The sequence below is a fragment of the Talpa europaea genome, assembly GCF_964194135.1.
Source record: "Talpa europaea genome assembly, chromosome: 1".
NCBI classification, from domain to species: Eukaryota; Metazoa; Chordata; class Mammalia; order Eulipotyphla; family Talpidae; genus Talpa; species Talpa europaea.
The window spans coordinates 120,637,223-120,767,941 of record NC_140073.1 but is presented as its reverse complement, the minus strand read 5'-3'; the positions used below and the strand labels follow the sequence as shown (position 1 = coordinate 120,767,941).

The window sequence follows — 130,719 nt, the reverse complement described above, 5'->3', positions numbered from 1 at the left end:
TCCGAGGATGAGAGAGAAAAGAGAGCCTCTGGGACTCTTCGGCCCCTACCGAGGTCCTGGGAGTTGGCTGAAAGTGGAACGGAATTCCCCCCACCTGACTCCAGTGTGAAAGCGTAGGTGGTCCATGAATTGCTCAGTAAGGTTCAATTTGACACCAACGGGTCAAATGCCAAATCACTCAAACCATGTATGCAGACCTTGCTGTCTTACAGCCATGACTGGTTAGCTAGAAATTAAAGAGCAGCTTTCCAGTTTTTACTAAAATTTCTTCTGCTCAAGTGGCTATATGCACACTTATGTGTGTGAATTATTAATCACATTTTGTCTAATTGCAGCATACACTTTTCATTTGTTCAAAAATAGTTTGAGTTTATACCAGATGCTAACTGCTGCCAGTATTTAGTCAGGTGCTTGAAATAAGACACAACCCCTGCATTCAAGGAGCTGCTACCTGTTAGAGCAGAGGAATATAAATTAAAATCCGGTGTGGTGATTGCAACTGAAGGAACACCACAATGTGAAAGGTTGCATTGAATGGGAGAAAATTGACTGTGATATACAAAAGGGGGTGAAAGAAAAATGAGTTCCACACAGACAGCAACCAGATCATGATGTAGAAAGTGGGTGTGTGTGTGTGTGGGGGGGGGGTGTATGTAAAAGCCAGCGGTGTTTGGTAGCACAGAGTGCTCAGAAAACTGCAATGAATAAGACAGCGAGTTTTAGATTGAAAGGAAAGTGGAGATCAGGTCTTTTTTTTAAAAATTAGCAAACACTTCCGTAGTACTGACTGTATGCCAGGTACTGTTCAGGCACTTTATATATGATATCCTGTTAATAATCTCAGATGCTATATAAGGAAGTTGAAATATATACTGCAAGTGATTATGAAGCAATGACTTGCTACCAGACTGCATTTTAAGAGGATCACTTTTCTATTATGGAAGATGGATTTTCAGGATAGATTGAATAACACGCCAATTTAGAGGTGTTTGCAAAAGCCCACGAGGAGATAAATGCCCAAAGCTTACACACTTGTAAAGGAGAGGAAAATAAGTGGGATAGTTAGTATTTAGGGATAGAATCAACAGAGATGGTTGGTTGATTGGGTGGGGAGCAGAGAGAACTATGGGCATATTTAGTATGACACTCAAATTGTCAGACTGAGATCTTGGGCAACTGCCTATAATGTTGTAGGGGCAGGAATGACCACTGAGCAGGTTTTCTAGGATCTAGCAAACCAGGTAAAGGAGGAGTCAGAGTCCTCAGTGGTTTTTCAGGTTTTTATTGGGATTACCAGGTATACAGCAGGCAGAGATGCTGGGGGGGCCAGGAAGTTGACAGGCCTCCCAGTCCCCCGCAGCTCTTCACTCTGGGCTCTGCGGCCCTCTCTCGGCTTCTGCTCAGCTTCTGCTGCTGATGCTGGCGTCCCCGTGACGCCGCCCTTAAAAGCCCAGTCTTAGCCCAGGTGAATCCCATCTACCTATGCCCACACCCTATTCCAGGTGTCCGCCATCAGGCATGCATTCAGGACCACAAGGATCCATCATCTGTCCTGATGGCAGGAGGGCAGAAAAGCCTGACATTTTTCCTTACCCAACAAATGTCATGAAGATTAAAGGGTGGTTTGCAACTATCTCAGGCAAGGGAAGGTCACCGTCAGTTCTAACAGTTGAAAAGGGAACTGTGGAGCCCTTGGCACCATCTTCACAGGTTTTAATAGTAAGCAAGGGAAACAGGCCAGCAGGAAGACAGCACCTTGAGCCGCCCTCTTGCTGCCTTTTTATTCCCTTCCTCCTAGGCACAGGTGTGCACACCTGCACATGTACACGCACCCATTTTCCAGGTGTCCACAACCAGGCACTCGTGCCCCACTCCCATGAGGCTTCTGCGTTAACATGATTAAGGCCACAGGTGAGTCACAGAGGCCAGTGGCATAAAAAGCCTGATTAACTCATGTACCCTACAAAGGATAACACAGATTGCAGAGAAGGTGAACTGCGAGGTATTTAGTTGTATTCTCTTGGCATAGAAGTGACTTCTCAAAGTACTGTGCAAATGGGCCCTGACTGTGCTATCACGTCTGGTACCTTCATAGTTGATCAATGAGTTGACCAATTGGCTGTTCCCATTCCTCCCTCAACATTATGTGCCTTCCTCCCAATGTTTCCAACTTGCCAGAAAACAACAAACTTCTCAGTAGCGCAAAATTATTCTTTGGTCAGGGGAATGAAAGTAGTGTCTACCTTAACGGAATGACTTGTAAAACAGATGCTGACATGAGGACCCTCTGTCTGGACGCCATGGTTCACCATGCTTTGCCTCTCCTGTATAAGCAGAAGCAAGCAGGGAAGAGCGAACGCAGAAAGTCTTCATCAGCATCATCAAGCTGTTTTGTTACATTTTCTTCCAGCTTAACCTCTGCTCCTGGAAATGGAAAATGGAAATAGCTCCAAGAACCTGACTGGCAGATCAAGAAGAAAGGAACACTGCCAGGATTTCTGTCATCCTGCCTATGGTGGCCAAGTCATCTTAAATATATTAAAGCTGACCTCCTGGAGGCAAGCCACTGACTTCACGGCCCCCAGAGGAGGGTGGATGTCAAGTCCTTCAATACCATAGACTGTTTAAAGATGTAAAAGTTGTCATTCAAGATCATTTTTAAATTCCCTATTACTCATAAACATGTTTAATTTCTGTGCAGTATACAAGAGCTATGTTATCTGATGCAATCAAAGCTAGAAGCTGGTGAACAGAAAAAGTTGGTCAAGATAAAAATCAATATATCCTAAATATATTTTAACTGCTTATTTTAGCTTCAAATAAGTAAGATTTATTTTTATTTATTTATGCATTCAAAGAACTGGGGTATAGGCCAGAGGTAGGGGTGGTGAGAGGATTCACCAGAGACAGAGTGGGGAGCAGAACATGTGGATATACTGAAATACACTGCTGAGGGAAGCAGTGGGCAAGACAGATGTCTGCTGTGTCATATGGGTTAGCTTCCTGGTCAGAGTAGAACTTATGCCACACTGGCTGGTGGTAGCTTAATAGTACTAAGACTTTAACCCCTGCCACACCAGGGAAGTCTCTCAATGGCCAATATTTTGATGTAGGGCCCATATTTTTTAAATTTCAGTATCTACTTCCTAGATATGGCATCATAAGCCACAATTACAAAGCACCCCTATGATTTGCAGTTTTAGTTTAAACAGTTCTAAAGACTCTGGATAAGCATTTTGAGTGCACTATCCTTCTATTTCTATTTTCCCCATGTTTTTCCATTTTTATTACCCTCTTAATATTGACTTAAGTTTTCATAGATCTATACACTTCATTCAAAGTTATATTTCATCCAGGGCCTCCCCTGGTGGCGCAGTGGTTGAGTGCTGGCCTGCGAAGCTGCCCACAGCCTTAGCAGCACAGGTTCGGAGGGTCCCACATGGCGCAACAGACCTCTCCTGCCCAGCGGGCTGCTCCCCTTAGCAGTGTGCTTCGGTCCTTCTGCCTGCTCTGCTCCCCACTCTGGCTCTGGTGAATCCTCTCACCTTCCTGCACTTCTGACTGTACCCAGTGCTTGCATAACTAAATAAATAAATAAATCTTTAAAAAACAAAAAAAGAAATCAAAGTTATATTTCATCCATTCCTTATAACACATAGAATTTTCAAAAACAAACTTGTGACTATAGAGGGAGAAATAATAGAAACTAAAGGAGGTAACAAAGAGAAATTACATGCACAATGCTTAGTTTATTGCCATAGGAACTGTTCAGTAAACATCAGCTATTAGTCCTTTGGCAAACATAAGGTTGCTGTTATTTATTTATTATACTAGTATATTTTATAATATTTATAAAATTTCATGTTATATAAGTCAATTCCCATTTTTCTTGGTGCTTATGTTCTATAAAGGCACTTAAACATGAAATTAGCAAATACCAAACCATTGCTCCATGAAGAAAAACAGTAAGTTCTTCAGAGCCTCAGGTCAAAACATTTTCATCAACTGATAGTGCATAGCCTTAATTTGTGTGTGCTTTTGTTTAAAAACACCTTATTTATTATACACTCTTGGTTCATAAACATTGAGCTCATAGCTCATAACATTACACCTCCTGCCCAAACAAAACTTATCTAACACATGCATTTTCTCTATAAGGCACATCCCAGCATTCTTGTTTTTAGGAACACTATATAGCACCTTGGCACTATAATTGGGGGATATTTTAAGCAAGAAAATTACCAACAAGAAGTGCAAAGCTACAAGAAACCTAGCACTAAATAGGTCACATTAAAAAAAGAAAAAAAAACAAAAAACAAAACACCTTTACCAGTATGACAAGTAGAAAAAGAAGAAAGAGCATTATCTTGTTGGTGATGTCCATGATGGGCAACAAGTGTTTCACTGCTCTGCACATTACCATGAATAACTATGAAAGTACTGATTTGTGGGTTACAAATACATCTTAGCAAATAGGTAAATTCAAAAGTAATAATAATGAGAATTGCATGTGTATATGTATCTGACTATATATACATATATGACAGTTTCATACATATGGAATTATTTTGGTAGAAGAAAAAAGATTGGGTAAAAGAAATTACAGGGAAGTCAAATAATTCTGGAAAAAATATGTTGGTTCCAAAAGTTAAGAAATGATGCTAATCTGTAATCATGAGCTCTAGGTCTACCTCAGTGCCAGGCTAGCCCCCTCCATGGCCCCAAACCAAACTTTAGACCCACCTCAGTCTCAAACCAGTCCTATACCACCAGGCTCTAAGCTCATCTCGGTGTCAGGCCAATATCTATACACCCAGGTTCCAGGGGACACAAGGTTCAAGACTGCCTTTGGACCCGAGCTCCCCTCTATTATCCACAAATCAATGTGATACCATACTAACAACATGAAGGGAAAAACGCATATGATCAGAAAAAGCATTTAACAAAAGTCGATACTTTCATGACCTAAAAAAAAAAAAAAACTCAACTAATTTGGTATTGAAGGAATGTACCTCAACATAATAAAGGCCAAAAGCTAACATTATATTTCAACTTGAAAGCCAGAGTTTTTCATCTAAGATCAGAAAGTAAAGATGCCCTTTCTTAGTTCTATTAAATATAGTACTGTAAGTCCTACTCAGGCAATAAAAAGCAATGCATCCAAATCATAGAAGAAGAACTATAATTGTTTCTGTAGATGGCATTACCTTATATATATAGAAAATTCTGAAGACTCCCCCAAGGTGGTTAGAATAACAAATTCAGTAAAGTTGCAGGATACAAAATCAGTATACAAAAAGCCATTACATTTCTTTATACTAATAATGAACTATCTGAACAAGAAATGAAGAAAACATTCCCATTTACAATAGCTTTTTAAAAAGTAGGGGGCAGAGGAAGGGAAAGTGACAGGGTTGTGGCACTGGAGCTTTGGTGAAGTGTGGGTGAGGCACAGTGACAAATGGAGATGTGAAAATGTACTCCCCAAATTATAGTTATATAAAGTAATGGCAAATAAATAAAACAAAAAAATACATTTTAAAAAAATAGTATAAGTTGTTACTAACCCCCCCCCCATCCCGACACACACACACACTGCTTCAGGAAATGGGACTGACCCAGGAAAATGAACCAGAGTGTAAAAGCCTCTAGCCCTATAACTCTAGGCAACTCAGAACAATTCAGAAAGTAAACAAAAACATTCCCTGGGAAAATATTGGTGTTGTACCAATTGATACTCAGACATCCCAGTCCGTTCGGTTCACTAAATAACAGCAAATCCATTTTATAAAATGTGGTTAGTATCTATCTGGGAAGTGTTGCACAGAAGAAAGCACACTGGACTAGGATTTGCATACGTAAACTTCTGTCTTGATTCTGCCAATAACTGCTATGGACAAGTAACCTCCCTGGGCATCATTAACAGTGTGAAAGGGATGACGCTAAGCCCTTCTAATTTGTGGTTATCAGCAACTTTGACATAAAAAGCATTTATTATGTACATACATGGTGTTCTTTGTGACTGTCCTTTTTGAAGTTCATTGAGGTTTCAGAATTGGAGGTTATTATTGTTGTTCAGATTTGGGGATTTTCTGGTTCCAGAAACTTTGTCCAATTTTTTAAGAAGACCTTTTTGGATGTAGATTGTTCCACAGGTGATTTTTGCCATCTGCTTCAGTTTGAACTCCACTGATCTCTAAATTTATTTCCTTTATTTACTCTACTTTTAATTCTCCTCCGATGAATTTTATTTCAGCTGTACTTTTAAGTCCTTAGATTTCCACTTGAGTTTTTACCAGTCTCCAAAAATGCCTATTCCTTTACCCATAATGTTCCTGTTTTCCTAGATTCTTTAACATATTTAACATAGTCAAAGTGGTATCTGCTAAAATGTTTGTAGGACTGTTATGCTAATTTTTCTCAAAACCAGAGGTCATTTTCCCTTCCCATTTTCATTTCCACACTAGACACTGTGGGTGAGGCACTGCAGTCCTCAGGCGTAGTCACCTTCCTCTGAGAGAGTAAATGCCTTTATGACCAGTTAATTTACAGGAGGATAAGTTGAAACCTGTGGAAGCTTGGTTTTATGCCTCCTTAGGCTAGACCACTTTGACTTGCCATTCTTTGGATGGAGTATTTATCCCTGAGGTATAGATCCTCCAGGGGTTCAATGGAAAGACATGGGTTTCCAAAGCTCTGTCAGTGGGTAAAACTCAATCTCTTTCTCCTGCAGTGGACAGTAGCTGGTCTGCTCAGGTCTTTGGGCATCTCGTTTTTGTTGAGGGGCTCTTTGAAGTGTCATAGAGAAGTATCAGCCAAAGATTTGAGGGGAGAATTTTTCCCACTTCACATGCTGTGGGTCCTTCCTCTCTCTCCAGCTCTCAGGCATTGATGGCAGCCCCATCATCCCAGGAAATTGAGAGGCCAAGTATCTTCCATTCTATCCACACAACAGAGACCTCCAGTTTCTAACTACTTTTGGTAACTTCAGTATCTTCAAAAAGTTCTTTTGAAAGTCCCCTTCTATTTTGCTCATCATTTATCACTGTTATGTGACACAAGGTTTGCTGTCATTGTAGGAATTAGAACCCCCTTTTAAAATTTAAATATCCATGATTGTTATGATCTGTAATTATTGTATTTTAATGTGAGGGCCCTTTGGCTCTTTTTGTGTTACCTTTTTACAAATAACTAAAACTCAAGAATTGAGACTTTTAGGTATGTCTCCTCTTTGAGGTAATGTTTTCGGTGACTTGTTGCTGGCTCATGTGGTTAAGAAATGAAGCCTCCCTGGTGGCGCAGGAGTTAAAGACAGGGCTATTAAGCTATCTCCAGCCACTGCAGCACAAGTTTGATCCCCAGCCAAGCAGGGAGCAACCCACATGGTGCAGGAGACCTCTTCTGCCTCGCCCGCTGCTCCCCTCAGCAGTGTATTTCAGTCAGTCTGCCTGTTCTGTTCCCCACTCTGGTGAATACTCTCATCCCCCACAGCTCTGGCCTGTACCCCAGTTCTTGTATGCATAAATAAATAAATCTTTTTAAAAAAAGGAAATGAAACACATCTTAGAAGGAAATATAAAGTCCATACACAAAAGTGGCAACATATGCTCAAGTTTATTGTACAATCACAAGTTACACACTGGAAACTAAGTAGAACACTGTACCAGTTTTCACTAACTCAAATCAAGTTTTTAGAACACACTCATTTTATGCCTCACCCAATGTGGGTGATCACAAGAGAAGCAGAACAAAAAAAATTACTTTCTATGTTATGTAAGTAGGTAGCAAATTAATTTTATATACACAACTTCCAAATTACTTTAAGATAATTCAAAGTGTTTTAAAACTAGCAGGAAATAGTTTATGTCCAGTCTGAAATAAAACATAGAATGAACCGCTTAGGAGTAAATGTCCATAGCAGAACCACTCCTTCCTGCTAACAAAATACCAATAATATCTTCATTCAGATTAGGCTTACTAAATTAAGAATGACTAGGTTTGGTTACATTGTTATATTGCACTTGAGAACAATGACAATAAAAATCAGAAATTACGTACCTCTCCCAAGAAGTTCATATTGTATTGGAAATTACAATGAATACAAGCATAGATGCATGCTACAGGTCCATAGGTTCATCCTTCAGACTAGCCTACCAACAAGTGAAAAGAGGTAACTCTCCAAAACAGAGTAGTAAGTCATTTCAGTCAATATTTTTGATCCTATATTCAATATTCAAATTTTATCTATTTTTCTTATTACCAAACTACCACACATACAATCTATCCAAGAGTACAAATAAGGTGACACTGTGATAGCCAATGGTCATACACAGGTATTACAATAACAATTTATTTCTCCAGACTTGGGTGCTACATTCTCCATCATAGGAATGTCTATCAAGTTACAAGTTGTCTGCTTTATAAAAATCAGATGATCTATTACATACAATACTTTTGCCTCATGAAGCTCTCTCTTAGGGTCATGGTTTACTATCAAAAAAGCTTTCATAGCTCTCTTAAGCCAGTATAATCTCTTTTACTAATATTTATGTGTTTTCTTTATATAAATATAAACAATGAGAATTTTCCACAAGTAGTTTCAAAAGACAGAAGAATTGTGGCACTAATATTTTGAGTAATTGTTTTACAGCTCAGAATTAAGAACTTAATCAGCATGAATCATGAAAAAAGTAAAAGCAAGCAAAGAATGTCCCTCAAATGTTTCTCCAAACATCAATTCTGAAATAAATGCATATATAAGAATTCAACAGTACCAACATTCCTTACCAATATCAACTGCTTTCAACTATTCTCTGCCTCAGTGATAACTGTTTTTTTAACTTAATCAGATTATAGAAATTTTATGTATTTAAAATGAATTTTAATTTTCAGTAAGTAAAAATAGTATTATTTAAAATGTGTGAAAATTAAAATAGATTTCATAGGGTTATTTTTCACATTTGAACCAAGTACATTCAAATGCTATTTTAGGGTGAAAATAATCCCGATATTTTCCCCAAGGGGCAGACTTTTAAATTACATTTCTTCCTTATTTTTATAGAGATATAATATTTCATTTTTTAAAAGAATATACTACTTCATTTCACAAAGGCTATTTAAAATGCATGGTAATTTTCAGTGACAAAGTCCTTGAATCTCCTCTATAAAAATATACCTTAAGATAGAAGTCATAAGGAGAATGGACTATGCAGAAGCAAATATTAACATTTTTTTCAAAGAGTAGATTTCTACCCAACATATTTTCAGGAATGACTGCTACTGGGGGAAAAACAGGTAATGTAGAAGTTGTTACAAACCAACTTTAAGTAGTTTATAACAGATCATCAGATAAAATTTTTTTTTTCTTAAAAAATTTAAAATATCGGTAATAAAAATACCTAATGCTTATGACTAGGATCTTTTAAACTATTAAAAAAATCTATACTAAAAAATCTATAAATTTTGAAATTTACTCAAGTTTAATATAGGATCTTGTCAATGTTCTATTGTAACTTACCTACATGTGCGTCCAATTTATAAATAGATGCTAAGCCAATTATGCAGGGATTTAGAACACCAGACATGGCAAGATAAATTTGTTATTTTTAAAACACAGAAAAATATTGTTATTTATGGAAAATATTTATCATTGCCTAATGAGAACAGTTAAAAACCTATTAAGCTCTCAATTTCTAATATACAATATGTTACTGCATAAAAATAGCTGTAATTAATAGTCATCCCCAGGCCATGGGAAACTGAATAAATCATATATTCTCCTAGAAGTTTCACTGCTTTATAGGCATATAAAACTACAACTTGCCACCTGGTCAGCTTTTGTTTAAAAAATCTTAGAAAACTAATTTATGTTGCTATACCTAAAAAAGTTTAAAAAGGCTTCCATTTACTTGAATTGCTTATAAAAAGTATCTTTCAAATTCATTTTGATAGCTGAGACTGTTTTTTTCACATTACCTTGTGTAAGGTGAGGTAATATGCCTGTAAGTCGCATATGTTATTGCCAAAATAAACTGGTGACTTACTTTAAGATTTTTAATTTCCAAGCATTTTTCACGGGAGTTGGAGTGGGTATAGATTCCTATAAGTTGCAAAGATTCCTCATTGATCTTGACAGTTTTGGAGTATAAGGAAAAATACATACATAGGTGGAAAATAAATTAATTCCAACTAGAAACATTGCTCTAATCTGAGAATATACCATTAATAAACAAGAACTACAAATACAGTCTTTTAAGTAAAATGCCTTTTTTGTATTGTAAATAGTCAAGACTAATACAATAGAGTGAGTGTACTTTGGAAGTGATTTCCAATTCCATTTGGTTTTAAGCATTATGATGTTAAGCTAAAATTAAACTATTACACAAAAAGGCATTTCTGATTATAGAACTAATTTTTAGTGTAGGTTGGCTTAAAGAATTTGAAATTGAACTTAATTACACAAATTAAAATGTAATAAAATGACTGTGGGTTAAATATAAATAGAAATTTAATAGCATGTATCTAATTTTCATATTAAAACATATTACTGTAACTTTGCTATTAGAGGAAAAAATTTTGATGGTATCAGGTTTTTGTTTTTGCGTTTTAGTTCTACCATATAGAACCATTAAAATCCAGTTTCTGCAGTTTTAAAGTCTAGTAGCTTGAAAATTCAACTGTAGTGTAATATGTATTAACATTAAGTATCTGTACAAAAGATGTGCATAGGACACAAAGGTTCAAATGAGATTGCTTTAAAAAAACAAAAATAATAGAAATGACAACAAAATCTAACATAATCAAAATTAAGAAATGTAAGAGGTACTATTTTATATATAAAGTAGTAACTCAAGCACTACCTGCCTTATGTACATTGAAAAACTATCACTTGAATTTTTTTTTAAATACCTAAAAACACAAGTCAGTAGATGTGCATTAAATGTATATCTGAACATATTTATAATGAAAAGGTTGACAAATATTGCTCTCATGTTGTGGTTAATACCAGTGGGTACCATCAGCAGTACAGTCTTGGAATTTTATTCCTCATGAAGGAAATCAAAATCTACAATGAAGTTGGTAATTCTAATGGGTCAGGATGTAGCATAAGTTAAGAATCCCAGTTAAGTTTCTGAGTTTCCTTCACCATTTTCATGAGGCTGAAGCTGTTCCCTTTCCTGTTCTTCCTGAGGTGGCCGAACACGTTTAAAAAAGCCCATCTGTCAGTCAAATGAAAATCACCATTACTGCCACATCAGTGAAAAATACTAAAACTTTTCTGACTACAATATTATTAACAAAATAGGTACAATTTTTTTCCTTCAAATAATATGTAATACTCAGCATGCATCATTATTAAGGTCCCTTTCACTTCCATTAGTCCTTTTCTCCTCCCTCCCTAAGTCCACTACTTACCCGGTACATTACAAATACCAAAACAGCCAGCAACAGCAATCCTGCTAGAACCGCTAAAATGATCACCCACACAGGCACAGGCATGGGTGCTGGCTGAATGCCCCAGGTGACATTAGTGGTAACCTGTGGGAAGGGAAGGTTTTTGAGTTTTAAAAATAACTCACTGAGAACAAAATGTAGTATATACAGATGCTGATTTATAATATCATGGACCTAAAACCTATATAATGGTATAAATGAATGGCACTTCAATAAAAAAACTTGCAAAAGTACAAATGTTATAAGTTTACCCAAATAATTACTCAAAAGTTTAATTATGAGTCTATTTTTCACTTATTTAATTTTGTGAAGTTTTCATGTGTGCATGTGTTTTTGTGTGGTGGTTTCTGGGTAACTTTGTCAGATTGAGGATCAGGAGCAGTGCACCACCTCCTTGGCCTCCAGGCTCCCCATTTCTATCTCTAGTGAATGTGGTGTTCATTCTCAGTCCATTCATTTGGATTACTTGACCACTTTCTCCTTACATGCACCTTCTTACATTAAACCCTGACCTGCCTACTTCAAAAAAGTAAAACAAAACAAAACAAAAATATTCATTCAACAAATATTTGAATGCCTATTTATATTTTACTTTAGTGGTCTTCACATTGTTTTCTTCTTGTGTATGAAATTTATGATTATAACTTTGATATTGACAGCATGTACACATACACATATACACACAAATTCCCAACATTGGGCTAACTTCTGATTGCTTCTGAAATGATTTTTAAATAATCTAATCCAATTCAGGACTCTGTAGTCCCATTTAATCCTCAAATTAAAGATCTTTAAAATACCTTCACTTGTTACATTTAATTTTCAACTATATAACTTTGTGGGGAGAAACTTCCCTCTATGGGGACCTCCCTGCTGGCCTAAGGGTTAAGTCTCAGTGCTATCACCTCCACAACCTGAATTCCCAGGCAACTAACCCACATGGCGCAGCAGACCTCTCTGGTCTCTTCCCCTGCTCCCCTCAGCAGTGTATTTAAATAGATCTGCCAGTTCTGTTCCCCACTCTGTCTGGTGAGTCCTCTCACCACCCCCCTCCACCCCTGGACTGCACCCCAGTTTTTTCACACAAAAATAAATAAAAATCTTTAAGAAAAAAAAAAAGAAATTTCCCTCTATGAAATTTAGTAATATGCTAAGAATTTCTTAGACAGGACAAGATGCTAAAGGAAAAGGTCTACCTTTGATAATTCAGGGAAGGAGGGTAAAACAATATTAAAGTAGGTTATAAGTCTATCAAATAACTTAATTACTTTAAGTTGTCAAAATATTTAAACGGCCATCATTTAAATAAAATAAAAATACTCACGGCATTGAACTAAGTGCTTTTTTTAGAGGTTTTTTTTTTAAAGGCTTATTTATTTATACAAGAACTGGGGTACAGGCCAGATGTGCGGGAGGGTGAGAGGATTCACCAGAGACAGGCTGGGGAACAGAACAGGCAGACTGATGAAATATACTGCTGAGGGGAGGAGCGGGCGAGACAGGAGAGGTCTGCTTCACCATGTGGGTTGCTACCTGGCCAGCCAGGATCGAACCCGTGCTGCAGAGGCTGCGGACAGCCTCACAGTGCTGCGCTCAACCACCTGCGCCACCAAGGAGGCCCTGAGCTGAGTGCTTTTATTCAATTTCCCCAAATCAGTATCTTACCAATGTGGAGTTGAAGATATCCTCAATTGGAAGGTTCTTATAAGGAAATTCTATGACATTAAATGAAGCAGATGACTTCAGAGAATATGAATGATTCTGGTTTTCCTTCTATATGGAAATAATAATGAAGTTACTTCCTAGATATTAGGCAATTTCTTATATCTTTGAAAAACTGAGTAAGTTTGCTTCTGTCCACTTACATTCATAAAGGTCTCAGTCCACAGTAGAGACTTTACATACAGGATTGCACTCTTTCCTCTGTCTAATCGCCCAACCTGGCAGGCAATCTTCAAACACTCAGCAATTCCACAACCCTGCCAACAAATTAATTACATACAAGGAAATGTTATTCTACTCTCTCTCTTAAACATTTGAAAATTAGACATTTTGGTCATTTCATCTGAAAGTCAAAGATTTGACCCAGGTTCTTCTGACTTACAAGAATATGTTTGACATGAACAGGCTAGTAGTTGAGTCTGTTATGAAGGAGTTGGTTTTAACATGATGCTATAGAAGGATCTATAATTATAAGATATATAATATCAGAAGATTTGTCTTTATAGCTAAAATTTGGCATTCTTTAGGCAAATGCAGGGTGTAGTGATTTTAGTCAGATATGAAAACCAGATCACAAGATCCCTGTGGGGAAAAAAAGTAACAAGTAAATCCGTAATAGTGCTTCCATGTCAGACTTGTAAATGTCAAATGGTAAGCTGATGGTCTCTCCACAGTCAGAGATTTTTTTATCAATAACTTGAAGGTAGGTAGCCTGAAGGTAGGACAAATATTCACCACCTTCTATGTGTTGGTTAAACTGCATTAGATATGTCACCTTCATACAACTCATCATAATTCTAGCCTTTAAGTGCTAGAAATATGCTTGGGGCTGTCTGTTTGATGAAAAGTAAGATGTGCAAAATTGGAAGAGCAGAGTAAGGAGAGGAGATGAAACTAGTCAGAAAGGTAGAAGGGCCTAGACTGCGTTGGGCTTAAAACTATGCAGGCTTGGCTTTCTCTCTGAGTTAAATATGAAAGCACTGAAGTGACATGACCTTATCTTTATTTAAAAGGAAAACAGTGATTCCTGTGTAGCAAACAAACAAAAAAATTTTGGGCAAAAGGGCAGAAGTATGAAATTCAACTAGAGGTTTGGCAATTGTCTGAAAGACAGGAAGGTTCCTGGGTTAGGTCTGGCAATGGTAGAGCCACTGAGAAGGGGCCAGATTCTAGGTATTTTGACAGTACATATTGCTAGAGTTTGCTGATAAAATAGAATGAGAGGCTTAAAAGGAAAAGAGAAGTCAAGCACATGTCCAGGTTTTAGACATAATGGAGTTTATATTTGCTAAAATGTAGCACATAATAGAAAGATAAGACTTGGGAAAACTGAAGGGTGTGTTGTTAAAACTAAGTTTAAGATTCCTATTAAGTAATTAAGAGGGATTCTAGTAAGTAACTGGAGTCTGGAGTTAATAAAGAGGATCAGGTAGGAAATAAACCAAAGTCATTCATATAGAGGTGAGATTTATAGCCATGAAAGTGATAAGATTATCTAGTGTAGCACTGTCCCACAGAACTCTCTATGATCATGGAAATCATCAGTATGGAGATAACTGCACTTCTGGTACAGTAATCATTAGCCACGAGTGGCTACTAACCAGTGAAATGTGGCTGGTGCCTACAGGATTGGACAGCACAGATCTAATGGAGGAATATAGGTAGAAGAGATAAGAAATCAGATTATCTTAGTCCTGGAATACTCTATAGAGTTTAAAGGTCTGGAAATGGAGATTAAAAGTTGCCATAGTTGTGATGGGTAGAGAACCAAAGGAAAGTGGTGTCTGGAATGAGAATTTTCACAAAGAAGGAAATGATTAACTGCCAAAATGCCAAGTGAGCAGTTTAATTGGATGAGAATTAAGAAGGACCATGGGATTTGGTGATCTAAAGTAACTGGTGATCACTAATGAATATAAAAATTATACCAAGTTTGGGGGGGCGGAGCAACATGGCGGCGAGGAGAAGCTGCCAGTAAGATCTCCCATTAAAAAAAGTTAATAGGGAGGAAAAGCGGCAGGTCCCAGTGAGAACTGGGACACGGAAGATAAACGGGTGACTCCAGCAAACTGCCCGAAGAAGAAAGTGGCCATAAAAGAGGACTAGAAGGGAGGGAAGCGCAGAACCCTGCTCCCCTCCCCCGCCCACAGAGGCGGCACTCTCCGACCGGCAGAGAGGAGGGAAACGACAAACCAAAACGGCCAACACGAACAAAGGACGCAGCAAGCGGGACTGTGAGTGGAAAGGAACTATTGCAGCCACCACACCCCGTGAACGGGAGCTGAGGCGAACCCTGCAGGATTCGCCACGGCGGGGAGCAAACGGCTCCAGGCGCCATTAGAGAAGAACAAAGACCCCGGGAGACACGCACACAGCCCTGGCTGCCGGTAAGCTTGCGCGGAAAAGGGCGCGCTCGGCGCACTTGAAAAGCAAGTGCAGACTGGGATAGCAGCTGCCCAGGTCCCCGCGCCTGCGACCTAGGCTTGGGAGACGACCTAGGCTTGCGGGGAGACACGCGGAGGTCCTCACTGAGGTGAAGGTCCCTCCCTGAGTAAGCAGGAACCAGGCGCCCAGGCACGGGAGCAGTGCAAAAGGCGCCATTCCCGCGCCACTGAACTGGGCTACAGCCCGCGTCCTGGAACTGAGGGCTTTGGAACTGAGACCCGGGGCACGAAATTAGGGGCGTGGGTTCCCCACGACGGTGGGGCACAAGGCAGACACAGCACCCCAAAGCCGTTGAGGTGTACCATACCATCCCCGCTCTGCTCCCTGTCCCACGGGGTGGAAAATCAGCTCCCCAAGGGTTCTAGGAGAGATCTCTGGCGCCACCTAGCGACTTGAAGCCAGCACAGGCTCCTGAAGGAGCTAGTGGCCAGCTGGGGAGTTAGCCCACACCCAGCCCCTTCCGAACAAGTAGTCTGAGCCCACAGGGAGAGCGAGCACCCACAGCCAGGGCAGACCAGGCACGTAGAAGAGTGTGCCTGACACTGGACGCGCAGGGAGTGTGTCCCACATCACCATTTTAGAACAGGGACATTTCTTCAGTAAAGACTACCTGCAGAAGGCTTCCTCAGGAGCCAGAGGTGAGCGGGGGTAAGTTCACCCACGACAGACCCCCTCTGGCCTGCAGTCCAAGCCCAGAAGGGGAGCAGGAACCTACCGCTGGGGCAGACCAGGCGCACAGGGGAGTGTGTCCCCACATCGACATTTTAGGACAGGGACCTTTCTCCAATAAAGACTGCTTGAAACTGACAGATGACTCCTGGAGGAACCAGAGGGGAGCAGAGAAGCTCACCCAAGATGCCGGCCAGTCCCAACAACACAGTGTCCCAACGCATACGGCAACTTAGAAAACAGACAGTAGGGAGGAGAAGAACCACACGCAACCTAGCAACTCTCCAGAGAAAAAGCACACCACAAAAAGAAAACCAGCCCCCAGATTGCAACGACAGTAACTTGGAAGAACTTCTGAGCCTTCCAGAAAGAGAATTTAAAATTGCCGTGATTAAAAAACTGACAGAAGTCATAAAGGAAAACAATGATAAGGGAAAAATAATCAACGATCAGAAGAACGAAATTGAGTCCCTAAAGAGGGAAGTAAAAGAAATGCAGGAGATCAAAGAATTAGTGGAAGAACTAAAGAATTCTGGGAAAAGCAATGAAAGCAGAATTGATGAAATGGAAGAACGATTAAGTGCTCTTGAAGACACAGAAATAAAAAGAACCAAAACAGAAAAGGAAAGAGAAGTACGAAGGAAAAAGAATGAAGAAAGACTTCGGGAACTATCTGACTCCATGAGGAAAGGAAATATAAGAGTTATAGGAATACCAGAAGGAGAGGAGAGAGAAGTAGGAACAGAGAAAATATTCAAAGAGATAATTGAAGAGAACTTCCCAAATGTGAAGAAGGAGCTGAAAATTGATATACAAGAAGCAAGAAGAACACCAAACTTCCACGACGAAAGAAAAAATACAGCAAGACACATAATAGTAAAGCTCCCTAGAATCCAGGACAAGGAAAAAATAATGAAGCTGGCAAGAGGGAAGAAACAGATAACATTCAAAGGAAAGCCAATCAGGCTGACATCAGACTTCTCCGAAGAAACACTACGGGCAAGGAGAGAGTGGAGGGACATAGTCAACAGACTCCAAGAAAACAGATGCCAACCAAGAATACTCTATCCCGCAAAGCTCTCCTTCCTCTTTGAAGAAAGAATATGGACCTTCCCAGACAAACAGAAACTCCGGAATTTCATTGCAACTAAACCCCCACTCCAAAAAATACTACAAGGAGTCCTAAAGCCAGAACCTCAGAGGGACGAATAACAATGAAAGAAGGCCAAAAAAAAAAAGTTATTAAAAGAATAAATAAATAAAATCAAAGGAAAGACAAACACAATGGCAAATACAGATGTTAACATATCAGTATTAACTCTAAATGTCAATGGACTAAACTCTTCAATAAAAAGACACAGAGTTGCATCCTGGATTAAGAAACAAAACCCAACCTTTTGCTGTCTCCAGGAAACACATTTAGCTACAAAAGATAAAAATAGGCTCAAAGTTAAAGGATGGAAAACAATCCTACAAGCAAATGGACCAAAAAAGAAAGCAGGAACAGCTATACTTATATCAGATAAAACAGATTTCAAACTCAAAAAGATAAAAAGAGACCCCAATGGTCACTACATTATGATCAAGGGGACAATACTTCAAGAAGAAATAACACTCATTAACATATACGCACCAAACGAAGGAGCACCAAAATATATCAGACAACTGTTGTCCTCTCTGAAAACAGACATCAGAGAAAACACATACATAGTGGGAGACTTCAACACACCACTATCAACAATGGATAGATCAACAAGACAAAAAATAAGTAAAGAAACCAAAGCTCTAAATAAGGACCTAGAGCAATTGGGCTTAACAGACATCTATAGAACACTAAACCCCAAAAAAATGGAGTACACATTTTTCTCAAACGCACACGGATCATTCTCCAGGATCGATCACATACTGGGGCACAAGACAAACATCAACAGATACACCAAGATTGAAATCATATCAACCATCTTTTCTGACCATGAAGGCATCAAACTAGAAATAAACCATAAAAAGAAGGCAAGGAACTTTCCTACCTCATGGAGATTAAAAACCACACTACTGGAAGACCACTGGACTAAGGAGGAGATCAAAGAAGAAATTAAAAAAATTTTTGAATTGAACGACAAGGAAGACACCAATATCCTAAATGTATGGGATGCAGCAAAAGCAGTAATAAGAGGAAAATATATAGCAATAGAAGCTCACATCAAGAAACAAGAAAGAACTCAAAAAAACAACCTAATCTCGAAGCTCAAAGATCTAGAAAAAGAACAACAAAAAAACCCTAAAACCAGTAGAAGAAAAGAAATAATAAAAACCAAAGCAGAAATAAATGAAATTGAAACTAAAAAAACAATCCAAAAGATCAATGAAACCAAGAGCTGTTTCTTTGAAAAAATCAATAAAATAGACAAACCCCTAGCCAGGCTCACAAAGGAAAAAAGGGAGAAAGCACAAATAAACAGGATCATCAATGAAAGAGGAGAAATCACAACGGACACAGCAGAAATCAAAAGAATAATCAGTAACTACTATGAACAGTTATATGGAAACAAGTTTAACAATCTAGAGGAGATGGACAAATTCCTACAACTCTACAATCACCCAAAGCTAGATAAAGAAGAAATAGAACACCTAAACAGACCAATTACAATTAGCGAAATTGAAATGGTAATCAAAAACCTCCCCAAAAACAAAAGCCCAGGACCTGATGGATTTACAAATGAATTCTACCAAACATTCAGAGACGAATTAGTGCCTATCCTTCACAAACTCTTCCAAAAAATTGAGAAGGAAGGGACAATACCAAACACGTTCTATGAAGCCAACATTACACTAATACCAAAACCAAACAAGGACAACACAAAAAAGGAAAACTATAGGCCAATCTCCCTAATGAACACTGATGCAAAAACCCTCAATAAAATTTTAGCTATCAGAATCCAACAATGTATCCATAAGATAATTCACCACGACCAAGTTGGATTCATTCCAGGGGCACAAGGATGGTTTAACATCCGAAAATCAATCAACGTTATCCAACACATCAACAAAAAGAAATATAAAAACCATATGATAATATCAATAGATGCTGAGAAAGCTTTCAACAAAGTGCAACACCCATTCATGATAAAAGCCCTTGAAATTCTTGGGATACAAGGAACATACCTCAACATCATAAAGGCCATCTATGACAAGCCAACAGCCAGTATCATTCTCAATGTGAAAAGCTGAAAGCAATTCCATTAAGATCTGGAACAAGACAAGGATGTCCACTCTCACCACTGCTTTTCAATATAATATTGGAAGTCCTAGCCAGAGCAATAAGACAAGAGAAAGACATCCAAGGAATCCAAATAGGAAAAGAAGAAGTCAAACTATCACTATTTGCAGATGATATGATAATATACATAGAGAACCCCAAAATCTCCACAGAAAAACTAATTCAACTCATTGATCAATTCAGTAAAGTGGCAGGATACAAAATCAACACGCAAAAGTCAGTAGCCTTCCTATACACAAACAATAAATCTGAAGAAGAAGAAATCAAAAAAACCATCCCTTTTGTTATTGAAACAAAAAAAATCAAATATTTGGGAATAAATCTAACAAAAGAGGTAAAGGACCTATACAAAGAAAACTATAAAACACTGTTAAAAGAAATAGAAGAAGACACAAAGAAATGGAAAGACATCCCCTGCTCATGGATTGGAAGAATAAACATTATTAAAATGGCCATCCTACCAAAAGCAATATACAGATTCAATGCTATTCCAATCAAAATCTCAATGGCATTCTTCAAAGAAATAGAACAATTATTGATGAAATTCATATGGAATCACCAAAAACCCCGAATAGCCAAAGCTCTACTGAAAAAAAAAGAAGGAAATGGAGGCATCACACTCCCAGACTTCAAACTATACTACAAAGCCATAATCATCAAAACTGCATGGTATTGGAACAAGAACAGACATACAGACCAATGGAATCGAATAGAAAATCCAGAAATAAACCCACAGATTTATGGTCAACTAATCTTTGACAAAGGAGCAAAGACTATGCAATGGAGCAAAGAAAGTTTGTTCAATAAATGGTGCTGGGAAAACTGGGTCGCTACATGCAAAAGAATGAAGCTTGACCACTACCTCACACCATACACAAAAATCAACTCAAAATGGATTAAAGAACTAGACATAAGACCTGAAACCATAAAATACATAGAAGGAAATATAGGCGAAACACTACAGGATTTGCACATCAAAGACATCTTTACAGACACATCACCCAAAGCAGTGATAGTGAAGACAAAGATAAACAGCTGGGACTACATCAAATTAAAGAGCTTCTGCACAGCAAAAGAGACAATAACAAAAACAAAGAGAAACCCCACCAACTGGGAGAACATTTTTGCACCCAACACTAATGATAAAGGACTGATCACAAAAATCTGCAAAGAGCTGATGAGACTCAGCAACAACAAAGAAAATAATCCAGTCACAAAATGGGCAGAAGAGCTAAAAAGAAACTTCTCTGAAGAGGAAATGCAAATGGCCAACAGACATATGAAAAAATGTTCAACATCACTTGTAATCAGGGAAATGCAAATCAAAACTACCATGAGATACAATCTCACACCAGTGAGAATGGCACATATTAAAAAAACTAGCAACAACAAATGTTGGTGAGGGTGTGGAGAAAAAGGAACTCTTCTGCACTGTTGGTGGGAGTGCAAACTGGTCCAACCACTATGGAGAGCTGTGTGGAGATTTCTGGACCTACTAAACATAGAGCTTCCATATGATCCAGCAATTCCACTCCTAGGTATTTACCCAAAGGACACAGAAACATCAATTCCAAAGAGCACCTGCACCCCTATGTTTATAGCAGCACTGTTTACAATAGCTAAGCTTTGGAAACAACCCAAATGCCCAAAAATAGATGACTGGATCAAGAAGATGTGGTACATATATACCATGGAATATTACTCAGCATTCAAAAAAGATAAACACATGCAATTTGCAGCAACATGGATGGCGCTGGAAGGGATCATGCTCAGCGAAATAAGCCAAAAAGAAAAAGAAAAATACCGGATGGTCTCACTCCTAGCAGGAATCTAGAAAACTTAAATAAGGGACCAGGAAAATGAATATAAGAAAGTGAAAATCAAAATCAACAAAAAACTATGAACCAGAGACACTTTTTGGGGGGTGGGGGGCGGGAGGGGAAGGATTGGGGTCAGAATGGGGCGTTTGCAATTGTATGGGGGAATATAAAAATAAAATTTATTATTTAAAAAAAAAATTATACCATGTTTTCTGCTAGGTGAGGTGATTGTTACAGAACTGCTGAATTTCAAAAACTCAAGAGATAAGTCCCTTTATAATGTTAGTCATTACACAGGATGACTCAACCAAAGTTAATCATCATGCTAATTATTCTTTTAATAAATTTTCATTGAAGACTTCTGGACTTTTCTTGCAATATTACATTATAGCCTCAAAGACTAGAGTGTGGACAAGGAGTCAGTTAAAGGAGTGCTATCAGAAAAATAAGATGGCTCATAAAATATTTTCATTAGCAATCTACAAAGACAGATCATTTGAAGAAAATGTGGTGATAATTTGACAAGGAACAAGGAAAGAAAGAGGCCTGAATGATATAAAAATATATGTTGTTCTTTTAAGCACAGCTGTTGTTATTTTTGAAATGTTCTTTGGCATCAGTTCTATAATCACATATTTTTAAATGTTCAAAGTGCTTATTGAAATGGCACTTACCAAAGTGTGAATATCTCCTTCACTTACGGTGAGATCTCGCTTGGTGATGAGATGGTTTCGGTCACCTTGTCCAGCAACTGTGTCATTCTTTTCATTTGTTTGCATATTTGAGATCTAGAATTACATTAATAAACTGATAGTAAGTAATAATCAAAATGCTTTACACTGATGTTTGGCATAAACTTTCATATGTGATTAAAACATGGTGACTAAAAATTTGGTATGACAGTAAATTCACCACTTGATACATACGGCAAAAAGTAAACAGAGAAAATAAAGATCAGTGTAGTGTCCTTAATATCTAGAAAAAAGGGGAGAGGGATCAGAGAGAGGGAGGGAGGAGCACAGGGGACTGAGATGATGGTGCACTGGTGAAGGAAACTCTATGGGGACTATATCTGAGGGGGAGGAGGGAAGCAAATATTATTAAAAATGAATAATGATGTAAAAAATTTAAAAAAATAAAAAAATTTAAAAAATATATATATAGAGAAAAAGGTACTTCTGCCTAGCTGTGATTGTCTTCTGTTGAATAGTTTGAGAGGAAGCTGATAATATACACAGAGTCTGAAATTTTATAGTGTAAATCTTTGATATTTGTCAATCATGAGCACAGATTTTTTTTGTTTGTTTTATTTTCTTAGATTTCCTTAATCCAAGCTGCAATAGTTCTCTATCCAAATAGAGGTGGCAAGGATGGAGATGACTACATCTAAAAGTATACAGAATTCCATAAAATGGCATTTACCAAGGTTATGGAAGTTAAGAAAGCCAGCAATAAAATGCTGTATCTTGTCCCAAAGACAAAAATTTCAACAACAAAACGCCCTTGACACAATATGACAAGTGGGTGAACCACGGTGCTATGGAACCAAAATCAGATTGGGTCATTTTAAGAACATCACCTAAGGTGTGTGTGATATGGTGACGTACACTTTAAGGGTGTTATCCCAAACCTGTGAATCATACACAGTGTTGTAAATCAAGTTTACCTCCATTAAAAGAAATATATATTAAAAAAAGAACATCTCCAAAGGCTCCCAACATAAGACACAAATACCACAAATACAGGTTCCTTAGAACTTCATCAGGTTAGTCCCTGTTCATTACACTAATAAACAACTTAGTTGGTTATGAACTAAAGTATTTTTTTCAGATTGGGTTTTTGTATAAAATAGTTTCATTTTATGAATTTCTCTAATAGGTTTTGGGGAAAAAAGCAATAAAACATTGTCATAATGAAGAACTGTTGTTTAGCACATTACCTTAATTCTCAAAGGATTGATCTCCATATCTGAAGTGCAGTTCATTGGTCCATCAATATCATATTGAAGGATGTACAACAAAGTGTTATTGTTATATTTGTAAGGCCACTGAAGATTTAGCATCGCCTTGCTGAATGAACTTGGACCATTGTTTCTCAGCTAATGAAGAAAAGAAGACGTAAATACTTTAGGAAAAATCTATTTTATAATTCTTTCCCTACATAAGCTTTAGTAATCATTAGCAATAGGATTTGAGGAACAGCAGAGTTACCATAGTTACTCTAATATCATAATATGAATATCATCATGCAAAAAAGATCAAACTCAGTATCTGCCTCTAGTAGAGGGCAGGATATGTCAGGATGAAAATATAAACAAAAGAGGAAAATATAAAAAATTATTGATGAAAGATAACATGGAAAATTTTCTTCCGAAGGAAATAAAATTTTGATGATTTGCTATAGAATTTTCAATTTTTAGTTAAAACTACAAAATGTCCATGTGAAAATATTAATGACCTACTGCTGTCAGTCAAGTAGAAGCAACTAGTTTTAAGCAACAATTTGTCTAAACTGCCTTCTTTAACCACTTGAAACTACTTGTCTAATAAAAATGATCTTATGAGTCAGGAAAAAAATTGCAAGAAATCTCTGGTACAAACTTAAACTGCAGAATTTACATGAAAATTAAATAGGCTTGTCCTTGAAAAGAGCCTATCTGATCTTCCCATTGTTGGCTCTCCACTAGGTATCAGTTACACCCAACAACTGCAAACCTCATAGATGTGCTGAACAACTGGCCCAACGTCTTCCTCAGTCTCAGGGTTCTCCTTGTGCTCCCAATTTGGAATCGGAAGAAAGATATGATCGGGACTTGAGACCCTAAACGATAAGCAAAGAAAACTACCATGAATATCAACAGGATATGGTCAGTTTCAAAAGTACCCAATATCCAAATGAAGAAAATGAGAACTGATTAAAAAAAAAAAAACACACATTTTAAAAGAGAAAGAATGATGCATGTATGCGTGCCTGCACATATACATAAACTATTCTTCATTGATGTGATATAACAGGTAAATTGACAAGTCAGCTTGCATAAAAGTTCCAAAAACTTATTTTGTGACTGCTGTTGCTATCTCTGGTTCATGCCCAGAGTATACTAAAATATTTGTGACTTTGGAACATAGCTAGGACCTTCTTTCTGGAGAAGCTATAGCTTTGTTATAAGCAGTATGAAATACGGAGTGCTACAATCTGGAAGAAACTAGAGGGTCCAGTATAGCAGACTTTGAATCGTATTATTTTGCTTAACATCATTTCCTGGCAACATTGATGAGAAAAAAAGAATTACAGTTGACATTAACAAAAAATTGTTTGAGAACGTGCTTTCCTTATATGTTGCTTTGTTTTTAAGTCAGTTTCCAAGAACCTATGGACAACATTGAGAATTTACTGTAGTTACTTTTAAAAGTAACTACTTTTTAAGTAGAGACAATCCCTTATTTACAATGGTTCAATACAGGGTTTTTCAACTTTACAATATGCATTCAGTAGAACAATCACTACGATTCTTGCTCACGATGCTGTGAAATGGCAGTGAGCAGCAGCTCTCAGACGGCATTTTCAATTTATGACATTTTCAAATCACATTGGTTTATATGGCTGTAACACAACCCTAAGTTAAGGAAGATCTATAGTTTAAATCATGAGAATGAGATACTCAACTTGGTAATCATACTGACCCTCTTATCTCAACAGCAGCTAAGACAGCAAGGTCAACTCTGTAAGATACAACTGGGCTTACTTTGTCAAAAAGATTCGAGCTAAAAAAAAGAAAAAAAATATGTATTATTGAACATAATCATCATTAAAACAATACAGAAGCTAATGCAATGAAACTAAAAATGAATAAATTAACAGCCACAAATAAATGACTTACAAATAAAAAAAAATATTTAGCATTTAATTCCAATGACTGTTTCATTTCTTAACTAAGTTTATTTTAAACCCTCAAAAGTGACAATGAAACTATTCTTATGATATAAATACTGATTTAAAAAACATTATAATTAAGTCCTGAAATTTCAGTCTATTCTAGTACCTTAATACTTAAAGTATATTGAATGATTAATTTATTATTAATATTTCCTCAATAGTTAAGGATTAAAGTTGTTTTTATACCTTTGGATTTGTAAATCAAATTTCACAGTAGTATCCATCTCTGATTGCTGGTGCACACTAAAGCGAAGACCAGCTAGGAGCTACAGGGAAGGAAAAGAAGGTTATGTTGGTTTCAACAATGTCTCAAATCTAATATCCAGATAAAAAAGGTTCCAAAAGTTTTTCCAAGGTTACAATATGAACGAAAGTACTCTAACAAAGGTAATCAAATTTGATCTTCTTCTTTTTTTTTTTTTTAAGATTTATTTATTTATTTATTTGTACAAGCACTGGGTACAGTCAGAAGTGCGGGAGGGTGAGAGAATTCGCCAGAGCGGGGAACAGAACAGGCAGACTTGACAAAATACACTGCTGAAGGGAGCAGCGGGCACGGCAGGTCTGTCGCACCATGTGGGACCCTCGCCGGGGGCCAGGGAATCTCTTTTATTTATGAAACTTGAGTCAATTCACATTGGAATATTATATTTCCTTATAACATCAATTATTCTACAACATATCTCCTCATAATATTAATAGTATAACTTGCTGAAAATGTAAAAGCAAATGTTGATCCAATGAAAATACAGCAATTATGTAAAAAGATTTGGTGACATGATTCTAACAACTGAGATTGTGTACCTCTCATATATCCTAGATCCCACAGGTAGAAAACTGTTGTTATAAAGAAAACAATTGAGCAACATTATGATTTGTCTTGATGCAGCGGATGGCAGATCTATTTAGAGTGGGCAGGTCTGGGGGTCCTGGGGTGCCCCTCACCCCACTCTGTAACAATTTCTCCTAATAATGATAATTTTGATACTTGTCAGACTTGTTTTTAAGGATTCACTAAATTATTATTTTAAAATATCGAAGTTACAATTTCAGTTCTTAGTTTAAACCATATTCTCATCCTCTTACCAAACTGAAGGCAGTATAAAGAGCAGCTTATTGAATACAGTGTAACAGCATAAGCCATTATTCTAGCATCTTTGTCAAAAGTTAAGAAAATTTTGCTAATCTTTATGTGGTGTTTACTAAAAAAAACCAAATTATGAACACATAAAAATATGCTATGCTCTTAAAAAGAATATTCATTTAATTAAAATATCTTACCTGAGTACCAGCCTTCATTGGGTTTCCAAGATCACATACCACCTGGCGGGTTTGGTTTTCTGTTTTAAATGCACAGGAAAGTCTCGCTAAGGCCTTTAGTAGACAAAGAAAGAGGATTGAAAGGAAAATAATGACCAAATAACAGCAGAAGCCATAAAATGATAAATTTTCTAGATAATATATGCAGTTGAATATCTGTTCCTTGCTTTACAAAGTAAATACATTTATTTGAGTAAAAAGGGGGTAAGAGAGAGGCTAGGATTGTGTATAACTGCCAAATGTAAATGTAAGTGTTTCTAATAAGTCCCGAGAGAACTTAAATACATAACTATAAACCCTCTCACAAAATATTTGATGGACAGGCTTTATTTATCTGACCTTGTTTTCAGGCACTTAGCTAGCAATTCTAGAAGTATCCTATCAGTGTATTATGCAAAGTATCAGGCTTGAAAGGTTATGTAAGAAAGGCATTCTATTGTCTAGCAATTTAGCCTTAGGTAGAGTGGCTACACTGGTACAGCACTAAACTGGAAGTAGCTCATCAATGTTAATGAGACCTAAGAGTGCATTTCAATTTTTAAAGAGACAGCATACTTACTTCACTGTTGCGGACCACCCCGATGAAATCAGCCTGTGGTGGGATGGAAACAATGAGCTCAGCTTCATAGGCACCTTCTCCTTGATTTTGAGCCTTAACAATCAATGTCAAAGGGTTGTCATCCCCAACATAGATCTTCTTTTGATCACTGCAAGTTAATATAAATCCAGACAGTGAAAAAAAGACTACATGCCAAGAGCATGAAGTTCAAAGAACCAAGAGATAAATACACAGACAGCGCCAACATGTATACAAGAGTAGCTCAAGATACTTTAAACTACTCTGCTCTACAGAAGACAGGAAATAGCACACTGCATGCAAATCCAATACTTGTCTCAGTGAAAAAAAACACTGATGTCACTAAATATATCACTAATTGTTCATATTTGATGTGATAGGATTTTATATCTTTTTATACATGTGTATTAATTTCCCTGATTTTTTCCTAAAAGCTGGATTAATCATCTGTCTTGCCTCTAAACAATATTCTTTATCATCTAAATGTGAGACTTAGCCACTATTCCTCCATCTTGTGTATAACCGCCATCTTGGTATTTCAAGTTTTGCTTACTCAAGACTAATTAGCCTGCATTCCAAAGAGGGTTTATGACCCCCACCCCACTCTGGTCTTATCTCTGATGGCCAGCCACAGTGGAGCCCAGTAATGGGTCTAATTGGCCATAAAATAGAACTGAGCAATGCAGGCCACTGATGGGGTCAAACTAGCCATAAAATAACTGTGTACCCACCATTATTAAGAAATACACCTGTGTAATCAATGAATGATACACCTATGTAACTAATGAATGACTGCCAACATGATTTAATTTTTAGAAGTCTACTTGTATCCCTATATAAAATCCCTGTCTCCTTTGTTCAGGGCTCCCGACCTCCACCGTTACATCGGTGCGTGTCGAGGGCCCGGTCTTGAGCCCGTAATAAACTCCTTTGTGCTCTTACAGCGGTTGTCTGTGTGTCCTTGGGGGCTGCACTGGTCGACGCTGGGCACAACACTATATATCATAGAAAATGGTTCACTTTGTGACATTACTCAATGTTGAATGGAAACAGATTTACCAACTTAGGCAAATAGTGAAAACACAGTGCATACTTTTTTAAAGCTCAGTATTGGTAATTTTACTAATATAGAAAACTATGCATTATCTTCAGTGTAAAGAATTCTTATTAAAATGTCATTACAATACAAAAATGCATTCTCTATTTAAATTTCTTATTATACTGTTAATTTTTGGAGTAAAACTTACCTATCTACAGAAACTTCCAATTTGGGCTTACAGACATTGTCTTCACCACAGTCAAGTAGAATATGAGCCTAAAAAGAAAATATTTTATTTTTTTCTACATCAATAAATACCAAGAGTCACATATGCAGCATACATTAATCATACAGATGTATATGAATAAACTTGTATGCATATACATTTATTTGTATATGCTCATCAACTTGTTTGCATATCTTAATGCACAAGGATCAAGGCTGCTTATTTTAAAACAGGTCAGTACAGCAAGTCAAATATGAAAAGGAAAAAAAAAAGATTCATATGATAAAGTAGAATTACTTGGAAGCTTTTTGTGTTATCTCAAATTGAGCTGTTAGAATTCTGGAATGAAGCGTCATGTAAGAGAAACAGTCAAGAAACGAGAGTTCCACTGGATCTACTGTGGCTAGCTAGCTCCGTTGTCTGATCTTGGGCAAAATAAAATCCTTTCTAGACTTTCTCATCACAGAGAGTGCCTTGGCCAACATCATGGAAATATGGCTGTAGTGTGGAAAAACTAAGGAGCTGTGGAAATATGGCAGCAATTCCAACAGGCAGGTAAAAGGGAACAGAATCTGGACAAAAGGAGCACAGAGTAAGCACTGCCACTGGAAAGTGATGAAAGAAAATGAACTAGAAGCATCAAAATGAGCTGATCCAGGATAGGTGAGATAAACAAAAACCTGAACTTTCTCCTAGATCTGGCCATAAGTGTGTGCAGCTATAGTACTGAAACATGCTACCAGGGGAAAACTAGTTTCAGAAATAGAAAAGCACACTGTAATGTTCTTCGTGATCACAGAACCAAGTATCTATAGTTATATATCTAACATCTTACACACAGTAAGAATTAATACATATTTGAATAAATAAATGGCGGTCAGGGAGGGAAAAAAACCTCTTCCTGCAAAAAGTACTAAACTTGGGGCCTCCCTGGTGGTTCAAAGGGTTAAATCTCAGCACTAAGAAGCTATTCACTGCAGCAGGAGTTCAATCCCTGGCCAGGGAGCTGACCCACATGGCTCAGCAGACCTCTCCTGTCTTGCCCCTACTCCCCTCAGCAGTGTATTTCAGTAAATCCACTTGTTCTGTTCCCCACTCTGTCGCTGGTGAATCCTCTCACCCTCTGCAACCTCTGGCCCACACTACAGTTCTTGTATGCATAAATAAATGAATCTTTAAAAAAAAGCAATGTCATTGCTAAAACAAATGTGGCCACAAAGGAAACAAAAGATTCAAATAATTTTAATGAGAGCAGAGGAAGGAAAAAAGGAAGACAAATATTACTAAAATTATTACTTTCCTCAAAGGGTTTCAAAGTTAGCCTACTTGATTAGCTAACTTTAAAACCGTGTTGATATTAAAGATTGGTGATTGCAGTAAGTAAATCAAAAGTAATCCTAATGTTAATATGATTTTCAAGAAATTCTAAAACTATAAAGAGAAAATAATTATAATTCCTATATGCAAGGGGACAAGTAACAATTAAATAATTTTTTAAACTACTTTAAAAAAAGGAATAAAATTGAGTAATAGACCCTAAGAGGCTCACATGTTCATTACTAACTTATTAATCACATAATATTGTATAACCACAATAAATAAAAAATAATACATGGGTTATTCATAAATTTTCTAAAATACTATAATACAATCTTTGTGATTTTTATTTTATTTTATGAAAAGAATTATTTATGTACTATATATGTACATTTATGATACATAAACTATTATTTAATGAAAGTAACAGAGATATAAAACTTGTTCAACAAAATACAAAAATACAATATAAATAAATGGACACAGTTGTATTCTGTGAATTATTTTACTGTTATATGTCTATATAAAATGGTACCCTATCTTCCTCTGCATACTATTAAGTTCTAAGTGGATTTAATTATCTCTGACCCAAAAATTCAGATTTCTTTCTCGCTGGCATATTTGACTAAGTAGCTGTTCCTTATGATATTTAAAAATGTGGAATTGTAAGACCTCAAAAAAGGGCTAACGTATAAAATTAGCAATAAAGTGAGATAGTACAGTACCTGTCGACTAATGTTGGCAGGAGTGAACTGATTAAGAATGGGTTGCAACCCCGTTGGATCGGCTGCTGTTCTATAATCTAGTCGATACTCCATAAAAATAGTAATTGGAGTGAGTTTGTCTCTGAATTCAGATTCATCCTAGAAATGGAAAAGCTTTGAATTAATAATGACATCAACCTATAACAGAAAACCATTTAGAGAAATCCATAAGGGCACAACACAATGCTGGATGTATTCATTCCCTGATTTGATTTTATCAAAACTCTCTGAAAAAGCACATTTACATTAAGATAGTGAAAGAGTGTTATTCAATGAGAACACTTAATCAGTTTTATTTTATATCTGATTCACATAAAAATATGAGGCATGTCAACAAACACGCAAAATGCATACCCAATGCAGTAACTAGAACGGGCCTGATTAAGTTATCCATGTACTCCTTTCTCTTTTCCTCCCTGTGTTCCTTCTCAGAGGTAACGCTATCCTGAATTTTAACTTCACCATTTCCTGGCTTGCTTTCAGTAGTTTTATTATAGTGTATATGTCCCTAAGTAATATGTTTTTCAGCTTGCTTTTCCTTTTTCATTTATTTAAAAATGAGGTCACATGTATTCTTCTGTAATTTGCTTCCTGCTCCTGCTCGATGTTCTTAAGATTCATCCATACTGTTGCATGTAGGGGAGGGTAATTTTTATTGTTGACTGATATTTCATCATATGATGAATACAGATCTTTTTATCTATTCTTCTGTCAGTTTTTTTTTTTTTGATTGTTTGGATTTTTTTTGTTGTTTATTTTTACTATTACAAGAAAAATGTTGTAATGATTATTCTTCTACGTAGTGGCAAACAGAACTGTCAGCTCTATAGTACCATATTATTTTCCAGTATTCATAAAAATTTGGGCCTCTCTGGTGGTGCAGCAGCTATCAAACTATCCCCAGCCACTGCAGCATGAGTTCAATCCCTGGCCAGCGAGCTAACCCACATGGCACAGCAGACCTCTCCTCTCTTGCCAGCTGCTCCCTTCAGCAGTGTATTTTAGTAGATCTGCCTGTTCTGCTCCCCACTCTGTCTCTGATAAATCCTCTCACCCCCATACCTCTGGCCTACACCCCAGTTCTCATATGCATAAATAAATGAAAATTTTTAAAAATAAAAATTTATACCACCATCAACAATGTTTAAGAGTTCTCATCAATTGATAAATAGGTATTGGCAAGCAAGATGGTATTTCTTCATAGTTATAATTTGAAATATTAGTCTTGTTTAAACCAGAAATTCAATCAAATGTTTTTTGTTGCCTTTAATTAAGATAGTCATTACTGTTTTTTTTCTCTTTGTCGTCATATGTTAAGTTGCACTTTTATTTTTTTAATGTTAACTCACGTAGGATAATTCCAAGTTGGTCTATTTATCTTTTTTATGAACTCCTGGGTTGACTTTGCTTATATTTGGTTGAATAATTTTATATCTATGTCTTTGTGTAAGACTGGCAAGAACTTCCCTCTGGTGAACTATCCTTGATAGGCCACACTATCAACTACACTAACATCAGCGTTAACAACATGAGCTGGAAGTATTTTGCTTTTCTATTCTTCCAAAGAGTTTAATATTAGAATGTCTTGTTCTTGACAGCTGTGTGGACAGTGCCTATAAAATCATTTTACCGCCCTATTTACTTTTTGAATGGCTATAGGATTGTTCAGGTTTTACATCATATTTTTCTAAGAATTTCTCTGTTATGACTAAGTTTTCCTATTTCTTGGCTGAAGGTTATTCATAATATTCTGTTATTTTAAACCCTCCTTTGACTGTAATTAACTTTCAATTCCAAATTTTGTGGATAATTTTTATTCTTTCCTTCAGTTTTTCTTAATCTTTCATTTAAATAACATTTAAAGCTATATATTCATCTATATATTTTGCTTCTGTGACATCTCACACATTTTAATATACAGTATTTTCATTATGATTTATTCTAAGTAAATTTGTACTATAATTTCTTTTTTGATCCGTAAGTTATTTAAACTCACAATTCGTAATTCCCAATTTGTTTATTACTGATTTCTAAAAATAATACCTTGACCAAAGATCATATTTTCTGTAACTCCACTTTTTAAAATTTTGTTTAGACACACACAGTTTTTATTTTTTACTAATTGATGGTAATAAATTCTATATAGGTTTGCTAAATCAAACTTGTTGATTATGTTATATATTCTAAGTCTCTAGTAAGGTTCTTTGTATTTGTTAAAAATTACATTTTATTTCTTCAATAAATTTTATTTTTTCAATAAAATATTTATACAAATTTATATTCCATAGGTGATAATTTCAACATATGAAGCCTCTGCAGGTCTAAATTCTGTGCTATTTCTTAAATGTTAGTACTTTTTAAAATGAATTCATACTTCATTGAATTTAATCTGTGGAAATTGTGGGGCCCATTGTAGACTGTTCTAGAGAGATTTTGTATTTGCTCTTGCTGGAGTTAGGGTGCAGTTTTGTCCTGGGAACACTTTAGCTTCATGGAAAGGTCTGAATCTCAAGCAGAGGCTCAGGCCACTCCCATGGCTTGCAGGAGACCCCAGGCAATTCTGAATGCTGAGCTGGTATCTGCAATCACTGCTGACTCTCTTCCCAGGCTCCACAGCTCCCTTGCAATCCTGGCTCACATATTTGCCTACTACTTACAAGTCAGATTTAGTCAATAGAATTTTTTAATTGATTGCTTATATTTTGGACTCTGGAGATTTGTCTACTGTTTTGACAGTCCAGCAATATTTAAGAAATGTTTCTCATAATTTATTCAGTAGCACTGTTGTGGAAAGGCCATTTGGAATATCTACTCTGCCAGGAAGAAGAGTCTACTTCTAAGGTTTGACAGTACAAAGTCAGATTTCCTCCATTGTATCTTTCTCTTTTTTTCCTTTTGAAAATATTCATATAAAAATCATTCAGATGGTGCTCGCTGAGGCAGCACATATACCAAAAATCACTTAGATGAAAATGAGTAAAAAGAAAACGTAATGGAGCAAAAAAGTATGTCTTACCCGCAGATACGTTATCAATTCCTCACATTGCATCTGTCCCCCCTTTGAAATGGTCATGTTCTTGGAGTGACCTGGGGACCTGTTATGGAGAAACAGTGCTCGTCGAATTGCTCCCTTTTGTTTGAGCTTATCCAAGAGAAGCTCCACCTGGAAGTCTGTACAAATCAAAAAATTTATAATCTTTACAGACACCTAGGTACCCTAGATATCAAGAGTTCCCACATAAACCGAGATATTTATTCCTTAAAAAGTAATTAATTCATTAACTAATTCATTAACAATGTCTATATATTATAGTGAAATAACAACATATTCTGAATAAAGGCTTAATAATTAAATAATTAACCCAACTATCCTCAATGCAAAATCATATATTAATTCCAGAAAACAGACAATACTGGCAGTGAAACAAGTATCAGATAGAGGAGAAGCTTTTTCTTTTAAGCTCAGAGGAGAAAGTTCAGGGAGTATAATACATATCAATTAAGCCTTCCACCATTAATGCCAGTAGCAGGACTCTGGATGATTGGAATGAAAAAATATTTATTGACATGCACCCAGACCATTATATTAAATATTATGATGATTGAACAGTTTGCATCACTTACAGCACCTACTTCCAATGAAGCTACTATATCAAATTATCAGATAAATAGGTCACTCTTGAAGTAAATGACCAAATACAGATGATTCAATAAAGAATCATCCTAAAATCAAAGTACAGCAGATAGTCTAAAGCAGGGTTGCTAGCTAGCATCACTGCCTTCTAAGACTCAGTTCTTCTTGAAGTACTTTCCCCGGTGGTGCAGTGGGTTGATCACAGCGCTGTGAAGCTGTTCGCAGCCTCTGCAGCGTGGGCCAGGGAGCAACAACCCACATGGCAAGGCAGACCTCTCCTGTCTCGCCCGCTGCTCCCCTCAGCAGTGTATTTCAGTCTATCTGTCTGTTCCATTCCCTGCTCTGTCTCTGGTGAATCCTCTCACCCTTCTGCGCCTCTGGCCTGTACCCCAGCTATTGTATGAATAAAATAAATCTTTCAAAAAAAGAAAAAGTACTTTCTTCAAAAGAAATGAGTACAGATCTTTAACATCACAAACCTCTTTCCAAGTTTTTCTAACTGCTGAAATTTATGTCAAATTCAGGTAAAAATTCAGGGTTATTTTTTGCTTCCAGTTCTTTGTTCCACTCACAGTACCCTCCTTGCTGTTTTGCAAATACAATGATCATGTTCTTGCCTCAGGACCCTTGAAAAGTGCCATTTTCTCTGGGCAAAATACAACTCTGGATATGCCAAGCTCCTTCATTTCCTTCAGGTATTCCAGTTAGACCTTGTTTTGCACTCTATGTGGACTTTCAAGCACAAACCCAGCAGATTCAGCCCTCTTCCTCTGCTCTATCATTACTCTCAATACTCTTGACTAACTTACTGACAACACTTGGCAACAATTACTTAACTCTCCTACCTGGCTCTCAGGACCACATAAATCATGTTTTTGGAAAGGAAGAGTCAAGACAGAATTTGCTATTTGGGTTAAATTTAGTGCCAAACTTTTTCTTCTTTCCTAAATTCCTTCTGTTCCTAAAATCATGGCAGGAGGCATAGGAGAGGTGGGGGAGGGGATTTCTCCAAGATTTTTAGCAGATCATCTACTTACAAACACTGACACCCATTTTCCCTGGAGTTCATTTATCACACACTGGCAACCACCTAATTTTCTGAAGACCATCTTTAGCATCCCGTGGGCTTCTTTGTTTACAATATCAATAAATAAAAGTATTATTTCAGAATTTACTTAAAAGTTGCCACACAAACTAATGATGTTGCAATTTTAAATGTCTTTGAGCAAAAACATTCAAATAAAAAAAAACAATAACAACTACTTGAGTAACTATTCAAATATCTTAAAACATTTTTTAAGAGCTGTTTATGCAGCATCATTAAAATAATAGTTTTTCAAACTTAGTAGAACACTTACTAAGTTTCCCGGGAAGCGCTCCTTTGCCATCTGCCTTTAAGCAGAACCTGACATTAAAACTGTAGGAAAATAAAATATATATACAAATCTGATAATCCAGTGCAGACATATTTTTGAATATTACCCAAATCTCACACATTTCAAATATACAGTTACATTGTGATGACTTATATCTTTATGCCTTAATATTATTCTTAAAACATAAAATTACATAGAATAATCTAACTCTGTGAGGATTTAACATATTTCCTGTCAATGTACCTTTATGAGAAAAGGACAAAAAAGAATTTCCAAGCCACTTCTCAAGTTTATAGAACTTTTTGATAAATAGAAATGAGGGAAGTGACAGTCCAGATATAAAATAATAATTTGTTTAATAAAAGGCCCCACAAAATCTTCCTTTAATTAGCAAGCTCCTCTAAAACAATGCTTCTCAAAATTTATTAATAGGTTATTAGTGACCAGAATCCCAAAAAATTAAATAACTTAAGTATTAATTAAATGACTTTAGTATTAGGTGTAAAATTTTGTGAAACTTTTAATTACATACATGTGTTTACTGGATTTTGATAAAAATATACTTTGTATTATATGCTATAATAAAAAATGTGAAAATTACTGTTCTAATGAGTATATGAGAAGTCTCTGAATTATTAGCACATTTATGAGCATATTATTAGCAACTTCACAGGGACATGAAGTGTGAGTGAAGACAAGTAAGGCAGTAAAACCAAAAGTCGAAATTTTGAAAACAACTTCACTTGCAATCAGTAAAAACAAGAGCAAATATTATTAAATTTTTAGCACAATTCAATGATAGAAATAAAATTTTGAGGAATGATTTCTAATAACTATAATAATAATAGTAGAAAAACAAAATGAGGGAAAACATCTTTTCATTAGCTAGCTCTTCTGAAGTAAAATTTTCCCAATTTCAATTATTCTAATCTTCTTTCATAAATTCTCCCTGAGTTTTCTATGTGAGCAAGAAACATGAGCAGTGCTTCCCAAAGTGGGGTACTCAGGGTAATTTTAACAGCATAGGGGGACAATATTTTTTTAATTTCAGATCTAGTTTTACAAATATGAGAAAAATATTGGTTTCTCCAATTTTTAAAAAGTGTTTTAAAATATCAATTTAAAGAAAAAACTTTTAAGATGATCATAAATATAGGCAAAATGAAAATAAGCAAAAATCATACAATATAGCAAAAAGTAGCATACAAATAACGGAGATTTGAGAAACATTCGAGAAAAAAATTCAGACATTAAATTTACAAAATACTGTATTTCTCTTTAGAAACTAGTAAAGAAACAAGTGAACAATATATTGTAGCAAAATAATATTTTTCATATAGCTATTCATAGACATTAAATCTGAAAATGATATTTTAAAAATTAAAATGTTCATAGGCCTTTCTAAAATTAAATGAGGTCTCAGATCTTACAAGCTTTTCCTGTTCTTTTTTGAACATATTCATTCTGCATGCATCATTAAAAAAAATTTATATGAGTTTATAGCATATTTCCATAAGTCTTCTACTTATCATCTTTAGGACAGTATTTCTATAATCTAATCTGTGACATGAAAATATAGTATATCCATAGAAAACACTTCAGTCCCTACCTTCATTTGCATTTGTTTCTATAACAATGAACGAATAATCACAACAATAATAACTATCTTACCATGAAACTTTGATATCTGTCCCAGGAAGTGGGCAGGTTTTATTGTCTTGATTTAAAATGCTAGGGTATACTTCAAGGACAGCATTTACGGTGATAACTGGTCTGGCCCTGATTAAAAAACATTTAAAAAAAAGACTGATCTCAGCATTTTAGTTTCACATTCACTGTATATACAGAGCAATATTTACTAAAGCATTGTTTATAATAGCAAAAAGAGCAGAAACAATCTCAACAAAGAATGACCAGCATTTCTAGTTTGCCAGAGGACTGTTCTGATTTTAATGCTAAAAGTCCCACATTCCTGGGAAATCCCTGCGTCCAGGCAAAGCAGGACAGTACCAGCCATTTGAATCCAGTCTATTATAGATGAATAGTTAAACAAGGTGTAGGATATCTACCTAATGGAATGACCTCTTTACATCCAAGATATAATTGTGGTATGAGAAAAAAAACACAATTTACAAAGGATGGGCACACACACATTGACACACACAACACACAGGCATGATTTTTTAATGTGTAGAACATTTCTGGTACAATATACTAATGAAATAGAAATTGGTGTAAGGGGAGGTATTTGTTTTTATTATATATCCTTTTTGTATTGTTTGAATTTTTACTACATGCATGTAATAGTTCCTTGACAGCAATTTTAAAAACTGAAACACTGAAAAACTGAAAAACACTTTAAAAACACTTTAAAAACTGAAAAACTGAAACACACAAGCAATATAGATACTTATGCCTGTGGACTTTATGTTTTATTTTCATCATAAAAATGTATTTCTTAAATTTAATTATGTAGCCAATACAACACAGTTCTCCAAAATTCAGATAAGGGGCCTCCCTGGTGGCACAAGGGGTTAAGTCTCAGCACTAAGAAGCTATAGGCAGCCACCGCAGCAGAAGCTCAGTTCCTAGACACATGGCACAGCAGACCTCTCCTGTCTCACCCTCTCAGCCCCTCAGCAGTGTATTTCAGTCAATCTGCCTGTTGTGCTCCCCACTCTGTCTCTGGTGAATCCGTTCATCCTTCCACACACACATCCCAGCTATTGAATGCATAAATAAATAAATCTTTAAAAAAATTCAGTTATGTAGGTTTAAATTCTGAACAAAAACATAGTAGGCCACGTGAGCATGATGTCTCAATTATGATAAATCCTGGTATGTAAGCACATGCTGCCCAAGAGCTACAATCAGCTTGGCCCACCACAAACCCCACTATCCAGCACTATTTTTCCTGCTATGTGTAAACAGAGCCCATAGAAGTGTAAACATCTTAATCTCCTGGGAGTGCCAGATGATTCCAAGGCATGAGGAATAGAAGGAAACCAAAAACATATAATAACAGAGAATCACTGGGAACATGCATGAAGCCAGGAAACATAGGTGGATTATATATATATATATTGCTTGAATTAAAACATTCATTTTGAAGTTGTTCCACAGTGTCCTTGTGAACACAGAATGTTGTGACACACACCAAGTTCATTTCTTGCCCCTTAGAGGAAAATGTAAAGTCAAATAATTTTTAAAGAGAGATTTAAAACACAGAGATGAATAACTCTGAATATAATTTAAAGAACAAAGTTCTTTATGCTTTTCTGAATGCTTTTCTAAATAAAAGATCCATAGCCTTCTTTACTTTAGATCTCCTTATGTAAATACTATTTGCCTATAGCAAATTTTGAATTAAAAAAACAAATATTAGCACTATTTCAAGAACATTAAACTGGAAATCAAACACTAGTCCTTAACTATAAAGCTTTCAAATAATTCAGAATGAATCCCATGTTACAAGATACAGAAACAAGCTTACCTGTACAAGATGGCTCTATCTACACCAAAAGCTCCCACAATTAAGTCTTAAACAGAATAGAAAAGGCATGTTAATAGTAGTGGTTTTCAAAATTTATATACCAATCTATAAAACATTCAATTCAGATTTAGACATAGTCTCAAAACCATTCTTCAATAAGTTCTAAATAAGCTACCACCAATGGCAAATGTTCATCATAAAACTAGTATTTCATTTCCACTGCCAAGATCTTTTTAACAGATACTCAGGAAAAAAAAAAAAAAAAAAAAAACAGAAACAAGAAGGAAGAGTATACACACACACACACAGCCCCAAGGAAAAAGCAATATAGATACTTATGCCTGTGGACTTTATGTTTTATTTTCATCATAAAAATGTATTTCTTAAATTTAATTATGTAGCCAATACAATACCAAACCAGAAAGGTACATTACATATATTGAGAATGATAGCAAATAACATTCAAATCAGCAGAAACATAATGCATGATTAGTCTTTTAAAGTAGCTGGTACAATTAGTTCACCATTAGGAAAAAAAATGGAATCAGAGCTCTATCTCACAGGACACCAGGCCAAATTTGAGGAGGACGTTTCTAGGCAGAACAGAACATGAGAAACCATAACACAGGACGACTCTATTATATAAAAATTAAGAACTTCTTGGTGGGGAAAGGAGAGGTTGGGGTCAAAATAAGAGGGTTGCAATTGCGTGGGGAATATAAAAATAAAATTAAAAAAAAAAAAAAGAACTTCTTGACTCCCCTAAAGCAAATATGACAGGAATTAAGGAGATGTTATCATCAATACTTAAGGTATTCATACAGTTTTTCAGGGAAAAAATGAGGAAAAATAATAACAACAGAAAAGGAAAAAAGACATAAAAAGGAAATTCACAAAAGTAAATACAAATGCAAACAAAAATACTTGCTCTCACTAATAATAAAAAAATAAAATTTTTAAGATATCATTTCCACATATTATGGTAAAACTTATTTTAAAAGAAGAAAAGGCAACACTCAGTATAGGCAGATGTGGGAAAATGATCATTCACTTACTGCTAATGAGTGCTTAAAAAGGTTGGAAAACTTTAATTTGGAGGGAATATCAAGTGTCTTAAAGAAAAAAAAGTGCATATCTTTGACACAGCAATTTTATATTTTTGTCCTAGGAAGTAATCAGAGGTATGTACCAGAACTATATATCAGACTATGATGTCTGCAAGTAAGGTCAAATAAGACATGATAGTTATTTCACAGAAAGACAAACATCAAATCTGTGCTTAGAAAGAATAATTAATAATATAGAGAAACATTTCTGATATTTGAAGATATAGACAGTGCATGAAGCATGTTGTTTTACTCGATAAGCATTAAAAATAGATTGGAAGATATGATTTGATATATTCTGTATTCTATAATAAATATATTGCATTATAAAATCTTTCAAAACAATAATAATCTCTTGAAATAACACATAGATTAGAATCAACTTCATGTGCTATTTCTAAAAGCACTTCAATGTACTTGGATATATTGTTCATGGTAACTGTTTCAACAAAAAGACAATCTAAATTTTCTGCATTTCCTCTCATTTAAAGAATAGATTCATCATGATCCTAGAACCAGTCTAATACTCCAAAGTATTAAGAACAAGAAAAAGGCCTCACTTACTATACTAGCTCAAACCAGTAAGCAACTTTGGGTAAATTACCTTTCTCAATCTGTTTTCTCATCCAGGAAAATGACATAGCAATGAGCTGAGCTAGCTTATACACCTCACAGTCTTTAATGGAAGAATTAAATGAAATATTTTTTAAAAATCACAATGATTAGTCAAGTCCATAAAAATTCTAGAATAAAAAAATTGACCACTGACATTTAAAAACTCAGAATGAGCATTTAGCTCTTCACATTTCATTGTTTTTCTCTCACATTTCAATACAGACTTCAAGACAATAAAAGATATTCAGAGTGCTTTATATTGGAAGTTCCCAAGAAGTAAAGCAGGCTTTGCTCCCTAAGCCCTTCAATAATGAGAAGAGTACCTTGAAAATCAACAGCAGGGATTTAATATACTTGAAAACAATGCCTGAAATAGTGGATTGAAATGATTTATAACAAATTAATAGAGCAATAATGTACTCTTTGCTATTAGTATAGAAAAATCATAGAGCTCCATGTATTCTAGAAAATCACCTGGATATCCATTTTTGTCTATATCCGTGGCTCCTTTCATCGAATAACCAAAGCTTGGTGGCATGCTCCGAGCAGCCCACTTCCCTTCAAGGATTTGAGATGGTACTGCATTCAAGCCTGTCGATCTTCCATTGAAAATATAAACAATTCCTTTTTTATCTTCACCCCCATATGGAGCAGCAATTGCAATATCTGTGGGGAAAAGTAAAGGGAGAAGAGAAGGAAAAAGAGGAGGTAGAAGAGAGGCGAAGGAGGGCAAGGGTGAAGAGAAGTTTTAGTACTTATTATTTATATGGAGAGATCTTAGTATTTATAGACTCATTCATCACGGTAAATACTGATTCAAAGTTCAGTAGCATAGTCTTCATTAAGAAGCAATGATCAAATTCAAGGATATTCAAGCAACTGGCTAGAGATGATATTAATATGGAGTCAGATATTCTGAATCTGACCTTAGACAAGTCACTTGACTTTTCTGAACCTCAAATGCCTCAACTTTGAAACAGGTAAAAGGGGACACATTAAAAATAATCATTTGAGGCTTCATTCTAGCTCTCAAAATTCTAAGTTAATTTATCTGTACATGGTTTCTATTTTTTTTCAGAGCTAAAGCCAATCTGGTTCAGAAATTGAACCTTCTGATTTCATCCTCGATCTTGATCAACTTATTTTAAAATAATATCAGTGTGAAATTCTTAAAAATAAAAATAACACCAAACTATATCTCTAAATCATTTACAGTGCCATAAACTGTTACCTCAATAAAAAGTAACATTAGATAAAAATAATGTAGTCTCATGTTTGAATATTATTTTGAAATAAGACTGAAACAATAAATCAAAAAAAGAAAAATGAAAGGTGAAAATGCCATAATGTCATTTTAGAAAGAATAATAACATGGGGAAACATTTCTGATATTTGAAGCTATAAACAGTGCATAAAGCATGTTATTTTAATTAATAAGTATTAAAAAAGAGACTGGAAGATATGATTTGGTATATTCTGTAATTGGGTATATTCTATATATTTTGGTATATTCTGTACATTAATTTTCATTTCTTTGATTATTAATAGTATCAGACATTTTAAAATATGCACACCATGTATGTGAAAGTGTATACATGCATGTGTGTGTCTTTTTAAAAGACATCATCCTTATCATCCTTCACCTGTTCCTTCAACTAACTGTAATAGTTCTTCACATAGGAAAAAAAAAAAAAAACTTGAGTTCTTCCTCCCACTCATAATAACGTGAAATTCTTCAAAAAAAAAAAAAAAAAACAAGCACCAAATGATCATTATGAACTTTTCAAGCCCTAAAATAAATTACAAATAGGTCCATTTATTTCCATCTCTGTTGCTATCACCCTAGACAAGTCACTCTCATCCTTTGCTTGAACCCCTAAAGCAGCCTAAAAGGTCTCCCAATTCTCTAAAAAGGATTTTAATGGTATTCTTTTGGTAATTTGTAATCTATATTTCATTCTCTACTAAAAAACCCTTTTTGAAAAAGGTATCTAAAGCAATTAATTAAATTATTAAATGGGGCTATTATAAAATGATGGGCTTTGACCTTTTATTTGCAAGTAAAACCTCTGAGCTATGCATTGGAGTCAGCACTGCCTTGACAAATGTTCCGGAGAGCATTTTTTCACATGTATCCAAATGAACAGCAGAGGGCGCTGCCACTAAACAGACAGAAACAAAATCAGCAGGCTGGCTCCAGGTCCCTGGGAGTGCAGGTTCCTGTCAGAAATAACCACTGTCTTGTGCTTTGAGGTTGCACGCATAATAATAACAGTAATAATAATATTGCTCTTATTTTTTAAGGAAAAAGAGCAACCTGTCATTAAACCTATTAAGTCACTCACTTTCACTCAATTCTTTCTAGGAAGGAGGCATACCCATGTGAACTTCTACAGACAAGGGAACAGGACTATCCCTCAGTGGACACAAAAAAATCAGACTGACACTTGCTTAGCTTTTTGATCTTACCATTGAAGCCGTCCTGGTCCAGATCTCCCAAAGGTGCTATGGCACTGCCGAACCTTGCAAAAACTTCAAAACCATTCAGCTTGGTCGTCTGGAAGTCTCCTGACGGTCTTTGAAGAGACACTGAGACCTGCCCCACCTCTTGGAGTTTGCCATCAGAACCTCGATCCATGAAAAGAGGTGCTCCAATAAACACATCTGCATAACTAACAATAGAATCATTTTTACCAAACCAATATCAAATTCCACCTGAAAATAGTTATTCTGTTTCTTATTAAAACTTATTTTAATAAAACTTAGTTTCACTCTTTATATATCTCTCATAGTCACATTGAAGCATAAAACTATCATTTCAAAATCAAACTGCTTCAATTCTTTTAAGAAAAACTACAAGTAAATTTTAACAGTACTTTATTCCTTCATATTTTAAAAGCTACTAAAAGAAATTATGACAATATAGAGGTTTTCTAGTATTTGTGATAGACTACTTCAAATTGTTCCTTAAATAGATAGTTTGCAGGAAGAGGACATAGAAACAGAAGAAAAAAATGTTTAGATTTTTATAAAGTGTTCATAAACACAAGAGGAAAACTGTCTCCAGAAATATTTTTTTAAACTTACTCATCCCCATTAATGTCAGTGGCAGCAACAGAAAATCCGAAATATGCAGCCATCTGGATAATAAGATGAAAACAAAATGCTTACATTTGATCCAATTAGTTTAGATAATTAATATTTGTAGTATATGTAATAGATATAAATGGTTATTTTTGTCCTCTGCATATGGTATTTTAATCTAGATTTCTTTTACTGTACCAACACAATGACAATTAGGTAATGAGGTATAGTTTCAAAGATTTATGGGCAAAAATATATTCTATGTATGTCATTTCAATGTCTTCAACACATGCCATATAAGTACAGTCAATATTCCTTCCAGGCCTCACCTATTATCTTTCTGCTCCACAACCCAAAACAAACCAGCCACAGACATCCTAAAAGGACATGTCACAGACAGACATTTTAATTAACCCTAAGAACTTATAACTGGGTAATTATACAGTAAAGATAATAGATAATAATTATTAGTAGGTCATAATTGGCTCTCCATTTGTGAAACTACAATTACTCTAAAGAAATTACTGTTTGGTAATCAAAACTCTTCCAAAAAACAAAAGCCCAGAACCAGATGGTTTCACAAGCAAGTTCTAACAAAATTTGAATGATGAACTAATACCTATCCTGCTTAAATTCCTTCAGAAAACTGAGAGAGAAGGACTATTTCCAAAAACATTCTATGAGGCCAACACCACACTAATATCAGAATCAAACAAAGACAACACAAGAAAAGAAACTACAGGCCAATCTCCCTAAATGAACACGGATGTTAAAATCCTCAATAAAATCTTAGCAAATCAAACCCAACAAAGGATTATACACCATGACCAAGTGGGATTTATTCCAGGGACACAGGATGATTCAACATTTGAAAATTAATCAACATAATTCAAAACATCAACAAGAAGACAGCTAAAAACCATATGATCATATCAATAAATGCTTAGAGAGCATTTCAACATTCACTTATGATGAAATCTCTAAAAACTTACAATAATAGGAACACATTTTAAAATAATAAAAGCTATTTATTACAAACCCATAGCTAGCATCATTCTTTTTTTTTTTTTTAAGATTTATTTATTTATTCATACAAGCACTGGATACAGTCAGAAGCGTGGGAGGGTGAGAGAAATCACCAGAGCCAGAGAAGGGAACAGAACAGGCAGAGTGACGAAATACACTGCTGAGGGGAGCAGTGGGTGTGGCAGGAGAGGTCTGTCGCACCATGTGGGACCCTCGCCGGTGGCCGGGGATCGAACCGGTGCTGCAGAGGCTGCGGGCAGCTTCACAGTCCAGCGCTCAACCGCTGTGCCACCAAGGGAAGCCCGCTAGCATCATTCTTAATGGTGAAAAACTGAAAGCCTTTCTGCTAAGATTCTGTACAAGACAAGGATGATCACTCTCACCACTACTACTCAACACAGCATTGGAAGTCCTAGCTAGAGCAATTGGGCAAGACAAAGATATAAAAAGGAATCCAAATTGGGAAAGAAGAAGTTATCATTATTTACAGATGACATAATATATATGGATGCCTAAAAAATTTATGGAAAAACTAATCAAAACAATAAACCAGTTCAGTAAAGTGGCCAGTAACAAAATCAGTGCACAAAAATCAGTAGCTTTCCTATATGAAAATAATCAACCTAAAGAGGATGAAATTAAGAAAACCATCCCATTTAAAATCATACCCCCCAAAATAATTAAATACCTAGGAATAAACCTAACCCATAAAATGCTGTTAAAAGAAATAGAAGATGACACAAAGAAATGGAAAATATGCCCTACTCATAGATTGGAAGAATGAACATTATCAAAATAGCCATCTGACCCAAAGCAATTTACAAATTCCATGCAATCCCAATACAAATCTCAATGGCCTTCTTCAAAGAAATGGAACAAATATTGCTGAAATTCATATTGAACCACAAAAGTCCCTGAAAAGCCAAAGCTTTCCTGACAAAAAATAGGGGTATTATACTTCCAGATTTCAAATATACAGGAAAAAAACCAGAAATACAGACCAATGGAATAGAATTCAGAGCCCTGAAATAAAGCCACACATATATGGATAACTAACCTATGACAAAGGAGCAAATAATATACAATGGCACAAGGAAAGTGTCTTCAATAAATGGTGCTGGGAAAATTAGACTGCCATATGCAAAAGAAAGAAACCAGACCACTACCTCACACCATACATGACAATTAACTTGAAGTGGATAAAAGAATTGGATGTAAGACTTGAAACCATGAAATACATGGAAATGTAGGCAAAACACTCCATGACATAACCCAGAAACATCATTAAAGATGCATCTCTAGCAGGAAGGAAAACAATGGAGAATATAAACAACTAGGACTGTATCAAACTAAAAAGCTTCTGTATGGTCAAAGAGAAAGTAACCAAAATAAAGAGACACCCTACTGATGGGAGAAAATATTTGCACACTAAACATATGATAAGAGGCTGATAAGGATGATCTACAAAGAGCTCATACAATTCAACAAAAACAAATGACAGAAAGGAAAAATGGGATAGGTACTTTTCCAAAGAAGATATACAAATGGTCAACAGGCATATGGAAAGATATTCATCATCACTTATCACAGAGATGCAAATCAAAGCCACAATGAAATGCCACCTCACACCTGTGAGAACAGCCCATATCAAAAAAAAAAAAAAAAATCAAACAACAACAACAAAAAAAAAACCAGACAACAGTGTGGAGAAAAAGGAACCCTCTTACACTGTTAGTGGGAATGTAGACTGGCCCATCTCCCATGGAAAGCTGTGTGGAAGTTCCTCAAAACACTAAAAATGGATGTGCCATATGACCCTACAATTCCACTGCTAGGTATCCACCCAAAGAATACAAAAACATTAATTCAAAAGGAAATTTGCAGTCCTATAATTTATTTCAGCACTATTTACAATAGCTAAGATATAGTAACAACCTAAATGCCCCAAAACAGATGAATAGACCAAGAATGTGTGGTATATACACAATGGAATACTACTCAAGGATCAAAGAAGATAAACCCATGTCATCTGTGGCAACATGGATGGAGCTGGAAGGGATAATGCTAAGTGAAATAAGTCAGAAGAAAGATAAATACTGGATAGCTTCACTTATATGTGGAAGAAAGAGAAACCAAACAAAAGGTCAGACAAAGACAAACTTTGAAAGCTAATCATAGATCTGAGATATCCAGGAAGGGAAGGGGAGAGGGAGGCAGAGTGGGTGGGGTGAAAATGCGAGAGGGCATAGAAAAGTGTTTTAAAAATTATTCCTTAGAAAGACATGGAACAAACTTCATTTTTGTCTTCTATCTCAAGTACTTGCTAGAGATTTTGGTTTGGCAACACACACAGTGCAAATGTATTTGGGTTTATTACATCCTTAATATGTGAGTGGAGATGGAAAAGCCTCTCTCCTATCACAGGAGACTACTGGTCAACACAGACTGGAAATAAAATGTGAAAAAAGGAAAGTTGTAAACAGAACCCAACATTCAAAACAAAATTAGGAGAGATGACAGATTAAAAGTAAACCAAAGCAAAGAATGAGTCAACAAATTAAGTAAAGGAAAGTTAGCAAAGCTTCTATAATTTCATTAGCTAAGTTATCAGGAGGGAATGACAAGGGAAATTCCTACATCATCTTCTTGGGGGTTGATACAGTAGAACAGAGGAAATGAAAGGCACACTCTATATTCAATAATGAGGTCAGAGAGCATATAATAAAATGTATTGTGTCTGGGGTACCATGTTGATATACTGACTGGAATTTAACAGTATACTATTCTTGGCATTAGTCTCTCCAAGTGTTTGACCTGAAAATGTAAAGAGAGGATGACATTTACTGAGATAATTTTGTCCTGGTCATTGTTTGAAAGGACACTGTCCTTTCAAAGGACACAAGGACACTGTCAGTATCCCTGTATTAATAAAAGAGCAACCAATCTAATAAGGGTAAATATCCTGTCTAAATACGATGGCGAATGGAGAGCCCCAGTCTGTCCAAATCCAAAGCCCATGTTCCCGCTGTCCCCTACCCCAACCCAAAAGCTGAGCAACAACAAGGAATTCATCGTGGACAGCAGAGAACATGACTGAGAGACATGCACAGGCATCTGCCAGGAGAAGCTGCTTGGGGTGAAGTCATCACAACAGCAAAATAGGATAACCACACCAACCTACACCCTAATCGCCTGTCAACTGCTGGTCATTCCACACTGTGCACTAACTCTGACTCCTTCATAAATGGAAAAGAATTCCTGGACCTTGAGTCTACTTCCTCAAGCTATCATCATCTCACAAAGCCTGGAAATCACCAAACAAAAAGTGCTTTAAACCCAGATCTGCAAACTAAGACTTTTTTCTTTAGCTACTGACTGGATTTTCCTTTATCATTACTAATGATATCATCCAGTTCTGAGACACACAATACAGAATATTTCAAAATGCCCATACTTGCCTTGTAGAGAAAATCTAATACCTAAAAATACTACTTTTTCCCTTAAAGAATGTTTTATTTCATGTGCTACAAATAGTTTACTTGTAATATCTATGACACACACACACACACACCTGTGCCATGCTATTTTGCATCTAATAAAATGAAAATATCAACAGCAAAGAAAAAGGAAGTTGTGGTTTTGTGGAGGTGACATGTATATGCGTAAGTTGATTGTACATTTCCCCAAAAAAAGGCATAACATGAAATTACAAAATACTTTGCTAAAACAAATTACTTTGGTTAAAAAAAAGGTAAAGTATGTAAAGTCTAAGTTATATATATGTAGTACTAAATATAAAACTAAAATTCATAATAACACTCATTATATATTGAATATTAAACCATTAAGATATAGTCAAAGTTTTAAAACATTAGGAAATGCTGATATGAAAATGCAAGTAGAAAAAAATTTTAAAAGCATACCTGCTCACCAGTAAAATTATGCAAAGAGGACATATTTTTTCCATCATAAATATAAACCTGTGAAGGAAAAACAAAAGTAGATAAAATACATGATATAAAAGAACCCAGAGATTTTTAAAAACACCTTTTAACTTTCTTACCATTCCCAAAGTTCTTGCTGCTCTTGGGACTCCTGAAACAAAGTCTGAAAAGAAAAAAACATAATTACTCATTTTTAAGACAAATAATGGAAACCATAAGAAGAAGTGGCTATATCAACAAACTGTTTTATTCTCTCAGTAGGAAATACTGGTACCTCATAATAAATAACTCCACCATTTCTAGCCACAAAATTAAATCTTTGCAAAATGTGGCAAGACTCTTGAGGACCCTGACATAAAGGCAAGCATGTCATCCTCAAGGCTTTTGTAATCTTGTTAAAAAGACAACAGATATGATAAAGTGATCCAAGAATGAAGAAAAGTAGTATTTATAGTAATGAAAAAAATGCTCAGCAAACTGAAATAGGGTGGGGGTGGTGGTGGCACAGACATTGATCAAAAACTAGTCAACTCTGTGAGTCTCAGATTGAATTGGGAAGGAAGACAGCTGGATAGAGAGAGGATGAGCTAACCACATGAGAGCCCAGAAGATTACAGACTACGCCTAAAGAAAGAAGACACCAAGACTTTCAAAAAGGACTGAATCTGCTGAAAATAAGGAAGGAGTTAAAGAAATAACTGAAAGCACTGGGGGCTGGAAAGAGGCAGGAAGGAAAGAGAAAGGTCCCGAGTTAGCAGCTGCTGGAGGAGGCTGAACAGAGACGTAGTTGTCATCAACACATTGATTGACATCTCCCTCATTTCTCCTGGTATAGTCCAAAACTCACGCATTCCTGAAATTTCTCAGTGCCATTTCTTTCAAATGCTTAGCCTAAATTTTCTTTAAAGGATGAAATATGGTTCACATGCATCATACCATCTATGCCGTCACCATTGAAATCTCCAACAGCCACGGAGTAACCTACACAGGGAAGCAAAGGTGTAGTCAGGCCAGCCTGTCATTCAGAATACTTCCTGACCAAGGGTTCTTGGAAAATATTTTCAAGTAACTCCTTTAATTATGTAATTTTATGTATGTCCTTTACAAGTGCGAGAGTCGTGTGTATATGACAAATGCATCTTAAAGAAAATAATTGAGTTACTTAACTCAAAAAGTACATCTCGATTAGAAAAATAAGACTGTTTTGTTAACTTTGCAAAGGTGTCAGCTAAAAACAGGATACATTTGCAAAAGGAGAATATAGCAGATTTTCTCAAATAGCAAAATGATGCTTCTGTCATGCATATTTGGTTTAATGAATAAAAAAAATTCAAAGAGAGAACAAGTTCACACATTCTAGACCAAAACTGTATTTTAACACAGTCAGGAGTCAGACTACTTGGGTCCGACTCTCAGAAGAGCAAGGGATAAGTGAGTGGCTATAGGAGAATTATTTTGTCTCTCTGTATTTCAGTTTTTGTTTTGTTTTAATGTATACAGTGGGATTGATAACTGTGTACTTCCACAGACTTATTGTGAGATTAAATAAGGAAACACCGTATTAGAGCACTTAGAACAATGTCTAGAACATAGTAAGCATATCTTAGAGGTTATCTATTATTACCCTTGTTTAAATAATAACTCTTGCTAAATTCATTATTGAAATAAACATAACCTAAGTAGTCAATAACAATTTTCAATTGAATGTCCCTTATATTTCAAAGTAATCTGAATCTATTTCACATAAGAAATTCCTACTTAAAAGACAAATAAGGACAAATACTCTATAACTCCATAAAATGAATTGATATTTTGCTTTTACCTACCCAAGTAACTGTCATCAAAAATGGCTTGTGCAGTACGAGTTGCTAACTGATTATTATACTTGATGCTATAAACTTTGGGGTCATATTTAGAAACAATTTCTGCCACTTGATCCGAAATGAGTTGACCTGAAATATAAATATAAAATAAATAAACTTCTAATGAAAACTTTATTATACTGACAATGAATGGCCTTTGCATGAAAGAAACTAGCAAATATCAGATTTCACACTATTTTTTAATTATGTCTATTAAAAGTAGTACTGAAAATTATTCTCTTGTAATAACAAAGATTACAGACTTTATTTACTAAAATAACTAAATGGAATAAAAATCAAGGATTATTAACAACCAAATCCATTAAAACTTAAAAAATCTACTGAAATAACTATGTTTACCTTTATAGTAAAAATAACTGATTCAACTGATTTTTTAAATGAATTATTTGTACACCTTTATGAAGCAGCCATGTAGGTGAGTTCATTTTTCTGTACACCCACGTCAGGGAGATAAGAAATCAAGATGGCTACACAAATGTGAGACTGCTAACTGTCCCAAGACAGGTTGACTGATCTGCCAAATGCCATCTCCACAACATGGGGAAAATAATCTCTCTATTCTGCTGTTTTTAGAAAGAAATTCATAGTGTTCATTACTATTCCAATTTGTCCAAATTGGGTCTAAAGGCGAAGCACTTCTGAGTCACAACTCAATCTCTGAGTCTAAATAGTAACTAACATATAGGAAAAAAATAATAAATAGTTCTTGAATCAAAAAATACAGAATAATTTATCATTTCTTCAAAATAAAACATTATCATAATTTTCTCTATTCTTACATAGACTAACATATATGGAAAAATGTATTCTTACTTATCCAGGGGGAAACCTACTCAGTTCAGTCTTATTAAAAGAAAATACTCTCTGGTTCTCCCCGGTGGCGCAGCGGTTGAGCGCTGGGTTGCGAAGCTGCCCGCAGCCTCTGCAGCGCCGGTTCGATCCCCGGTGGCCGGGGATCAAACCGTCGAACCGGTGCTGCAGAGGTTGCGGGCAGCTTCACAGCCCAGCGCTCAACCGCTAGGCCACCAGGGGAGGCCCATCAGTTTATTTTCTACTAGGAATATATGTAACAAATTATACTCCGTACATAGGTAATAAGCTAGGTAAGTCTGAGGCACAGTCATTATTGGGGAATTTAAAAAGGTAGCAACTTACCTTGCCAATAAAAACTACCAGGACCACCAAGGAGTACTCGGTCAGCCTAGATGCAAAGAACAAAAAGATATATAAATTTAAAAACAAGTAGCTTTAAAAACTGAAAGCAATGCAGTCCACACAAAAGGTACATATAGGTATGTAATTACATTATATATATATTATAAAGCAAACAAGTACATCTAAAGTTCCCTTAACTCAGTTTCAATGATTTTAATTACACCACTCAAAAATGGCAATACAATAAAATTTTAAAGTTGTACTGCATTCACTTATTATATTAAAATATAAAAGCATATTTATTTATTTCCCCTCCCCACTTCCACTGTGGCTCTCAGTTGTTTTATATACTTGATACAAAATACTATTGCAAAGTATTATGGGTTACAATAATGGATAAAAGATCACTTCTTAATTTTGTGTATAAGGTTTGGAACAACATGAGACAAATTTTCTTTCTAATAATCACTAAAGAACTTTCTGCAAAAGGAAAACTACTTGTAGTATCTTGCAGAACTAAACATGAATGAAGTTAGCAGGTGAATTTTTCAGGATATATTTTATATTTATCACACTTGTGTAGCATTTCTTATATTTGTGACATATTATAAATGAATAATTTAAGTTACTCAGTTTCATGGACAATATTTTGAAAACATCTTCTTGTTGGGGGAAAGAAAGAGAAAAATGTACATAGATCTTTAGACAATCTCCTGCACTGGTTATGTAATAGGTACTTCTAAGTTGTCTTCTTTAAAATGTTATATTCTTTTCAGAAATGAGCTTAAGAACATGAACAGTTAATATAGAAATGACTTTTGGGTATGAGATTATTTCTGGAGTTATAGTTGTATACAGGTATAAAGAAAACACTTTTTTTAAAAGAACACTTTTTAAAAAATAATTTAATACCTCCTTTAACACATTTGCAAGTTTAAACCCAATAACTACTATAATTTATCTCTCCTTGTTCTGCCTCCTTAAATTTTGAATTATGAGTAATGTAATATCAAATTAAGTAAAATAAAATCAACTACTTTAGCAAGAAAAGTTAACTAATTGTAAGTCTAGAAACGTTTAATAAAGACAAAATACAAATTTTAACAAATTAAAAATACTTTATTAGATTTGTGTATCACATGATTGTAGTTTCTGCTATTTTCATACATTTAATGCACTCTTCTTGCTTCCACTCTCTAAGAAAGCCATGTTAAGCTTTCCAAGTTCTACTTGCAATCAAGCAATAATATATTTTTTAGATTTCTTTAGGAAGAATATGCTCAAATTGACATTCAAAATGTTCATACTCTACCAAAAATCATACACACACAATAAAAAATTATACAAACAAAATTACTTAAGAAATTTTACCCTTAAATTATAAATGAAATTCTTATTTTAGAAAGCTAGTAAAAACTGTCACCTCTAAAGAGCACATTAGTTTAGTTAAAAATATGAAGAGCCCTGCATATGAGATTTCTCTTTTTTTTTTTAAAGATTTATTTATTTATACAAGCACTGGGTACAGTCAGAAGTGCAGGAGGGTGAGAGAATTCACCAGAGCCAGAGCGGGGAACAGAACAGATAGACCAACGAAATACACTGCTGAGGGGAGCAGAGGGCATGGCAAGAGAGGTCTGTTGCGCCATGTGGCACCCTCGCCAGTGTCAGGGGATCAAACTGGCGCTGCAGAGGCTGAGGGCAGCTTTTCAGCCCAGCGCTCAACTGCTGCACCACCAGGGGAGGCCCATATGAGATTTCTTATAATGATTAAATTGCTTTATCATCAGCTTGATGCATACAGGCACAAAACAGATGGCAAATAGCACATGTCTCAGCTTTTATTGTAAACTAAATTCTGATATTTCAATAAAGCTTTCATTGATAGCTTTTGTGAAAATTCAATTTCAGTTGAATGCAGGGAACTTTAATAGTCTATAGATTTATCTAACTGGAAATTTTAATATTAAGTCATAATAGTTACCTATCATTTACTGAGAAGATTCTCTATTGTCCTCTATCCCCATTTTGATGTCTACTTCAAATAAGCAAAGTCTACTAGGGAGGGAAGAACATGAGGCAAAGAATGTCAAATTGCAAGGGTCACTTTAATGAGCTGCTTTCATAAAACAGGTAATAGTTATAGAGAAGCTAAAGTATTACCAATTTATTTTTAACCAAGATTTGGACAATAAGGTAGATTTGAATCTCTTTCAGTCTTAAAAGAGAACTTACTTTAGTAAAATCAATGCTGAATCCTCCTTGACAAAATCCCTGTCCATCAGCATCAATATTTTCTAAAATAAAAAGATTGGAAATATATACAAGCCCCAAAACAAACAAATAACAGATAATAAAACATGAGAAAAATCTGGTATCACTGTTATCATACAACAACAAACTAGTTTCTGGCAGTGCTCACTCACTCAGACACTAAATTAGTTATCACATTCTAAAAAAGTTATTAATATGGATTTATCTATATCATTTTCTCAATTATGAAAACAGAGAGCTTAAAGAACCTGGGCCAGTTACCAAGGAAACAGATAGATCATCTATGATGGTGGATTTCAAATTTATTATTTTTACCCACAACTCACAGCAAGATCATACATTATGTCAAAGTCCACAAAGCCTAACAGATACACATTGTGTGTGTATCATAGATACAGAAATAATATAGAATTTCATTGTGTACAACATACTCTGATATTTTCTATTCTATTCATTCCATTGAGGACAAATTACCAGTTAAGACAAAAACACACATGCGTGCGCGCACGCACGCACACACACACACACACACAAGGAAGGCACTAAACATAAAAAATACAGCCATTTTGATTTCCTAAGATACTGATAAGTAGTGATATGTGAATTAAAACCTCCCATCTGGGATAGTAATTTCTTAGCATTATTACTCCAGTTTGCTAAGCTATTATGACTGCTAGTAAAAAGATACATACATTCTTAGTACATACATTTTTCTGTACATATTTTATACATGTATAAAACCCACATTTTATCTATAAAATACATGTGTAAAAACAACAAACTACAAGGAAGGAAGTTCTAGAAATACAGAAAACAGATACCCTAATTCAATGTTCTGTGAAGAGCAACTGATGCTCTTTGGGTACTGGGGTCTAATGAGACTGAACCTCTTTAAACATGACGCCTACATACAGTTTCTCCATAACCAACGCAATAGCTTTACTACTTTGTAGCTACCCCTTTTTTCGTAGTTCTCACAAAATGAGACACTTCCGGACAATTAGCCAATTAAACTCAATTCACTTCGATCATGAGTAATAGTGTACCTGGAATAGAGTTAAGAATGAACCTGAAGTCTCTCCCTTATTTCATTTTGAGGATAATAAGGAACTGTGAAGAATGCTACTCTTGTTATCAAGAAGTTCTTATGGCAATGTCACAACATGTAAGTAATTATGCTATACCACTGCTGTATTTGCCACTCAAATACAGAAACCAAAAATAATGATTTTCAGTCATGAGAGTAACTTACAAGAATTTTTGTCAAATACTCCCATCAAAAATTTTGAATCCACTTAAAAAAACCTGGGAACTGCCCCAAGATTACACATTAAATATTTAAATTTAGAATTTTTTTTTAGAGTAGCCTCAAGAATATAATGCTACTTCAATGTAAATTTTTCTGACCAAAAAGGAATGGGAAAATGTGGGGCTGGGGTTTCCAGTGTCTAGTGAATCATACTAAGGAATTCTGCTCTGACCTCAAATCAGCCATTTATTTCCTTTGTTCAAATTGCATCTGGGGATTATTTCAGGCTGTTTATAAAAACATCCTTTTTTATTATTATTATCATACTGTTCATATATGTGTTTTATTTGGTTTTCCTGGAAATTCAACTAGAAAATACGTTTACCTTTTTTTTAAAAAGGCACATATTAAAAAGGAAGGTTATGTCAAGCTAAAGAATCTTATGCTAACTATAACTTATTTCAGTGAAGGCTTTTGTTTATGTTTCTATGGACAATTAATATTTCTCTGAATTGTCTAGTCTGACATTATAAATAGTATGATTGATTATGATGGTATGAACAAGGTATGTAAGCCCTACTGGGAGCAGGTACTTTACTAAAGTATTTTTTATGGCATTATATTTTCACACCTTTACAGCAATCCTATGAGATACTATTATCATTCACAATTTACAGATAAGAAAACTAAGATTAAGGAAATTAAATAACTTGATAATAACCAATCAGTTAGCAAATAAGAGTCTGGATTTGAACCCAGGCATGACTACTTTAGACTTCACTATCTCAAATTAGCAATATATTTATAATTCCCTACATAATTACCATAAAGGATAGTCAACTAGAAATTATAACTGAGAAAAATCTCAAATAATGTCAGAAGAAAAAAATCTGCAAATAATATCAGAAAGTAGACAGAAGAAAGAAAAGACTCTAGCCAAGCATGGATTTGAAAGAGTATTTAAGTCATATGATTTGTGGCTCACACTTTTAGACAGAAGGATACAGTGGCCTATTGTGTAATGCCAAGAATGGTCATGGGATACAATTATGAAAAACCATAAGCAAACATAATCAGCAATAAGAAAAGATTTTTACAGACAGTAAAGTTCTTTGTCCAGGGTATCCATATAGGTCATAAAAAGCAAATGAGCAAACAATTAAAAAAACAACACAATCTATTGCCACTAAACAAAGTTATGAAGAAGTTAACACTGTGGCCCTACAAAAGTGGCATCCCCATGTAAAATCAATCATTGCGCTGCAAAAAGTAGTGAAGTATGAAGGAGATACAAAATACTGAAATTGTACCATTGAAGTCTTAACATCAATCCAAATCATGGCTCAAATCAATGTTTTTTTTGTTTGTTTGGGTTTTTTTTTTAAAGATTTTATTGATTGATTGATTGATTGATACAAGTACTGGGTACAGTCAGAAGCGTGGGAGGGTGACAGAATTCACCAGAGCCAGAGCGGGAACAGAATAGGCAGACTGATGAAATACACTGTTGAGGGGAGCCGCAGGCGGCAGGAGAGGTCTGCACGCCATGTGGGACCCTCGCCAGCGGCCGGGGATCTAACCGGCGCTGCAGAGGCTGTGGGCAGCCTCACAGCCAAGGGCTCAACTGCTGTGCCACCAGGGGAGGCCCTCAAATCAATGGTTTTTAAGATGAAAAACAGGCAGAAAATGGTTAAGTGAATCACCCTCAGCTAAAGTCCGGTAATAGGCTGAATGAAAGAATATAAGCCAGGCTCTCATACTCACATTCATTTTTTCACCTGCACATATATAGCCCTTTTTTGTAAGTTGGGCCTGTAGGTTGCTAAATATTTCTTTTTTTTTTTTTTTTTTAGAGGCATGTTTATTTATTATTATATTTGTTTGTTTGTTTTGTTTATACATGCACTGGGTACAGTCAGAAGCGCGGGAGGGTGAGAGAATTCACCAGAGCCAGAACGGGGAGCAGAGCAGGCAGAAGGACCGAAGTACACTGCTGAGGGGAGCAGCGGGCGGCAGGAGAGGTCTGCGCACCATGTGGGACCCTCCTCCGGTGGCCGGGGAGCAGCCGGTGATCGAACCGGCGCAGCAGAGGCTGCGGGCAGCTTCGCAACCCAGCGCTCAACCGCTGCGCCACCGGGGAGGCCCTAGGTTGCTAAATATTTCAAAGGTTGAACTAGAAAAGCATGTAAAAACAATCAAGGGATACTGAACACCATGTCTATTAGGGAAAAAAAAACATTTACTTTGATTTTTTTTAAGGTTGTTCTTTGTTCTTCTTTAAATATTTGAGGTTTTATTATTTAGATCAGGGCTCAGCAAACTTTTTCTGGGAAGGGTCAGACAATAAATATTTCAGATTTAGGGGCTATATGGTCTCCATGGCAACTCCTCAACTCTCCCTTTATAGAAAACATGTAAACAAACGGGTGTGACTATGTTCCAATAAAACTTAATTTACAGGGCCTCCCTGGTGGTGCAAGGGGTTAAGCACCGCACTATGAAGCAATCCCCAGCTTCTGAAGCACAAGTTCGATGCCAGGCTGGCCAAGGAGCAACCCACATGGCACAGCAGACCTCTCCTGATTCGCCCACTGCTTCCCTCAGCAGTGTATTTCAGTCAGTCTGCCTGTTCTGTTCCCCACTCTGTCTCTGGTGAATCCTCTCACTGCCCCCGCCCCCTGCCGATCTCTGGCCTGTACCCCAGCTCTTGTATGCAAAAATAAAATAAATCTAAAAAAAACAAAAACAAAATTAACTTACAATAAAAGGCTCACAAGCCATAATTTGCTAAGCTAATTTGGATAGTAAATACTTCAGAAAATAAAGATTTTTATATCATTTTATAATTCCTGTGCCTAAACCAAGTAAGTGAAAGCATTATGTAATAGGTACATCATGCAAACATCACCATAGTCCTTTACATACATGTCGAGAAAAGAACTGGTCATTACTAAAGACACAAAACAGCAAGAACAATTAGTCTAATACAGCAATATATCTACAAGGGATCATAATTAGAATACTTTTTTCAGAGGGATTCTGTGCACTCTTACACATAAAGAAATATCCAAATCCACACTCATGAAAGTGAATGTATTCTTCGTAGAAAAGCTGTGCTTAAAAAAAAAGAAAAAGAAAAAAAAGCTGTGCTGAAGACAGAAGCAAATGAAATAAAAAACATTTACTATTGTTAGTAATATGGGAGAAAGGTTCCTTTGGATTGAGACAAACCTGCTTCAAACCAAATCCTAATTAGGTGGCTTGTTACCTTAAAATACAGGGAAAAATTACCTTCTCTGTTTGAATCTTAGTTTCTACTTTTTTTTAATTTTTTTAAATATATTTATTACATCATCCTTCATTTTTCTACAATGCATGATTGTAGGGGCAGGAACGGCCACCGGGCAGGTTTTCTGATCCAACAGACCAGGTAAAGGAGGAGTCCTGGAGCCCTCAGTGGCTTTTGCAGGCTTTTTATTTAAATTTACCAGGCACACGGCAGGCAGGGGTGCTGGGGGCCGGGAGGCTGGCAGGCTTCCCAGCCCCCAGCAAGTCTTCACTCTATCTGGGCTCTCCGGCGTTTTCTCATGGCCTTGCTTCTCTGCTCTCTCATGGTTCTCTCTCTTGGCTTCTGCTGGCGTCCCTGCTGCCCCTAAAAGCCCAGTCTCAGCCCAGATGAATCCCATCTACATATGCCCACACCCTACTCCAGGTGCCCACCATCAGGCATGCATTCAGGACCACAGGGTTCCATCATCTATACTAATGGTGGGAGGGCAGAAAAGCCTGATACTTTTTACCCTACCCTACAATGATTTCCCTGTGAAATTCCCACCACCAATCCATCCGTGCACCATCACCATAATTGGAATGAGACAAACCATAGTCCCTTGTGTTCGTCCCATCCCTGTCCTGATCCCTCTCCCTCTTCTTCCCCTACAGAATGTCTCTGGTCTATGGTTGCCTGTTGGTTTTGATTTTCACTTTATTATAGTTACTTTTTTCCCTGATCCCTTCTTTGGTTCATCTACATTCCTCCTATCAGAGAAACCATCCGATATTTTTCTTTTTCTTTTTGGCTTATTTCGCTGGGCATAATCCCATCATGGAATATTACTCAGCAATAAAAAGGATAGACTCTTAGTTTCCACTTTTATCAAATGAAAATGGGGGTGATTTTATATGCTTGTATGTTTGAAAATTCAAATGTAGCCTGCACATGTTCCATCTACCACCAAAGATGGCAGCTCTGGGGACCAAAACACCAACACAAAGGTGATGATACAGACGCCATCAAGCCCGGAGTGTGTGACGCTGTGGCATCCACCATCCTGTGCAGGTTGTGCTTTCTCACACAGCCTAAAAGATAGCACAATTCTGGACAGATATTCCCTTGATGTTTGCTTCTTATGACAAGTAAGATTTACTAAGAAATACATGTTCAGTGAAATCATTTCCTATTTCTTAGTGGTTCAACTACTTAGAATTTTGAGATCTGAGTACTTCCTCTGACCTGGTGTCACAAGTTGCTTAACATGGGGGGAGAAAGAATCTAGGGTAAGAGTCTTGCATGGTGTAGTTCTGTTACTAATTCTCTCCACTAATTTACCATGGGATACAAAAAGTACTGGCCTACAAAGTGTTCCACTCCACATTGCGGTAAGTTGTATCTATGCATTTGGAATAAAGAGACTCTGAGCTGGTGGCCAGTTCAGCAAAGGTGGGGAGGCAGAGGGAACAGAATTTCCAAGGGGAAAAGGATGTGCAGAGTTTGGAGAAACATAATCAAAATGGCAAGTGTTCAAAATCATCTTTAGTCACTGTATTAATTTCATTTGAAATTTCACATAACACCAGAGAACAGTGTGAGAACTTTAGATCTTCAGAAAAACAATAACCTCAGTAATCACATAAATAAAGTCTGGTTAAAGGCAGGGAACATTCAAATTCAGGTTCTTAAGCTTGATGCTTCAACTTCATATACAAAGTCTGCATCTTCAAAACATAATTTTTTGCTTTTAACATCATTTTAATATAAAACTGGTTTTCAAACATCAGTAACCACCAGAATTACCTTGCAGACCTTTTGAAAACGTAGGTTCCCAAGCCCCACCTATACCTAATGAATCAGAATCTTTAGTTATGGGGACTCCATACCTCTGTTAGAGCAGCTCTCGGAAGCATTTTAAGGCTAATGAAAGATACAAGTTTCCATTATCCCTTATTAATTACTACTAACCAAAGAAGACAAAAATTAGGTCTTTGGAAGAAAAGACAAACATATTGACTACACATTCATAATTTCTGAATATTAATAGAAATGTTTTCAGTTTGCTGTCATCACATATCGCATTATCTACAAATTTTATCACATACACACATACCACACATGCACACACATGTACATGTACACTTAAACTAAGCTTTCCACCCCTCTTCTGAAAAGCTGGTACAAATTCCCATACATACTCGATCTGCATGGAGCATACTCAACAGTCTTTGTCCCATCTTGAAGAAAGCATGTTCCAACTGGTTCTCTCTCCTGTTTCATTTCAGTCCTCCAGTGGTAAAGTGGGGCACAGGCCTAAAACCAAAGAGGGTATAGTTCATTGCATAAAAATTATCTGAAAACATAGTGCTTCAGGCAATCCATACTACCTCAGAATATAACATCACTTTTTTATTTAAAGATTTATTTATTTATGTATACAAGAACTGGGGTATAGGCCAGAGGTGCGAGGGCAATGAGAGGATTCACCAGAGACAGAATGGGGAGCAGAACAGGCAGATCTACTGAAACATACTGCTGAGGGGAGCAGCAGGTGAGACAAGAGAGGTCTGCTGCACTGTGTGAGTTATCTCCTTGCCCAAGGATCCAACTCATGTTGCAGTGGCTGGCAATAGCTTGGTAGTACTGTGTCTTTTTCAGCACTAATAAAAATTATCCAAATCAGGGTGCCTCACTGGTAGTGCAGAGGTTAAAGAGACAGTGCTTTCAAGCTGTCACCAGCCACTGCAGCACAAATTCAATCCTCAGCCAGGGAGTTAATCCACATGGTACATCAGACCTCTCCTGTCTTGCCTGCTCCTCCCCTCCGCAGTGTATTTCAGTGGATCTGCCTGTTCTGTTCCTCGCTCTGTCTCTGATGAATCCTCTCACCCCCCCCATACCTCTGGCCTGTACCCCGGTTCTTGTATAAATAAATAAATAAATCTTATTTTGTTTACTTTCCAAATAAGTTACGACCTTTTTGTTTTCAGTTATACATTTCAATACCATGTATAATCAGTATATAATGCAAGTTTTAATAGCATAGAAATCTACCAAAAGTGTAACAATAATCTGCTGAAAATGTTCAATAAATACTAGATAATATTTTTTTTTTAAATAGAGGCATGTTTTATTTATTTATTTATTTGTTTGTTTGTTTTTGTTTATACATGCACTGGGTATAGTCAGAAGCGCGGGAGGGTGAGAGAATTCACCAGAGCCAGAGCGAGGAGCAGAGCAGGCAGAAGGAGCGAACTGCTGAGGGGAGCAGTGGGCGGCAGGAGAGGTCTGCGCGCCATGTGGGACCCTCCTCCGGTGGCCGGGGAGCAGCCGGGGATTGAACCAGTGCCGCAGAGGCCGTGGGCAGCTTTGCAACCCAGCGCTCAACCGCTGCGCCACTGGGGAAGCCCTAGATAATATTTTTTGAAGCAAAAACACTAACACTCCTGATATCAAGATTGGGTTATTTTATAATCACCCTGAAAAACTACAAGTAGGTAATCGTTACTTCTCTATGTGTAGTCCATCTTCCCCAGTAGATGGTTTGCTTCCTCTGCTTATTCTGTTTCTTTTAACCAATTTCTGGCTATAATGACCCCACTCTCAACCCTATTCTTCAACTCCAACTGCTAAAATTTGACACAAATTTTAAAACTCTTATGAAATTCTACCTCCCACACAAATTCTTCCCTAGTGTTACACAATTAGATGAAAAAAGAGAAAGAAGTGCTTTGCCAATAATTAGAATAGGGAAGGGTCCTCCGAGGAAATAAATTTAAAGCTGAAACCAGAATGATGAAGAACAAGCCAAGTGAAAAACAAGATGACCATTACAAGCTGTGAGAACACAAACATTAAGTTAAGTTGAGATAATCTGGCATGTGGAAGGAATAAGACTATTGTAGCTAGAGCATGCATGGTGTATAATACCAGAGATAGCAGCCGGCAACCTGATTATGGAGATGCTTATATGCATGAACATATATTATTGTTCTGAGAGAGATAGAAAGCTGCTTGACTGTCTTCAAATCAAGAAGGTGAAATGCCTAGTTCACTCTCATCCTTTTATGGAAAATATAGTTACTGAAGCAAGAGGGAAAACAGAGATATGAGAAAGGCTACCACATTGGCCCTGATTAGAAATAGAGGAAATGATGATTTCTGGATGGCTGTGAGATATATGTACAGGCAGAAATGACAGGGTTTGTCAGTGGATGGGGCAGAGTCATTCCTCTAAGATGGGGAAGTTTTCTGTGGAGTCATTTCGGTGTTTTCTCCTTTTTGACAAAGGGTAACAAGACTTCTATAGAGCCATCTTCATTTTGAGCAATATATGAGACATCCATATGGAAATGCCAAATAGTTTGGAAATATAACTTTAAAGATTCAATGAGAAATACGAGTTAAAGATACAGGTTTGGGGATGAAGACAAAGACTGTATTTATAGTTCAGGGATGAGCTAGGAACAGCTAAGGAAAAGGTATAGTTAGAGAAGACAGGGCTTCAGATTAGAGTTGAGGCAGACCCCAAGATTTAGAAATTGAGCAGAAGAGGGACCACTAGAGGAGAGTCTTGCAAAGGAGAAGCCAGAAAGATGGAAAACCAGGAAAGCAAAGTATCCCAGAAGACAAGAGAAAGATTTCAAAAGAATGCATCAGCTGTGCCTACCCGGTGGCGCAGCGCTCTGAAGCTGTCCACAACCTCTGAAGCTGCAGAGCGGGTTCGATCCCGGCCAGCCAAGGAGCTACCCACATTGCGTGGCAGACCTCTCCTGTCTTGCCTGCTGCTCCCCTCAGCAGTGTTTTCAGTTCGTCTGCCTGTTTTGCTCCCCGCTCTGTCTCTGGTGAATCCTCTCACCCTCCCGCACCTCTGGCCTGTCCCCCAGCTCTTGTATAAATAAAAATAAATCTTAAAAAAAAAAAAAAGAATGCATCAGCTGACCACGTCAAACGGTCCTGAGAGGAACAAGGAAGATTAAAAACAAGCATCAGGAGATTTCAGGAACCTGAGAGCTAAGGGTGACGTTACCCATACCCAGCAAGCTGCCTAGAGAAGCTGGAAGAGAATGTGAGGTAAGGAAGTAAATGTTTACTTGAGAAAGCACTTTCAAAGGAAAGGAAGGGATGAGCTGGAGGATGATAAATAAAGAGAAGGTTGGACTTTTAAAGAGAGGAGGTACTAGAGCTTTTGATTAATCAAAGGCACAGTGTCCCTCAAACTGTCTGGATAGAAACAAACTGATAGGAACAACCAAGTGGGTGGGAGAAATGGATAATGTAGGAATGAAGGTGGCAGAAGCCAAGTCTGTGAAACAAGAGCAATGGTGTCCTTTGATGAGGAAGCTTCTGATCGGAGTTATCTTATCTCATTATAACTGAGCCCTTAAGCACACTGCATTTGATTATCAGCTTTCAAATATAAAGCTCTGTGCTTCCATATAAATTGACTAAACTCACCCATGAAGAAATATCTAAAACACTTACCAATATTTTATCCTGCTTTGATCGTACAGATGCTCCAAACCACTGGTGGGACTTAAACTCCAATGGGTCATCTTTGGTAAAATCTCTATTGCCTGAAAAAAAATATTGTGAGGATAAGAAGAAAAATATATTTTCTTAGTATAATAGTTTATTTCAATCAGTCAGATTTAAGAGTCATGTGCCTTTGATGAATCAACCACTACCTTTGTCTTTTATCTTATACTTTGTACATTAGGGATTTTCGACTAATCAAGAAAATAAACAATATGACTTAGAAGTGTATCAGGGTGTTACTAATCAATTACCATAATGTAGGTGTGAAAAAGCAACAGTAAATGAAGCTTTTCAGTTGTTAAATTGTGAGATAACTATTCAACAAATACTTACAAATACCTAGTTTAGTCCCTGAAATTCTGCAGCATAAAGATATTTCTAAAAACAAAAGGTTACGTATTGAAACAAAAAAAATCAAATACTTGGGAATAAACCTAACAAAAGAAGAAAAGGACCTATACAAAGAAAACTATAAAACATTGTTAAAAGAAATAGAAGTAGACACAAAGAAATGGAAAGACATTCCCTGCTCATGGATCGGAAGAATTAACATTATCAAAATGGCCATCCTACCAAAAGCAATCTACAGATTCAATGCTATTCCAATTAAAATTTCAATGTCATTCTTCAAAGAAATAGAAAAAATATTGATGAAATTCATATGGAGCCACCAAAAACCCTGAATAGCCAAAACCCTCCTGAAAAAAAGAAGGGAATGGAGGCATCACTCTCCCAGATTTCAAACTATACTAGAAAGCCATAATAATCAAAAGTGCATGGTATCGGAACAAGAACAGACACATGGACCAATGGAACTGAATAGAAAACCCAGAAATAAACGCACAGATTTATGGTCAACTAATCTTTGACAAAGGAGCAAAGAATATGCACTGGAGCAAAGAAAGTTTGTTGAATAAACGGTGCTGGGAAAACTGGGTCGCTACATGCAAAAGAATGAAACTTGACTACTACCTCACACCATGCACAAAACCAACTCAAAATGGATTAAAGAACTAGACATAAGACCTGAAACCATAAAATACATAGAAGGAAATATAGGCGAAACACTACATGACATGCACCTCAAAGACATCTTTACAGATACATCACCCAAAGCAGTGATAGTGAAGGCAAAGATAGACAGCTGGGACTACATCAAATTAAAGAGCTTCTGCACAGCAAAAGAGACAATAACCAAAACAAAGAGAAACCCCACCGACTGGGAGAAAATTTTTGTATACAACACTAATGATGAAGGACTGACCACAAAAATCTACAAAAAGCTGAAGAGACTCAACAAAAACAAAGAAAATAATCCAGTCAAAAAATGGGCAGAAGAGCTAAAAAGAAACTTCTCCAAAGAGGAAATGCAAATGGCCAACAGACATATGAAAAAATGTTCAACATCACTTGTAATCGGGGAAATGCAAATCAAAACTACCATGAGATACCATCTTACACCAGTGAGAATGGCACATATTAAAAAAACTAGCAACAACAAATGTTGGCGAGGATGTGGAGAAAAAGGAGCTTTCTTGCACTGCTGGTGGGAGTGCAAACTGGTCCAACCACTATGGAGAGCTGTGTGGAGCGTTCTTGACCTACTGAACATAGAGCTTCCATACGATCCAGCAATTCCACTCCTAGGTATTACCCAAAGGACACAGAAACATCAATTCCAAAGGGCACCTGCACACCTACGTTTACAGCAGCACTGTTTACAGTAGCTAAGCTTTGGAAACAACTCAAATATCCAAAAATAGATGACTAGATCAAGAAGATGTGGTACATATACACAAGGGAATATTACTCAGCAATCAAAAAAGATAAACTCATGCAATTTGCAGCAACATGGATAGAGCTGGAAGGGATCATGCTCAGCAAAATAAGCCAGAAATAAAAAGAAAAATACCAGATGGTCTCACTCATAGCAGGAATCTAGAAAATCTAAATAAGGGACCAGGAAAAAGAATAACTATAAGAAAGAAAAAATCGCAATCAACAAACAACTATAAACTAGAGACACACTATGGTCATGTGGGGAAAGTAGGGATTGGGGTCAAAATAAGGGGGGTGCAATTGTATGGGGAATATAAAATAAAAAAAAATTTAAAAATTTAAAAAAGCCTACGAAGTGCTCTTGTAGAACACCAATAGTAAAAGATAAAGTAGAAAACTAAGACATGTTACTGACAGTATAACAAGAGTTAGAATCAAGGAGACATGATTTGGCTGGTGGGAATATGAATTAGACTTGGTATACAACATGCTAACATTTACTTTTAGCCTACATTATTGTGAAAATTACCAGGCACACATGTAAAAAGCACTGTAGATTAAAATAATATAAATAAGATAATAAAATCTAATTTTAAGGTATATTTTGTTCCTCTTAAATTATAACCATCATTCTTTATAAAAAGATATGTCAATAATTATTTGGATAAGTACCCCAGCCATAACAATTTTAAGAATTCCATCCAACATGTAAATATTATCAAAAGATTTGGTTAAACCTGCTCCTTAAGCTTTATCCATCTAAGGTATTGCTAATGATTACTCAATTCTATTCTGAAGACTTAAAACCAACTGAAGAGTTAACAGTTAATGAGAACCTTAATAATGTCAGGAGCCTTATAGATAAGATGAAAGGTGTGGCACTGTATACTGTACTAATTTTTTAAATTTTATTTTATATATTTTTACATCATTTTTCATTTTTGCACAATGTATGCATTTTCATCTTGGTTATAGTCCCCATACAATTCCCACCCCCCTTATTTTGACCCTAATTCCTCCTCCCCTTCCCCCCATAGTGTATCTCTGGTTTATAGTTGCTTGTTGATTTTGACTTTTACTTTATTATAATTAGTCTTATTTTTTTAACTTTTTTCATCATTCTGAAGCAAAAAAAAAATTTTGTGTGTGTGTGGATGGTAGATATTTATTTATTTATTATTTTATTTTTTTTTATTTAAATATTTTATTTTATATAATTCTTACATCTTTTTTCGTCTTTGCACAATGTATGCATTTTCATTTTGGTTATATTCCCCATACAATTGCACCCCCCCTTATTTTGACACTAGTCCTTCCTTTCCCAGCTACTCCTTCCCCACCCCCTGTAGTGTGTCTTTGGTTTACAGTTGCTTGTTGATTTTGATTTTTGCTTTGTACTGATTAGTCTTTTTCCTGGTCTCTTATTTAGGTTTTCCAAATTCCTGCTATGAGTGAGACCATCCGGTATTTTTCTTTTTCTTTCTGACTCATTTCGCTGAGCATGATCCCTTCTAGCTCCATCCATGTTGCTGCAAACTGCATGTGTTTATCTTTTTTGATTGCTAGCAATATTCCATTGTGTATATGTACCACAAATTTTTGATGTATTAAATCTCTGAAGGGCTCTCTTTATCTGTTCTTTGTCAGTGGTCACAAAGGCAACTTTTTATAAGTAGGGGAAGAAGAAAGGAGAAAAGGAATTAGGTAGTATATGTCCTTCACTATGAACATGAAGCCTTCCTAACAATGGTATGCTGGTCTCTAAAGTCTATGTCAACATGCTATCCTGAGCTGAAACAATACATATGAGTGACCTTCAGATCCCCAAATGGCTCTGAGACTCCCTTACATTACCCGTCCTCCCATAGGTAGATGAATGTGCCATGTAACTAGTTCTTGCCAACAAAAGCAGAAGTGGCATGTGTTGCTACTGAGTTCAACTCAGTTATGCATGGGTATGAGCTCACTAATCATAGGAAATGCAAAAAAAAAAAAAAAAAAACCTACAATAAGATATCACCTCACACAAGTTAGGAAAGTCATTATCAAAAAAAAATAAAAGATAGCAAGTGTCAGTGAGGCTATGGAGAACAGGAAACCCCTGTACACTGTTGGTGGGAATGTAATCAACACAGCCATTGGGGAAAACAGGAGGAAGGTTATTCAAAAGTTCCGAGCTACAATCCCACTTCTGATACATATCTGAAGGGAATTAAATTATTACTTTCTGCACTTCCATGTTCTGCACTTCCATGTTCATTGCAGCATTATCCACAGCAGCCAAGATGTGAAAACAATCTAAGTATCTACGTAGGACAAATGAACAACAGAAATACAGTATATACAGTAAATCCTCACTTAGGGTCAGCAATACATTCTTGCAAACTGAGACTTTAAGTGATTTTAAAGTCCTTGAATGAGGTTGTTTCAGGTAAGTGATATAAGCAGAGACATAATGACAAAAACTTCATTTTATATAAAACAGTTAACTCATTTTAAAAAAGGGAGGGGGGCAGGTATTAGCTGTTTGTTTCCCTCTCCCATTGTAGAGGATGGAAGAATGGATGGTGGAATCACTTGATGGAAGCAGCCTCAGTCCAAGTTTCTAAGCCGCCAAAACAGTCAAATGACCCACACCAGATGATGACAAGCAAAAAATAATCTTAAGTGAGTGAGCCTTGGTTATTTGTTTTTAAATAAACAAATGTAGTTACTGTGGTTACTAAAATATGGATTCTAACATAGCTTGAGTTATACTATAAAAATATATTTCCAAAAGGGTCTGAGCATACGGAAGAAGTTTAACCTCTGGAAGAACTGGCTTTAATTGATAATTTTTAAAGAATTTTAACCACAAAATTTATGGTTACAAGTTATTTAATAGTTATTTTTTAATCCCACAGCAGCTAACAGGGTTCTCTTGCTGTGTTGCTGGCTTTCCATTCTATTCCTTTCTACAAAGGAAATGAAGGCATTTCTTCCCCTTACATCAATGAAGCAGAGGAAGTAAAGTAGGATTGTGAAAGAAATAGCTGGGGATTAGAAATACTCATTTCCTCTCACTGTACTTTAAGTTCACAAGTATTATGCCAAACACACGTAATCACAGTCTGAGAGATTATAGTTTATGAACAATTGTATTTGAGCAAAAAGTGCAACATTCTCATGACTGCTACCACCTGCTTCTGCTTTCAATTTAAACACAGTCCTCTTAGAAAGACCCTAAAGATGTCCAAGCAGAAAAAAACTTTCCTATAGTAGGGAAAACCTTAGTTTGAAGAGAAGTGTCATATCAAATAAAGGCTCCAATATTTTTCTTGTAATCTAAAAGATCCCACTTCAAAAACAAAATGATAGAGGAGCAATACCACTATATTCTTGCAAATACAAGCATTCCTGCCTACAAGACACCCGATAGTAGATTCCTAAACAATGTTGTGAAAGATAAAAAATAAGTAGCAACTGTTCAAGATTAAAAAAGAACAATGAGATGTTAGTATTGTGGTTATGAAAGAGAAGGTCCCAGTTCTTAAGAGATGTATGTTTAGGTACAAGGGGGGTGAAGTGCCAATATCTACAACAATGGATGAACCTAGATGAAGGGTATATTATTGTTCATTACATAACAGTTTCAAATTTTCTCTAAGTTTGAAAATTAAAAAAAAAAAGTACAGCAATCAACTAGCACACATTGTATATATTATAAGGCCGGCAACAGGTATCTTTTACTTCTTTTCATTTGAATTCTTTACTGTATTTACTGATTTTAAAATATTACAAAATGAATTAAAACATAAACTATAAAATAAAGCCATATGTAAAGACATATCTATTTTTTATAGGTTTTTTTTTTATATAGAGGCATGTTTTATTTATTTATTTGTTTGTTTGTTTGTTTGGTTTATGCATGCACTGGGTACAGTCAGAAGCGCGGGAGGGTGAGAGAATTCATCAGAGCTGGAGCGGGGAGCAGAGCAGGCAGAAGGACTGAAGTACTGCTGAGGGGAGCAGCGGGCGGCAGGAGAGGTCTGCGCGCCATGTGGGACCCTCCTTCGGTGGCCGGGGAGCAGCCAGGGATCGAACCGGCACCGCAGAGGCCGCGGGCAGCTTCGAAACCCAGCGCTCAACCGCTGCGCCACCGGGGAGGCCTGTAAAGACATATCTAAATGCCACAAGCCCCCTATGAACAAATAACCACTACTAACAATTTGGTGTCTATCCCAAAGATTTGTTTCATGAATATGTTTATCCTTTTACATGTAAAAGACATTTTAAGTGAACAGTTTTAAATTGTTGAAATTATTGTTATATATATATATATATATATAGCTATTATACACATTATGTCTTTTCTCCCCTTAATATATCAATAAAGGTAGATCTATAGCTTTGTTGTGTGACTTATCATCATATAGTCACACAGCATTTACTGAACCAATCCCATTTATCTCTTTCAGTCGAAGTTTTGGAATATTTCTATTTTGATTTAAGAAATATCTAGCAATTGATCGATCAATAGATAAGATAGATAGATGCCCTCAAATCATTATCTATCTCCTCTTCCAATGTACCAAAAAAATCTTAGTATCAGGTTATTGTTAGGGAGTGAGGCAAGGACTCATGGTCAAATTAAGATGACAAGTCCTCTAGAAAATGGTAAAGACAAAATATTATTCTAATGGGTAAATTTTTATCAAGGTTCCAAGATGTACTCATTTTACATGTATCAGTTCCTTTATCCTCAATCTCTATCCTTTAAACAAATCATGCTCCTTCGCACATGCAAGACTTCGTCGCCATGGCACTCTAACTCATAAAAAGTTCTTCCTCCTAGTCTTGATTCAAACTACTTGAAAACTCAGTGGTTCTCCATTCATGACTCTTAACACATTTCCTGAAGGAAATCTCTGTCTAACACTAGAGACAATCATGGGAACAAGTACTTATGGTGGAGCAATTGGTATAGGAATGAATAGAGTTATGGGGATAAGGTGGCAGAGTCCACAGGAGGTAATACTTTATGGTCAAGAGACTATCTAGTGCAAATAAATGAATGAATGAATATTCTTGGATTCTTTAGAAAACTATGAGCTGTTCACTCTGACTAGAGCAATCAACTAGCACACTGTATGTCAGGAGGGGGGCTGTTAGCAAGAGCTTTTATGCTGTGCCAAGAATGTTCTGTACGGGGTTTTTGAATAACCTTCCATATTGAGCAATTTTTCTTTAACTGTATTCCTAGAAGTTGACGATAAGTTTCCTCATCATAAAACATTATCCAGTTCTCTTTCTACCACTTTGAAAAGTGGCAGATAGGAATAATTTTATAGGTCACCATAAATTTTATTTTTTGAATAAATATACTTTTCTCTTTTTTTACAGTGACACAAGACACTGCTATTCAATGTCAAGTAACATGCATTTCTCATTATTAGCTATCATGTTCCATTTTCTATTTTTTTAAAGTATTCAATTTTTAAAAAAGGCATTATCCCCTGCTGTAATGATTATGGATATCTTCCTTCATGGACATGAAATCACACTTAAGCTAGAAAATGTCATGGTATACAAGTACAAATCTTACATATATTTTTGCTGTTATTTTTATCATTAAGCATTGTGGAGCACAAAAATCCATATTTCTTTCCATATGGCAAACAATTTACCCATAGTATTTAATTTGAATGAAAGAGCACCGAAGGTTAAAAAAAATCAGTCAACGTGACTCTTGATCAAAAAAAAAATTTGAAAAACCTGGAACTTCACTAAAACAGTCATGTCCCAAAACAACAGCCATCTCTTAAAGCATCATGTGATTAAATATATTTCAATTACATTTCAGAAATCAAATATATGCAGCTATAATGCATTGGCATACAATGGTGTGCAAAACTTAGTCAATACTCATCAAGAAAATATATATCATTCCTTGCCTTCAGATTCGGCACAATCATCACCTCATAGTGATTTTTTCAATAGGAAGTTTGCTCAACAGGAAGTTCTTTACCAATCAGAACTCCTTTTTTTTCCCAGAGACCAAATCTTAAAATACTTGATTCGACAACAGCAGAGGTTTCACTCTGAGGAAGTGTGAATAGAGGGTGGGTGGGGAATAAGAAAAGGGAAGCCTGCGCTCCAAGCAAAGTGACAAGCAGTTCATTCATGACCTGGCTTGAAACTGGCAGCTGTTCCGGGTAGGGAATGAAGTAAATATTTTGAGTCACAGTCCTGAAGTCACCATTTTGAGCGATGCTGGAACTCCACAGGCTGCTTAGACCATGCTGCCAACCTTGAAAAGGAAATCTCACACAGACAACTGCAGAAATTCCAGGGCTGGAGGAAATGCTTCCTCAGGCAACCGTCAAGACAAAGAACTAAGATTTCTGCCCACAATTCTGTAAACCACCTTGGAAAATAAGCTCTGCTCTCCCAAATTATGAATAAAAGGGCATCTCACACAATGTTAAAGAAGAGAAGAAATTGTGCCCTATTATACAAATTAACATTAGATTCTATACTGTAACTTTCAAAAGATGAAAATGCTATTAGAGAAACTGAAGGTAATTAGCAAATCAATCACTAGAGATTTAAACATGTAATGTCTACTTTTCTAGGCTTTTAATTCTATCAGCTGCAGTTTATTGAACTCCCATGATTGTGAACTTCAGGACAGAAGGATCTTAAGCAGAGCAGCCTGTCACAGCTTTAGATTCTGACCCCTGATTAGTAACCAATTCTCATTTCCTCAGTGTTTCAAGAGACACTGTGAAACACTCAACTCGCCAGATAATTACAGGAACGTTTAAAGACAAATAACCTTATTACCCTAAAGTTAAAATTTTTGTTACCTCTCAAGTCCAAGAATATATTTTGGGGAAAAAAAGATTCTATCACCTTTTTGACAAGGTCAAATTCAGATGTACTAAAGCATTAGAAAAGCAAAACAAGGAATTTCTACTTGGAAGTTATCGTGCTTTTGGTTATTTAGTCTCATTCATTACCATACAACTCTTTAAATGAAATGCTATAAGCCACCAGAGGACTTATTTTTTGTTTAAAAAAAGTGGCTATAAATAAAAAAAATTTTTAAAAAAGTGACGATGGGCTATAAAGATATAAAGCTATCCCCAGCTACTGCAGCCTGAGTTTGATCCCTGGCCAGGGAGCTAACCTATATATGGCCATGAGACCTCTCCTGTCTTGCCACTGCTCCCCTCAGCAGTGTATTTCAGTTAATCCACCTGTTCTCTCCACCGGTCTCTGATGAATCCTCTTACCGCTACCTGCACCACCCCACCCCCACTCATCCAGACCTCTGGCCTACATGCAAGTTCTTGTATACATAAATAATAAATCTTAACAAAAAAAATTAAATTCAAAAGTGGCTATTATAACACTGCTACCCCTCATTCACCCTTTAATAAAATAAACAAATTCTAGGCTTGCTTAAGCAGCTTTTTGTCTCAACATCACTTCTGCTCTGTCATATTTCCTATAAAGCATTTGCTTGAAAGCAAAATTTCCCAATACTTATTTATTTGAAAATTAACAGGTAAGAGGATGAAATTTCTTTGATCACTCATTTAAATAAGTCACGCATACCTCCTATTTACTGCTAAATATAAAGAATATAGCAGCAAAAGAAACAAAATCCTTGTTTTCAAGGCAGAAAAATAACAATCAATTATATTCTATGAAATGCTATGAAAGGTATTTGAAAGAAAATGATGAAAGGAGACCACTGCTAGAATCAGGTATTTGTAACCAAATGCTATTGTGAAATCATGTCTTTCATTGTTTTGGGACTGTAAGTATTTAGACATTAGCATTTCTGAAATCTGGATTTATATTATAATAAACAATGACTTAAAATTAGCAGCATTTTTTAGTAGAATATGCATAATAGATTTTAACGTCAATAGCACTCTCACATTTACAGTCAACTGATTTTTGATAAAGGTGACAAGATAATTCAGAGGGAAAAAAACAGTCCTCAACAAATGATGCTGTAACAATTAGATGTCCATAACCAAAAGTTTAATTTGGAACTCGACCTCAAGCCATAAAAAAATAAAACAAACAAACAAAAAAACCCCCACAAAATAGGTATAGGTCTCAGGCTTAAATAAAAAGCTGAAACTGTAAAACTTAAGCAAAGGGATAAACCTTCATGATTGTAGGTTAAACAATGATACAGGAAACCACAACTGTATTGACTTAAAATGACATAAGACAAAAGTCCTCACAAAAGATTTAGGAATTACGAATGAATGAAAAACTATCTGTGAATATAAAAATAAGTTCTGAAATTATAATAGATGATCATGAGAAAGTATGAGAAATTTGCATAGAACTGTACCAAAACATCTTTAACATAAAATAAGATATAACTGTTATCTGAAAGCAAACAAGAAGCGTCAGAAACGTAGAGCCAGAAGAAAACAGGGTAAGGCTTGTTTCACTGGAACTGGTATTTATTTATTTATTGAGTTATTACTACAACAGGAAACAGAGAATCAAAATCTCCCTCTCTTTCCATGAGCAATTCTGATGATCTTGCTGGAGGCAACACAACATACAGGCTCTTTGAAAATACCCACTGCTTTATCAATGCTGGTTTGTTTCCTCCTAGTGATGAGAAGGAAATGATCCTGAAAGCATTTAACATTTTAAAACAAAAACTCTTTGCTGAAGATTAAAAAAGGAAAGAAAGAAAGAAAAAAAAAAAACCAAGTCAATGTTAAATCTTAAAATGGGTATGAGTTAGGTCAAAGCATGCAGGGAAGGGAATGGACTTGAACTTTAGAGAATCATATGGATATAGTTGGTTTCAGTAAAACATTTAAAGTATTAAAATACTAACTAACTGCAAGAGTGTTAGTCAGTAATAAAGAAAATGGACTAATTGATTCCTAGGTGGTCTACAGTTGTCTGATTGTATAATTCTGTGCCAGAGGTAGACAGATTATATCAAGTAAAACATCTTCATTTAAAAAATATTTCTTTAAAATAAATTTATTTTGTATTCCAAGGGAAAGGAAATTATTTTTTCTTAGTTTTCGACTTTCTAGTTTGCAAAACTATTGCAACTATAGAGGTAGCTGAACACACTCTGAGCCAGAAAATTCACCCAGAGGCTAAAGTCAAACCTGGGCTGTTTTAGAGTCTGCATGTTTTAATTGTAATGAGTTGGAAACTGTATGGCACAGAGGCCAGAGAGCAGCTAAAAGTCTTATATATTCTATTAAATACAAAAGCTTTGTAGTATCCAGAAAATATTTCACAGCATTTTTCTTGACTAGACAACTGGCATGGCCAGGGTTTGCTCACAGCTTTTATATGAGAATATGGTTGCATGTTCCAGCAAACCATTTTGGGTGGGAGAGTGAGTAATCTCACTCCTGACCTTCTCTAGTACAGATAATGTTGGCCAGAGCTGACATTCATTCACTGAATTTGGAATATAAACATAGGAAAATCTTTTTTTTTTTTTTTTGAAGGGATATATTTAACAAACATGCAGGCAACCCATATTTCTAAACAAAGGCTTTGATAGGGCCAGATGATACTTGTTCTTCTCCCTCAGTGCTGATCAGGCTTTGTTTTGGAAAAGATTTATTGTTGAGAAAATGAGGTGACAGTCTGTTAGTAACATCTACTTCCCTAGAAAAAGAAAGCACGTTCTAGGAAGATTTCCCAAATACTAAGCAAGATAAAAATCCATTTAACAATAGACACAATTATCTTTCTCTCCTTTTCCATAATTATTCCCTTCCCCACACTTTGTAGTATGGGCAAGATATAAACAATTCTTCCTTCATTCCATTGTTTACAAAATACCTTCACAGACATTCTCTCATTTGACCTACATTTCAACCCTGAGGGTTAAGTATTATTCTTATTTGACAAAATGGAAAAACTGATGTTGGCAAGCTTAAGTAAATTGTCCAGGGTCACATTCTGTGACCACATCAAGTGAGTATCTCAGCCTGAATCAGAGCCTACATCTTCTAAGTCTACCAAAGCAAAAAGACAAAAGAAGGGGCAATGCTTACTTATATATACATGGCTCTTGCCCTAAATTAGTTTGCCATATCATAAATATCAAACAACAAAATACACAAAAGGGCACTTTATTAACACTACTCTGTTTTTTCTAAGGAGAAACACCCAAGATGAATAAGCCTAGAATATCTCATATGGTTAAAGACTTCAAATGTTGGTACAACAATCATCAGGGAGCCTTCTCAAGACTCAAACTTTCAAACTCACAAAACTACCACTGGCTACACCCTGCACCAGTTTATTTAGAGATTACAGGCCGGAAGCAGACTATCTCCATGATAGGAGTCCTGACATGAACTCTCCTGTGCAACAGTACACACAGCTGTCCAGAGCTCTCCCTTCTGCCCCACACATGGCAGAACCAAAATGAAGAAACAAGATCTGCTGAGTGTGGGAGCCACCCTGGCTTCAAAGCCTCATGCCCTGAAGGAATGGTATCTCTTGTAATGACCCCATAGTCACAGCTTTCAAAGATTCCACAATGGACATTCCAGCTAGAAGAATCACTATACCCAGGGAATCCCAGCCACAGCATCCCCATCAGATACTTATAGTCTATTCATAGCTTCTCACAATCCACATGCAATTTACCAATCAGGGGCAACTTTTAGCATAAGCAATGACAATCAGTCACTTAGCCACTCAGAGATGTTTGTGTTTGGTAGAGGATAGAGTGAGAGTTGCTCCACAGAGGAAAGTAAGAAATGTTTAAGGGGAGGCCTCCTTGGTGGCACAAGGGGTTAATAAGCACAGCACTGTGAAGCTGTCTGCAGCTTCTGTGGCACGAGTTCAATCCCCAGTAAAATAAAACAAGAAATTTAATAGAAGATCAAATTGGCATGAAGAATAGGAAAGGGTTTTATTTATTTATTTATTTTTAAAGATTTATGTATTTATTTATACAAGAACCAGGGTACAGGCCAGATGCGTGGGAGGATGAGAGGATTCACCTGAGACAGAGCGTGGAACAGAACAGGCAGACTGACGAAATACACTGCTGAGGGGAGCAGCGGGCGAGACAGGAGAGGTCTGCCGTGCCATGTGGGACCCTCGCCCGCTGGCTGGCAGGGACCAAACCGGTGCTGGATCGAACCGGCGACAGTTTCACAGTGCTGTGGGCAACCACCTGTGCCACCAGGGGAGGCCCGGGAAAGGGTTTTAATAACCATTTCCAACAGCTCACTATTGGTTATATTCTATTTTACTGTCCCCACATATCTATTATTGAATTAGGCTGTTTTATGCTGTAGTAGCAAGTATCCCCAAAATCTATTAGTCAAAAATAAGAGGATTATTTTCTACATTCAGTTAGGACCATTGCTGGGTGAGGGTTAGGTAGCTGTGAGACTGGCTGAGCATGCAGTAATAAAAAGAAGCTTCCATATTCTGACGTGAAGAAAAGAAGACAGGAAAATGACTAAGAGAAGATATAAATTCAAAGGAAAAGCTGTTTTGATTTTTTTAGAAGAAACATTTAAATACATTTGAAAGTTAAAAAAGGAAAACGGTGAATGTATACCAGGGACGTAAGGATAAGCAAAAGAACAAACAGGATTTCTGAGAAGCAAAAAGTACTAAGTAGTAACAATTTAAAATAGCTTATATTCACAGAGTCATTGCTATATGCCAGTCCCTAGAATAAGCACCTTACTTGTTAACTCACATATATCGATATGTAAATATAAACTCATTCACTCTAACTCCAATCTGTGCAAAGTCACCAGCAAGGAAATGGCAGACCAGGATTTGAGCCTCCTGCAGTTTGCCTACAGAGACCATACTTAACCACTCAGCTCTTACCTCCCTTGACACAGGCCCGAGATGAGGGAAAAAGCGAAAAGCCACAATCTCCCTTGAGATGCAGAGAAAAATTAAAGATATCTGTGGTGCTGAGAGATTTGTGTTTGGTAGAGGATGGGGTGAGATTTGCTCCACAGAGGAAAGTAAGAAATGTTTAAGGGGGCGCCTCCTTGGTGGCACAAGGGGTTAATAAGTACAGCACTGCGAAGCTGTCTGCAGCTTCTGCAGCACGAGTTCAATCCCCGTCTAGGAAGCTACCCACATGGCACAGCAGACCTCTCCTGTCTCACCCGCTGCTCCCCTCAGCAGTGTATTTTAGTCAGTCTGCCTGTTCTGTTCCCCACTCTGTCTCTAGTGAATACTCTCTCCCTCTGCACCTCTGGCCTGTACCCCATTTCTTGCATGCATAAATAAATCTTTAACAACTAGAAATGTTTAAGGGGTGATGCTGGAAACTATATTCCTTTCATAAAGTCAAGAGACAGTCTACAGGTGCTACTTGTAGATATAGAGCTTTTCATGACTAGATGACTGAAATCTATGCTATCTTATTCAACAGAAACACTTTTTGGATAATGTAAAAAAATAACTCTTAATTTGTATATTTCTTCAATAAAGGAAGCCTCAGATATTATACAAAAGATTACAGAAATATAAGGATGAAAGAGACAAAAAAATACATCCGTGTACATATATAACTAAAGGACTTCAGTAATATTGTCACAATAGAAAAGCTCTTCTGACTGACTGGCTGACTAATTGAGTCATTCATTCATTCATTCATCTACCCATCTAATCAATCTATTGGGCACCAAGTTGAATAGACACTGTTCTAGAACCCTAGGATTTAAGCAATCAACAAAATACTGCAAGTTTTAAATATGATTGTCAGGGCATCACTGAGATGATACCTGAGCAATTCTTTAAGGTGAGGGTGGGGGTGGCACCCATTAGGAATTGGGGAAACAAAATACCATGCAGAGCAGAGTCCAGGCAAAGGTGAGGTGGGAATGTGCCTACAGTCTTGGAGTCACTGCAGAGACCCAGTGAGATTGGAAGAGAATGAAGGAGGTAAGAACAGTATAAGATGAAATAAAAACAGAAATATCGGGGTGCGATACTTAGTCCTCCCCTGAGACAGATGGAAAGATATTAGTAGAATTTGAGCAGCAGTGCTATGATTTGAATATGTTAAAGGAATCACTCTGGTTGCTATAGAGAACAAACTGCTGGGGGGTGTCTGTGGCAGAAATGCAGGAGCAGTCAGGAGGTATCTCCACTCTCTTCCAACAGTCCCTCCAAGTCTACACTGTTCTCCACCCAGTTCTTGGCCCCGGATGCTGACCAGCAGGAATTCTCAGCCTACTGGATTGGCCAGGGAGGAACACATACAAAAGATCAAAGGGAGGAAGGAGAGTGAGGTCAAGATTTTATTCCCCTACTCCTCCCTTCCGGTCACTTTGGCTGATCACTGCTCCGTGACAAAAGCCTCAGCTCCTGTCACGTGGTTCTCTCCGCCAATAATTCTGTTTTTGGATTCTGGAAAATGTCCCCTTTCTCGTCTCCCTTCAGACCTAAAAGGCAAATTTGAACCAGTATCTACCAATACCTTGAGTCCTTTATAAATAGTTATTTTACTAAAATCTCCTCAAACTATCCCAATTTAAATGTGCATCTCTTTCCTGGCAGTGGTCTTACTAATTCAGGCATCTAGAGTGACAGTCCAGGTGGGAGACAATGGTGGCCAGGATCAGGATGTTAGCAGTGAAATGAAGTGAAGCAGTTAGATTTTGACTTACTGATAAGTTTCATGTCAAGCATGATTCTAGTTTTTCGCCAAAGCAGTCAAAAAAATGGAATGTCATCAACTGAGATTCATTAAAAAATTCACAAATCTGGGCCTCCCCTGGTGGTGCAGGAGGTTGAGCGCTGTGCTATGAAGCTGTCCGCCCATCCTGGGCAACTGCAAAGGGTCCCACATGGTGAGGCAGACCTCTCCTGTCTCGCCCGCTGCTCCCCTCAGCAGTGTATTTCCTCAGTCTGCCTGCCTGTTCTGTTCCCCACTCTGTCTCTGGTGAATTCTCTTACCCTCCCATGCATCTGGCCTATACCCCGGTTCTCGTATAAATAAATAAATAAGAGCGCGTCGCGGGCACCGGCATTTTGCAGCAGGGACCCTTCTTGCTGGAGACTGTGTGAACCCAGCAGAAGGCTCACCGAGGAGACAGAGGTTAAGCTGGGAGGCTTGCCCACACCGGGCGCCTTCTAGCCTGCAGTTCCAGCCCAGAGGGGAGCAGCACCCACCGCTGGGGCAGACCGGGCGTGCAGGGGAGCTCGTTCCCGCATCGCCATTTTGCAGCAGGACCTTTCTTGCTGGAGACTGTGTGAACCAGCAGAAGGCTCACCAAGGAGACAGAGGTAAGCTGGGAGGCTTGCCCATGCTGGGCGCCTTCTAGCCTGCAGTTCCAGCCCAGAGGGGAGCAGCACCCACCGCTGGGGCAGACCGGGCGTGCAGGGGAGCTCGTTCCCGCATCGCCATTTTGCAGCAGGACCTTTCTTGCTGGAGACTGTGTGAACCAGCAGAAGGCTCACCGAGGAGACAGAGGTAAGCTGGGAGGCTTGCCCATGCTGGGCGCCTTCTAGCCTGCAGTTCCAGCCCAGAGGGGAGCAGCACCCACCGCTGGGGCAGACCGGGCGTGCAGGGGAGCGCGTCGCGGGCACCGGCATTTTGCAGCAGGGACCCTTCTTGCTGGAGACTGAGTGAACCCAGCAGAAGGCTCACCGAGGAGACAGAGGTTAAGCTGGGAGGCTTGCCCACACCGGGCACCTTCTAGCCTGCAGTTCCAGCCCAGAGGGGAGCAGCACCCACCGCTGGGGCAGACCGGGCGTGCAGGGGAGCTCGTTCCCGCATCGCCATTTTGCAGCAGGACCTTTCTTGCTGGAGACTGTGTGAACCAGCAAAAGGCTCACCGAGGAGACAGAGGTAAGCTGGGAGGCTTGCCCATGCTGGGCGCCTTCTAGCCTGCAGTTCCAGCCCAGAGGGGAGCAGCACCCACCGCTGGGGCAGACCGGGAGTGCAGGGGAGCGTGTCGCCAGCACCGGCATTTTGCAGCAGGGACCCTTCTTGCTGGAGACTGAGTGAACCCAGCAGAAGGCTCACCGAGGAGACAGAGGTTAAGCTGGGAGGCTTGCCCACACCGGGCACCTTCTAGCCTGCAGTTCCAGCCCAGAGGGGAGCAGCACCCACCGCTGGGGCAGACCGGGAGTGCAGGGGAGCGCGTCGCCGGCACCGGCATTTTGCAGCAGGGACCCTTCTTGCTGGAGACTGTGTGAACCCAGCAGAAGGCTCACCGAGGAGACAGAGCAGGGACCTGTCTTTGCTGGAGACTTGTGAACCCAGCAGAAGTTCCCCAGAGGAGCCAGTGGTGAGCTGGGAAGGTCGCCCAAGATGCCGGCCAGTACCAGCAACACAGTGTCACAAGGAATACGGCAAATTAGAAAACAGGCAGTAGGGAGTAGAAAAACAACATGCAACCCAGCAACTCCTCAGCAAAATAGCACACCACAAAAAGAAAACCATCTACCAGATTGCAACGACAGTAACTTGGAAGAACTTCTGAGCCTTCCAGATAGAGAATTTAAAATTGCTGTGATTAAAAAACTGACAGAAGTCATAAAGGAAAACAATGATAAGGGGAAAATAATTAATGACCAGAAGAATGAAATTGAGTCCCTAAAGAGGGAAGTAAAAGAAATGCAGGAGATCAAAGAATTAATGGAGACGCTAAAGAACTCTGGGAAAAGCAGTGAAAGCAGAATAGATGAAATGGAAGAACGAATAAGTACTCTTGAAGACACAGAAATAAAAAGAACAAAAACAGAAAAAGAAGGAGAAGTACGAAGGAAAAAGACCGAAGAAAGACTTCGGGAACTATCTGACTCCATGAGGAAAGGAAATATAAGAGTTATAGGAATCCCAGAAGGAGAGGAGAGAGATGTAGGAACAGAGAAAATATTCATGGATATAATTGAAGAGAACTTCCCAAACGCTAAGAAGGATCTGAAAATTGATATACAAGAAGCAAGAAGAACACCAAACTTCCATGACAAAAGGAAAAATACAGCAAGACACATAATAGTAAAGCTCCCAAGAATCCAAGACAAAGAAAAAATAATGAAACTAACAAGAGGGAAGAAACAGATAACATTCAAAGGGAAACCGATCAGACTGACATCAGACTTCTCTGAAGAAACACTACGGGCAAGGAGAGAGTGGAGGGACATAGTCAACAGACTCCAAGAAAACAGATGCCAACCAAGAATACTCTATCCCGCAAAGCTCTCCTTCCTCTTTGAAGAAAGAATATGGACCTTCCCAGACAAACAGAAACTCCGGAATTTCATTACGACTAAACCCCCACTCCAAAAAATACTACAAGGAGTCCTAAAGCCAGAACCTCAGAGGGACGAATAACAACAAAAGAAGGCCAAAGAAAGTTATTAAAAGAATAAATAAATAAAATCAAAGGAAAGACAAACACAATGGCAAATACAGATGCTAACATATCAATACTAACTCTAAATGTAAATGGACTAAACTCTCCAATAAAAAGACACAGAGTTGCAGGCTGGATTAAGAAACAAAACCCAACCTTTTGCTGTCTCCAGGAAACACATTTAGCTGCAAAAGATAAAAATAGACTCAAAGTTAAAGGATGGAAAACAATTCTACAAGCAAATGGACCAAAAAAGAAGGCAGGAACAGCTATACTCATATCAGATAAAACAGATTTCAAACTTAAAAAGATAAAAAGAGACCCCAGTGGTCATTACATTATGATCAAGGGGATAATACTTCAAGAAGAAATAACACTCATTAACATATATTCACCAAACGAAGGAGCACCAAAATATATCAGACAACTATTGGCATCTCTGAAAACAGACATCAGAGAAAACACATACGTAGTGGGAGACTTCAACACACCACTATCAACAATGGATAGATCAACAAGACAAAAAATAAATAAAGACACTAAAGCTCTAAATAAGGATCTAGAGTGCTTAGGCTTAACAGACATATATAGAACACTAAACCCAAAAAAATCTGAGTATACATTTTTCTCAAGCGCACACGGATCATTCTCTAGGATCGATCATATACTGGGGCACAAGACAAACATCAACAGATACACCAAGATTGAAATCATACCAACCATCTTTTCTGACCATGAAGGCATCAAACTAGAAATAAACCATAAAGAGAAGGCAAGGTATTCTCCTACCTCGTGGAGATTGAAACCCACACTACTGGAAGTCCACTGGACTAACGAGGAGATAAAAGAAGAAATTAAAAAATTCTTTGAATTGAATGACAAGGAGGACACAAATTTCCTAAATGTATGGGATGCAGCAAAAGCAGTAATAAGAGGAAAATATATAGCAATAGATGCTCACATCAAGAAACAAGAAAGAACTCAAAGAAACAACCTAATCTCGAAACTCAAAGATCTAGAAAAAGAACAACAAAAAAGCCCCAAAACCAGTAGAAGAAAAGAAATAATAAAAACCAAAGCAGAAATAAATGAAATCGAAACTAAAAAAACAATCCAAAAGATCAATGAAACCAAGAGCTGGTTCTTCGAAAAAATAAATAAAATAGATAAACCCCTTGCCAGGCTCACAAGGGCAAAAAGGGAGAAAGCACAAATAAATAGGATAATAAATGAAAGAGGAGAAATCACAACGGACACAGCAGAAATCAAAAGAATTATTAATAACTACTATGAACAGTTATATGGAAACAAGTTTAACAATCTAGAGGAGATGGACAAATTCTTACAACTCTACAATCACCCAAAGCTAGATAAAGAAGAAATAGAACACCTAAACAGACCAATTACAATTAGCGAAATTGAAATGGTAATCAAAAACCTCCCCAAAAACAAAAGCCCAGGACCTGATGGATTTACAAATGAATTCTACCAAACATTCAGAGATGAATTGGTACCTATCCTTCACAAACTCTTCCAAAAAATTGAGAAGGAAGGTATAATACCTAACACGTTCTATGAAGCCAACATTACACTAATACCAAAACCGAACAAGGACAACACAAAAAAAGAAAACTATAGGCCAATCTCCCTAATGAACACTGATGCAAAAATCCTCAATAAAATTTTAGCTATCAGAATCCAACAGTGTATCCATAAGGTAATTCACCACGACCAAGTAGGATTCATTCCAGGGACACAAGGATGGTTTAACATCCGAAAATCAATCAACGTTATCCAACACATCAACAAAAAGAAATATAAAAACCATATGATAATATCAATAGATGCTGAGAAAGCTTTCGACAAAGTGCAACACCCATTCATGATAAAAGCCCTTGAAATTCTTGGGATACAAGGAACGTACCTCAACATCATAAAGGCCATATATGACAAGCCAACAGCCAGTATCATTCTCAATGGTGAAAAGCTGAAAGCAATTCCATTAAGATCTGGAACAAGACAAGGATGTCCACTTTCACCACTGCTTTTCAATATAATACTGGAAGTCCTAGCCAGAGCAATAAGACAAGAGAAAGACATCCAAGGAATACAAATAGGAAAAGAAGAAGTCAAAATATCACTCTTTGCAGATGATATGATAATATACATAGAGAACCCCAAAAACTCCACAGAAAAACTAATTCAACTCATCAATCAGTTCAGTAAAGTGGCAGGATACAAAATCAACACGCAAAAGTCAGTAGCCTTCCTATATACAAACAATAAATCTGAAGAAGAAGAAATCAAAAAAACCATCCCTTTTATTATTGAAACAAAAAAAATCAAATATTTGGGAATAAATCTAACAAAAGAGGTAAAGGACCTATACAAAGAAAACTATAAAACACTGTTAAAAGAAATAGAAGAAGACACAAAGAAATGGAAAGACATCCCCTGCTCATGGATTGGGAGAATAAACATTATTAAAATGGCCATCCTACCAAAAGCAATATACAGATTCAATGCTATTCCAATCAAAATTTCAATGTTATTCTTCAAAGAAATAGAACAATTATTGATGAAATTCATATGGAATCACAAAAAACCCCGAATAGCCAAAGCTCTCCTGAAAAAAAAAGAAGGGAATGGAGGCATCACACTCCCAGACTTCAAACTCTACTACAAAGCCATAATCATCAAAACTGCATGGTATTGGAACAAGAACAGACATACAGACCAATGGAATCGAATAGAAAATCCAGAAATAAACCCACAGATTTATGGTCAACTAATCTTTGACAAAGGAGCAAAGAATATGCATTGGAGCAAAGAAAGTTTGTTCAATAAATGGTGCTGGGAAAACTGGGTCGCTACATGCAAAAGAATGAAGCTTGACCACTACCTCACACCATATACAAAAATCAACTCAAAATGGATTAAAGAACTAGACATAAGACCTGAAACCATAAAATACATAGAAGGAAATATAGGCGAAACACTACGTGATTTGCATATCAAAGACATCTTTACAGACACATCACCCAAAGCAGTGATAGTGAAGGCAAAGATCAACAGTTGGGACTACATCAAATTAAAGAGCTTCTGCACAGCAAAAGAGACAATAACAAAAACAAAGAGAAACCCCACCAACTGGGAGAACATTTTTGCACACAACACTAATGATAAAGGACTGATCACAAAAATCTGCAAAGAGCTGATGAGACTCAACAACAACAAAGAAAATAATCCAGTCAAAAAATGGACAGAGGAACTAAAAAGAAACTTCTCTGAAGAGGAAATGCGAATGGCCAACAGGCATATGAAAAAATGTTCAACATCACTTGCAATCAGGGAAATGCAAATCAAAACTACCATGAGATACCATCTTACACCAGTGAGAATGGCACATATTAAAAAAACTAGCAACAACAAATGTTGGCGAGGTTGTGGAGAAAAAGGAACTCTCCTGCACTGTTGGTGGGAGTGCAAACTGGTCCAACCACTATGGAGAGCTGTGTGGAGATTTCTGGACCTACTAAACATAGAGCTTCCACAGGATCCAGCAATTCCACTCCTAGGTATTTACCCAAAGAACACAGAAACATCAATTCCAAAGAACACCTGCACCCCTATGTTTATAGCAGCACTGTTTACAATAGCTAAGCTTTGGAAACAGCCCAAATGCCCAAAAATAGATGACTGGATCAAGAAGATGTGGTACATATATACCATGGAATATTACTCAGCATTCAAAAAAGATAAACACATGCAATTTGCAGCAACATGGATGACGCTGGAAGGGATCATGCTCAGTGAAATAAGCCAAAAAGAAAAAGAAAAATACCGGATGGTCTCACTCATAGCAGGGATCTAGAAAACTTAAATAAGGGACCAGGAAAATGAATAACTGTAAGAAAGTGAAAATCAAAATCAACAAAAACTATGAACCAGAGACACTTTTTGGGGGGTGGGGGGCGGGAGGGGAGGGATTGGGGTCAGAATGGGGGGATTGCAATTGTATGGGGAATATAAAAATAAAATTTATTAATTAAAAAAAATAAAAAAAATAAAAAAAAAAAAAAAAAAAAAATAAATAAATAAAATCTTTTAAAAAAAAAATCACAAATCCATAGAAAATACGTACAAATATACTAAAAGTAGTTCACAGAAAAAGGAATATGTATGGTTTACAAACAAATACAAAGTAGCTTGGTGTTCCTGTTAATTAAAAGAATGCAAATCAATATAACGATATGAATCAATGCAATATTATTATATATAACAATGGAAAAAAATAAAATTGACAAAAATAAAATTAAGGTGATAAGGGTTGGCACAAGTATCAAAAACATCATTAAAAGGTTCTGAACCTCAGGCCTCCCCAGTGGCGCAGTGGTTGAGCGCTGGGTTGTGAAGCTGCCCTCAGCCTCTGAGGCGCCAGTTCGATCCCTGGTCACCAGTGAGCGTCCCACATGGCGCGCAGACCTCTCTTGCCGCCCGCTGCTCCCCTCAGCAGTGTACTTCGTCACTCTGCCTGTTCTGCTCTCTGCTCTGGCTCTGGTGAATTCTCTCACCCTCCCCCGCTTCTGACTGTACCAGTGCTTGTATAAATAAATAAATAAATAAATCTTTAAAAAAAAAAAAAAAGAAAAAGAAAAAAAGGTTGTGAACCTCTGTGAACCTCTGCAATATCTATCAACACTTGAAACATACATATCTTTGCATAAAATCTCTTGCCAGACTTTTATCCTACAAACATACTTACAGATGTATGAATAATGTGTGTAACATTTCACTATATCAAGGTTTATGATAACAAAAGACTAAAAATAACCTAGATGCAAATCAATTAGAAATATGAGTTAAATAAACTACCAATATACAGCGTAACACCAGGGATATGCAAAGAAAGAGACAAATCCATATATGTCAATATGGAAAGCTCTATAAAGGATCTATATTGTTAGGTGTGGGTGGCTGGCTAACAGTATATTTAGCATATTCCTATTTGTCCATTGTTTTTTGTAAGACTATTTACATGGGTAGGAAAAGAAAATTCTAGGATCAAAGAAATTTAGAGTGATTGCCTCTAAGCAGACTGATAAAGATGGAAGTCCTATTTTTCATTATACATACCCTTTTGGACTATTTGAAATGTTTCCTACCAAGTGTAGATATTATTTTTTCAATAAACAAAATATTACTTATTTTATATGTAATATATTTAGCTATATAAATTATATATATGTATATATGTAATATATACAAATATTTTCAATATTACATAAAGCCAAATTTCAAAAGACCAGCAGTAAATTTTCTTGCATTGCACAAAACCTATGGCGCTAAATACAGAAACATATCTGAACAGTTCAACCTATCAAAGCTAAATTACAATTTCATTTTATAAGCTTTCATGTTTAGTTAAAAGACATAAATGCCCTGGCCCATAATAAACTGAAATACACAGGTATTCTGAAATGCATTTCTCCATTATGGTAAAACTGAGACTATTTTATATTCTTGGGGTTTTCCAAATGTCAGTCATATATGATAAAAAAAAAAAAAACAGGTTTAATGTAGATGGTTTCAAATGGAAAAAAAACATGTGACCCAATTCCTATAAAAGTTTAATGACTGATGTTCATTTTGGCACTGATCACAGTGTCAAATGGAAAGGTTCACATCATGATTCCTGTTTCACTAAGACTATAATTCCCAGAATGAATGAATATATTAAAAAAAAAAGCCAACAGGAAACAACAAAAGAGGCAAAGTACTGATTTTCTTCAGTTTTATCTGAAAGCAAGTCAGAATCATCTCAAAACATTGCAAAACTATTATGGCAGAAATATCACACTATTTTTTGAAGATTCTCTAAACACATGTACATAAATATCCCAAAACAAATATGAACAGGATTATGTACATTTTTTCCACTGAAGTAAAGGTAAAATTAAGTTATTTCCTAAGTCATTCTCACCTTCCTTATATATTTCTTCTTACCGTCACCATCCTGACTGACACTGACATTTGTCCCTGTAGATAAAATTCTTATGTTATCAGAAATATAACATAATTTTTCCAATAAATTTTGGATGAGCATTTTTTTTTTCAGTCAACTGAAAAAATTTGTTCTATTTACATAGAACAATTTCTCAACTAGTTTTGGCAGCACAACATAAGACCAAGATATAGCTAGGATTGGGAAGTTGATTTTTCACATTAACTTTTTAATTTTCTTACATCATTGTTCATTTTTGTACAGTATTTGACTTCTCCCCTCGGGTGTAGTCCCTGTAAATCTCCCACCACCACATCACCTGTGAACTGTCACCACAGTCCCTTGTGCTCTTCCCACCCCTGTTTTGATCCCTCTCCCCTGCTATATGCCTCAGATGTACAGTTGCCTACAAATTTTATCTTTTTGACCCTTTGTTCATTTTCCCTATATTCCTCCTATATTGATACCATCTGATATTTTTCTTTGTCCTTCTGACTAATTTCACTCAGCATAATCCAGGAAGTTGATTTTCTACGGTGAGTGAGTCAGGCTTAATTTTGCCAACACAGAAAAGAATAAAAAAGGCTTCCTCCCACTTTTCAAAAGAGGTGCAAAAACATTTTAATAGATCTTCCCCAGATTTCTGCTGATAGACACTATCAGTTGAAAGCTAAAGACATCTAAAGCAGTGGACACACAATATATTTTTAATATTCTTATATACTACAAAATGATAAGGAAAATATACAACAAATTAATTGTCTTTATGTAATTTTCTCTTATATACATTATTTCAATAATGTCCGCTTTTAAGCTAAACCAAATGCTTTCATAAATTATTATTTTTTTTTTTTAAGTGAAGATAAATTAAGAAAGAGATCTCTGCATCAACAGTTTACCTGTGGCATCAAATTCAATTGGCTGGCACCCACGATGAGAAGACCAGTCACATTTGAGGACCTGCCCTCCTTCCACAATCCCAGGCTGGGTAGTGTTTGCTTTGGGAGCTCCCACCAAAAGAAACACCCTGCTAAAATACAAAAGGGAAGACAAGATTTTAAATGGCACAAAGCATAAATAATATTTCTGGTTTAAAATCAGTCATGCTCTTGATATTATCTACAATATTTTTTAGCAGTTCACTAAATCTGTGCTACTCATTTGATGCTCATCTGTGCTACTCATTCGATGCTCTCTTACATACATACCTTTGTCAATACAGTTTACTCGTCTTAATAACATATAAGGCAACATCATGGTTACATGTTATTTAAAAACTTGTGCTGGCCAAGTTATATATTTGAAGTATGTTCAGTTTCTATGTCAACTGTATCTTAATAAGGCTATTAAAAATGTATGCTGGTGGGCCTCCTGGTGAAGCAAGGGGTTAAGTCTCAGCACTATGAAGCAATCAGCAGCCACTGCAGCACAAGTTCGATCCCTGGCCAGGGAGCTGACCCACATGGCACAGCAGACCTCTCCTATTTCACCCGCTGATTCCCTCAGCAGTGTTTTCAGTCAATCCACCTGTTCTGTTCCCCACTCTGTCTCTGGTGAATCCTTTCACCCCCCTCACATCTGACCTATACTCTAGCTCTTGTATGCATAAATAAAAATAAAATAAAACTTAAAAAAAATGTATGCTGGATAAGAGTCACGGAAGATTTGTTTTAATTTTTTGGGGTTTGATATATACTTAATAAAAAAATTCTAAATAAGTTATTATAAAATATGGTAGTTCTAATTATCCTTTTTCCATTCGTAAAACTTACCTTAGTTTCAGAACTATTGTCCTTTTTTAATGGTGACCAAATTTCTCTTCACAAAATCAATCTAATCAATCTTTTTCAAAGAAAAGAATCACTATTGGTTTCTTATCAAGGTAGGATTAGTGGAAGTCCAAACAATCTATAGTCAAAATTTTAAGTGAAAGAAATCTTTAATGTAGTTGTTTACTAGTGAGAAAAAGGATAGAAATTAGAGCTTATTAGAGCTGGCACTAGAGATACCAAGATGAATAGGACAAGCGTGGTTCCTGTTCTGCATGGGGCTTACATTTCTTTGTGGGAGAAATCGAGAAATAATCAAAATATTATTAAGTTGAAAACACTGACAACACATTACCATTGTACAGTATGCCTGTGTGGCTGACCAGGAACTGTGGCTCCCTGACCCTCACTATTCAAATGCTGCTGTGATTTAGGATAAGAAAATATATTTGGTCTTCTTCCTAGTTTAAGGCAGAGCTCCAAAAACCTAATTCCCTAAGTGACTGGACTAACAGGGTGTCTTTGTTACTTTGATGATGACTTTCGGAATGCACTTATGTTTGGGGGCTGCTGTTGGAGCTAATGATAGAGGATTGAAGCTTTCAGTCCCTTCCCCTGACCTCTCTCTGTGAAAAGAGGGATTGTAGGCTGAATTGATAATGGTCAAGGGTTTAGTCAATCACAACTATGGAACAAAGCCGCCATAAAAGCCCACCAGGACAGAGCTCAGAGAGCCTCAGGAATGGTGAACACAGAGGGGTAGGACTGTGGCACACCTGGAGAGGGCATGGAAGCCTCCAAAACCTTCCCCCATACCTTGTCCTGTTCATCTCTTCCAACTGGCTGTTTCAGAGTAATATCCTTTTATAATAAACTAGTGATCTAGAGTAAGTCAAATGTTCCTCAAAGTTGTGAGTAACTCTAGCAAATGAATCAAACTTGAACAGGTGGTCCTGGGAATCTCTGATCGAATAGCCAAGCAGCCAAAAGTGCAGGGAACAACCCGGCTGGGATTGGCATCTGGAGTCCAAGAAGGGGGTCACTGGGACCCCCAATTTATAACTGGTCAGTTAGAAGCACAGGTAGCAACCTGGGCTTTCACCTGGGATCTAAAGTGAGGGCTGAGGGAGAACTGTACGGAGGTAAGCCCTTAATCTGTGAATCACACCCCATCTCCAGGCCAGTAGACATCAGATTGAGTTGCATTGTAAGACAAACAGGTGGCATCCCAGAATTGCTTATTGGATAAGCAAATCCATCGAAACTGGGTCCAAAGGAGTTATAAAGAAAACAAACAATTGACTAAGAAAGATTATTTAAAATAAAATTATTAAGATTATTATAAAAATAAGATTATTTAAAATAAAATGGTTGAAAATGGGGGTGGGGGGGAGAAACCTTTAGTTAAAGGAAGACTATCTCTAAGGAATGGATGGGAGAGACTTCTTTCAGATAAAGTCTAAGAAAGTTAACTTTAAAGAAAGAGGAGGAAAGGTCTCTCTGAGATAAAGTAGCAAGGAAAGTAATCTCTAAGGAACTTACCAGAAAATTAGATACACAGGATTGGAAGGAGTTTTGTATGCTGGGGATGAAAGGAGAAAAGGAAAATGCGGGATGAGTGAGTGGGAAGGTTAACAGGAGCACCCTAGGAGGGAGCAGAAATACCTTAGGCAGGAAAACACTTAGCTTTTAAGAGCTACAAGACCTGGGAGTGGCAAAAGATAAACTTAGGGAGTGTGGCAAGAGCCAAGTCAAGCAGGACCTTTCAGTCAATGTAAAATTTTGGATTTTATCATAAAGTCCATGTGAAGCCTTTGAATGTGTTTTAAACAGAAGAACATAAGCTAGTAAAACTAAATGGGGTGCCTTATGTGGAAAGGATTAAGAAAGGCAAAAATGGAATAAAGAAAGCAAGCTTACAAAGGAGGTAACAGTAACCTGGAAGGTGAAGGGAAAAGTGTACGGCGGGTAGATTTGAGAAATATCTGGAGTAGAATGAACAGGAATGGCCGGTGGCTTGAATGTGAGAGTAAGGAAAGACTGTATGGATAGGAATGCCACTGACTGAGCTGAAAGTCTAGAGTAAGGAGGCAGAAGACAGAATAAGCATTGACACAAAAACCAAAAATTCAGTTCTCAGTATGTCAGTCTGACACATCTGTGAGATACCTGTGAGATACCTGACTGGTAGTGGGGAGCTCTGAGTTCTTCCAGAGGTTAAAATTCTGAGAACCATCAGCTGGGAATGGATGGATTCATGCAGGGAGAAAGAAGCTTCAGTGAGGCGGAGGCCAGCGTAAGCTCTGAAGGGTAATGATATTTAGGGAGTCAGGTAGAGAAAGAGGACAGAATAAATGAGGAGAAAATGGTTGAAATATAGGAGGAAAAAACAGGATATTATTAGACATAGAAAGCCCTTAATAAATGCTGTTACCACTAACACTTCATTTACTTGTTAAAATTCTAGCAAAGGAGCATTTAAAATTGCTTTTCACAGTTTTTGTACGAGACTATGAAGACATGTATATCTTAAATATGAAAAATGTTCATTTTCAATTTTATTTATAAATTTCAACCTCACTTCTTATGGGTGGTATCCATCAAATCATATTTAGACTAGTCAAGAGCTAGCTGCAAGAATCACTGGGTTACAGGAATCCTGCTCTCTGAAGCCTATCTTAAAACTCTATACTCAAAATAAAGACAAAACTTCCAACCAAACCACACCCTGTGTAATAAAGCCTTATGCAGTCATATTTGGCAACAGCAAAACACCAATGCTTTTCTCTTCCTAGCCAAATGACTATGGATAAGAAATCAACTTGGTTTACATTCAGTAAGAACATTTAAGAAAAAAACAAGGCTATGAGTAAGAGATCCCTCACCCCCTCAACCCCACCATGAATAATAGAATGTCTCATTGTCATCATATATATACACACACACACACACACATATATACATATATGTATAAATTGACCCATGAACAACAGAAATTTGAACTTTGCAGGTCGACTTATATGAGGACTTATATGAGGACAAGACTTATTTTCTTGTAAACAGAAGTTGTAATCTTACAGTATCACTAAAAACTGTACAGCACTATGAAAGCATTTTCTCTTCCTGATGCTTCTCATAATTTCCTTTTTCTAGTTTACTTTTTTGTAAGAATACTGTGCACAATACATACAACTTACAAAATACACGTTAATCTACTGTTCATGTTATGGTAATGTTTCACCCATTCATGTTATGGTAATGTTTCCTGGACCTGTCCTTGGTCCAGGACCAAGGGCAGGAAGAGGGGTACCCAAACCTGCTCACTCAAAATAGGTTCTGCCATCCACCACATCAAGACAGAAACATATAGACCTTTAATGGAAAAGAACCTTAATACAATTACTGTACAATACAGAAAAGGGGAAGAATATAGTTTCCAAATCAAGCACCCAAAGTTACCCATTCCCTCGTGGGTAAAAGACCAGCCAAACAGGATTGGCCCAAAGCAAGGCCCAAAAACCTTCCACAAGTCTAAAGCATCTTCTGGTGGTGAATCATAAAGAAGGGTTAAAAACAGTCAGACAAGTCTGGGAGGAAAAGAGCAAAATAAAAATCAAGATAAAAGTTGTCATTGTTAACCTCCCCACGGGTCTCTCACCCACGTCTGTTTCACCCAGTCCAGGACTAAGAAGCAAGCAGAGTTTCTTTCCATGTCTCTCTGTTCCTTGTGCCTCCTTCAAGTCACCTTCTGGCTCTCCAGCCTGTTTCCTTCCTTCTCCAGTCTCCTCTCCAGCTTCTTCTCCTCCCTGCTCAGCAACACCCTCCTTTGGGTGGGGCAGGGAACCTGGAACATCCCCTTTTCCTTGGGACCACCCAGTTACAGTAATGCTTCTGGTCAACAGCAGGCTATTAGTGGTTAAGTTTTTAGGGGAAGTTAAAAGTTACACGCATGGGCCTCCCCTGGTGGCGCAGGTGGTTGAGCGCAGCATTGTGAAGCTGTCCGCAACCTCTGCAGCACCGGTTCAATCCCAGCCAGCTGGCGAGGGTCCCACATGGTGCGGCAGACCTCTCCTGTCTCGCCCGCTGCTTCAGCAGTATATTTCATCAGTCTGCCTGTTCTGTTCCCCGCTCCATCTCAGAGGTGAATCCTCTCACCCTCCCACGAATCTGGCCTATATCCCCGTTCTTGTATAAATAAATAAATCTATCTTTAAAAAATAAAAGTTACATGCAGATTTTCATCTGTTTGGGAAGATAGCATCCCTAGCCCCAAATTGTTATACCTTATATGAAAATTTTCATTTCACTTAACTATATGAAATTTTCCATTTCAACCTGTCAAAACTTTGACCATAAAACTTCCCCTCTTCCTCTTACTGAAATTAATTGAGTGTATGACAGGGAAAAAGAACATTTCAAAAAGTGTAATTTTGGGGTTTTTTTTTACACTTAAAAATGCATAGGTCATTCCTTGAATAGTCCTAGTAAGAGTAATACAAACACAAGTATGTATGTAATTTTAGTGTTGTGGATAATTGTCAGGTTCCAGGAGATCAAGATAGAAGAACAGGTTCTCAGAATATGCCTAGAAACCTACAAGGAACTCTTTCCTAGATTGTCATCACTTGCATGTTAGAGATGCTTTTATAATTCTTTTCTCAAAGCTATTGTTTTAACTTTACAATGAATTTCTTCCTTGAATACAGGAAACTATTTCATCTTTGTGCCAGCTACATAATAAGCACTCGAGAGAAGTTTTTTTTTTAATTGTCAGCTAAGTAGCAAGTATTTTTGATAGCTATAGGTCTTAATCTTGATGTAGACATTTCCATTATCCCCAACCCCTGTAAAATACAGAATCCTTTATTAAACACCCAAATAAGTTATCCTTAAAATAAGTTCTTTGTACAGCATATCTCTTCTTAATTTTGGATTTCAGACACTTTCCTTGCTTGGCACTATAAGACAAAGAGGGCTGGAAAGTTATTAGGGAACCCAGCCTTCAGTAAAACAGAAAAAAAGGACACAGTAGGAGAGTTCTGAATGGAAACTGCACTCTATTGGCAGCACATAGCTGAGTTCCTTGGATAAGACCAGGAACAAGCCTGCTGCTTTTCATCAGACCATTTGCACATTATAGGCATGAAATGATGGTAATTAGATGTACTAATAATGGGTGTTCATCAAGTTTTCCTAAGCATACCTTCATGTGCTGTCTTGCACACTGGTGAAATGCCACTGAAAGGGTAGAATAATATGAAAGGAATGTGTGAGCACTGTCAATTTCTAAATGCTAGGTTAACGGTGGGGTGGAGGGACCCGGAGGGATAAAGTTCTTTGTCGAAAATGTCAACATGATATTTAAGTTATTTTTAAGAGTATTGTAGAAAGTTTTTTAAAGAGAAAAATGGAGATAGTGATACTGTTTCAGGCAAACGTTAAGTCTAAGAGAGAGTTGAATAGAGAAAAATTAAATATCTGTAGAGAATAAAGGGTACAAGATGATAAGTGCCGCTACACGAGGAAATGAAGGACTATAAAAGCAAAAGATATTACAAAAAACAAAAGCCTATTAATGTGTTGGGAGGAGGAATCATATGTCATGAAGGGTTTTTGCCACGGTTTTTAAAAGCCTGTGAATGAAATGCTTTATAAAAAATTTAACGTTACTTGAAGTTCATCTATGTATGTTTAATGAATGTCTACAACAACTTAATTAGGGTAAGAGAAGTGACAGACCAGGAAAAATACTTGCAATATAAGTAGCACTGTCTAAAGGATAGTTTGAGACTAAAGGCTACAATCACCATATAAACCAACAGAAAATCACTTAAAATCACTGAGCCTCAGTTTCCTCTTCCATTGAATAAAAATACAATGCTCACTGTTAACTACCTAAAAAAGAAATTTTCTGAACATGGATAGTAGAAAAAAGCAAACTTAGGAAATCTGTAACTAACATAAAAACTTAAGATGATAAACTAGAAATAACAAAAATATTCCTTAATAAATTAGGAAACATGAAAGTTAAAATCTATTTTAAAAAGGGTGCAAGGGGTTAAGCATCGCACTATGAAGCAATCCACAGCCTCTGCAGCACGAGTTCCATCCCGGCAGGCCAGAGAGCAACCCACATGGCACAGCAGACCTCTCCTGTCTCGCGCTGCTCCCCTCAGCAGTGTGTTTCAGTCAGTCTGCCTGTTCTGTTCACCACTCTGTCTCTGGTGAATCCTCTCATCCCCCTGCATCTCTGGCCTGTACCCCAGCTCTTGTATGCATAAATAAATAAATCTTTTTAAAAAGGGCTTTTACTTTCTCTGTTATCTGCAAGGTCATTAATGAAAGCAAATACAAGATCTCAAGTGAAAAGAAAAGGGTAGGAAATAGTTGAATTGCAATATCCCCTGACAATGATGAAAAGTTGGAAAATGTACAGGGAGTCGAGGCTAACAGATTTCACTATCAGAGAAAATCTGAAACTGAGCAACTTAGTTCCATTTACCTGCAACTTTCACCTACAGACTCCATCTCCCTCCAGAAAGTTTGCCCAAGAATAGTATCACAATACTCCTCCTCACCATTCCTTTTTTTAAAGACTTGAGACATTTCCAAATGAAGGTTTACCTACATGAGCAGACTATTAATAGCATGCCACAAAATTCTAAAAGAGAAGGGCAGAGTGAGCGTTTGGAGGAGGAAAGGGGGAGAACAAGGGAGAGAGAGCAGTAGAATGATGGGAGAGGGAAGGAAGGGCCGGGGAGGCGAGGGGAGATAGAGGCCAGCCAAGGAGAGGAAGACATTAGCGACAGACAAGATCTTCAGAAAAACCAACCAGAGATGTCCTTCAATGCACTTCCTACCCAAAGTGTACTTTCAGGGCAGTTGCTTCAGGGAATGCGACCTTGACTACCAAGGAGGGGCAACCAGCCAAACAATGACAAGTACATTTTTTAAAGCCTCCAAATGAACTAAGTTATTTGGCTGCTTTCAGCACTGACTTCTCCAAGATAAAGCATGTTTAATATATTTGACTGCCTCTGGGCTGACCAAGAAGCCTTCACCAAAATGAACTTCTGAAAAATTATCATGTATGTACATAGAAAGAAATGTATATAAGATAGTGCTGAATGTTATTTCAGAGCTACAATTTAAGTCTCAGATTTCATTTTCATTTTTAAAAAATGCTAGTGTCAACACTGATATTATGTAAAACAAGTATAATAGTATCTATAAATCCTATCCATTTCCCCGTAATGACCTACAAACCTTGGGCCTTAATCAGGAGTAATCAACATAAGATTTACTTTCCAAATACTAAGACTATAGTCTGTGCATGTGTATTATTTTTATGGCAAGACAAATGAACCAATATAGCCAGTGCCACACAGATGTTTATGACAATGAGCTGGCCTCCTTTTATAAAGGGTTGGGAAGGTGGTTACAATGGTGAAGGGACACACGAACTTTTAGAAGGACATGCAGTTAAGTCAAGCTACAAGGGGCTTGCATTCAGGTTAAGCAGTTTGGAATGTCTCTCTGGCTATGGCAGAACGTGGAGGAAATTTTAGCAGCAGCACACCAGGATCAAAGAGAAACTACAGAAAGGCAAAACTATGAGAAACACATATGATATTTCACAGGTCTCAAGCTAAATGATGAGCAGAGGGATGAGGGCTTGAAGACCATACTTGAGACCACACTTGAGAAGACAAGGCTGAGATATGGATGCAAGAAACATTAACCAGTAAGAATTTTAGGGCTTTCTGCCTGGTGAATAACCACTTACTAATATTAGGGGAGTACAGTCGAAGACACAAAGAAAAATAGAAAATGAGAGGGAGGAATATGAAATTATTTCCAGGGTGACAGAGAAAATGATGGTACTGTTAATAGAAACAAAGGTGCAAATGACATCTTTTGGTGAAAGAGAGTTCATTTTTAGTTAAACTGAGGTAAAACGAACTAGTCCCGGAGAAATAATCCAGTGGCAGTTGGAATCTGAAATTAAAGCTCTACTTTCCTATGTACAGCCAGGACAGCAGCTGTGGTTTAAAAACTCCCCAGGTGTTGCAAACAGGATGGCTGAGAAGCACTGAATGTTCTGCAGGATCTTCTGCTACCTGAGCCTACTCACCCACACTTTGTCTTTGAGATCAGAAGAACAGGAAGTAGCTGTTAATAAGACTCCTTTAGTTCTAATTTAAGGGAAAAGGGCAAGAATTCCAATCCAGTGTTACTCATTACCAGCATTATTGAAAAATAAATTTATCTGAAATATGAGATCTATATAATTTCTATTTGAATAAAGAACAAAGTTGTTCAATTATTTTATTCTGAAAAACTTAAAATCTGAAAATAAACATTAAATGGAGTTTGAATGTCATACCTATTTTTTGATGCTCCCCTTCACCTTGCTCCTCAAACCCACACCAATCCTTCTCAAACAACTAAATCAATCCTTCTCAAACAACTTGTGTCACCTCTGGTGGTGCAAGAGGTTAAGTCTCAGCACTCTGAAGCTATCCGCAGCCACTACAGCATGAGTTTCATCTCGAGCCAGGAAGCTAGCCCGTATGGCACAGTAGACCTCTACTGCCTTGCCCGCTGCTCCCCTCAGCAGTGTATTTCAGTCACTCTGCTGTTCTCTTCCCCACTCTGTCTCCAGTGAATCCTATCATCCCCCTGCACCCCTGGCCTGCACCCTGGCTCTTGTATGCATAAATAAATAAATCTTTAAAAAAAAAAACAAACTGCAGTCTCTTCCAGCTTCAGTTTCTTCACCTATAAGAATGCGTTTCTATATTGCCCCATTTCCCTGGTGTGTGTGTGTGTGCCACAGAATGAAATGAGACATCCTAGTAAAAGTGCTCTGTAAATTATAAAATAGGATAACAAATAAAAATGTCACTACTATAATTAAACCTAGGGTACGATTTTCAATTGCTCCAATAATTCTCTGTAACTTTACTTCTCAGCCTGTGATCTTTAAATTTTACCAAAGTTCTTCAATATAGTAACTACAAATTAATGCATACAGAAAAAATATGGAGTGCTAATTTTTTATTTTTCATAATATTTAAATCACTATTTTTGTGATTTTTATTTTTCACTTCAAACCTAAGACTCATTTCTGGAGAGATTTTCTGGAAAAGTCACCTTAATATTTTTGCTTAGTACTTTATTTTGCTATCTCTTTAAAAATCATTCACTCGTCTGTTTTTACAACATGGAAATTATTCAATAATTTTTTTTACAAAAGAAAAATAAGACATAAAACAATTTCATAGCTTGCCCCAGATACTAAGACACCTATAGAAACTGGAAGCAGAAGGAATAGACTTCATTACATTGCTTCCTTACTAATCTAGGCATTCTTCCTTCAGAAGAAAAGAATCTTTTACTAGCAAACACTTTCGTATTATGTGGATTTTTTTTTTCTTTAGGAGTTTATAATCACACCAAGAAACGAGAATGAATGAAGCTTGTAATGTTATAAATGGCATTTGCCATGTACTTTGAATTCCAATACTTGTAAAATGTAAAAGTACCTTTTTATAAAATTAGGTGTAATTTTAAGTTTATCTTTGTTAAATCTGAACAGTCAGTAGGTAGAAGCCTTTGTGTCTATTTAGTTTTCAAAAAACCTTAAAGTTGATTTGTGCTTTTTAAGTTACAACTTACCAGTCTACCACTTCAACCCTGATGAAGATTTCAAAATACTATCTGAAACAAAACCTAAGTTCAAGTTTCCCTTACCACCAAAAGCCCACTTGGGAAGTCATGTAAAGCTGTGGTTATACTTCACTCCATGACCACAATGACTGATCAAATATTAGCCATCATGCCTTATAAAATAAAAACAATAAAATAGTAAATAATTCATTCCAATAGTTCAATGTTACTGCATTTTCAACAGTACATACACTTAAAGTTTATCATCTTGTCATGTGAATTTACACCACTAAACTCAGAACTTGTGCAGAATAACAACATTCACAAAGCATTCCAGTGAAGTACTTAAGTGTAAACTCTTGACAACAGATATGTAGTTTCAAAAGTATTAAAATTTCTATGCAAATTAAATCTAAAAAAGCACATTTGGGAGCAACTAAAATCTCTGTACCTCAAAGACACACACCTAAAATATCTGGTAACAAAGAGCTTTCAAAATAAAAGATAAGGTTGAAAAGACTATTGAATCAAATGAGAAGGTTTGTATATGCTGCCCAAAATTAATGGTTATTTTTATTTTGGAAAATATGTGCTCGGATCCCATAGAAAACAGGGAAGCTGGAAACAAAATTGAGTTCATTACATACAACAGTGTCTAGGTTCCACTGACTGTTTGCAATTTAGTTGTTGCTGCAAAAGTTGTCACCAAAATGAATGGTATCCAGTAACAATCAGAAAGACCCTGAGTCTTGAATCTTCTAATAACCTTAGGAAACCATTTGGATCATCCTCAAATGAGGCAGACATGAGTTGGAAAATGGTCCTATCCCACTCCTGACCATCAAAATTATCCTCCCCCATAAAACACAAGACTTTAAAATACAGAGAAAATTTAGAAACAAAAATATACTGTTACAATTATAAGAACTTAGAAAGAATCCCAAGAACACGTCTCCTTGAAGATAGGATTTAAACATCAGAAGACAACCAAAGAACACTCATTAAATCAGTACTTCTAAAGTACTGATTTAATATGGGGGTGGGGTGGTGTGAATGATGTCAGCCTTCAGTAAAGTCAGGGACAACTTTTAATCCAATAATGACAGCTGTCACACATCCTGACCGAGATTGCCACGCGAAATGTTGGCAATCTGAAAATATAACTGAATTCTAAAATATTAAGTTCCAAAAGACCTGCAGTGAGTGAAAACTACAAACACCCTAGTTCTTTGTGAACAATGACCTAAATAATAAAACACTATAAAAAGAACAGATGACACATTCAATTCATCTGCTCCCCTCAAACGAGCAAAAAGTCTGACAGTCCCAGAGATAAGACAAAAAGAACTTGGTAGGACAGTATGGTCATTTTAGTGATCATAATGTCTAGAAAAGGAGTAAATGAAAAGAAACAGAATCAAGCTCAGAGGCGGAGAAGAATGGGGGAGGGCTTGGTGAGGGAGAACGAGGAGGACGGGTGTTTGCTGAGAAGGGATACCGAGAAGGCTAGCCCACGGCGGAGAAGAAGAAGTTAGGCGAGGAAACTGACCAAATCCGGGATCCTGGCAAAGGTGGTGCAGAGACCCACGGGACCAAGCACTTTCCTGAATTTTAAGCACAGGTCGACTTCAACGCTCTCCCTCAGAGGAAAGAAGAGGGAGGGAATTGGGTGGTGGGTGCCTCAGGATTTCATCTCCCCCAATTTTTCTACCTAGAGCCTAAATCACCCTGTGGGGGGGGGGGGTGACGGGCGGACGACGCTGGGATCCCCCACCAAAGAACTCTCCCAAGGGGTAAACGAGGGTGGGTGCGCCTAGTGGGGGAGGGGGCCGACTCCCCTGCCAAGTGTGGCCACTTACGAAGACGCGCTGGGAACGAAGAAATCCACGGCGAAGCCGAAGTAACTTCCCTCAGGGCCGGAGTACTCGGCAGGACTATCCACGTCTAGGTTGAAGGCGCTGCTGAGAGGCAACAGCAATCCGGGGAGAAGAAGTAGGAGGCGGTGAGGGCGAAGGCTCAGCAGTCGCCGCGGCAGAGAAGCCATCGCCACAGTGCGCGCGGGGCGCCGAGCCCGGAGTCGCGGCCACCCCTCCCGGAGCGCACGGTGCCCACGGCCCGCCGCCTGGGCGCGCTGAAACTTGCCAGCCGCTCGCTCCCGGAGAGTCCGGGACAGCGCCAGGAGAGGCAGGAGGGCTGAGCTCCGGAGCAGCCGCCCGGGAAGTGGGGCGCAGGGCGCTGGGGCGGGGACAGCAGCACGGGCGGCCCCTCGCCTGCCTCCTGGGCCGCTCCACCGGGGGGGGGGGGGGGGGCTGCCGGGGTAAGAGCCGCACCCCCGGCGGGAGAGCTCCGGCTGGCAGTGGGAGGAGGCAGGGAAAGAAGGAGGAGCCAGCTCGAGCAGAGCTGCCCCGCCAGAGGAAGTGGGGGAGGAGATTCATCCTCCTACCCGAGCGAGCCGCGCGCACTTCCGTGCGCGGTCGCTCTGTCCAGAGAACCCGGTGCCTGCGCGGAGGCTCCAGACTCTCAGAGCCCTGGATTGCTGAAGAGCTGCTAGAATAACCTTCAAATCCAGCCTCCGGAGGGTGCGGGGGATGGGGATGAGGATGGTAAGGGTGGTCCAGGGGTAGTCAAGCGTTTCAACTGGCGTTTCAACCTGGTGGCTTCCATCCTAGCGCCTGGGCAACTCCATGGCCCCTGCTGGTGCAGAGAACGTCCCCTGCGATTTTTGTTTTAAAGGGAGGAAGGTTTTACCCGCCTTCTCGTGTTTCTGCTACTTGAAAACCTGGCAGGCTCTCACAAACTCTGTAGTTAATGGTCGTGTTCCTCCCCCACTCTGTGCAATACACAAACACTGAACTTAATTATAAACTTCCAGAATGCTAGCACAGCCTCTTCCAGATGAGTTGTGTTAAAGCTAAACTGAAGCGGTCCACGAAAGAATTGGCAAGCCAAAGAATGGGCAGTAATCCTTTTAAATCAAGACTTATTCCTACTTTATTAACTGGAGCTGCATAATTTCCAGTAGCCTGTCGATTTAGGATATGAGATACAAATACAATTTCATAGTTAGAAGAAGGGATATGCAACACTGAAATAAGGCCCCTTGTGACTTGCTTGCTGTGGGTATGTTCTGCCATACCCAGCTGAGAGACTTCTTTGCAGGCAGGAGTCTTGATCTTTTTCTTTATATTCCCAAATCCTAGCGTCTTAAAATAATGAATGAATGACTAAACGAATGAATGAGGGAATGGAGACGAAATGATGAGGAAACTTTGCCCAGAGAAGTGATTTTCCCATATTGTGTATCACCTGTAAAGAATTTGGTGAACAAGACTGAAAGGCTAAATGCATCGTGTAGACCTAAAAAAAACTTACAAGTATTACTACGGTAATTTGGGATTGTTTTCCCAAAGTAACTGTTAAAGCTCAATCACAATACACATTCATTAAGTTTAATTAATCCTGTGAAAGTTATGTGGATTTAACATGCAATGTCGGATTTGAATTTACAGTTCTTAATTACATTGCATATACTTTGATGTTTAAATTAAACTAAAAGATGCGGAGCAAAACCTTGAGTATGTTTTACAAGTCATAGTCAAGCACTTGTATGAAGGAAATTACAATGTGAGACACTCAATCCTACATAAATACTTATACATACAAATGTAACTTTCTTCTCAAGATGTTCCCTAATTCATTAAAGAGATTGTGGGCATGTGTGCACCCACAAACCCAAAGGGTCTTTATGCCTTAAAAGTCTGGGAACAAATCACCTTGGAAAACCACTCAGAGAGGGAAGGCAGAAGAGTGTGGAGGTTCAAACTCTGGTTGAACCCAGAAAACCCTCCCACTCTTGAGTTCTAGGACTGAGATCCGACAGACCAGGGTAGAGGAGGAAAGAAATGAGGAGACCAAGGAAGGGAAGGAACCAAAAAGCAAATGCAACATCCACATGCTCATCCAAACTTGAGTAAATTTATAGTATCACATTTCTACTTGGAGACAGTGTACACATGCACACACTAACCTAATGCCTTAAGGTGCTCTGGGTTATAAAGTCAGGCATTTTTGTAATCTTTGTAACAGAACAGTCATGCTTAACCAATCATCTATCTTGCAAACTGAGTTTATTGCAGTACATATCAATTTTATCTTGCATATTCAGAATCCACAATGAGCATAGTGGAAAAAAACAAATTATTCTATGAAAGAAAAGCTATGGCTCTCCCTCATTCCCATGGCATGTGACTCTTTACAATTTTCCAACTAAAAAAAAACCCTGCTATTTAATAAGGGCCCCCCCTGCTGGCACAGGGGTTAAAGTCTCAGCAATATCTATCTATTGCCAGCCACTGCAGCATATGCTTCTATCCCTGGGCAGGGAGCTCTCCCACATGGCATAGCAGACCTCTCCTGTCTAGCCCCTGCTCCCCTCAGCAGTGTTTCAGTTGATCTGCCTGTTCTGCTTCCCACTTTGTCTCTGGTGAATCCTCTCACTCCCTTACCACCCTCTCCCCCACCACCCATCCCACCCCTGACCTATAGCCCAGTTCTTATATGCATAGATAAATAAATCTTAAAAAAAAAAATTAGCAAACATCTAAAAACCTACTACACCACTGGAACATAAAACCTTTCAAAATCACTGCTTTATTTATATCATGAGTCATAGAAGAAATCACATGGTATAATTTTAAATGTTTCTGGTACTTGAGAGATGATTGCTAATACTTTGCTTCTAGTAATCATTTTATATAAATGTAGCCTTGCTATTACTGAATATTATAAAACCAAACGTTTAACTCTTTTTTCTTTCAGATTTATGGTAAATGTAAACATTCATGACTAAAGTATTTTTAAAAACTGTAATCTACAAAGTTACACATATATTTTTCCCTTGGAAAATAGCAAGAAAATTTCATTAACGAGAAAACACACCATTTATACCTTGCATATGTATATATAATTCCCAAAGACATATTCCTAAAGCTTTAATCCTCTTATTGTTTAGTAATATTCCATCTAAATGATTATTAAAATATTTTCTTTTGTAAGTGAAATCATCTCCACGTCTCCAAAAGATATAGCTAAACATATGTCTATGAAACATATGTTTTGCAGAGGAAATTTCAATATCAATAAGATTTAACAGCATTACATATACTAGTGAATATTATTAGTTAACAGCTATGAAACTTAGTACATATTACATTAGGATATACTTTTTCATGTTCTATTATATAAACAAGTATAAAAATCTAATTTTGAACACAAATATAACAAATTTATTCCCTTTCCACTTATAGAAACATTCCACTTAACTGATCTTATTAAATAATATGCTAGTCATTTATTTCTTCCTCAAATATTTGTTAAGTGCCCACTATATGCCCAACATTTTAATTGGAACTCAAATTACCAAAATAAATTGGACATGACACCTGCTAGGAAACTGTAGTTTAATTAAGTAAATACTATGTAAATGATATTAGCTAACATTTACTTAAGTACATGCTTTACTCGATGCTAAGTGCTCTATTAAAATATATCATATGAGTTATTCCTCTTCATACTATTACTCCAGGTCGGTAATTTAACCCATTTTACAGATGAGAACAATGAATGTGCTATGTTAAAATATATTCCCTTCAAGAGGTGAAGTTTCATTGTCCACCCTGAGGTTGGACTGGACTTCATGAATTTTTTTAAATATTTATTTTATTTATTTATGCATACACGAGCTGGGGTGGAGACCAGAGATGCGGCTGGGGCAGGGAGGGGGTGATCAGATTCACCAGAGACAGAGTGGGGAGCAGAACAGGCAGATCTACTGAAATACACTGCTGGGCGAGACAGGAGAGGTCTGCTGTGCCATGTGGGTCAGCTCCCTGGCCTGGGATCAAATAGTGCTGAGACTTAGCCCCTTGCACCACCAGGGAGGTCCTTCATGAATTGTTTTTTTTTTAAGATTTATTTATTTATGCATACAAGAACTGGGGTACAGGCCAGAGGTGCAGTGGATGAGAGGATTCACCAGAGACAGAGTGGGGAACAGAACAGGCAGACTGACTGAAATACACTGCTGAGGGGAGTCCAGGGTGGGCCAGGAGAGGTCTGCTGCACCATGTGAGTAGCTCCCTGGCAGGGGATTAAGCTGGTGCTGCATTAGCTGCAAATAGCTTCATAGGTAGCGTCTTAACCCCTTGTGCCACCAGGGAGGCCCATGAATTATTTTTAATGAGTATAATAAAAAAGAAGTGACTGCAACTTTGTTTAGTAGATCACAAAAGGACTGTGGCTTCCTTCTGTTCTCCAGGATGGGAAGCCCAGTGCCCTGTTGTGAGAACAGACAAGCTTCTCTATAGAGAGACCATGAGGAGGGAGCTTGGGGCCTCCTCCCAGCAACCATGTGTGAATCATCCTCAAAGCAGATCTTTCTTCCCAGGTCTTCAGATGATAGCAGCCCTTGCCAACTTCTAACCTCAAGAGAGTGAAACAGAAACTGTTCATCTAAACTGCTCCTTAATTATTGACCCACTGAAACTGTGAGATAATGTTTATTGCTTTGAGTCAATCCATTTTAGGGATAATTTGTTATTTAGCAATAGATGACTAATATAATTGGTTTAGAGAAATCATGTAATTTGCACAGAACTAAAAAGTGTTGAAGATATCCTAGTCTGTCTATTGTACTAAAATGACCAAATAATTTATCATCCAATTGGGATACTTCAGAGAATAATAAGGATACTGATAATAATAATTATCTTGGTATAATATGTACACACTGGAACTATCTAGGGCGAACTGGGACATAGGATCACCTATTGCTTATGTTTTTACTGCTGTACCATTCTATTTCTTACATAAATAAATATGTAATGTGACCGGACCAACAATGGAAGTGTAGCATGGGGAAATGATAATCCATCTGCTCTGACAAAGGCTGCTAGCTACCTGCCCAATATTCATCGTCCCTTTTCTGAGCAAATGCTTTAATTGTGTGGTGGCAATATGTGTCTAGCTGGAAAAAAACAAAAAACCCTGCATATTCTAGCACCCTTGTAGATGACCAAAAGATATCAATATAAGTTGTCAGTTGGAGATAGTAGGAAAGGCCTTAAAAGGGGAATATCTTAATTCAGGATTGTTTTTCCTCTGCAACTTCTTTTTCCTGCCTGCAATTTCTTTACAGCTCATGCCTGGGACATGGATGTGTTGGTTGGAGCTATAGTAGTCTCACTGTAAACATGAGGCAACTTTGGTAAGAGAGATCGTGATCTATGAATCACAGAGCCATCTGGTTTTCTGATAACGCTGAACCTATCATTCCTGTCTTGAACTGTAAATCTGAACTATATTATGTCAGAGAATACACCCACTCCTATTTTTCTTTAAGCAGATATTACTAGGGTTTTCAGTTATACTTGATTAACATAATGCTAATTGATATATCCAACTTCATTTCCTCAAGCAACAGATTTAAAGTTTGAGCGCCAAACATTCGCTATTAACCAATCTGATAGAAATTGTGACACAAATATATATATATATATATGAGTGTGTGTATCTATCTATCTATTTGTCTATCTATCTATCTATTTATCTATCTACATACCACTCATCTTACTTTATAGGTAACTAAAACCTAAGCATTGTCTGACAGTTTTATTAATAATATAAAATAATTATTTTTAGAAAGCAGTATCAGTTCATTTTTTAGTGCCTAAGAGTTTTACATGCTATATAGGACCTCATTCATTTGTTGGAATTAATAAAACAAGTATGATCAAGTTATTATGAGTAATAATTTTTTGGACGGGCTGGCGCTTTCACCAATTTTGTTGCTTTTAAATGATTCATTTGGGGGGTTCCGAGCTCATAACTTACTGCCTTTAAAAACCCTCAGATTAGTTAGGATTTCCACTTTTCAGTCATTACAAAAATGTGCCAGAAGATTTTCATGAATTGTTAAATATTTGATTTAATAAGAAATGATCATATTCATTAGTTAGATACAGAGCTCTTAATTACATAATTGTACTAGAATTAGCTCATAGAAATATAAAAAGAACTAAGTAAAAAGCTTGGTGCATGTTTGACATTTTTGTGAACCATAAGGTGTTTCTACACTTGATTTTTTTTCTTCTGAGTTTTGAAAAAAATAATGGCTAGTATGGATATAGTTACATTAATCAATGCTACTTGGCTTATAAATAAGATTCTTTTAAGAAATTCAGTTAACTTTTTTATTCTAATTTTTTCAGGTTAGTTATTTTATATCAGGTTAGAATATCTTTATAACAAAATTTTTAACAATTAGTGCAATCATGTGAATATTAAATCTTAAAGTGAATTATATTTTTAATAAGAAGGACTCATTGTAAAGTGATTTGATTGTATGCTCTATAGTGGGCCAATCATAAAGTGGAACCTACAGTATTGTAATGTCCTAGTCAATCCTAACAAATACAGATGTGTCAAATTACAAGTATGTACAATTTAAAAACAAAAAATTCTTAATGTAATTATGCAAATATCATACATTTTCCCTTATTACCATATATAACTTATACTGTAGGCAAAAATCACATCTATTTGTGTGATTTCCCTATGCATGATAGTTAATTCCACTTGTTTTCCAAGAGAAAGGGGGAAAATCACAATTTGGTGAGTCTTGAAACCTATAAAAGCCAGCAAGGATCTTCCATGCCAACTATATGTACATAGCTATTCTTTTTTCCCTTACTTTTAATTTCCATTACCAAAGTTTCATGATAACTCCTCAAGATGGAGATTTCTAAGTAGATGTTATATACTGCTCTTCTAGAAATTGGGAGTTTTACCACCAGCTATTTCACTTTTACTATGGCAAAGAAAATATAGGCTGATCTCATCAAATGTCCAAAGAGATGACATTTCTTGAGGGTTTTCTGGATTCTCATAATCTCTTAAGGGCAAAAGAGAAACAAGAGAGAACAAGGTGTGAATTTTCATCTACCACTGAGAAGCAGCCATGTCTGAAGCTAAAATATCACTTGCTTGATAATCTTTCTCTTTCATTAAATAACATTTTCTCATGCTTTAACTCATTGGTTTTTGAATTATCTTGGCAATGGAACAATCTCAAAGACTTGCTAGCAAAAATGCATCATATATAAAACAAATAAAAGCAGGATTCAGGGGCCTCCCTGGTGGCGCAGGGGTTAAGCAATGCACTATGAAGCAATCCACAGCCTCTGCAGCACAAGTTTGACCCCTGGCTGGCCAGGGAGCAATCCACATGGCGCAGCAGACCTCTCCTGTCTCACCCTCTGCTCCCCTCAGCAGTGTATTTCAGTCGGTCTGCCTGTTCTGTTCCCCACTCTGTCTCCACTGAATCTTCTCACCCCCTGCATCTCTGGCCTATACTCCAGCTCTTGTAAGCATAAATAAATAAAACTTTAAAAAAAAAAAAAGCAGGATTCAGATGTTCCAAGTATCACCATTTAGCAGGATAGAAAGCCATGGCTTCCAACACTTGAAACAAGCTTAGTTTTATGATGTACCTTTTTGAGGTGATATGATGAAGACAAAAAAATAAGAAAAAGATTGTTGTTTCTCTCAAACAACTTCACCTTCATTTTTCTACAGTGGTTTCAGAATACTCATCTGTCATTTAAATTATTCCCCACAGAGATTAGGTGCCAGTATGTACGTGGATTTATTTCTGGACTTTTGTTTCTATTCCTTTGGTCTATGTATCTGTTTTTGTGCCATTACCATATAGTTTTCAATACTGTTGCTTTACATTTATTTCTTTTTGAAGCAATTATAGATGGAGTTATTTTCTTAATTTCATTGGCTTCTTCATTGTTTGCTGATTTTGTAACCTGCCATTTTGCTATATTCATTCAATGTTTCTGATCACTTTTGAATGGAATCTTTAGGATCATCTATATGTAATATATCATCTGTAAATAGTGATAGTTTCACTTCTTTTCCTGTTTGGATTCTCTTTATTTCATTTTTGTCTGATAGCATCTATTCCCATCTTGTTGAGAGTTTTCATCATAAAGGGGTGCTGAATCTTATCAAATGCCTTCTCTGCATCTATTGATATTATCATATGATTTTTATATTTACTTTTGTTGATATAATGTATTACATTAATTGATTTATGTATATTAAACCATCCCTGCATCCCTCGGATACATTCCACTTGATTATGATATAATATCCTTACGGGATACGGTTGAATTCAGTTTGCTAGTATTTTGTTGAAAATTTTTGTGTCATTGTTCATCAGGGACATCGGTATATCATTGGTATATCACTGGTATATAACTGAGCTGGTTTTGTCTGGTTTCATAATTAAGGTGATATTGATATCATAAAATGTATTAGGGGGCCTCCCCGGTGGCGCAGCGGTTGAGCGCTGGGTTGCGAAGCTGCCCGCGGCCTCTGCGGCGCCGGTTCGATCCCCGGCTGCTCCCTGGCCACCGGAGGAGGGTCCCACATGGCGCGCAGACCTCTCCTGCCGCCCGCTGCTCCCCTCAGCAGTGTACTTCGGTCCTTCTGCCTGCTCTGCTCCCCGCTCTGGCTCTGGTGAATTCTCTCACCCTCCCGCGCTTCTGACTGTACCCAGTGCATGTATAAACAAAACAAACAAACAAACCAGCAAACAAATAAATAAAGCATGCCTCTATAAAAAAAAAAAAATGTATTAGGGAAGATTTCTTATATTTTAACAACTTGGGGCAAGGCTGGCATTAGTGCTTTAAAATTTTGATAAGGGCCTCCCCTGGTGGAGCAGCAATTGAGTGCTGGACTGCGAAGCTGCCCGCAGCCTCTGCAGCGCCAGTGCGATCCCTGGCCACCCACCGGGCGAGGGTCCCACATGGCGCACAGGCCTCTCCTGCTGCCAGCTGCTCCCCTCAGCAGTGTACTTTGGTCCTTCTGCCTGCTCTGCTCCCCACTCTGGCTCTGGTGAATTCTCTCACCCTCCCGCGCTTCTGACTGTACCAAGTGCTTGTGTAAATGAATAAATAAATCTTTAAAAATTTTTTTTTTAAATAATAAAATTTTGATAAAACTCATCTGTAAAGTCATCTAGTCCTGAGTTTTAGTTTTTGGATAGATTTTTTACTATTGTTTCAATTTCCATGCTCACAATCATTTTGTTCAATTCATTTGTTTCTCCCTGGGTTAATCTTGATAGACTACGTTAAACTAGAAATTTATCCATTTCTTCTAGGTTATGAAATTTATGGTGTTGTTGTTCATAGTAATCTCTTACAATCTTTTGTATTCCTGTGTCATCACTGGTAATTTTTCCTCTTTCATTTGTGACTTTGATAATGTTTTCTCTCTTCTTTATTTTCTGTTTGTTTAGTTAGAGGTATATCTATTTTATCTTCCTTTGTTACATTGATTTCATTTTTTACTCTTTTAATTTCTTATTTATTTCTGCTTTTATTTTTATTACTTCCTTCCTTCTACTAATTTTGAGTCTTAATTTGCACCACTTTCTCAAATTGGTTGAGGTGTGATAGTTGATGATTTGGGATTTTTATTGCTTTTTAATGTGGGCCTCTACTATAATTATCTTTCTCCTTACAACAGCTTTTGCTGGGTTCCACAGATTCCTGTAGTTCTATTCAAGTATTTCTTTGTCGGGGGTAGCAGTTGTTTTGAATAGCTCAGGCAGCAGCCTCTGCTATGGGGAAGTCCAGGGGCTCTGATACTATTCAGGCTACTGCTATTTCTTTTCTTTTTTTTTTTTTTAAGATTTATTTATTTATGCATACAAGAACTGGGGTACAGGCCAGAAGTGAGAAGGGTGAGAAGACATTTGAGAGAAAGTGGGGAACAGAACAGGCAGACTGACTGAAAATACACTGTTTAGTGTAGCAGCGGGTCAGATAGGAGAGGTCTGCTGAGCCATGTGGGTAGCTCCCTGGCCTTCCCGGGATGGAACTCCTGTTGCAGAGGTTGCAGATAGCTTCACAGTGCTGTGCTTAACCCCTTGAGCCACCAGGGAGGCACACCTACTCTGTTTCATGTTAAAATCCTCAGAATCAATCCAGTAGTCTTTACTCTGTGCCCTTACTTCGGCAGCTCTCCAGCAATGCACCCTCTGTCCTGGGGGCCTGCTTGTGTACCCCTTTATCCGGCACAATGCTGGGTCTTTGCACCCCGCACCCCCAATATTGGTGAGTACATGAGCCAGCAGCTATAAGGGACTCATCCTGTTATCATCCTAAACAAAGTTCACTTAAAAGTTTTTCCTACCCCTTTCCTTCAGATTGATGCTCCTATTATGTGCTGTGGTCCTTTTTCCCTCAGGGTTTTGGCAGTGGTAGCTGGAGTTGGTAAGCCAGGTGTCTTCACTTTGCTGCCATCTTGCTGGACTCTGCCAGATTTTTGCAATCAAAAATTTTCCAAAATAAAAAAAAGTCAGAATTGGCTAATGTAAAGTTAGTTTCCGCTTCTACCAGAACTATCCCATCGTGATTGGATAACAAGAAGTCGTACCCTTTAAGAGGATAAAATGATAGAACAGAATAAAGAGGAATTGAACTGAACCTGAGGAGCTAGGTACAGAGTATAAAATCTGAAAATTGTGTCCAAGAGAGGAATGAGATATCAAATTGGCCTATAGTTACAAAAACTATTGTGAATCAGTGACAAAGGGAGGGTGGCTTTCCAATCTACTCCCATTATCTCTAATCCTGGGAATTTGCTACTTTGTTTACCAAGTACAAGGAGTAATAAGAAAAGGAATCTAAAATGTATTCTGGGAAAGTGGCCTGTGAAGGGACTTATATATCAGTAATTCTTAAGAAAAACACCAGCCTCTGAGTGCTATAGTGGAAAAAAACATGAAAATGTCTTCTAGTTAACTAACAGGAAATATGTGATTACAAGCCTTTGAATTTGCCTGCTGTCTCAAGTTAAGGCATTTTATATATTGTACTGTATTTAAAATTTCCTTTGGAATTTTTTTCTTTTGGTTAAGATTGAAGGAAAAGTTTGCCAAGGTTTATGTCTTCCTGAGTCAGCAAGTAAATTTCCCATTCCTCTTCCAGTTGGGTGAGTCATCAGTCAGGCTTAGGGAAGTTGTAGAGTCCTGGCTGTCTGGGAGGGATGAGAAATAACATTACAGTCAATCAGTCTAGACTGTTTGAGGGACAGCAGCTTGGCCATTTATGGTATCATTTCCCCTTACTAGACAGCAAAGAGAAACTCCTGGGAATATATGTGGGGTTACCAGATTTAGCAAATAAAAATACACTGGATACATTTTTAACATATGTATGTTCCAGTCAGTATTTGTGACACTCTTTTACTGAAAAAAATAATCCTCACTTATCTGAAATTCACTTTTATCTAGGCAGCCTATATTTTATCTGTCACCCCTACATATATGGATCTCACTTCATATCATCTACCTTTTACTGCTCTGCAGAAAACAATAGAGATGAAACTCTACAGTCTTTAATTTTAGGAAACACACTGCAGAGAAAATGAAAGCTTTAAGTCCCCCCCCCCCCCTACCGCCCTCCTGCCATTAGCACCTATGATTGGCACCTGTGGTCTTATAAGCACGCCTGATGCGGCATGTGGAGCATGCTGTGGGTGTGCGCAAGAGACTGAGCAAGTAAGGGCAGAGACACAGAGGACAGTGGGGGGCGGCAGAAGACCATAGCGGAGTGCAGTGGAGCCCATCAGAGAACAGCTAAGAGAGGAAAGAGCACATAGGGATTCGCAGGGTGGTCCAAATTTCTGTCTCCCAGCTGGCTTGTCTCCCCTACCCTGTGGGGATGATGCCAAGGGCTCCAAGGGTCTCTTCTTCGAGCTGCCTGAACCGACAATGAACCTACCCGGCCTGGGATGGTTACAGAATGCACGACCAGAGCTATTTTTTTCTTTCATCGTTTATTAATCATGTAATTAATGTTTGACATCAGAGAAGGAGAAATTATCAATGCACAAATTCCTAAGAGCATGCTTCTCAGACTTTAATATGCACATAGTCACTTGGGGATTTCAGCAAAATTCAGAATCTAATTCAGTAGCCTGAAATGGGTCCAGACACTGCATAGTCAACCAATTCCCTGGTGACAGCAGTGCTGCTGGTGCTAAGCAAAGTTTTCAGTGTTTCTTAAAACTTTGCTGCATTTTAAAATTACCTGAGGAGCTTTTAAACCCCTTAATGTCCACACTAAATCCCATCCAAATTAAATTAAAATTGCTGGGAGTGAGATCTCTTTTGCTTCCAGGATGCAGCCAAAGTTGAGGACTGCTGTCTTTGATGGATACACTTTGACTCTGGTCAGTGTTTATTATCACCTGACTGGCAGGCAGTCTTAAAAAATATGGCAAGGTGGTTATTACAAACTAACTGTAATTCTAAGTTAGTCTAACTGAAATGTGAATTTTCACCACCAGTCTTCTCAATGAGTCCAATTTTAGTTACACTTTCTAAGCAATTGAGAAAAGCAATAGATTTTACTATTTTCAATGTTAGACCATGAAATACTTTCCAAATTTGGAGATGTTATATCTGTTACACACATTTTTCCATGAGTCTAAAATAATTTATTTCTCTTAATGTTTCTAATGGAAACCAAACAGCCACTACCTCAGAGTTAGTCTGGCTTGGAAAGGACTGGAATTTATCATCTGTTACTCTTTGTGAGGCTTGGCTGGAGTCAAGGAATGTAATTTAAGGAAGAAAATCAAATCTTTAAGTTCTTGTTTTTCACATAAAGTCCTGTGAACAAAAATAAAGTTCGCCCTCAAAACTATTGATAAGAACATAGCATTTACTTAACACATAGTAGAATAAAACAGGTTGTTAACATAAAATTTACTACGGGAAATTTCTATAAAAGCTTTGTTTCTTAACCAAACATCTACCTCTTTTTTCTTCTAATTTTATCATGTTAATGTCATCTATTTTTTATGCCATCTTCCTTAAATCACAATCTCTTCTGCAGTATTGTTTAGCCTGATGAATGCTTTTCTTCTTGGGTTCCTTGTAGTTCACATGATAGTGCTATCCCACAGAATATTTTTTCTTTACCTTTTTATTTAGCCTGTTTTTTCCCCCATCCACTTTATTGGTCATGCATTCTCCTCTCTCTTGTTCATGCCTAGCCTACACCTCTATCACTTCTCTGTTCAATTTCTTACCTTGTACCCAAACATTCTAGAATCTAGACCTTATGCTTGATCTTATGCTTGATCTCTCATCAATTCCAGCAGTAGTTACTATGCCCTGGGAAACAACCTTAGAAGCCCACACATGCCCCTGACCCTCGGGCACAGGGTTGGCACAGCTGCCAACATGAAAAGTTGGCTCAGAAGATGTATAACAAGGCCTTAGGGGGTGAGTGGCAAATTGTTGTGCTAGCTTTTAACTGTGGGTTCTCTCCTTAGAGTGCCTGGTCAGAGAACTTTTGCCTGGAGGAAGGCAACATGGAAAGCAGCTTTTAGGCAACAGATATCTCCTGTGGAGAAGTAAAATTTAACCTGAATCTCTCTTGAATGCAAATCAGCATCTAAAAATATATTTGTTCTTAAATAAGGGCAGTTACTCTTCCTACCACGCTCTTAAAACTTAGTGGACAGCATAGCAGAATAATTTTTAATATGACAAAACAGTAATATTTAGCTAATGTTTATAAGCTAGTAATGAGCTAATATTTACTAAGCATTCATTGTGGTTTTACCTGCATTAGGTCTTCAAATCCTTATACCAACCCCCAAGAACTGTAGCTACTCCCATTTTATTTTGTTTTATCTTATTTCTTTTTTAAAGATTTATGTATGCATACAAGAACTAGGGTCCAGACCATAGGTGTGGGAGGGTGAGAGGATGGATTCATCAGAGATAGAGTGGGGAGCAAAACTGGTGGATCTACTGAAGTACACTGCTGAGGGGAGCAGCGGGCGAGACAGAAGAGGTCTGCTGCACCATGTAGCTTAGATCCCTGGTCTGGGATCAAATTCATGCTGCAGTGGCTGGTGATAGCTTGATAGTGCTTTGACTTTAACCTTTGAACTACCAGGGAGGCCCTACTCCCATTTTAAAAATGAGAAAAACTGAAGCTTCAAAAGTAATGACTTATCACACAGAAAGTTGGGTAGTAAAATCCACACAAATCTAAGTGAAACCCTGAGTACAACTTAGCTATTATATATTTGAATATATCCAGGGTCCCAATTATGCCTTAAGTACATAATAGGTCAATATGAAGACAAGTCAAAAATCATGCCATTAGTATCTCCAAGGCTTAAAGTCTAGAATACATCAAATAACATGACTAGGAACATTTACTAGTTTCTCGAAATTTTTTGAATAAAAGAAGAAATGAAAAGACTAACCCTAAAGAAAACAAGATGGTAACTGCTTTTGAATTCCCCAGTCATAGGTTCTAGGGTTCTAGACTATGGAAAATTAATTATTTCTCATACTCTGCCTGTATTATAGAAAAGGCTCTTAAGTCACTTTGAGAGACTGCAGGTTGGATCCAAGCTTTGACAGTAATCTAACACAAGTTATAGCAACTACCTCAAATTTAGTTTCTCCATCAAAAAATAAAGGATTAAATTAAATTTTCTTCTAGCCTTTCAGTCCTTGATTCTATACTCAACATGTCCTCAATGGCCTGCACATTTATTTGCCTTTCTTCCTAAGTGTTTATTTAGGTGAAGCTTTGTGTGGGTCTGTACAAGTAACATGTTTTTTGAGAGAATATAAGTGTTAGGTGCTTTACTTTGTAAATCTTCTGGCTTTGTTATCAAAAGTGACCAAACTTAAATGTTCCTTTGAGGTTGGAGGGCAGTTACTATCACAGGTCAGCTGCCTATTACAACCTGATATTCTGAGAGAAAGTGAGACTGTTACTTCCTTCACACCATTCAAAGAAATTATCCTGAATTCTGAGAATGTGTATGGCAATTGTCAGACACTGCACTTACCTCTGTGTTTCATTTTATTAGACACAAAGTTCAATTAATTACCATTGATCACTAGAATAGATTGTAACTATGGCCTGAAGGATGACCAAAGGCTTCCTCCTGTTGAATGACTAACTACAAAGACACTTTTCCAGAACTGCTTATCTGCATGATCAGCTCTGCACCATTGCTTGAGCATATCCTGGCCCAGTTTAAGTTAGTGCCCTGAAATATCCTAGATTCTGGTTGCCTAACAAAAACAAAAGTCGGGGCCTCCCTGGTGGTGCAAGGGGTTAAGCACCACACTATGAAGCAATCCACAGCCTCTGCAGCACGAGTTCGATCCCCAGCTGGCCAGGGAGAAACCCACATGGAGAAGCAGACCTCTCCTGTCTTGCCCACTGCTCCCCTCAGCAGTGTATTTATTTCAGTCAGTCTGCATGTTCTGTTCCCCACTCTGTCTCTGGTGGATCCTCTCACCCCCCCGCATCTCTGGCCTGTACCCCAGCTCTTGTATGCATAAATAAATAAATCTTAAAAAGAAAAAAGTCAATTAACACTGAAAACACACAAAATATCATAAAACACAAGACCAGTCCTTGTTAACTGTGTAAGACCATTTAAACCTGTAGCTGCATGATTCATATTTTTATCAACATGTTTTCTAAGGTTCTAGCATATTTAGCGGAGAGGAGAAACATCTGTCCTGTAATCAGGTATTATTTAGAAGGAGGGCTATATTGTATACATTTCATTATAGTTTACAACCTGGCATCAATCACATAATTCTCAATTCTATTCTTTTATGTGTTCACTAACATTTTGAGCACTTTACGCAAGAGATGGCAATCATGAGACATGAAAAGTGTGGAAAGAACAGTATGATATCTTAACTGCATTGAGATCCTAGAAATGTAGAGATAAATACCTGTAAAATAAAGCTAATCTATGAGAAGAACAAAACAATTTGTCAAAAATAACCATCTGTATATGTCTTTGCACTAAGGAGCAAATTACTTGAAAAGGTGTATTGGTTGATGCATCAAATGTACATATCCAGTACAGCAAACCTCAGAAGAAAATGTGACATGGAATATGGCTCAGGGTGTTTCTGTAATTAGATTACTGCCAGTTCTCTAGAGAGATAAAAGCAAGCAAACTTGCAGTCTCTATTATTGCTCAGTTTGAAGTAATCATCTATAAATTGTCTGTGTGTTGGGACTGGTAGAGCAGTTATGGGGAAAGGAAAGAGAGCTACCTAGATGGGAGAGCATCTAAATTTCTCAGAACAGTCATTACCCTCAAATCTTTTCTTAAATATGTCACCTCCATAGCTCAATGATCCATCTCCATCAGTAATTTCCTAGACTCCTACCCAACTCATCCAAATAATTGCATATTACAAATAACAAACAGCTCAGAAGGTTAAAGAAAAAATAGACGATTTGTGTTATTCATTGTTAAAGGTGCCATTAGGTCCATTTGAGTCCCAGGGCAATTTAGGGTTAATTAGGCAGCTTCAGGGACTTTGAGAGAGTTAAAGAGGCCTCTGAGATAAGGACAGTAAATTCTAATTGGTGCTAACCAAAACATACTCCAGAGAAGAGGACAAAAAGTCCAGGAGGACTAAACAAAAACAAAACTTGAGAAAATAAGACCTTAAACAGGGGAAGTAAACTCTAAGATAAGAGTGAAAAAGGGTTTAAATACCCCTAGACACAGGCCCATAATGGCGTCTTTTGCCTCTCCTTGGCAAAGCCGGCTTGGAGTCTTTGCTTTTGTTCTTTTTCCTCTAAATACACTTTTTCTTACTTTCTTAAATAAAGTTTGCTTCTCTCTGCTTACTTACCTAAAAAGTCTGTGAATTCCTTTTTGTGGCTTTATGGGACAAGAACCCATGGTAATTCAAGGGTTAAATTAACAGCACACGCTGGCTTCCCATTCACTTAGTGATTTAGAAAAATATTACTGTTGACCATATAATTTCAAAATCTTTTTTGTTGAAATTTGCTAATTCTCTACAGATAAGCAAAGGTTTAGTTTTGCTTTACCTAAAGGCCTACATGTGTTTTTAGTAATATACTCACTCTAAAGAGATTTTGCCAAGTCAAAGGAGGGAGGTTTCCTGTGGAATTCCTTTGCTTAGATTTTGATCTATAGAGAAGGAGGTTGGCTTGAGAGTGTGGGATAGGTAAAACTGAGTTTGAGCAACAGTTCTGTCATTTTCTAGCTGAGTGACCTCAAGCAAGTTACTTAATCTCTCAATGACTATACTTTTCCTTGGGGGTATTATTCCATCTGGTCCTTTTTCAAATGCATCTGTTCTGTTTCATTTTTTTTTAAAGATTTATTTATTTATACATACAAGAACTGGGTTATAGGTCAGATGTGTGGGTGGAGGGGGGTGAGAGGATTCACCAGAGACAGAGTGGGGAACAGAACAGGCAGATCTACTGAAATACACTGCTGAGGGGAGCAGTGGGCGAGCCAGGAGAGGCCTGCTGCATCATGTGGGTATCTACCTGGCCGGGGATCAAACTCATGCTGCAGTGGTTGCAGACAGCTTCATAGGTTGCACCTCAATCCCCTGTACCCCAGAGAGGCCTGTTCTTTTTTCATTTTAATTTATAATTTATTTTTCTTCTCCTTATGTGTCTCTTTTTTTAAAAGATTTATTTATTTATGCATACAAGAACTGGGGTATAGGCAGAGGTGCGGGAGGGTGAGAGGATTCACCAGAGACAGAGCAGGGAGCAGAACAGGCAGATTGACTGAAAATACTGGGGAGGGGGGCAGGGGACGAGACAAGAGAGGTCTGCTGCATCATGTGGTTAGCTCCCTGGCCGGGAACAGAACTCATGCTCATGCTACAGTGGCTGATGATAGCTTGATAGTGGTGAGTCTTAACCCCTTGCGCCACAAGGGAGGCCCAGTTTCTGCTAACTCTTGCTCATAATTATCTTTTCATGTGTAATGCCAGGAATTGACAGAGATCAGGATCTCTATGACTGGAGCAGATGGGTGAAGGAGAGCCCTGGAGCCCTTGCTGGCTTTTGCAGGCTTTATTAGGATTTTACCAGGTACACGGTAGGCAGGGGAGCTGGGGGGCTGGGGGGCTGGGAGGCTGGCAGGCTTCCCGGGCCCCCAGCAACTCTTCACTCTATCTGGGCTCTCCGGAATTCTCTCGTGGTCTCTTCGCTCTCGTTCTCTCTGTTTCTGTTGGTGTACCTGTGACGCCGCCCTTATAAGCTCAGTTTTAGCCCAGGTGAATCCCATCTACATATGCCCACACCCTATTCCAGGTGCCCGCCATCAGGCATGCATTCAGGATCGCAAGGATCCATCATCTATCCTGATGATGATGCAGAAAAGCCTGATACTTTTTCACTTACCATACATCATGTATCTTAGAATTCATTAGAGGTTGTTTTTCCTGTGGATACTTTCTGTGTGCTTATTTATGGACTTGCTTTCTGCCATGCTCTTTCGCTAGTTTCTGCCAGGCATCACTGAGCATCACTGGCCCAGAACCAAATTGGGCAGAGATTAAGTTTTTTTGCAGTATCCTGGAAATTCATGGGCAGACTCCTTAACTTCTTTCGTTGAGGACAGGGACCTTTGTGGGTCTTGGTTCATACAGAGGTGTAGGGTAAGGGAAAATGTCAGGCCTTTCTGCCCTCCCACCATCAGGATAGATGATGGATCCTTGCAGTCCTGAATGCATGCCTGATGGCGGGCACCTGGAGTAGGGTGTGGGCATAGGTAGATGGGATTTACCTGGGCTAAGACTGGGCTTTTAAGGGCGGCGTCACGGGGACACCAGCAGAAGCCGAAAGAGAAGCCAAGAAAGAAGCAGCAGAAGCTGAAGAGAAGCAGAGAAGGCTGGAGAGCCCAGATAGAGTTAAGACTTGCTGGGGGCTGAGAGGCCTCCCAGCCTCCCGGTCCCCCAGCACCCCTGCCTGCTGTGTACCGGATAAATCCCAATAAAAACCTGCAAAAGCCACCGAGGGCTCCAGGAATCCTCCTTTACCTGGTCTGCTGGGTCATAGAAAACTTGCACTGTGGTCCTTCCTGACCCTACAAGAGGTATCCGTTTTAAATCACTATTTTTGTCTCTTGGTTTCTGTTAAGTGCAAAAGTTGAAATCTCTAGTCTTTAAGACCTATTTCAAACTTATAACCACCTCGGTACAAATATACTGTCAGTTCACCTTAACACACCAAGTTGTATTTCCTTTTAATATCAGGTAGTTACCTATCTTCCTTTTTTTTAATGCAAGCTCCAATAGATGTTGAAAATATAATTTAATTTTTCTAACTCCTAGGTACTGGTAGGAACTAGGTACTGGTAGGAAGGGATTATTATTTAGTCCACTGTGCCTCTAGAACTGTTTTTTTTTTTAACCTCTGAAAAGCTGGTATTGTGTGTGAAATAGAAGTAATGATGGTATGTATCCTATGTGATTTTGGTTAAAATAACAGCTTTGGTTGGACCTGCAGCATGAGTTTGATCCCTGATCAGGGAGGTGACCCACATGATGCAGCAGACCTCTCCTGGCTTGCCGCTGCTCCCCTCAGTGGTGGATTTCAGTCAGTCTGCCTGTTCTGTTTCCCCACTATGTCTGTGATGGATCCTCTCACCCCCTACACCACTGGCCTGTACTCCAGTTCTTCTACACAAAAATAAATTTAAAAAAATTTAAAAACAACAAAAACATGATTAAAATCCTTAACATATTTTCAAAGCCCTATGTGGCACGGCCCTTCCATGGGTTACAGCCACACCACCTTTCTTCAGACCCTCAGCTGTGCTGTGTCCTCTTCCCTCACAGGCCTCCTACTCGTCTATTAAGCATTCACCTCCTTCAGGTCGCCCTTAAAGGAAAGCTGCCCTCATTTCCCTCACTGGACACTGCCCCTGTCACATCTCTCCTCATAGGCTCTCATAGCTATGACCATCCTTCCCTCTTTGGAAACACTTATGAGCTAACAATTATAAGCTAATACTTATTTGTGGAATATATATATACTGATAATGTAAGTAAGCTCCATTAAGGCAAACACTGACCTTTTTTTGTCAATGATTGTATTTCCACACTTGGCTAGTACATAATAAACAATCCATAAATATCAGCTGATTTAATGAAATGAATATGTAGAGGACACACTGGTAGGAAACAAATCTTGACAGACTACCTAACTAGACAAGGTTTCTGGAATGGGGCCTCTCAAAAATAAAAAAAAGTCCATTAACTTGTGAGGTATCTCTTCTTTCCAGGACAGTCTTTGCTACAAGCCATTGCAAATTGGAAGACATCAGTTTCCTTATAATTATACATTATCATTCTGTTCTTTCCCAGTCTAAATAGATCTTACATAGATTCTTTTACTTTAACTCTATTTAACTGAATTATCTAGTCTCTGCCTAGCACTGGTCTCCTTTTCCCTTCTCCCTCCCCAGTACTATGAAATACACAAATGATCACTATTTGGAGTTCAAGAAAGCACTGCCAAGATTCACAGGAGGATGTAATATTCCTTCCCACCTTGTGATATTGCTACTTACTGGTTGTATGACCCTGGGGCATTTATTTTACTGCCTTAATTTCTAGTCTGTACTGGGAGAATAATGTTAATCCCACAAGTCAATGTCGTTAAAAAGGATTATATGAAATATAGCATAAAGTTCTTAGTAGTTACTGTCGCCTGATGTGCATTCAACATGTGTTAACAATTATTACTTGCCCACAGAACAGAACACTAGGAGATGATGCTCACATTTGCCAGGGTAGGCAAGACCATTCCTCAGCAATGACCACACAGGAAAACTGCTGACAGGAAGGAGAGCAGCAGCAGTAGTGACACTGGGGGAGGAGGAGAGAGGACTTTCCCAGGTCTCACACCCATCGGTGGCAGTACCATGAGATAGGAAGGTGGAAGAGGATCAAAAGGTCCCACCTTCAGACTGACTCTTGGGGAACCTCCATGGTCCATGGGTAGTAGGGGAAATCTGATTTGAGTATTTTCTTACAGAGGAAGCAACAACCCTGATTGTAGCCACCTGAGTCATGGTTCTGGAAAAGAAACAACACCGACTTAAAGGAATGAAGAGAAAGGGAGTTTCCCAAGGTCTGGCTCCAGAACTAGCCACTGTTTGCTTTAAGGTAAGATATACCACAATTGCAGGTTAATCAAAAACCAAATGTAAAAAACTCTCAAACATGAACAAGCTTAGGAAAGGAATTTAGTGGCCCACATAACTGAACATTTCAGTGGCAACAAGTTCTTTGTTTCTGCCTATCTCTTAACTTTACTCTCTAATGAGGATCCATGTGTGATATGCTCAGCTTTCATTCGAAGGCTCCTCGTTGTGACAAGAGAGCTGCAGCAACCCCTGCCGCAAAACCTTTCTGATTACAGTCTAGCAGGAAAGAAGCCTGCCACTTTGATGGATCCAGCAAAAATGTGAGATTCTCATTAGCATAATTGACTTGTTTGTGAATTAGTAATGGATTCCTTATAAAATGATGCTCTGGCCAAGTTTGGGTTATGGATCAATCATTCTCCAAAGCTAAAAGGGAAATTAGCTGCAAAGGAACTACATGGACTGAGGATGGGGAGCCATCAACCCCTAAACACAAATTATAGCTGTTATCAAAAGTAGATAGATGCTGGGGCACCAGAATGCTGGGGCACCAGATGCTGGGGCACCAGAAAAATAACATTAACTACATTTCCCATTATTCTATCTTGCCATATGCTGTAGGCACTGTTTAAAATGCTACTGTATTTTACACAGCGGGAATCCTGAGAAAACATCCTAGTTCTGGCATTAGGTGTGAAATTCCCTTAAGGATAAACGTCACCAGTACTTGTTCCACACTCCAGTGTAGGTAATCTGATCAGTACTGGCCTATACTATTCATCAGCACAAAATTTAGACCTTTTTTTAGTGTTCACAATGTCTGTATCTATGTATTTACATATAGATATACACCCACACATTGATGTGTATGTGTATATATATGTGTGTGTATACTCGGGTCTAGCTGAGTACCCTAGATAATGTCACTATTAATAAATAATTTTGTTCAATGATTCATTCACTTAAGGCCTCTGTTTCCAGTCAGATCTGACATACTCAGAGGCACCTGAGCTTTTGTTAACTTCAAAACAGGAATTATAATTCTTTTTGGCAAATGTGAAATCATCATAACTCATGTTCTTTAGAAAAACACATATTGAACAACATCCTGCTGACTGGAAAGATGTATACAATCCCTCAACAGAGCAATTGCTCATTCAACACTTAGGTTTTCATTGGAAACAAAATTTTAAGTAATTAATTTTGATCATTTACTGGTCTGTTTTTAGTAGATAAGTCCATTTTCATTATTCTTTTCAATGTAGACAAATTTTTCAGAGCAAGACAGTGCATTATTTTCCCTGTCAGTTGTAAGAAAGTTGTAAATTCATCAATTTAGAGGTTGAGAAGTATCCATTTAAATTTGAGGCACTGAACCTAGGCTTTGATTCTAGGGTTGTTGCTTATGATGGAGGGACACAGAGAGATAAAGGCAAAGACAGACAGAAACAAAGAAACAGAGAATGATGAATGCTAACCAGTTGTTGGGGGAACAAGGATTTCAGGGTGATACAAGAAAGTGCCAAGAAGAAAACCACAGCCTAACCGAGATTGAATCTAAGAGGAACAAGCTGAGGCTGAATCCAGGTAAAAGACACTAGGAAGTAAATTGAGGGTGGTGATGATGATGGTGGTGATGATGTTCTTTACGTAAGAAAGGGTATTCTCTAGTCTAGACAGTAAGCATGACCAAGGGACACCCAAGGACCCCAAACTCTTAAGGAATGTATGCTGTGAAATGGACCAAGTCAAAGGCTTGTACAAAGGAAGCATAATCTCTGTGTGGTTAATTTTTAATGGAATTAGTGTGTGGAGAGAGAGAAGGAATATTCCTAATAACAGTATCCATCTCCACCCCAAATACCCATCCCCTTGTGGACAAATGCCCAGCTAAACAGGATTAGCTTGAGTGGGATTGCTAAAGCTCAAAATCTTGCCACAAGTCCAAGGTGCTTTCTGGTGGGGAATCACAAAAAAAGGGGTTATGCAGGTTCCAGAGAGCTGGGACAGGAGGAGAGAGAGAAAATGTAAATACAGCACACAATACAACATGAAGTAAAGGTAACAGCTGCCTTTGTCTCTGCCAAGGACTAGGAGCAGCCTCCCCATTCTCTCTCACCCATGTACTTCTTCCAAGTGCCACTACAAGTTTCTCCATTATGTGTCTCATCCTAGCAGTACAGGGGTGCAAGTTGGGCTACAAAAGCAAGAGAGAGATGAGCCCCCCTGCCTTCTGTGTTAAATAGGTTCAAGTGGCTGCTGAGCTCCAGCCCTAGTTCCCAGTAATTCCTCCACTCAGGAAGTCCAGTTCATGGAATACTGGGATTTGTAATCCAAAGCAGCTCCATAGAAGTGGGGGTGAGGAAAATGGTGCCTCCACTTAGAGGATGTGTGTCAATAACAAGACTGCAGGTTTAATGAGGGGAGGGACTGTGTTTATTTTATGTAAGTCTCTTGCTTAATAAACATCGTCAAATAATAATGACACTGGATTTGCCAAAACAGAGTAAGTGGGATGAGGCATGGAATGTTGGGGGCAGATACAGAGACATTCCTTGGGCAGCTAAGTGAAATTTTTGATTCTTCTTATAGAGTGTCCAAGGGTTTTGCTGTGACTGAGAAGGGGCTGTTCAAGTGTGCTAAGTCATATCAGACTCTACCCAGATGTTGTCCACATTCCAAAGATAATTCAAACCTTGCTTTTCATTAAAGCAGTCATTAAAAAGCAAGTGAATAATTGTGGTGCTATAAGAATTAGTGTGTGTGCATTGTTTTTTTCACCTTATCCTGCTTCCCCTCCCTACCCTGCCCAGCCCTACACTACTCATGCATTCCAGGGTATTCTGGGACTTCTGAAGTGGAAGCAACCACATCTCTACTTGCAGTAGCGCTGGGTGGAGTTTATCTGGAATTAGGCTTGTGTGTGGGTGTCTTTCTGGAGTTTTTTACAGATAACAGCACAGGACACAAATGCCCTCAATAACTAAGTACTATCTATACACACTTTTTTTGGTAATACTTTAATCTTGATTAGTGCTACACTCAGTGTATCCCAAGAGATAATCATTTTAGTCTGCCAGGCCTGCATTTAATCAGTAAGGAATTTTTCATTCCCATGCTTATGCCTTCATGCCACACAGACTCTAATCATGTTTTCCTAACTAAGCAAAGTGTCTTGGTAGCAAACTCAACCTTTTAATGAAAAAAAGCAACACATTCATGGGTTGGGGCATGGGAGTGAGGGAGAGAAGCATCATCTTTAGACAAGAGACTTTATCACTTAAATGTACATTTAACAACGGAAAGACAAGCTCATGAAAAAATAGAACAAATGAAGGATGTTCTTTGTTATTTGCAGAAGTCTTTGTTATTAGATTATTCCTCAATGCATTATCAGGTTTTACTTGTGATAGAACTACCCAATGGTTTTCCATTTATAGGTTACCAAACCTATAATAACCTATTTGTGACAAAGAAACCTTGAGTTATAGGAATTGCTGGGAGTGGGGAAGTAAAGTATGAGCTGGAGTGTCAGCAATATGAAAAGGCTCATTAATTTATTTCCACTTATAAATGGTTGGATTTTAGAGGGACACTGAGTTCCAGCTGTGCTGCTGGAGAGGCCAGGTACAAATGAGGGGCCATGAAATCCAATGACTATGAAGTGTCTCAGAACTGCCCCCCAACCCCATGTCCTGTGTAAGGAGGCTGCTGGAAAAGGAGCAGAGCATAGTGAACATTTTTTTTTTAAGCCTTTAAAAGGGAATGAGGCATAACGGTCTTGCTCTCATTTTGTTGGAGATACCATGGGAGGCAGCTGCCCAAGCCTTCTGCCCCCAGTCCCTCACCATCCTTGCGTCTCCCTTACCCCTCCCTGTCACCTCTGCAACTGTTCTCTGCTGCACCCTTCTAGCTCCTGTAGCTGCAACTCTACTTCACACTATCCCTCAGTAACTGGACCTTTTCTCTCTCCCTATCCCCTGTTGGTTAGAAAAAATTGATTTTCTTTTTTGATGCACCAAAGACCCTTTTGTTTGCACTTGCGATGGGAGGTGGCCATACCCTGAACTGGTCAGGAAGGTTCTGATATGATGACCATTTTTAGACTCGCCCAGTAACACTACTATTTCCTAGCTGTGTGAACTTGCTTGGATGAATTCTCCAAATCTCTCTGTATTCCAGTTTCTTTGCAAAGTGGAGATATCAGCAAATTCTTTACAAGTTATTGGAAGGATAACTGAGTTAATACAATGAAAAAGTATGGAACAATTCCATAACTTACTGTAAGATTCAGTATACACTGCCACCAGACCTACTATTACAATTATGCTCATCTACATCTCTTTATTTTCTCTATATTACATCATTTTTCTTCTATTGTTCCATTAACCTGGCTGAGTGTTTGTTAGTTGAAGATAAACTTCCCTTTTGCTTCATCATGGCCAATCTTCATGTTTTCATGTTGAGGGACTTTGGCTGAAGTAACTTTCACTTGCACAGAACTTTCTTTCACACTCTAAGTTCTTAGAATATTTTAGTGGCAATTACATTTTTGTTTGCTCTCCATCATCAAACCTGCCCAAAGTCACTTCAGGAAGCCCTTCATAGGGTGCCATTGAAAGGAACAAGGAAAGAAATTCTCAACTGCTCAAGTATGTTTCAAACCATGAGTCTGATGCCATGAATGAAATCCCCCACATTAGTCACTCCTGAGGGACTTTCTGGAAACTTTGACTTTAACTAGGTGAAAGATGTTATTATCTTCTTAAGATAGGATATTAGCCTATTAACACATTAGCATGATTATCTTCTCTGATGAAATGTTTTTACCATTCATTTTTATTAGAGGAAATGAGATAAAGAATGAGGTAAAGAACATTTGAAAAACACTGCATGTTGTTGAAGAACTTCTATAGGGGACTTTGGGTAGTGAGGAGGCAGCTTCAGGATAAATTTTGTCAGGTAGGAGGTAAGAAGAAAGGCCAAAAAAAGAGAAATATTCTCAAAACAAACTGCTGTTTTTCTCCCCTTTGCCTAAACTTCTTTTAGTTCCCTGGTATCTGTGCTACTTGCTAGCTCTATATCAAAATGTGATAGTTTTTCATGAAATTAGATGCTACTTTGATTATTCTTTTATTAAAGCAATATTAAGCAATTCTACAGCTACCATTCAACAGATCCTTTTGAATATTCCTCATAGAAGAGCCCTATGATACAGAAAGTCATTTGAGATCGAAAATGAAGGATTAAAAAGAAAGTGTAGTAAATGGCTAGTCTTTTGCTATGTGTTAAGTTTTAAGATTTACTCTGTAAGTAGTTTTTAGTCTTTAAGAGAAAAATATTTAAATTAAGAGATTTTTGATGGGTCACATTTAAGAGCTTATAGTTTGAGACAAATTTTTATTAGCATATGAAGCTGTTGTCTGTAACATGGCTGGCTAAAGTCCATGACAAAAATGCTAAATGGTGACTTTTCCTGTGGGACTAGACAACCTCTAAAAATACTCCCAATTCTACACTTTTTTATGAGCTTTATGAGCCTTTTTTCTTTTGTCACATTCATGTAGCGCCCCAGTCCTTCTATTTTTTTTTAAAGATTTATTTATGCATACAAGAGCTGGGGTACAGGCCAGAGGCGCTGGAGGGTAAGAGGACTCACCAGAGACTGAGCAGGGAACAGAACAGGCAGAGTAACTGAAATACACTGCTGAGGGGAGCAGTGGGCGAGACAGGAGGGGTCTGCTGCACCATGTGGGTTAGCTCCCTGGTCAGGGATTGAACTTGTGCTGCAGATAGCTTCATAGTGCTGAGACTTAACCCCTTGTGTCACCAGGGAGGCCCTCCTTGTACTTCTTTAAGTCACTGCTAAACCATTAACAGTGAAGGAGTTAAGAAGAAAAAAAAACTCTTCAAAGTGTGAGAATAGAAGCAATATACTTTCATTGTTATACAAACCAAAAATAAACAGACTATTATAATCATGCTTAAAAATGAAGGTAAGTGCTATGAGTTTCCTCATAACAAAGGACTGAGGAGTCATAAAAAGCCTCTCTTCAGAAGAGCCAACACCTGAGTTAGACGTGAAGGAGAAAGAGGTATTACAAAGTGAAAGCAGGTGTGTGGACTAAGGTTCAGACCATTCAAGGCAGAACATGTATTCACAGGGGTTTTGTGGCTGTGTTTTGTAGATACCTGGTGCTAAGATGATGCATCCCCAAGGAAGGGAGTTAAGCGAAAACACACAGGATTTGGTAATGATTTCGATAACTGGGGTTAGTTCTCCCTCAAATGCCTTGCTTTCTCTTCCTCCCTCTTTCTCTCCTAACAAATACCAAACATTTCAGTTAGTCATTAATTAACACTTTATATATATTAACTTAACAACCCAACAGGTATAGAGTAGACTATATGAACTCATGATTCTATCTGAATATCTCTGATTTGCCTTTTTCTGCTCCCAAATGTACTCAGCAAGTATATTTTGGTCATGCTAGAGCAATACCTCTCCTGCTTTGGAGAAAGACGCCCTATTCTCTTCCCCAACTAAGGTATTTTTTTTTTTTTTTTTTAAGGAGCTGATTTTTTTTTTTAAAGATTTATTTATTTATATATACAAGAACCAGGGTACAGGCCAGATGCGTGGGAGGGTGAGAGGATTCACCAGAGACAGAGTGAGGAACGGAACAGGCAGACTGATGAAATACACCGCTGAGGGGAGCAGCAGGTGTGACAGGAGGTCTGCCGCGCCATGTGGGACCCTTGCCAGCTGGCTGGGATGGAACCAGTGCTGCAGAGGCTGCGGACAACCTCGCAGCACAGCACTCAACCGCCTGCACCACCAGGGGAGGCACCCCACTAAAGTTCTTTTACCATAAACAAGCTTCCTAGAAATAAGGGTCATAACTAACAGTGGGGAATGGTAGGGGCTTGGAAGAAAGGGAAGGGTACCATACCTAGTATAGGAATTTGCTTGTACACACACAGAATAGACTGCATGCAAACACTATGTGATTAATAATGTTTTCTTTGAACTAAAACTCTTGTTTTAAGCTGACAGTCCTGCCCTAGTGACACCTAAGGAAGTGCCAGACATTGACATCATCAGGAAAACAGGATGTGCCTGGGTCAAGATGACCAAGGAATCGAGAATAAACTCTGGGGGCTGAACATGACAAAGACCAAGGACATCAACCATGACATGCCTTTGTGATGGGTTGTTTGCTTATCATTAACTATCTTTAACTCACTAGAAAAAGACCAGCTTGAGTTTATATGTCAGATGGTTTGGGGAGTAAAATACTCGCTGTTCACTGAGATCACTGGCTTTCTGACAATAAAGTATGCCTTATAGATTCAATTCCTGTCTCTGCTTATTGGTTTTTGGCAGTGACAGGCAGCCTGACCCCAGCATTTCTGGTTAGTCATGCTGAGTGCCATGGCATGGAACTTACGAAGAAAACAACCCATTCCTCATCCATTATTTCATGTAATGTGTAATAAATGTACATTGTGTCAAGTATTGCTCAGACCATTTTATATATTTGCTTATTTAGTCTTTACACTGAACCCTATTGTTATGCCCATTTACAAATGAGAAAACTACAAGAGATTTCCAAGGAAGTGAAGCTAATAGTAGTGAAGGCAGGTGGAAGTTGACCCCGGGGAAGTCTGTTTTCAGAAGTCACATTCTTAAACACTGGACAACACTTGCTCATCTGTATGACTGCCTAAAGCTTTGCTATCTCCTAAAACTATTCTATCAGGTTCCCTTTGACACCTTAGGTAAGAAAAGTCCTCATGACAAGCATTGTATAATACTGAATTAA

The 130,719-nt window shown here is 37.6% G+C and overlaps 1 protein-coding gene across 2 annotated transcripts; it reads right to left on the bottom strand.

The window, feature by feature from the left end:
* Window positions 1–11,123: 11,123 nt before the first annotated feature.
* Window positions 11,124–101,843, bottom strand: ITGAV (integrin subunit alpha V; the record flags this gene model as incomplete). Of its 2 annotated transcripts, XM_084228729.1 has the most annotated exons (30): window positions 11,124–11,219; window positions 11,416–11,538; window positions 13,120–13,227; window positions 13,320–13,433; window positions 22,062–22,175; window positions 23,327–23,485; window positions 24,102–24,207; window positions 25,071–25,151; window positions 25,510–25,589; window positions 26,605–26,697; window positions 27,203–27,350; window positions 28,468–28,535; window positions 30,528–30,665; window positions 33,583–33,737; window positions 35,559–35,617; window positions 37,248–37,355; window positions 39,070–39,115; window positions 41,265–41,456; window positions 43,260–43,462; window positions 43,878–43,930; window positions 48,824–48,880; window positions 48,964–49,007; window positions 49,781–49,825; window positions 50,671–50,796; window positions 51,883–51,928; window positions 54,118–54,179; window positions 60,875–60,989; window positions 64,161–64,252; window positions 89,258–89,388; window positions 101,659–101,843. In XM_084228729.1, 30 exons carry the CDS (start codon window positions 101,841–101,843, stop codon window positions 11,124–11,126), a joined length of 3,147 nt encoding a protein of 1,048 aa, XP_084084855.1. The 2 variants fall into 2 exon arrangements, with proteins under 2 accessions (XP_084084855.1, XP_084084856.1); XM_084228730.1 differs by lacking the exons at window positions 51,883–51,928; window positions 54,118–54,179.
* Between the last annotated feature and the right edge of the window lie 28,876 nt (window positions 101,844–130,719).